This window comes from Oncorhynchus mykiss, chromosome 11 (genome assembly GCF_013265735.2).
Source record: "Oncorhynchus mykiss isolate Arlee chromosome 11, USDA_OmykA_1.1, whole genome shotgun sequence".
In the NCBI taxonomy this organism is placed as follows: Eukaryota; Metazoa; Chordata; class Actinopteri; order Salmoniformes; family Salmonidae; genus Oncorhynchus; species Oncorhynchus mykiss.
The window spans coordinates 63,240,496-63,367,132 of record NC_048575.1 but is presented as its reverse complement, the minus strand read 5'-3'; the positions used below and the strand labels follow the sequence as shown (position 1 = coordinate 63,367,132).

General features: G+C 42.5%; 7 protein-coding genes and 1 long non-coding RNA gene across 13 annotated transcripts; 5 read left to right on the top strand and 3 right to left on the bottom strand.

The window, feature by feature from the left end:
- The first annotated feature begins 19,624 nt into the window (after positions 1–19,624).
- Positions 19,625–47,119, top strand: LOC110536219 (poly [ADP-ribose] polymerase tankyrase-1). 4 transcript variants are annotated; one of them, XM_021621851.2, is made up of 28 exons: positions 19,625–20,125; positions 21,126–21,350; positions 21,759–21,854; positions 22,146–22,182; positions 22,316–22,391; positions 25,756–25,776; positions 27,289–27,383; positions 27,530–27,596; positions 27,739–27,925; positions 31,282–31,403; positions 31,735–31,826; positions 32,012–32,090; positions 32,299–32,470; positions 32,760–32,839; positions 32,984–33,129; positions 33,409–33,574; positions 33,829–34,048; positions 34,403–34,512; positions 36,318–36,506; positions 38,538–38,778; positions 39,295–39,377; positions 39,542–39,662; positions 42,467–42,564; positions 43,356–43,430; positions 44,357–44,462; positions 44,673–44,859; positions 45,063–45,219; positions 45,421–47,119. In XM_021621851.2, exons 1-28 carry the CDS (start codon positions 19,678–19,680, stop codon positions 45,505–45,507), a joined length of 3,783 nt encoding a protein of 1,260 aa, XP_021477526.2. In that variant the 5' UTR covers positions 19,625–19,677; the 3' UTR covers positions 45,508–47,119. The 4 variants fall into 4 exon arrangements, with proteins under 4 accessions (XP_021477526.2, XP_021477525.2, XP_021477529.2 ...); XM_021621850.2 differs by having other exon boundaries at positions 44,664–44,859; XM_021621854.2 differs by lacking the exon at positions 25,756–25,776.
- Positions 47,120–50,305: 3,186 nt separating this feature from the next.
- idua (alpha-L-iduronidase) lies at positions 50,306–63,197 on the top strand. 2 transcript variants are annotated; one of them, XM_036936102.1, is made up of 15 exons: positions 50,306–50,350; positions 50,607–50,685; positions 51,217–51,357; positions 51,494–51,576; positions 58,247–58,354; positions 58,457–58,552; positions 58,721–58,923; positions 59,115–59,294; positions 59,499–59,715; positions 60,047–60,256; positions 61,981–62,102; positions 62,280–62,405; positions 62,553–62,629; positions 62,698–62,798; positions 62,906–63,197. In XM_036936102.1, exons 3-15 carry the CDS (start codon positions 51,335–51,337, stop codon positions 63,004–63,006), a joined length of 1,647 nt encoding a protein of 548 aa, XP_036791997.1. In that variant the 5' UTR covers positions 50,306–50,350; positions 50,607–50,685; positions 51,217–51,334; the 3' UTR covers positions 63,007–63,197. The 2 variants fall into 2 exon arrangements, with proteins under 2 accessions (XP_036791997.1, XP_021477523.2); XM_021621848.2 differs by lacking the exon at positions 50,306–50,350 and having other exon boundaries at positions 50,357–50,685.
- A 437-nt stretch (positions 63,198–63,634) lies between these two features.
- Positions 63,635–68,513, bottom strand: LOC110536217 (purpurin-like). Of its 2 annotated transcripts, XM_021621849.2 has the most exons (9): positions 68,328–68,510; positions 67,699–67,753; positions 67,296–67,394; positions 65,510–67,063; positions 65,216–65,334; positions 64,882–65,018; positions 64,551–64,663; positions 64,236–64,448; positions 63,635–63,930 (listed from the first exon to the last, which is right to left on the bottom strand). In XM_021621849.2, the coding sequence occupies exons 5-9, from the start codon at positions 65,330–65,332 to the stop codon at positions 63,920–63,922; spliced, it is 591 nt and encodes a 196-aa protein (XP_021477524.1). In that variant the 5' UTR covers positions 65,333–65,334; positions 65,510–67,063; positions 67,296–67,394; positions 67,699–67,753; positions 68,328–68,510; the 3' UTR covers positions 63,635–63,919. The 2 variants fall into 2 exon arrangements, with proteins under 2 accessions (XP_021477524.1, XP_036791998.1); XM_036936103.1 differs by having other exon boundaries at positions 65,216–67,063; positions 68,328–68,513.
- Positions 68,514–69,310: 797 nt separating this feature from the next.
- Positions 69,311–72,520, bottom strand: LOC110536215 (potassium voltage-gated channel subfamily V member 2-like). Its single transcript, XM_021621847.2, has 2 exons — positions 71,121–72,520; positions 69,311–70,497 (listed from the first exon to the last, which is right to left on the bottom strand). Exons 1-2 carry the CDS (start codon positions 72,453–72,455, stop codon positions 70,237–70,239), a joined length of 1,596 nt encoding a protein of 531 aa, XP_021477522.1. The 5' UTR covers positions 72,456–72,520; the 3' UTR covers positions 69,311–70,236.
- Positions 72,521–75,056: 2,536 nt separating this feature from the next.
- Positions 75,057–80,143, bottom strand: LOC110536640. Its single transcript, XR_002475501.2, has 3 exons — positions 79,944–80,143; positions 78,093–78,172; positions 75,057–77,937 (listed from the first exon to the last, which is right to left on the bottom strand). It is a non-coding gene; the product is annotated as an uncharacterized LOC110536640 (long non-coding RNA).
- Positions 80,144–88,860: 8,717 nt separating this feature from the next.
- Positions 88,861–91,146, top strand: LOC110535091 (izumo sperm-egg fusion protein 1). The gene is made up of 7 exons (XM_036936333.1): positions 88,861–89,347; positions 89,437–89,520; positions 89,681–89,701; positions 89,872–89,955; positions 90,243–90,364; positions 90,501–90,651; positions 90,963–91,146. Exons 1-7 carry the CDS (start codon positions 88,861–88,863, stop codon positions 91,136–91,138), a joined length of 1,125 nt encoding a protein of 374 aa, XP_036792228.1. The 3' UTR covers positions 91,139–91,146.
- Positions 91,147–94,452: 3,306 nt separating this feature from the next.
- dusp2 (dual specificity phosphatase 2) lies at positions 94,453–98,508 on the top strand. Its single transcript, XM_021621846.2, has 4 exons — positions 94,453–95,625; positions 95,920–96,050; positions 96,215–96,434; positions 96,877–98,508. The coding sequence occupies exons 1-4, from the start codon at positions 95,229–95,231 to the stop codon at positions 97,089–97,091; spliced, it is 963 nt and encodes a 320-aa protein (XP_021477521.2). The 5' UTR covers positions 94,453–95,228; the 3' UTR covers positions 97,092–98,508.
- Positions 98,509–113,364: 14,856 nt separating this feature from the next.
- adra2b (adrenoceptor alpha 2B) lies at positions 113,365–120,606 on the top strand. The gene has a single exon (XM_021621844.2). It carries the CDS (start codon positions 114,770–114,772, stop codon positions 116,378–116,380), a length of 1,611 nt encoding a protein of 536 aa, XP_021477519.2. The 5' UTR covers positions 113,365–114,769; the 3' UTR covers positions 116,381–120,606.
- The last annotated feature ends 6,031 nt before the right edge of the window (positions 120,607–126,637 follow it).

Sequence of the window (126,637 nt, the reverse complement as noted above, 5' to 3'; positions counted from 1 at the left end):
AAGAAATGGACGCATAGAACTCATGGCCTATTTAAGCAATAAGGCACGAGGGGATGTGGTGTATGGCCAATATACCATGGCTAAGGGCTGTTCTTATGCACGACGCATTGCGGAGTGCCTGGACACAATCCTTAGCCGTGGTATATTGGCCATATACCACAAGCCCCAGGGGTGCCTTATTGCTATTATAAACTGGTTACCAATGTAATTAGAACAGTAAAAAAAAGTAATACCTGTAGTATATTGTGTGATATACCACAGCTGTCAGCCAATCAGCTTTCACGGCTCGAACCACCCAGTTTATAAAAGGCCAATCACTTTTTTCAAATAGCTTACTATGATGAACTATAGTTTAACTCTATTCACAATGGATATAAAAACACTTTCCTACATTTTCATGCGGCAGGCCAGGTAGGCGGTCAATTGGGTCTAGTTATTGTTGTTGTCTTAGACCTACCTAAAGGTTTATGGCAAGAAACAACCTTTTTTGGTTTAAGAAGTCTTTGGAGTGGAGTGACAATATTGCCTGCTTTACAGAAAACATGTTCAGACTGAGTGCTTGTTGCACAGATACACAGGTCTTTTTTGGGCGAAGTTGGCCATGACTGGTAAGTGACAATATCCGCTCCACCTTGCCAGTAGGTTATAGTCTCCTCCGATGTCATCTTCATTGAGGTAGGCTGTGAGCTCTGCGCTGGACCGCTGCAGTCTGTTTTGTGGTTGATTACGGATATTTACGCCCCACTCGGGACTAAGTAAGGATATTTAGTGTTCTATGCAGCCACTTAAAAAAAATATTGAAGAAAAATAAACTGAAATCAGTCTGGCTTTGGACAAAAATAGTTCACTACATAGAGTGAATCTGACTGCTATATTCTCCTCTGGCCTGTTATGTTTGTCTATCAGATCCACATGAACTGCGGGGCCATATTCTACCTGCTTTGCTGAGCAGGCAGAGGAGCTAGTGTCCTGTAAATGAGCACACAAAAAGGATTCAATTGCTTGTTTAGCCTAACGCAAAGGTTAATCTAAAATACATTTAAAAGTTGAATTAAAAAATTAATTTTAATCTCTTCGGCTTTGTAGGCCATCAACATCCGGGCCATCTCCCGGCCCCAAAAGCTGAGAAGCGATGCCCAGAAAATCCTGCTACAGATGAACTGCAAACTGGGGGGAGAACTGTGGACTGTGAACATCCCTCTGTTTAGTATTATAATCTTTACTGGTAAAGTAGGACTCCCGAGTGGTGCAGCCGTCTAAGGCACTGAATCACAACCAGCCGTGATTAGGAGTCACATAGGACGGCGCACAATTTGCCCAGCGTCGTCCGGGTTTGGCCGGGGTAGACTGTCATTGTAAATAAGAATTTGTTCTTAACTGACTTGCCTAGTTAAATAAAGGTTACATAAAAAAAATTTGGGCTGATGTTGACCATTCTAAATTTGGGTGTAGATATGTATTGTGTCCACCAGATGGAGACAGTGGGTTGATGAATCCAGAGAGACATGCAAGTCAGAATTACAAAGAAAGGGGATATCTAGTTAGTTGCACAACTGAATGCATTCAACCAAAATGTTTATTTCGCACAAAAACCTTACTTTGTAGTGGACAACAAACATTTACCCAAGGTGACATGCGAATGGGATGATATAAAACAAGTAGAGTTTAATACAGCATAATTACATTTTCAGTGTGCCGGGAGAAGAGGGATTTATTATTAGGATGGAACATTTGTAAAATACTGGGAAATTATTCAACCCTAGTCCAAATAGGGCTATTGACTTATGTCACTCCAATATATATATCATTCTAAAGCATATTAATGTCTGGATTAAAGGGATACTACATTAAAGGGATACTTCGGGACTAGCATGCTTCTAGATAACACAATGACTGGAAGTTTATGGGTAACACTAGTTTGCATTGGCTTGCAAAAGTACCTATAACTTATAACATACTGGACACAGAGACATAAACAGAGGGTAGTGCGTACGGCCCAGTACATCACTTGGGCTAAGCTGCCTGCCATCCAGGACCTCTACACCAGGCGGTGTCTGAGGAAGGCCCTACAAATTGTAAAAGACCCCAGCCACCCCAGTCATAGACTGTTCTCTCTACTACCACATGGCAAGCGGTACCGGAGTGCCAAGTCTAGGACAAAAAGGCTTCTCAACAGTTTTTACCCCAAAGCCATAAGACTCCTGAACAGGTAATCAAATGGCTACCCGGACTATTTGCATTGTGTAACACAACTCCCCCACCGCAAACACACTTTTGACGCTGCTGCTACTCTCTGTTTATCATATATGCATAGTCACTTTAACTATACATTCATGTACATACTACCTCAATTGGGCCGACCAACCAGTGCTCCCGCACATTGGCTATCTGCATTGTGTCCCACCCACCACCCGCCAACCCCTCTTTTACGCTACTGCTACTCTGTTCATCATATATGCATAGTCACTTTAACCATATCTACATGTACATAGTACCTCAATCAGCCTGACTAACCGGTGTCTGTATGTAGCCTCGCTACTGTATATAGCCTGTCTTTTTACTGTTGTTTTATTTCTTTACTTGCCTATTGTTCACCTAACACCTTTTTTGCACTATTGGTTAGAGCCTGTAAATAAGCATTTCACTGTAAGGTTTTCAAATTGATCAATTAGCCTTTTAAAATGATAAACTTGGATTAGCTAACAACATGTCATTGGAACACAGGATTGATGGTTACTGATAATGGGCCTCTGTACGCCTATGTGGACATTCCATAAAAAATATATTTTTTAAATCAGCCTTTTCCAGCTACAATAGTAATTTACAACATTAACAATGTCTACACTCTATTTCTGATCGATTTTAATGGACAAAGAATTAGCTTTTCTTTCAAAAAGGACATTTCTATGTGACCCCAAACATTTGAACGGTAGTGCGAGTTATTTTTGTGCAATTCTACACATTTTGGCATGGTGCGTAGAGAAAATGTTGCAGTTTTAAAGCAAGTTTGCTGCATTCTCACATTTTGCCATAGGGTGGAGTGAAATTATCTGATGATCAATGGGGGGGGCCCAGGTCGGTACTTTGACCATGATTACAACAGGTTTCTATAGCTGGCAGCTAGGCTAACTTACCAAATCTAAAAAATATTAGCTGACATGAGTGACTGACATAACAGGAACTGCTGATGTACTACCACATTTCGATATTGCACCTTGTGTATTCTACTATTCTTACTCAACAGTAGGTTTGTTTTTTTTGTTTTTGGAAATGTAATTTGATCTGCGGGCCTAAGAGGGGGGCTGCGGGCCACATTTCCCATCCCTGCTGTACTATATATTGTATGGAATTACGCACCTCATTCAAACCATGAAGCTGGGAGAGAACACGTGATGCTGGTGTAGGCTATGCGGCCTACAAAGTTACAATTGTAGGCTAGCGAACTATATTTTGGGCCTGGTTTACATTTTTAGACTTAGTAGCCTGACGCATTACCTTTTTGATAATATTTCCTGTGTTCCACGTGCGTATTGTAACCTCATTCCTTCCTCGCTTTCAACAGTTACATTAAATACGTTTTGTCCTTATCTTCATTGTAATGACATGCTAGAATAATATAGGACTAGAAAAAATCTCTTCACGAAGATTGAATGATTATGGTCTGAATAAATAACTGCTATCGCCATTGCACACTCATATTTCAAATCATTAAGATTATTTTGGCTGCTGTATTTAACATTCAACCAACAAGAGCAAGCTTGCATCCCTCTTCGTATAGTCTATTAGCATAATAAATGCAAAAAAAGTTATTCTAATCTAGCTTTTCCTGGGACGCCACAACAGCTAAAAGGGGTGGCCAGGGGAGAGCAGCTGCGTTTTGTGCAAGAGAACAATGCAGAGGCTATAGGTTAGAAGCTTATGCATATTAACCCGTCATTCATTAGCTAAATATAAAGGCTAATACTGCATTGCATGTATTACCTGAAAGAGGTAGGCTAGGACATCTATGTACACTCAGTGTTCAGTTTATTAGATTTGCAAAAATGGTTAGGTCCAACAGACTGAGTCATGTGGCTGTGGCTTGCTGTACAGTATAAAGTGACTGAGTGTGGTATGATCGTTGGTGGGAGGCATGCAGCTTCCAGTAACTCAAACGGCCGGCTTCCTGAGCTTTTCACGCACAACGTCAAGGGTTTACCGAGAATCCTGGTTCCTGTTGCGTCATGCTGAAAGCAGAGTTAGAGTTTGGCGTAAGCAGCATGAGTCCATGGCCCCATTCTGTCTGGTGTCAATGGAACAGGCTGGGTGTAATGGGGTGGGGAATATTTTCCTGGCACATGTTAGGTCCCTTGATACTAATTGAGCGATGTTTTCATGCCCTGAAGTAGTCAGGCTGTTCTGTAGGCAAAGTGGGCCTGACCCGGTGCTAGATTGGAGTACCTAATAAACTGGCCTGTAAATTAGATACAGTGCCTAAAGAAAGTATTCACACCAACTTTTTCCACATTGTTGTTACAGCCTGAATTTAAAATTGATTAAATTTAGATTTTTTTTGTCACTGGCTTACACAAATAGAATTGTTTTATATATTTTTTTTTTACAAATTAATTAAAAATAAAGCTAAAATGTATTCAACCACTTTATGGCAACAATAAGTATCTCTGTACCCCACACACAAAATATTTGTAAGGTCGCTCAGTCGAGCAATGAATTTCAAAAACTGATTCAACCACAACGACCATGAAGGTTTTCCAATGCCTTGCAAAGAAGGGCACCTATTGGTAGATGGGTCAAAATAAAACATATTAAACATTGAATATCCCTTTTAAGGTGAAGTTATTAATTACACGTTGGATGGTGTATCAATGCACCCAGTCATTACAAACTGCCTAACTCAGTTTCCGGAGAGGAAGGAAACAGCTCAGGGATTTCACCATATGGGCAATGGTTACAGAGATGAATGGCTGTGACAGAAGAAAACTGAGGATGGATCAACCTCATTGTAGTTACTCCACAATACTAACCTAAATTACAGAGTGAAAAGGAAGTACAAAAATATGCATCCGGTTTGCAACAAGGCACTAAAGTAATACTGAAAAATATGGCAAAGCAATTAACTTTTTTGTCCTGAATACAAATGAGTTTTTTGAAAAACATTAGGTTTTCTGTCTGGAATTGTTACACTCCTGCCATGTAAAAATTACTGCCGTGGACTAAAGTGACGGGACTAAAGTTACAATGTGGTGTTTTGTGCTTGTGCACGTAACTATATTACCCAACCTCCCCTAGTAAACGGAATCCTGTTTGAATAGGGCTAATAATTGCAATTAACAGATTATTGATGGCTCTGACATAATTATGGTTGTATCCCAAATGACACCCTATTCCCTATATAGTGCACTACTTTTGAACAGGGCCCATAGGGTGCACTATATAGGGAATAGTGTGCTTTTTGGGATATTGCCTATGACATTTCTACCCATTCATCCCCTCCCCTAGCATGCTGACCAGGTGGTACACCAGTGACCTTTCAGATGCCCAATGAGGAGGTCATCAATGGGATCAGGGTGTGCCTGCTGGCTGCACTGCAGAAATACTACATTGTTACCATTTTAAATACATTCGATTTTTGAGTCTAGGCTAATATGAGGTGACCCTACAGAGATGTGATGCCAATTATATATATTTTTAAACATAGCTTACTAAAGGCCTTCCAGCATGGAAAAACAATACATTTTTGTTCAAAACCAGAGACAGTAAAAAATGCCTTTCAGAGAGTATTCACACCCTTGACTTTTAAAAATGTTATACTACAGCCTGCATTTAAAATGTATTCAATTGAGACTGTGTCACTGGCATACACAAAATTCCCCATAATATCTAGGTGGAATTATGTTTTTAGAAATGTTTACAAATACAAACAATAATAAAAAGCTGATGTCTAATAAGTATTCAACCGCTTTGTTATGGAAAGCTTAAATAAGTTCAGGAGTAAAAATGTGCTTAATAAGTTCCATGGACTCACTGTGTAATAAGTGTTTTAACATGATTTTTGAATGACTACCTCATCACTGTACCCACACATCTGTTGTGTCCCTCAGTCTAGCAGTGAATGTCAAACAGATTCAACCACAAAGACAAGGGAGGATTTACAGTGCCTCGCAAAGGGCACCTATTGGTAGATGTAAAATAAAAATAAAACATTGAATATCCCTTTGAGCATGGGTAAGTTATTAATTATACTTTGGATGGTGTATCAATAGTCACAACAACTATGCAGGTGTCCATCCTAACTCGGTTGATGGAGAGGAAGAACAACGGTCAGGGATTTCACCATTATGCCAATGGTGACTTTAAAACAGTTACATTGTAATGATTGTGATAGGGAAAAATGGATCAATATTGTACTTACTCCACAATACTAACCTAAAATAAGGAAACCTGTACAGATTAAAAAATATTCCAAAAGATGCATCCTGTTTGCAATAACTGCAAAAACAATGGCAAAGAAATGTCCTGAATACAAAGTGTTTATGTTTGGGGCAAATCCCACAACATGTCGCAGAGTACAACTCTTAATATTTTCAAGCATGGTGGTTCTTGAATCATGTTATGGGTATGCTTGTCATCGGCAAGGACTATGAAGTTTTTAGGATAAAAAATAAATTGAATAGGGCAAAGCACAGGCAAAATCCCAGAGAAAAACCTGGGTTGTCTATTTTCCAACAGACACTGGGAGACATTCACCTTTCAGCAAGACAATAACCTACAGCACAAGGCCAAATATACACTGGAGTTGCTTACCAAGACAATGTTGAATGTTCCTGAGCGGCCTAGTTACAGTTGACTTAAATTGGCTTAAATCTATGGCAAGGCTTAAAAATAGCTGTCTAGCAATGATCAACAACCAACTTGACATAGCTTGAATAATTTAAATAAGAATATTGTGCAAATATTGTACAATCCAAGTGTGCAAAGTTCTTAGAGACTTACCCAGAAAGACTAACAGCTGTATTCGCCAAAGGTGATTCTAACATGTCAGGGGGTTGAATAATTATCTAATCAAGATAGTGTTTTTTTTTGTATTTAATTTTATTTATTTTTTACTGTTCATCATATTTATTTGCAAATTATGGTGGAAAATAAGTATTTGGTCACCTACAAACAAGCAAGACTTCTGGCTCTCACAGACCTGTAACTTGTTCTTTAAGAGGCTCCTCTGTCCTCCACTTGTTACCTGTATTAATGGCACCTGTTTGAACTTGTTATCAGTATAAAAGACACCTGTCCACAACCTCAAACAGTCACACTCCAAACTCCACTATGGCCAAGACCAAAGAGCTGTCAAAGGACACCAGAAACAAAATTGTAGACCTGCACCAGGCTGGGAAGACTGAATCTGCAATAGGTAAGCAGCTTGGTTTGAAGAAATCAACTGTGGGAGCAATTATTAGGAAATGGAAGACATACAAGACCACTGATAATCTCCCTCGATCTGGGGCTCCACGCAAGATCTCACCCCGTGAGGTCAAAATGATCACAAGAACGGTGAGCAAAAATCCCAGAACCACATGGGGGGCCCTGGTGAATGACCTGCAGAGAGCTGGGACCAAAGTAACAAAGCCTACCATCAGCAACACAATACGCTGCCAGTGACTCAAATCCTGCAGTGCCAGACGTGTCCCCCTGCTTAAGCCAGTACATGTCCAGGCCCATCTGAAGTTTGCTAGAGAGCATTTGGATGATCCAGAAGAAGATTGGGAGAATGTCATATGGTCAGATGAAACCAAAATATAACTTTTTGGTAAAAACTCAACTCGTCGTGTTTGGAGGACAAAGAATGCTGAGTTGCATCCAAAGAACACCATACCTACTGTGAAGCATGGGGGTGGAAACATCATGCTTTGGGGCTGTTCTTCTGCAAAAGGACCAGGACGACTGATCCGTGTAAAGGAAAGAATGAATGGGACCATGTATCGTGAGATTTTGAGTGAAAACCTCCTTCCATCAGCAAGGGCATTGAAGATGAAACGTGGCTGGGTCTTTCAGCATGACAATGATCCCAAACACACCGCCCGGGCAACGAAGGAGTGGCTTCGTAAGAAGCATTTCAAGGTCCTGGAGTGGCCTAGCCAGTCTCCAGATCTCAACCCCATAGAAAATCTTTGGAGGGAGTTGAAAGTCTGTGTTGCCCAGCAACAGCCCCAAAACACCACTGCTCTAGAGGAGATCTGCATGGAGGAATGGGCCAAAATACCAGCAATAGTGTGTGAAAACCTTGTGAAGACTTACAGAAAACGTTTGACCTCTATCATTGCCAACAAAGGGTATATAACAAAGTATTGAGAAACTTTTGTTTAACTTATTTTCCACCATAATTTGCAAATAAATTCATAAAAAATCCTACAATGTGATTTTCTGGATTTTTTTTCCCTCATTTTGTCTGTCATTGTTGAAGTGTACCTATGATGAAAATTACAGGCCTCTCATCTTTTTAAGTGGGAGAACTTGCACAATTGGTGGCTGACTAAATACTTTTTTGCCCCACTGTATCAACATTAAGGACACCTGCTCTTTCCATGACAGACTGACTACGTGAATCCAGGTGAAAACTATGATCCTTATTGATGTCACCTGTTAAATCCACTTCAATCAGTGTAGATGAAGGGGAGGAGATGGGTTAAAGGAGGATTGTTAATCCTTGAGACATGGATTGTGTATTTATGCCATTGAGGGTGAATGGGCAAGACAAGATTTAAGTGCCTTTGAACGGGATATGGTAGTAGGTGCCAGGTGCACCAGTTTGTGTCAAGAACTGCAACGCTGCTGGGTTTCACCAGGTGCAACCATTTCCCGACCGAAAGGGCATCCAGCCAACCTTCCGCTCAGGACTGTCCTGGACCACACCGTCACCAACAGGGATTGGTTCTTCCTGGCTCTGTCATTATGAAGCCCAATGCTGTTTAGACACCCACTTCTACCCCTCTGACTGTACATTCTCAGTGGAGAAATGGGCAGAATTAGGCTTAGGTCATCAGTTTTGTAACACATCCTCATTTATCAAAATATATATCTCTCCCCAGGGTTTACTTCTTCTACCTGATGGCTCATCACATTCAACAGGGCTGTGGCTTGCCCACACACTACATATCAGTCTACAACACGGCAAACCTCTCCCCAGACCACTTTTCAAAAGTAAGGTTAAACATGCATTGAACATCACCATAAATCTCTGGTTGCAGTGAGGGCCAAATAGTATCCACTAGTTATCATAATACCTCAGTTGTTGACTTTATTGGTTGGTAGGTGGCGTGGAATGTGTCGCCTGTCATTATTAACATAATCTAACCCTGGGTTTCACTCCAGGCTGACCTTTAAAATGTGCCACATGTACTGGAATTGGCCCTGGACTATCCAGGTGCCAGTGCCGTACAAATACGGCCTCAAACTGGCCTATCTGTCAGGCCAGTACTTCCACTCAGAGCTGGCCATCTAGCTGACAGGCAAGCTTTACTTCCTCCTTAGCCTCAGCCCCCCTAGAAGGAGCACACCAGTCTGCACAACAATGAACAGGTCTCAACCGAGCAAACCGTAAAGAAGAAAAATAGAAAGAGGGGGAAAAATGTATTATGAGGAAAGGGGATGCTTTCAGATTCTAACTTGGATTAGATTTCAAATTGTCTTCTCTTGGTAAGATTAATCATTGTCTGACATACCCCGACCCACCCCCCCCCCTTCTCTTGAATCCATATCACTCATGTTAGCCGATGAAATCAAATGACCATTAGCTAATTAATTTAATTCGCTTACAGTGAAATGCTTATTTACAGGCTCTAACCAATAGTGCAGAAAAGGTGTTAGGTGAACAATAGGCAAGTAAAGAAATAAAACAACAGTAAAAAGACAGGCTATATACAGTAGCGAGGCTACATACAGACACCGGTTAATCAGGCAGATTGAGGTACTATGTACATGTAGATATGGTTAAAGTGACTATGCATATATGATTAACAGAGAGTAGCGGTAGCGTAAAAGAGGGGGTGGTGGGTGGGACACAATGCAGATAGCCAATGTGCGGGAGCACTGGTTGGTCGGCCCAATTGAGGTAGTATGTACATGAATGTATAGTTAAAGTGACTATGCATATATGATAAACAGAGAGTAGCAGAAGCGTCAAAAGGGTGTTTGCGGGGGGGGGGGGGGGGGGGGGTTACCCAATGCAAATAGTCCAGGTAGCCATTTGATTACCTGTTCAGGAGTCTTATGGCTTGTTGAACTGTTGAAGCCTTTTTGTCCTAGACTTGGCACTCCGGTACACTCTATGACTGGGGTGGCTGGGGTCTTTTACAATTTTTAGGGCCTTCCTCTGACACCGCCTGGTGTAGAGGTCCTGGATGGCAGGCAGCTTAGCCCCAGTGATGTACTGGGCCGTACGCACTACCCTCTGTAGTGCCTTGTGGTCAGAGGCCGAGCAATTGCTGTACCAGACAGTGATGCAACCATGCTCTCGATGTTGCAGCTGTAGAACCTTCTGAGGATCTCAGGACCTATGCCAAATCTTTTTTGTTTCCTGACGGAGAATAGGCTTTGTCTTGGTGTGTTTGGACCATTCTAGTTTGTTGGTGATGTGGACACCAAGGAACTTGAAGCTCTCAACCTGCTCTACTACAGCCCCGTTGATTGTGGACTACAGGAAAAGGAGGACCGAGCACACCCCAATTCTCATCATCTCCTTAGTCTTGGTTACGTTGAGGGATAGGTTGTTATTCTGGCACCACCCGGCCAGGTCTCTGACCTCCTCCCTATAGGCTGTCTTGTCGTTGTCAGTGATCAGACCTACCACTGTTGTGTCGTCTGCAGACTTAAAGATGGGGTTGGAGTCGTGCCTGGCCATGCAGTCGTGGGTGAAAAGGGAGTACAGGAGGGGACTGAGCACGCACCCCTGGGGAGCTCCAGTGTTGAGGATCAGCATGGCAGATGTGTTGCTGCCTACCCTCACCACCTGGGTGCGGCCAGTCAGGAAGTCCAGGATCCAGTTGCAGAGGGAGATGTTTAGTCCCAGGATCCTTAGCTTAGTGATGAGCTTTGAGGGTACTATGGTGTTGAACGCTGAGCTGTAGTCAATGAATAGCATTCTCACATAAGTGTTCCTTTTGTCCAGGTGGGAAAGGGCAGTGTGGAGTGCAATAGAGATTGAATCATCTGTGAATCTGTTTGCGCGGTATGCAAATTGGAGTGGGTCTCTGGTTTCTGGGAAAATAGTGTTGATGTGAGCCATTACCAGCCTTTCAAAGCACTTCATGGTTATGGACGTGAGTGCTACGGGTCTGTAGTAATTTAGGCTGGTTGCCTTTGTGTTCTTGGGCACAGGGACTATGGTGGTCTGCTTGAAACATGTTATTACAGACTCAATCAGGGACATGTTGAAAATGTCAGTGAAGACACCTGCCAGTTGGTCAGCACATGCCCGGAGCACACGTCCTGGTAATCCGTCTGGCCCTGCAGCCTTATGTATGTTGACCTGTTTAAAGGTCTTACTCACGTCGGCTACGGAGAGCGTGATCAACAGTCCGGAACAGCTGATGCTCTCATGCATGCCTCAGTGTTGCTTTCCTTAAAGAGAGCATAGAAGTGATTTAGCTCGTCTGGTAGGACGGGTCACTGGGCAGCTCGTGGCTGTGCTTCCCTTTTGTAGTTTAATAGTTTGCAAGCCCTGCCACATAAGACAAGCATCGGAGCCGGTTGTAGTGTGATTCAATCTTAGCCCTGAATTGACGCTTTGCCTGTTTGATGGTTCGTCGCAGGGCATAGCAGGATTTCTTGTAAGCTTCCGGGTTAGTCCCGCACCTTGAAAGCGGCAGCTCTACCCTTTAGCTCAGTGCGAATGTTGCCTGTAATCCATGGCTTCTGGTTGGGGAATGTACTTAGTCACTGTGGGAACGACGTCCTTGATGCACTTATTGATAAAGCCAGTGACTGATGTGGTGTACTCCTCAATGCCATCGGAAGAATGCCGGAACATGTTCCAGTCTGTGCCAGCAAAACAGTCCTGTAGTTTAGTATCTGCTTCATCCAACCACTTTTTTTTTATAGACCGAGTCACTGGTGCTTCCTGCTTTAATTTTTGCTTGTAAGCAGGAATAAGGAGGATAGAGTTGTGGTCGGATTTACAAAATGGAGGGAGAGCTTTGTACGCGTCTCTGTGTGTGGAGTACAGGTGATCTAGAATTTTTTTCCCTCTGGTTGCACATTTAATATGTTGATGGAAATTTGGTAGAACTGATTTAAGTTTCCCTGCATTACAGTCTCCGGCCACTAGGAGCGCCGCCTCTGGGTGAGTGGTTTCCTGTTTGCTTATTTCCTTATACAGCTGGCTGAGTGCGGTCTTAGTGCCAGCATCTGTCTGTGGTGGTAAATAAACAGCCACGAAAAGTATAGCCGAGAACTCTCTAGGCAAGTAGTGTGGCCTGCAATTTATCACAATATACTCTACTTCAGCCGAGCAAAATCTAGAGACTTCCTTCGATTTCGTGCACCAGTTGTTGTTTACAAATATACACAGACCGCCCCCCCCCCCCCCCCTCGTTTTACTGGAGTGTGCTGTTCTATCTTGCTGGTGCAGCGTATATCCCACTAGCTGAATATCCATGTCGTCATTCAGCCACGATTCTGTGGAACATAGGATATTACAGTTTTTGATGTCCCGTTGGTAGGATATTCGTGATCGTACCTCGTCTAGTTTATTGTCCAATGATTGCACGTTGGCGAGTAGTATTGACGGTAACGGCAGCTTTCCCACTCGCCTTTTACGGGTCCTGACCAGGCATCCGGCTCTTTGTCCTCTGTACCTGTGTTGCTTCCTCTTGCAAATACCTTGGATGTTTGCCCTGTTGGGTGTTTGGAGAATGTCCTGTGCATCTTGCTTGTTGATGAAAAAATGTTTGTCTAATCCAAGGTGAGTGATCGCTGTCCTGATATCCAGAAGCTCTTTTTTGCCGTAAGATATGGTTGCAGAAACATTATGTACAAAATAAGTTACAAATAACACAAAAAAAACACATAATAGCACAATTGGTTGGGTTCCCCTAAAACTGCTGCCATTTCATCCGGCGCCATTTTATCAGTGATACGAGGCTTGTGTTTAGCTGTAATCAGCAAGTTTTTGACCAACCTTTACTTAGCAACACTTTCGTTGTTCTCTGAAGGCACTGGTGTCTGAAACTTGTCAAGTTGCAGGTGGTATGTTGGAGTTGTGAAAATCCAACAATTAGTCTGTCTTCTCTCATTGATCGAAACAGGTGTCATTCAAAGCAACACTTAATTTCTGAGACACGCACATGACATGGACACATTTTACATTTTAGTCATTCAGCAGAAGCTCTTAACCCTAATTGCTCCTCTAAGTCACTCTGGATAAGTGCCTTTATCAGGGGCACGTCGACAACTTTTTCACCTAGTCTGCCATTAGGCTACCTACTGCTCTGACCCATCTGATCAATGAGATAAGAAATAAGATGGTGGTGTATACATTGTTGGATTACTTAATGGAGCAAAAATGGATTTGATTTAACTGAGCAAATTCTAAATGCCAACGTTCCCCCTGCAACTATCCATGGCAGTTAAGAAGAGAATGAAGAAAGTATCGCTTTAGCTCTGCCGCTGAGGTTCGTGTTTACATGGCTAACATTTTGTAAGAGTTAAATATACACTATATATAGAAAAGTATGTGGACACCCATTCAAATGAGTGGATTTGGCCATTTCAGCCACACCCATTGCTGACAGGTGTATAAAATCGAGCACACAGCCATGCAATCTCCATAGACAAACATTGTCAATCGAATGGTCTTACTGAAGAGCACAGTGACTTTCAATGTGGCACAGTCATAGGATGCCACCTTTCAAAGAAGTCAGTCAAATGTCTGCCCTGCTAGAGCTGCCCCAGTCAACTGTAAATGCTGTTATTGTGAAGTGGAAACGTTTAGGAGCAACAAGCTCAGTGCGAAGTGGTAGGCCACACAAGCGCACAGAATGGGACCGCTGAAGTGCATAAAAATTGTCTGTCCTCTGTTGCAACACTCACTACCAAGTACCAAACTGCCTCTGGAAGCAACGACAGCACAATAACTGTTCGTCGGGAGCTTCATGAAATGTGTTTCCATGGCCAAACAGCCACAGGTAGGTAGCCTAGTGGTTAGAGTGTTGGGCCAGTAACCAAAAGGTTGCTAGATTGAATCCCTGAGCTGACAAGGTAAAAATCTGTTGTTCTACCCCTGAACAAGGCTGTTCCTAGGCCATCATTGTAAATAAGAATTTGTTCTTAACTGACTTGCCTAGTTAAAGGTGTAAAAAAACAACAACACAAGCCTAAGATCACCATGCGCAATGCCAAGAGTCAGCTGGTGGTGTGAAGCTCATCACCATTGGACTCTGGAGCAGTGGAGACGCGTTCTCTGGAGTGATGAATCACGCTTCACCATCTGGCAGTCCGCCGGACGAATGTGGTTTGGCAGACGCCAGGAGAACGCTATCAGCCCTAATGCATTGTGCCAACTGTAAAGTTTGGTGGCGGAGGATTAATGGTCTGGGGCTGTTTTTCACGGTTTGGGCTAGGCAATGCAATGATGACCAGTGGTGGAAAAAGTACCCAATCGTCATCTTTTAAAAGTAAATATTCCTTAATAGAAAATGACTCAAGTAAAAGTCCTCCAGTAAAACACTACTTGAGTAAAAGTCTAAAAGTAATTTGTTAAATATACTTAAGTATCAAATATAAATGTAATTGCTAAAATATTCTTTTTCAAAAGGTTAAAGTATAAATCATTTCCTTATATTAAGCAATTCAGACGGCACCATTTTCTTGTTATTTTAATGTACAGATAGCCAGGTGCACACTCCGACACTCAGAAAATAATTTACAAACGAAGCATGTGTGTTTAGTGAGTCTGCCAGATCAGCGGCAGTAAGGATGACCGGGGATGTTCTCTTGATAAGTGTGTGAATTGGATAATTTTCCTGTCCTGTTAAGCATTCAAAATGTAAACAAGTACTTTTGGGTGTCAGGGAAAACATATTTAGTAAAAAGTACATTATTTTCTTTAGGAATGTAGTGAAGTAAAAGTTGTCAAAAATATAAATAGTAAAGTACTACTTAAGTAGTTTCAGGGTATTTTTACTTAAGTACTTTACACCACTGACATTCTAGACGATTCTGTGCTTCCAACTGTGGCAACCGTTTGGGAAAGGCCTTTCCTGTTTCAGCATGACAATGCCCCCATGCACAAAGCGAGATTCATAAAGAAATCGTTAATTGTTGCATTTATACATCTCTGACACACACCCCACCAGACATGCCAACTGGGGTCTTTTCACAGTCCCCAAATCCTGAGCAAATTCAAGAAAGCGTATAGTATTACATAGAGACATTATTGCATGGAACACCCATCTCATACTGCACAAATGAACACCAAACCTAGTTTCAAAAAACATAAAGCAACACCTCACAGCAACGCCTCCCCCCTATGTGTCCTAGATCACAGGAGGTTGGTGGCACCTTAATTGGGCAGGATGGGCTCGTGGTAATGGCTGGAGTGGAATAAGATCAAACATATGGTTTCCATGGGTTTGATGCCATTCCATTTGCTCCATTCCAGCCATTATGAGCCAACCTCCCCTCAGCAGCCTCCACTGACCTAGATAGTTTCTGTTTGTATTGATATGTAGGCTACGTGTGCCATTTTTAAATTGATGTAGTTCTGTCCTTGAGCTGTTCTTGTTTTAATATTTTGTCATGTTTTGTGTGGACCCCAGGAAGAGTAGCTACTGCTTTCGCAACAGCTAATGGGGATCCTAATAAAAGACCCAAATAGAATACAGTATATACACATAAGAGATGAGAAAAGCAGTTTGTAAACATTTTAAAGGCGAGGTCAGTACAAGTGCATCAAAGCTGGGACCGAGAGACTGGATAACAGCTTCTACCTTAAGGCCATAAGACTTAAATAGCCATCACTATTCGGCTTCCACCCCGTTACGCAACCCTGCATCTTTAGAGGCTGCTGCCCCATATTCATAGACTTGGAATTACTGGCCACTTTACTAAAGTGACTAGTGTTCCATTATTAATGTTTAAATAATGTTTACATACTGCTTCACTCATCTCATATGTATATACTGTATTCTATTGTATTTTAGTCAATGCCACGCCGACATTGCTCAATCTAATATGTATATATTTCTTAATTCCATTATTTTACTTTTAGATGTGTGTATTGTTCAATACCAAAGCACTGTTGAAGCTAGAAACACAAGCATTTTGCTACACCCCATAATAACATCTGCTAAATATGTGTGCGACCAATAAAATGTTGATTTTAAAAAATAAAAATCAGTATATTTTTGATCTAGGTGTGACAGAAGTATTTTAATTTAAAACCAACTATAGTAGTTTTTGTGTTTGGTTTTGTTGCTCCAGATACATTTGTGTGGATGGGAAAAGTTCTTAACCTGTTTTTTTTTGTGTTTTTTTACAGAATGTTTGTGGGGCCATCCACAATGTACTGCATGTCAAAGTGATCAAAAAGCTTTCCACTTAAATGTATTGATAGTCCATTAGCTGTGATGTCCCTTCTCTGTAGGTGTGTAGGCACAGGCCTGGGGTATATTCATTACCTCTTGCAGCGGAAACCGTTTAAGAACGAAACGGAAAAACACAGGGACCTACCTAAATTTGTCCAATAAACTACTGTTGTTACAAAATGTTTTCCGTTTGGAGTTAACGGTTTGTTGCAACAGACAAATGTTTTGCAACAAATCGGCATGACGAGTACACAGTTGATCGTTTAAAGAAGCACTATGCAGAAATCGCGGCGGCATTTCGTGGTTGCTAAAATTCAAGTACCTGATCTGGGCTGGGCTGTTGATTGTGGAATGTTGTCCCACTCCTCTTCAAATGGCAGTGTGAAGTTCCTGGATATTGGCGGGAACTGGAACACGCTGTCGTACACGTCGTTCCAGAGCATCCCAAAAATGCTCAATGGGTGACACATCTGGTGAGTATACAGGCCATGGAAGAACTGGGACATGCTCAGCTTCCAGGAATTGTGTACAGATCCTTGCATCGTGGGGCCATGCATTATCAATAGAGATCCCTTCTATATTGCTGGATTTAACAGAACGTGTAAGAAGTTGGGTTGCAAGCAGGAAGAGGTAAGGTGAAATTGGGCGACCTTGCCTAATTCCTCTTTTCAAATCAAATCTAGGAGAGGTGCCATGCTTTAATTTAGTTGAACTGTTCCCATTCATATAAAGAGTTTTAATAGTACTACAAAATAATTCCCCCAAACCACATTTCTCAAGGGAGAGAAATAGAAACTCATGTTCCACTGTATCAAAGGCTTTATAAAAGTCTAAGACGACAAAAAAACTATCTTCGAAAGTTTTAAATCAGAATAGTCTATAAAGGTTTAATATCAGTCGGATATTATTAGATACGTCTATTCCTCATGAAGCCAAATTGGGCGGCTCTATAATTGATTCCAATGCTGCCTTCAGTATTGGAGGCTAATATTTTTTGTTTGTTATTGAGAAGACAGATTGGATACCAATTATCGAGCAGAAACAAGTCTTTCTTGGGCTTAGGGATTAATGTAATCACACTGAGTCAAACTGGGAGGGAGACTATTATTTGCAATGCTTTCAGAAAAGACCAACAGAAATGGGCCAACTGTTGAGAAAACGTTTTGTAAAACTCAGCAGATATACCATCAGTCCCAGGAGACTTATTATTTTTAAGGTGTTCAATAGAAGAAATGATCTCTTCAACTATAATAGGATCATCACACTGTTCCCTCTCAGCATCCCCAATTGATTTCACATCCCCCAGAGAGCCAAAGAAAAGAGTTGAGGAAACCTCACAATACTTAGAACTATATCAATTCCTGTAGAAGTTGCAACTAAAGTTAAAGATTAATTTGGGATCATATGTGATGAGACCATTAATATTTACTTGTGGTATTTTTCTAACATGAAACTATGAATTTTGTTCACCCTCTAGCCACTTCTTCCTAGATCTGACAAAGGCTCCCTCTGCTTTCAGTTTATACATATCATCAACTTGTGTTGTAGCTCAAACAGAACAGATTTGTCCTTAGAGCTTTCAACAGGCTTTTGAACTAGAGGTGATCTTTGTAATAACACTTTCTTCTTCAGCTATCCTCGTCTTGGCAAGAATACTCCCATATTATAGAGCTATTAATCTTCCAGTAGGATGCTCTGCCAAGGCCATTATCAGAGAAAAAGTTTAATGTCAATATAAATAGCTCTATGATCAGTAAGGGGAGTGGTAAGGATGTTAACAGAAACACCCTGTTTATCCAAACATTTAGACACCAGCCAAAAATCTGTGTGTGATTGTCTGGAGCGTGCCTTATTACTCCAAGTGAAAGACTTGTCATTAGGAAACTTTACTCTCCAAATATCTCTAATATCAAACCTTTCCATAAACTGCCCCAAACTTGTATTCATGGAAGTGGACTGTCCCGGAGGCCATCTATCAATTCAATTATTTGGAGAAATATTAAAAACCCCACCTACTGTAAGTAAAGCATTAGGGAACTTGGTTAGCCAATAGAGAATACGCTTTCCAAAGATTCAAGTAACTGATCATTATCAAGTTTGGAATTGTACCCATACATGGTGGTGGTAATAATAATGTTACAGTTGATAACAAGAAAAAGAAAGTGACCAAAAGGCTCACAGTCGGAAAGCACAATACTTAATTTGAACTGATTCTTTAGCGCGATAACGCTTGCAGACCATTCAGAACCATAACTCATTGCCGCACTGATCTCCAGAAGTTGACATTGGTAGAAAATTTTACCAATGACCTCCATACAAAACACTTCGCAAAACATCCCAACTGTAAAGTATGCTGGAGGGAGCATCATGGTTTGGGGCTGCCTCAGGGCCTGGACAGCTTTCATTGACAGAACAATTGTTTCCCAAGTTTATCAAGACATTTTGCAGTAAGTTGAAGCTCAACAGATGTTGGGTGATGCAACAGGACAACGACCCAAAACACAGAAGTAAATCAACAACAGAACGGCTTCAACAGAAGAAAATACGCCTTCTGGAGTGGCTCAGTTCGAGTCCTGACCTCAACACGATTTGAGACGCTGTGGCATCCCACAGCATCTCAATATTGCTGTGGGAATATTGCTGAACTGAAACAGTTTTGTAAAGAGGAATGGTCCAAAAGGTCCAATCTGCAACTACAGAAAACGTTTGGTTGAGGTTATTTCTGCCAAAGGAGGGTCAACTAGTTATTCAATCCAAGGGTTCACATGCTTTTCCCACCCTGAACTGTGAATGTTTGCATGGTGTGTTCAACAAAGACTTCAAAACGTATAATTGTGTGTTACTCGTTTAAGCAGGCTGTGTTTGTCTGTTGTTGTGACCTAGATGAAGATCAGATCAAATTTTATTACCAATTTATGCAGAAATCCAGGTATTTTCAAAGGGTTCACATACTTTTTCTTGCCACTGTACCTACACACACACAAACACCTCACTCTGTGAGAAAAAAAACGCCACCTGCTGGAGAAGACAGATTTTGGGCCGATTTATCATTCTCGCTTCGCCTCTTTCTCTCTAGTCTGACTTGAGAGCTGCTGCGAAAATGGCGGTGTCTCGTCGCCCATCGCAGCAACAACAGGGCAACCTGCTATCTCCGCCACGAAACGGTTCTCTTTCGGTAAGTCCGCCGGGATCTCCCTCGCTTGATCTTGTGACAGCGACGTTAGTGCCTCCGGATGGTGAGCGTGGATGCAGCACGGGCATGGAGAATCCTTCGGCCTCCCCGGATCTTCAAACCTCGGCCCTCAGCAGTGGGAACAGCACAAGTCCGACCACAACAACCTCCGGCGGGGGGAGTAGTAGTGTCTCGAGCCCGGGTTCAGGAGGCACGACCCCTGGCGACGGTAGTGGGATCGGTGGAGCTTTCAGGGAGCTATTTGAGGCCTGTCGGAATGGAGATGTGTCCCGGGTGAAGAGACTTGTTGACTCGGTGAATGTGAATGCGAAGGACATGGCCGGACGAAAATCTACCCCTCTGCATTTCGCTGCTGGTTAGTTAAGTTAGCGTTAACAAGCTTTGTTTTTGTGTTGTCAGCGCAAGCTGGCAGGTTGGAGTGTTTTCAAACGTCACATCGTGCTTGTGAAAAATATCAAAATGCTGGTGTGCCACGACGAGAATATATAACTAGTTATTAGTTAGCGACTATACTGTAACTAATTACGAATGCTAATTTAATTTGCTTCTGTTAGTTAGCTAACTACTTTTCCAATATCAAGGCCCATCGAAAACAGCTAGCTTAGTTGGCTAACTAGCTAATACTAAAAACAGTTTGGCACACAGACCGATAGGGACAGAAGGCCTCAGTCTCTCAGCCTTCGTTGTTACTAGCTAAACGTAAACAAACGTGCATTTTGGGGTGTTTCTCAAGCTAATCCGTGGTGAACCCCCAGAGTGTGTACTTTTTGTTTCCAACCCAGCACTAACATACCTCTGGTTCACTAAATCAATAGTTGGTGATTTGTTGAATCCGTTCTGTTCCAGGGCTGTAACCAAAATATGCATACCTTTTTTGGCATTCTAGAGCAGGGTTTCCCAAACTCTGTCCTGGGGCCAATGCAGGGTGCACTCGTCGTTTTTGCAATAGTATTACACAGCTGACTCAAATAACCAACTCTTCAAGCTTTGATTATTTGAATCAGTAATGTGGTGTTAGGTCAAAAACCAAAACGTGCCTTGATCGCAGGATCGAGTTTGGGAAACCATGTTCAAGAGGAACTGCTAAAAAGTAGTTTGGTTGTTGATATTATGCTCTGTTATTATTTTTTTACAATTTCATAGAACTGACATTACATGTGGGGTAATTTAACCTTTATTTAACTAGGCAAGCCAGTTTAAGGACAAATTCTTATTTACAATGACTGCCAAACCTGGACAATGCTGGGCCAATTGTGCGCCGCCCTATGGGTCTCCCAATCACGGCCGTATGTGATACAGCCTGGATTACTGTCACCATGTATGCACTGATCATGTTTTGTCTGTCATTGTGTCAGGTTTTGGCCGGAAGGATGTGGTTGACCACCTCTTACAGACTGGAGCTAATGTGCACGCCAGAGACGATGGTGGCCTCATCCCCCTGCACAATGCCTGCTCCTTTGGCCACGCTGAGGTGGTCAGTCTACTGTTGTGCCAAGGTGCAGACCCCAATGCACGGGACAACTGGAACTACACACCTCTGCATGAGGCAGCCATCAAGGGCAAAATTGACGTGTGCATCGGTAAGGGTGGATGTCAAAAATAAATTGTCTGAAGATGGAGGGTGACATGCACATCCTAAACTTAAGAATACCTGTACTTCAAATACCTGCACATGGAATATTGCCGCTCCCAGTGCCTTGTTACTGCACCCAAATATACAGTTTTGTCTTTCAACACTCTTAAACCCTGGTAATTTGACCAGGAAATGTTATGTTGACAATATTCAATCAATCAAATTTACATCAGCAGATGTCACAAAGTGCTTATACAGAACCCAGCCTAAAACCCCCAAAAGCAAGCAATGCAGATGTAGAATTGACTTTACTAAGGTGATTTACTATAGGTATGTTAAAATACTGTAAACTGTGCAAGGTATAAGACTATAATTGAATTAAAATGACACTGTTTCCTATGTCTCCTTCACACAGTGCTTCTCCAGCATGGCGCTGATCCCAACATCCGTAATACGGATGGCAAGTCTGCTCTGGATCTGGCAGACCCCTCCGCCAAGGCTGTGCTCACCGGTGAGTTTCATACAACTACTCCCTTTCAGCCAGTTCTCTCCCCCATTACATTGGGTACGTTCCTATGTTGTATATTGTATTTTACATGACTGCAACGACCTGGGCCCGCTTTCCCAAAAGCATCTTAAGGCAAAATGAATATTGGAACCATAGGATCCTATCATTCTAATGATTAACTTAGCCATAAGATGCTTTTGGGAAACTGGGCCCAGGACTGTAACCTTTTATCTGAATCATGGCTTGTCTTGACTTGGAACTCTGTGCTGTTCTAACCTGATATTTTGTGTTCAGGTGAGTATAAGAAAGATGAACTCTTGGAAGCGGCAAGGTGAGTATCTTTATCGACTTGTTTCATTGGAGTGATCTGTTTGTAGTATTAGGCTACCTAGCACATCTTTAATCATTTTCTAATACAAAATATTTTCTCTCTCTTCTGTTCTCTTATGAACTGTGTGCTACAGGAGTGGCAATGAAGAGAAGCTGATGGCACTATTGACCCCACTAAATGTCAACTGCCATGCCAGTGATGGCCGCAAGGTAAGAAGGATATCGCCTCCACAACATTACATGCCCACACTTTATATTAATGTTGTATAATATTGTAGCATATGCTTGATTTGTTCTAAAGATTGGTGTGACCAATGGCAAGAAAAGTCTGGAGAGAGACTGTGTTTTCAGCCTACATTCCAAAACAGTCACTTGTGTAGGGATTAAAAACACCATCTCATCCTAGGCGGATTATTATATATAGAACACTATGAAGAGGATTTGTCATTGGATTGGATTTAGGCAGGGGACGCTTTGACTTGAACCAACATCTGCCCAGGCCATATTCTCTATATACTGTACTGATTTAACAGTGATATCAACACGGGTTTTTCTGATTTTTGACCAAATATTTTCTGTGATTGTAGTTGAAATGTAATCCTTTTCATTGTATATAAATGTATGTTACCCTATTTAACCATTCCCTGTTTTCATTTTGGTACAATGTTTTTGTAAAAAACAACTGTTTAATAGAATATGGATAATTAGTATTTTTGTTCCTACTCCTTCAGTGTTCAGCTATTGCTCCAAATCGATTTTGCAGATTTTCGTAGAAAATATTTGCACTTTTATTTGGGTCCCTCAGTAACCCCTTAATTCTAGTAACACTGATCCTCGGTCTTCTGCACATCAAACATTTGCTATAACCAAGTTGTTGCCAATATCGATCAAATGTTCCTATCAAAGCTGTTATTTGAATATACTAGCTTGAAGTTCTCAGATCTTTGTTTTTGAATAGTTGGTCATGTTTATCACATCATTAATATTCTATCATGTAGTGCAGAGTTTCCCAACCCTCTCCACAGGGTTGTTTTGTTTTAACCCTAAACTGGCACACCTGATTCAATTAGTCAAAGGCTTGATGATTAGTTAACAAATGTAATCAGGTGTGTCAGTTTAGGGTTAAAACAAAAATGTGAAACATCTGGGGGGTGGGGTAAGGACCGGGTTGTTAAACCATGATGTTGTGCAGTGATTCCCAATTCTGGTTCTAGAACTCCCAACAGTAAAAAAATAAAATAATAATATTTGTGGCCCAGGACAAGCACACCTGATACTACTTGTCAACTAATCATCAAGCCCTTGACAAATTGAATCAGGTTTTCAAAAATGTGCTGTTGGGGGTACTCGAGGACCGGAGTTGGAGACATGGATTGTAGCGTGTATATGTTATGCAAATTCAATTTTAGCTTAATGCATTGAATCTCTAGAACTTTCACTGACCACGTTTACATGCACACTAATATCTCATTATTCGGGATACTCGTGTATTGTTTGAGTTGACGCATATAAATATCATATCCCGTTGACAATAACCTGAAAAGGCTTGTATCCTGGTTATGCGAAACCTGGATAAGTTGCTTGGGATTTGCTGATCTTAGGTGGGATACTGTGGCATGTAAACATCTTATCCCATTTACTGTTGTTTTTCACAGTCTGCGCAGGCTTAGTTTCACATTTCATGGGTGTTGGGTGATGTTTTCTTCTCATTGTCAAACAAATCACTTCAAAATGTAGGCTACCTGCGGAATTCGATCAACCATAATTCCATAATTTACTTTGCTGATACTCTGTACTGGACCATATAGCCTACTGGCTATATAGCCTATAAGTTTCTGCTTATAATTTTCAACATTTGGTAGGCCATTTGTTTGTCAACTATAGTTAGATACATGCAGCTTCTTCTCTGTCAACGTATTGCACCAGAAGACTAAATAAAGAAGTGCTCACCAGAATGTCTTGCATCGATAGAATGAATGCATTAGTAACCTGGTTAAGTTGTCTGTTTCGTTTTGGAGCTGAGGAGAAAAGACAATAACTTCAAAACACTAAAGATTGGTCTTGTGCAAAATGTCCTAATGTCATCAGTTTGACCGGTTATAAGGAAATGTATAGCTGAGGACTATGAAACACGTTTCCGATAAGACTTCAATTCGTCTTGGGTGCAAATTGTATGTGGTTGAAATACTGTCTGCTTGCATAAGTGTCGAAGATGACACACTCATTCGCATTTTCTCGAGATGCTGAAAGAAATCATATTTTCCTGTCTGAGACAAAATAAACATTTGTTGTTAAAAAAATTAAAAAAAACATTATTCTGCAGGAGTTAATAGGATATCACGCTGCATGTGAGGTTATAGTCCAACAGTCCATGTCCATATTTCAGTTAGTATTCCATTTAACCCCTATGCATTTAAATTATGAATATTTTGTTCATTCATAGATACAGGGATACTCGTGAGTGGGATATTGAAGGTGAAAGTACACGGCTTATCCCGAAAAAGACCTCTAGCGGAATATGAGCTACTATCCAGAATACTGTACATGTGAACATGGTCATGGCTTACTGTCATGAGTGCTTTGTGGTAATAGGATGGTTGTTTAGGATTATTTTCATCTTGGCATTGTTATTAGCTGTTGATTAGTTTAGTGTTTGGATCAGATAATATTGTGTTTCCTCTCTCTACTCAGGGTGTCATGACTTGACAATTAACTTCAGTCTGAGGAAAGTGTACTTCAAGTCAAGGCTCTACTTTGCATTAGTAATTGTGTAATAGTTTTTGCTAATTTGTAATTGTATTTACGCCTCGTCTTGTTTGGCAGTAGTTTTAATTATTCAGTTTTTCACCCCCAATGCATTCTCATGAGTAGAGAAGTCATTGCCAAAATGCTAGAATCCATCTCTGAGTTGGCAAGAAACCATATCTTTCTCCTTTTCATCATTTTGAATAATGCATAATCTAGAGTCTATTGGCTAGGATGAGCAGTATTTTTCTGTCATCATAATTCACTCTGGCTAACCTGGTCCCTAAAGTGTATATTTTAAAATCCTACTCATTATTCTTTGACATTTAGGTTTTCCAAGCACATTACCTTGTTCCTAACTGACATTTAGGAAATCCTCAACAACAACTAAATGTTATCATAACTGCGTCTCCTCCATCTGTTTTGTTTGGGTTTGTATGAATGGGCCATTTTGTTAAGAAGACTCTTGGGCACACTGTGGTGACAACAAAGCACTCACTCCCTGCGCCTCCGTGTGCCTGTGCCAGTCTGAGGACTTGTGTGGGTGTAGGATAAGCACTTTGGCTTTTCCCGAGGGGCTAACCAGGGAGCCTGTCTGCCTTATTAAGAATATTACGGCGCAACAGTGAGAGTAGTCACATTTCCCTAAAGCTGTGTACTCATTGTACCTGGTGTCACTGAATTTATATGAATGGTTAATTCCGGTGTGTTTCTCACTTCACTTTAAAGGGTGATAGGCTTAAAGTATTATTTTTTGCTGTGAAATAAAAATACTAAAATTGTAATTTTTTGTTTTGTTTTTTGTGACTCTGGCAACATTGTCGATCAGTCAACATCCCAAAAAATGCTGGTAAGTTTCTCGATAACTGCCACCTGATTGTTGCACTGTTGTGATTTGTATTTTTTTTTCTTTAATCCATGTTTTATTTGACCAATACGCTGGCTCTCACTTGTAATTGCGCATCATGGAAATGGGTCTACTGGTCACGTTCATATTTCCCACCCCAATGCTCCTGTCCTGTGAATATGTGTGTGGGTGGGTGTATGTGTGCCAGACCTAGGTTTAAATAGTATTTGTTGTCTTTCGAATACATTAGCTGTGCTTGATTTGAGCTTTCCTGCTGCGATGGTACAGATGGAGTAGTCCCCAAAGTGGACTACCAAAACCATGCCCATCAAGCACTCCAGCAAGGCTCAATCACATGCTGACAGGTGGGCCAACCTACTATTTGAACCTAGGTCTGGTGTGTGTGTGTGTGGTGGAGGTGAGTAAGTGGTTCTGAGGCCACGGCCCGCTTCGCTCGTTGGTTTTGGAAAGGAGCTCGAATATACCACATTGCCTGCTTTTCCAGAGTGCCACCCTCCCCTTTCTGCACTCCTAACTACTTTACACACTCCCACCTCTGCTAAGTTTCAATCACTTCTTGCTCTTCAATCAATAAATTTATTGTAGGACTGTGACTTTTCTGTTTTGGTCACATGTGCATGTCTGGATGCCTGCACCTGCATTTTGTCAATTGATTCTTGTACTATATTGTATGTTTGTGATTTGACACTGTCCGCTTGTCTCGTCTTGAATGGGTCACATTCCTTGGTTGAAGAAAACATATAATTCCTCATCTTTAAGTGCTGTGCCGTCGTTGCTGCTCATGCTTTTTGTATTATTCAATTTCTTTCCATGTGATTGCCTTCATCAAACGTGAATGATATTGTTACGTCTGTCCTGTCTGAGTTGTTCAGTGGTCTTATTTTGTCTTGATACCTACCAGTGCATGAATGCTACTGTTTCTTCCTTTCTGTCCGTGAGGTAAACTGTTGCTAAACTCCTGGGTGGAAAACTTTTTCACGGCTTTGTGTACACTAACATTGTTATGCTTGGCTCACATAGGCACCATGTGATTTGGAATGGCCAAACAGATCTACACAACATATTTTTATGAATAAACAGATTCAAACCGTAGCCATCTCTTTAGCCTCCTGTATATTATGTTTAGGAAGGAAGGGGTGTAGTTGAGGGACAAGTCAGATTTCCATTTTTCATAACTTGTTGGAGGTAAGCAAGCGTTAGTGTGCGGCCTAAGAAATATCCTTTAAGATTGATCATCTGAGACTTCTGTCAGACTTGCATAGACAGGGCGGTTGAGAACAGGTTGATTTTGTTTTGGGGTGTAATACTCAAGAACCATTCTGAGCTTGCATCCTTCCACCATTCAACTGCAATGAGAACTCAGACCGCTCGTCCATGCTATTTGCTTCCTAGCATAATCAGCCATTCACTCTCTCTGGCTCTCTGAAGGCAGTGTGTCCTGATGTGCATTGACTCTGAGCTCTGTGTGTCTAATGACATGTCCTTTTCTTCCAGTCCACCCCACTGCACTTGGCGGCTGGCTACAACCGAGTCCGTATCGTCCAGCTACTGTTGCAGCACGGGGCAGACGTCCATGCCAAGGACAAAGGGTAAGACCAAACTCAATACAGTTCCATTGAAGGCCTGTTTTCCTACACTGTTTCTTCGTCTGAGACCATTCTCAGCTTAGAAGCGTCTCAACCACAGATTCATAGAATACAAGAACTGTTCATTTGAATGACTATCTCTCTGGCAGTGGCCTGGTCCCTCTCCACAACGCCTGCTCCTATGGACACTTTGAGGTCACAGAGCTTCTGCTCAAGGTAAGGGCTCTAAAAGATTCTAGTTCATTTTACAAAATTGATTTCTGTTGACCCGCCATTGATGCCCCTTTTAATTAGACAATTGTAGAATGTTGGTTTTATTGATGGAGAACAATTAATAAACTCTCCTGTCTGTCTACAGCATGGAGCGTGTGTGAATGCCATGGACCTGTGGCAGTTCACTCCTCTCCATGAGGCTGCATCTAAGAACCGTGTGGAGGTGTGTTCGCTGCTGCTGAGCCATGGTGCCGACCCCACCCTTCTCAACTGCCACAGCAAGAGCGCCGTGGACATGGCCCCCACCCCCGAACTCAAAGAGAGACTAACCTGTGAGTTCAGTGGGAGACTGGAGAGAACACATGTGCATACATACGTGCATACATACTTTTTCTTGCCACGGTATGCATGTATGTGAACCCTTTGGAATTACCTGGATTTATGCATAAATTGGTCATCAAATTTGATCTGATCTTCATCTAAGTCACAGCAATAGACAAACATAGTGTGCTTACACAAATTTATGTGCTATTAGTTTATTTTTCTTGTCTATATTGAATACATCATTTAAACATTCACAGTGTAGGTTGGAGGAAAGTATGTGAACCCCTAGGCTAATGACTTAGCTTTTGGATAATTGGAGTCAGTGGTCAGCTAACCTGGAGTCCAATCAATGAGACGATATTGGAAGAGATGTTGGTTAGAGCTGCCTTGCCCTATAAAAAAAAAAAAAATATTCATTAAAAGCATTGCCTGATGTCAACCATGCATCGAACAAAAGAGATCTCAGAAGACATAAGATAAAGTATTGTTGACTTGCATAAAGCTGGAAATGGTTATAAAAGTATCTCTAAAAGCCTTGATGTTCATCAGTCCACGGTAAGACAAATGGTCTATAAATGGAGGAAGTTCAGCACTGTTGCTATTCTCCCTAGGAGTGGCCGTCCTGTAAAGATGACTGCAAGATCACAGCACAGAAAGCTCAATGAGGTTAAGAAGAAAATTGGAGTGTAAGATAGACTTACAGAAATCTCTAACATGCTGACATCTCTGTTGACGAGTCTACAATACGTAAAACACTAAACAAGAATGGTGTTCATGGGAGGACAGCACAGAAGAAGCCACTACTGTCCAAAAAATTGCTGTACATTTGAAGTTTGCAAATGTGCACCTGGATGTTCCACAGCACTACTTGCAAAATATTCTGTGGACAGATTAAACTACAGTTGAGTTGTTTGTAAGGAACACACAACACTATGCAAGGAGAATAAAAGGTACAGCACACCAACATTTTTTTATATCACCTTTATTTAACCAGGTAGGCTAGTTGAGAACAAGTTCTCATTTACAACAGCGGCCTGGCCAAGATAAAGCAAAGACGTTTGACACACACAGTAACAGAGTTACACATGGAATAAACAAACATACAGTCGAAAAAGTATATATACAGTGTGTTCAAATGAGGTAGGATACGGATGGTAAGAAATAAATAGACCATGATGGCGAAGTAATTACATTATAGTAGTTAAACGCTGGAATGGTAGATGTGCAGAAGATGAAGGTGCAAAGGAGCAAGATAAATAAATAAATACAGTATGGGGATGAGGTAGTTGGATGGGCTATTTACAGATGGGCTATGTACAGGTGCAGTGATCTGTGAGCTGCTCTGACAGCTGGTGAGGGAGATATGAGTCTCCAGCTTCAGTGATTTTTGTAGTTCGTTCCAGTCATTGGCAGCAGAGAACTGGAAGGAGAGGCGGCCAAAGGAAGAATTGGCTTTGGGGGTGACCAGTGAGGTATACCTGCCGGAACGCGTGCTACGGGTAGGTGCTGCTATGGTGACCAGTGAGCTGAGATAAGGCGGGGCTTTACCTAGCAGAGACTTGTAGATGACCTGGAGCCAGTGGGTTTTGCAACGAGAGCGTACAGGTCGCAGTGGTGGGTAATATATGGGGCTTTGGTGACAAAACGGATGGCACTGTGATAGACTGCATCCAATTTGTTGAGTAGAGTGTTGGAGGCTATTTTGTAAATTACATCGCCGAAGTCAAGGATCGGTAGGATGGTCAGTTTTACGAGGGTATGTTTGGCAGCATGAGGGAAGGATGCTTTGTTGCGAAATAGGAAGCCGAATCGAGATTTAATTTTGGATTGGAGATGCTTAATGTGAGTCTGGAAGGATAGTTTACAGTCTAACCAGACCCCTACAGTGGGGAGAACAAGTATTTGATACACTGCTGATTTTGCAGGTTTTCCTACTTACAAAGCATGTAGTCTGTCATTTTTATCATAGGTACACTTCAACTGTGAGAGACGGAATCTAAAACAAAAATCCAGAAAATCACTTTGTATGATTTTTAAGTAATTATTTTTCATTTTATTGCATGACATAAGTATTTGATCACCTCCCAACCAGTAAGAATTCCGGCTCTCACAGACCTGTTAGTTTCTCTTTAAGAAGCCCTCCTGTTCTCCACTCATTACCTGTATTAACTGCACTTGTTTGAACTCGTTACCTGTATAAAAGACACCTGTCCACACACTCAATCAAACAGACTCCAACCTCTCCACAATGGCCAAGACCAGTGAGCTGTGTAAGGACATCAGGGATAAAATTGTAGGCCTGCACAAGGCTGGGATGGGCTACAGGACAATAGGCAAGCAGCTTGGTGAGAAGGCAACAACTGTTGCCGCAATTATTAGAAAATGGAAGAAGTTTAAGATGACGGTCATTCACCCTCTGTCTGGGGCTCCATGCAAGATCTCACCTCGTGGGGCATCAATGATCCCCGTCCAACCTGACAGAGCTTGAGAGGACCTGCACAGAAGGGAGAAAATTCTCAAATAACCGTGTGCCGTGTAGCGCCGTGTAGCGTCATACCCAAGAAGACTCGAGGCTGTAATCGCTGCCAATTGTGCTTGAAACAAAGTACTGAGTAAAAGGTCTGAATACTTATGTAGATGTGATATTTCAAATCTTTATAAAAACATTTTTTTTTTCTCCCCAATTTCGTGGTATCCAATTGGTAGTCTTGTCTCATCGCTGCAACTCCCGTACGGACTCGGGAGAGGTGAAGGCCATGCATCCTCCGAAATACAACCCAACCAAGCCGCACTGCTTCTTGACACAATGCCCGCTTAACCTGGAAGCCAGCCACACCAATGTGTCTGAGGAAACACCTGGCGACCGTGTCAGCGTGCATGCGCACGGCCCGCCACAGGAGAACCTAGAGCGCAATGGGACGAGGACATCCTTGCCGGCCAAACCCTCCCCTAACCCGGACTATGCTGGGCCAATGTGCGCCGCCCGATGGGTCCCCTGGTCGTGGCAGCTGCGACAGAGCCTGGACTCGAACCAGGATCTCTAGTGGCACAGCTAGCAACTGTGATCCAGTGCCTTAGACCACTGCGCCACTCGGGATGCCCTCAGTTCTTTTATTTTTGATAAAATCCAGATGATTTCCTTTGTCATTATGGGTTAATGTGTGTAGATTGTGGCATAATACCTTCCAAATGCACTGTATACATGTGCACACTTTTTATACCTGATAATGAAATAAACACTTGTGCACAGACTACTCTCACAATTCATAAAGACTATATACAGATGAGAATGTCTGCGTGGGCCCATGGCTTTTCTCACATTTCAATTGAACCTTTTTCATTCAATCTCCTTTCTGCCATCCAGATGAGTTTAAAGGTCATTCACTGCTCCAGGCAGCTCGGGAGGCAGACATGGCCAAGGTGAAGAAGACCCTGGCTCTGGAGATCATCAGCTTCAAACACCCACAGACAAATGAGACAGCCCTGGTGAGATCATCCCTGTTCCTTCTGGTTGATGCTCAATGTCACAGTGCTGACGTCTAACGTTACGTCATAATCAACAGCTATGGATGTCACAAATGGCAACCTATTTCCTATATTAAAAGTTATGGGCCGTGATCAAAAGTAGTGTTCTATATAGGGAATAGGGTGCTATTTTGGACGTAATCCTATGTCTGTCAGAATACATTTGTGTAACATACAGAACCTTGCTCCCTTTGTGACATGCATGACCTAGGATGACCACTATAAAAACAAGCACACAACCTGAAGGCATTCACACAGTGATTTCATTGAAGGTGTTGTCCTTCTGTTTCAGCACTGTGCCGTTGCCTCCCCTCACCCCAAACGAAAGCAGGTGACAGAGCTGCTGCTGCGTAAAGGTGCCAACATCAACGAGAAGAACAAAGAGTAAGACACCATGTCCGTGTTTCCAATAACATTGTATCGGAGGGGTGCCCCCCCCCGCCAAAAATAGTTTGGCATCTATTGGTTTCAATTGAGAATGTTGGCTTGTTAAACTGCAGAATGAGAATCCTCTGAGGCTGATTCCAGCACAAGTAAAGTGATACCTCTGTCTCCTCTTCTGTCTGTAGCTTCATGACAGCCCTGCATGTTGCGTCTGAGAGAGCACACAACGACATCCTAGAGGTGCTGCAGAAACATGGAGCCAAGGTACACACTGCAGTCTTCTTCAGTCTCACAAATACCACTTCATTTAATTTATCTTGTCATATCTCTCACTGGCTCACAGCCTCCATATCTGATATTCCATCAAATATTTGTTGGTGAAGTTAAGTGTATCACATTTAGTTTTGAGTCTGTTGCTGTTTGTCACTGACTATTCCCTCTGTCCTTCTCCCTACCCCCTCCATCCCTCCAGGTGAATGCGGTGGACACCCTGGGTCAGACGGCCCTCCACAGGGCAGCCCTGGCGGGCCACATCCAGACATGCAGACTACTGCTGAGCTACGGGGCTGACCCTGCCATCGTCTCCCTGCAGGGCTTCACTGCCTCACAGATGGGCAACGAGGCCGTGCAGCAGATCCTCAATGGTACAGTAGTAGAGCGTCTTGGGTTAAATACAAAGATTCTCTTTTTATATTCTACTCTCTACGTTTGGGTTGACAATGGTACCTGTGTGCATCTAAGATGTTTTATGAACTTCGATGAAAGATGCATTACATACATATGGCCTTTAAATCTAGCCTATGCAGTGATGGTAAGTTTGCAGGATGTATAACAAAGAAATGATTATCGATTATTTTGCCCATAAATATTGCATAGTGCTTTGTCAAATTTCCCAGTATGTTTTATTTCATGATGTTGGTTAATTTCATACAGAAAATGTTCCAACTCGTAACTCTGACGTGGACTACCGGTTTCTGGAAGCCGCTAAGGCTGGAGATTTGGACACTGTGCAGGTAAGCTGATCAGCTACATCGTCTCGGGGTCATGAATTCAATCACGTTACATGCATCAACCATCGCCCTACCATCATGAATCCAAGATGTCTTCCTCTGTCACCTTTGATATTCCGTCTATGTTGTCACGTCTGTGTGTTGTAGCAACTGTGCACTCCTCAGAACGTGAACTGTCGGGATCTGGAGGGTCGTCACTCCACCCCTCTGCACTTTGCTGCAGGCTACAACCGTGTGGCCGTGGTGGAGGACCTGCTACATCATGGAGCTGACGTACACGCTAAAGACAAAGGGTCCGTGTTGTCTTACTAGTCCACCCTACTACCTCTGTCTTCCTTAGGTCTCTGCTGAGACTTTTGCTTTCACTTCAGATAGTCAGCAAAAAGGCTTTCACTTTGTATTGAATAAATATCTTTACATTTGCTTTCATTCTGCATTGACTACCTCTTTATCATTGGATTACATTTTGCATTCAATACATACAATACTTGAAAACTTTAGTCATAGAATTACATATTTTATAGGATCTCTGTGCTTTTACTGGTTTAACTAGTCTTCTGTCTGTCCTGCAGTGGTCTGGTGCCCCTCCACAACGCCTGCTCCTATGGTCACTATGAGGTGGCTGAGCTGCTGGTCAGACACGGGGCATCGGTGAACGTAGCTGACCTCTGGAAATTCACCCCTCTCCACGAGGCTGCTGCCAAGGGCAAATACGAGATCTGCAAACTGCTGCTCAAGGTTAGTCTAGCTGTGCCTTTCATATCAACTCTTCAGAAATGATCAGGTCGCAAAGGCATAAGGCTATATATACTGAGGCAAACGGAAGTATTTATTGTGATAGCTTTTTATAGACTTTGCTCAAAGCACCTAAATGTCTCTGTGTAGCTATGTGTATAGGTAAAAGAGATTTTCAGCGCCAGAACAAAGTATTTAACAGAACATATTTTTTTAAATGTACATTTAAGATTATGTATTTGTGTGTGTTTCTCCAGCATGGAGCAGACCCCACCAAGAAGAACCGTGATGGTAATATGCCTCTGGACATGGTGAAGGATGGAGACACGGACATCCAGGACCTGCTAAGAGGAGACGCTGCCCTGCTGGATGCTGCTAAAAAGGGCTGTCTGGCTCGCGTCCAGAAACTCTGCAGCCCAGAGAACATCAATTGTAGAGACACACAGGGACGCAACTCCACTCCCCTGCACCTTGCAGGTACTGTACCTACCATTCATGGAATCAATCAATCCATTTTCATATTTTTATGAAGCACTTTTTACATCAACAGTTGTCACAAAGTGCTTTACAGTTACCCAGCCTAAACCTCGAATAGCAAGCAGTGGAATCAATTTATTGAATGGCAAATGTGGAACCCAGACACAAACTTTTACTACCCAAACAGAAGTGGATCCCCTTACGTAAAAGGATGACAGGCAACTCATCAAACCCTGGACACTTTGATCATTTGGAGCTATACTATTACACATTACATTCATTCATTCATGCTTTTTTTGTAAGGTCGACTGCCATGTTTCATGTTGTCATCTGTCTTGTTTCCCACCTCTGTAGCTGGCTACAACAACCTGGAGGTGGCGGAGTATCTCCTGGAGCACGGGGCTGATGTCAACGCACAGGACAAAGGAGGCCTCATCCCCCTGCACAACGCTGCCTCCTACGGGGTGAGTCGGCACAAATATTACGCCAGGCCGTGGAAGACATTGTACATGCTGTATGGTTTGACCTAAGGTTTTATAACATAGACAATACATACAGTGCCTTGTGAAAGTATTCGGCCCCCTTGAACTTTGCGACCTTTTGCCACATTTCAGGCTTCAAACATAAAGAAATAAAACTGTATTTTTTTGTGAAGAATCAACAACAAGTGGGACACAATCATGAAGTGGAACGACATTTATTGGATATTTCAAACTTTTTTAACAAATCAAAAACTGAAAAATTGGGCGTGCAAAATTATTCAGCCCCTTTACTTTCAGTGCAGCAAACTCTCTCCAGAAGTTCAGTGAGGATCTCTGAATGATCCAATGTTGACCTAAATGACTAATGATGATAAATACAATCCACCTGTGTGTAATCAAGTCTCCGTATAAATGCACCTGCACTGTGATAGTCTCAGAGGTCCGTTAAAAGCGCAGAGAGCATCATGAAGAACAAGGAACACACCAGACAGGTCCGAGATACTGTTGTGAAGAAGTTTAAAGCCGGCTTTGGATACAAAAAGATTTCCCAAGCTTTAAACATCCCAAGGAGCACTGTGCAAGCGATAATATTGAAATGGAAGGAGTATCAGACCACTGCAAATCTACCAAGACCTGGCCGTCCCTCTAAACTTTCAGCTCATACAAGGAGAAGACTGATCAGAGATGCAGCCACCTGGGAGCTACCACAAGCCACCTGGGAGACACACCAAACATGTGGAAGAAGGTGCTCTGGTCAGATGAAACCAAAATTGAACTTTTTGGCAACAATGCAAAACGTTATGTTTGGTGTAAAAGCAACACAGCTCATCACCCTGAACACACCATCCCCACTGTCAAACATGGCAGCATCATGGTTTGGGCCTGCTTTTCTTCAGCAGGGACAGGGAAGATGGTTAAAATTGATGGGAAGATGGATGGAGCCAAATACAGGACCATTCTGGAAGAAAACCTGATGGAGTCTGCAAAAGACCTGAGACTGGGACGGAGATTTGTCTTCCAACAAGACAATGATCCAAAACATAAAGCAAAATCTACAATGGAATGGTTCAAAAATAAACATATCCAGGTGTTAGAATGGCCAAGTCAAAGTCCAGACCTGAATCCAATCGAGAATCTGTGGAAAGAACTGAAAACTTCTGTTCACAAATGCTCTCCATCCAACCTCACTGAGCTCGAGCTGTTTTGCAAGGAGGAATGGGAAAAAATGTCAGTCTCTCGATGTGCAAAACTGATAGAGACATACCCCAAGCGACTTACAGCTGTAATCGCAGCAAAAGGTGGCGCTACAAAGTATTAACTTAAGGGGGCTGAATAATTTTGCACGCCCAATTTTTCAGTTTTTGATTTGTTAAAAAAGTTTGAAATATCCAATAAATGTCGTTCCACTTCATGATTGTGTCCCACTTGTTGTTGATTCTTCACAAAAAAATACAGTTTTATATCTTTATGTTTGAAGCCTGAAATGTGGCAAAAGGTCGCAAAGTTCAAGGGGGCCGAATACTTTCGCAAGGCACTGTAAATACCTATGCTATGTAACAGCTTGGATGATGACTTAGAAGATATTGTTTGGGTTACAAAACCTTATAGAAAATCCGCACAGCAAATATAAGGACAAAACACCCACACTGTGATGAAAGTGACCTCGTGGAAAGCTTAAGATATGTAACCGTATGGATGTCATCAGTTTCTGGTCATATCGTGTTATTAATTTTGTCTCATCTGCTACTCCTATCCTCTGCTCCTCTCCTGTCTCTCCTCTCCTACAGCACGTGGACATTGCTGCACTCCTGATAAAGTTCAACACGTGTGTGAATGCTACAGACAAGTGGGCCTTCACCCCCCTCCATGAGGCGGCTCAAAAGGGCCGGACCCAGCTGTGTGCGCTCCTGCTGGCCCACGGAGCAGACCCCACCATGAAGAATCAGGAGGGACAGACGGCACTGGACCTGGCCACGGTAACACGCCTTGATCTCTTACTGTTAGAGCAGCTAGCAAAGCCACAAAATTAAGTGTTGTTTTTTTGCTGTTACTGGCAGACATTTGCTCAAATGGCGAAGGTGCATAAAGATAGGAATTCAGATATGACTTCATCGTTTGAACACTATCCACAGTTTAACTACGGTGTGCAACGTAGTTCTGATTTTATAGGCAGATTGAACCATCAAATTTTTCTCTTTTTTCTAATTGCCGCCGTCTTGGAGCTAGAATTGGGATCATGTACAGTGCATTCGGAAAGTATTCAGACCCTGTGACTTTCAAAAAACAAATGACGTTAACAGCCTTATTCTAAAATGTATCCAATAATTTTCCCCTCTCATCAATCTGCACACAATACCACATAATGACAAAGAAAAAACAGGTTTGTAGAATGTATTAAAAAATAAAAAACATAACTTATACATAAGTATTCAGACCCTTTGCTATGAGACTCGAAATTGAGCTTGGGTGCATCCTGTTTCCATTGATCATCCTTGATGTTTCTACAACTTGATTGGAGTCCACCTGTGGTAAATTCAATTGATTGGACATGATTTGGAAAGGCACACACCTGTCTATATAAGGTCCCACAGTTGACAGTGCATGTCAGAGCATAAACCAAGCCATGAGGTCAAAGGAAATGTCCGTAGAGCTCCGAGACATGACTGTGTCAATCTGGGGAAGGGTACCAAAACATTTCTGCAGCATTAAAGGTCCCCAAGAACACAGTGCCCTCCATCATTTTTAAATGGAAGAAGTTTGGAAGCACTAAGACTCTTCCTAGAGCTGGCCGCCCGGCCAAACTGAGCAATCGAGGGGAAAAGGGCCTTGGTCAGGGAGGTGATCAAGAACCTGATGGTCACTCTGACAGAGCTCCAGAGTTCCTCTGTGAAGATGGGTGAACCTTACAAAAGGACAACCATCTCTGCAGCACCAATCATTCCTTTTTGGTAGAGTGGCCAGATGGAAGCCACTCCTCAGCAAAAAGCACATGACAGGCCGTTTGGAGTTTGCCAAAAAGCAATGAAAGACACTCAGACCATGAGAAACAAGATTCTCTGGTCTGATGAAACCAAGATGGAACTCTTTGGCCTGCATGCAAAGCATCATCCTGGAGGAAACCTGGCACCATCTCTACGGTGAAGCATGGTGGTGGCAGCATCATACTGTGGGGGTGTTTTTCAGCGGCAGGGACTGGGAGACTAGTCAGGATCAAAGAAAAGATGAACGGAGAAAAGTACAGCGATCCTTGATGAAAACCTGTTCCAGAGCACTCAGGACCTCAGACTGGAGTGAAGGTTCACCTTCCAACAGGACAACGATCCTAAGCACACAGTCAAGACAATGCAGGGGTGGCTTCGGGACAAGTCCCTGATTGTCCTTGAGTGGCCCAGCCAGAGCCCGGACTTGAACCCGATCGAACATCTCTTGAGAGACCAGCTGAAAATAGCTGTGCAGCGACACTCCCCATCCAACCTGACCGAGCTTGAGAAGAATGGGAGAAACTCCCCAAATACAAGTGTGCCAAGCTTCTAGCGTCATACCCAAGACTTGAGGCTATAATTGCTGCCAAAGGTGCTTCAACAAAGTACTGAGTAAAGGGTCTGAATACTTTTTCATTTTATTTTTATACATTTGCAGACGTTTCTAAAAAACTGTTTTGCTTTGTCGTTATGGGATATTATGTGTAGATTAAGGCTGTAACGTACCAATGTGGAAAAAGTCAAGGGGTCTGAATACTATCTGAATTCACTGTATACTGTGCTAATGTCCATACAAAAAAAATAGTAACAATACATTTCGGTGAACATGACATATGAGCCGTTTGTTATGAGTACATGGGGGACGCCATCTTTATGCACTATACCATAATATATTCTTACCACTTTTCCCATTTTATATATTTTGACATACTTAGCAGAAACTAGGGATTTGGTCCACAGCCTGAAACTTTTAGAACAACCAGCTCTCACATATGGCTTTGCCATCTAATTATGCCCTCCTCTCAGGCTGATGACATCCGGGCTCTGCTGATGGATGCCATGCCCCCAGACGCCCTGCCCAGCTGCTTCAAGCCCCAGGCCACAGTGGTCAGCGCCGGCTCGGTCATCTCCCCGGCCTCCACGCCCTCCTGCCTGTCTGCAGCAAGCAGCATCGACAACCTGGCCGGGCCCCTCAACGAGCTGGGGGCCGCAGGGACCTCCGGGGTGGCCGACGGGGCCACGGGCTCCGATAGGAAGGAGGGAGAATGTGAGTAGAGAGAGAGCCAGGAACGAAACTGGGGCCGGGGTTTTAGCATGAAGCTGATATTCTACCTGTTTTGATATTATTGTAGATTCAACAGCTCCGTCAACAGCTTTGACTCACTGGTGGAAGTCTAACATGCTGACTAGACCAGGCACTGGTGTGCGCCTAGTTTTTGTTTTCTAGTCTCTCCTCCTTCAGTCTTCTGACTTTATATTGGTTGGCAACCAATTTAAGGTGCATTACCACCACCAACTGGACTGCATCTTTCAATCACCCATGTGGATATATGCTCCTAAAAACCAATGAGGAAATGGGAGAGGCGGGACTTGCAGCGCATCAAGCGTCTCAAATAGAACTAAGTTCTATTTTGGCTCGTGGCTATGCAGACGTGTGTGTGTGTGTGTGAGCAGTTTGGATAAAGTGATTGAATAACATGTATGTGGTCAGCATGTAAGTCAATACAGATGACTCAATGTGGCCCATTCATTTCACATATTGAATCTGCTCTTTGTATTCCAGTGGCAATGTTGGACATGAACATCAGTCAGTTCTTAAAGAGCTTGGGTCTGGAGCATCTGAGGGACATCTTTGAGAGAGAACAGGCGAGTGTTTTAATGATTGAGTTTTATACTATATCGTAACTTTATTTAATAGAGCATCTAATTAGTCTGACATTTCATGTGTCTTTTACCCACTCTTGAAGTAGCTGTTATCATGACACAGTTTAGGATCCCTGCTCTGTACTGAATGTCCTGTTCTCTCCCAGATCTCTCTGGATGTGCTGGCTGACATGGGTCATGAGGAGCTGAAGGAGATTGGGATCAACGCCTACGGCCACCGACACAAACTCATCAAGGGAGTGGAGAGGCTGCTGGGAGGACAACAAGGTCTGGACCAATATTCCCTCAAAATATACATTTCAGGTCTGCTGAGCGCAAACTTGAACGTTGTGAAAATTCTGTGCAACTTCCAGCGCACATTTACTGTGAACACTGAGGCTGTACCTGCTTTAAGTTATAGTTTTAACAATGGCCAAGTAGGCTACTGTGGCTATTTGATCATAATGTAATTAAGCCTACCAGAGTGGAGACAAATAATGGAGAAAATACACCCCATAACATTTTAACATGGAAATGGCTGTTCTGTCATTCAGCCAACAGTCAATATGTGGTGTTCAATGTAGGCCTACATTCCATGAGACTTTTGAAAAAAACATGCAGTGCTTGACATTAACCTGTTTATCCACCTGTCCTTCAGACAAGGAGGTGACTGAAAAGGTTGTTTGATGCAAGAAACCACTTTACAAAATAAAATGCATTATTATTCCCATACCCTTTATTACAGCGAATCAGACAAATTATGCTACCTACCCTCTGCCTATTGGCTACTTAACTTATTCAAGCATGTCTCAAAATACAACACTGCCCCTTAACATAAAAAAAAGCTTTTTACCTGACTTGCTTTTCAAAGTTTTGTGCTCTTGCAGGAAGAAATCACTCCCCTCACTAACTAGCAAAAGATATTAACCTTTCTGATCTCCCCATCCCGGATCCGGGTTCGTGAATACAGACTCAAGCTCATTACCATAACGCAACGTTAACTATTCATGAAAATCGCAAATGAAATGAAATAAATATGCTAGCTCTCAAGCTTAGCCTTTTGTTAACAACACTGTCATCTCAGATTTTCAAAATATGCTTCTCAACCATTGCAAAACAAGCATTTGTGTAACAGTATTGATGGCTAACGTAGCATTTAGCATTAACATTCAGCTGGCAACATTTACACAAAAAAACAGAAAAGCATTCAAAAAAATCATTTACCTTTGAAGAACTTCAGATGTTTTCAATGAGGAGACTCTCAGATAGCAAATGTTCAGTTTTTCCTGAAAGATTATTTGTTTAGGACAAATCGCTCCGTTTTCTGCGTCACGTTTAGCTATGAAAAAAACCCTGTATCCAGGATTGTGTAAATCTATCAGCAAGCTCATTAGCATAACACAACGTTAACTATTTATGAAAATCGCAAATGAAATGAAATAAATATGCCATCTCTCAAGCTTAGCCTTTTGTAAACAACACTGTCATCTCAGATTTTCAAAATATGCTTCTCAACCATAGGAAAACAATAATTTGTGTAAAAGTAGCTAGCTAGAGTTAGCATTTCGCGTTAGCATTTAGCGTTAGCATTAGCGTTAGCATCCAGCACGCAACATTAACAAAAACATAAAAGCCTTCAAATAAAATCATTTACCTTTGAAGAACTTCTGATGTTTTCAATGAGGATACTCTCAGTTAGATAGCAGATGCTCAGTTTTTCCAAAAAGATTCCTTGTGTATTAGAAATAGCTCCGTTTTATACATCACATTTGGCCACCAAAAAAAATCCATAAATTCAGTCCTCAAAACGCAAACTTTTTTCCAAATTAACTCCATAATATCGACTGAAAACATGGCAAACGTTGTTTAGAATCAATCATCAAGGTGTTTTTCACATATCTCTTCATTGATACATCGTTCTTGGACACATGCTTTCTCCCCTGAATCAAATGGTAAAGTGGAAGCAGCTGGCAATTGCGCACCGAATTCGACGCAGGACACCAGGCGGACACTTGGGAAATGTAGTCTCTTATGGTCAATCTTCCAATGATATGCCTACAAATACGTCACAATGCTGCTAAGACCTTGGGCGAACGACAGAAAGTGTAGGCTCATTCGTTGCGCAATCACAGCCATATAAGGAGAGAATGGAAAACAGAGCTTCAGAAATTCTGCTAATTCCTGGGTGATGCATCATCTTGGTTTCGCCTGTAGAATGAGTTCTGGGGCACTTACAGACAAAATCTTTGCAGATTCTGAAACTTCAGAGTGTTTTCTTTCCAAAACTGTCAAGAATATGCATAGTCGAGCATCTTTTCGTGACAAAATATCGCGCTTAAAACGGGAACGTTTTTTATCCAAAAATGAAATAGCGCCCCTAGAGCTCTAACAGGTTAACAAAATGTGCACACGTGACTACATGCAGGTCCTGCTTTGATCTCAAAGCAAGCACATCTTCTCACGACCGCTCATGCTGTAAATGGTCCAGATCCATATATGGCAATGGTCTATTTGCATATAGGTCTACTGCAGCTCTGATTGGTTACGCTGCACCGGGCTGTCTTGTGCATCAATGCAATAGAATCCTACTCCGATGCGTTCTGCCTACAACAACATTTCTTGCATAGTTTTGCATACAAAGTCTCTCATAGTTTGTTTTGTTGCGGTATGTTGCATTTAAAGTGGCTAATATTGTGTTGATTTGATCATAATTGCCACAGTAAAGGAAAACATTGATAGTGTTAACTAACAGAGAAAACTCTAGAAAATTGAGTGAAGTTCAATCTTGTACTTCTCTCCGTGGGCTGATATTTTTTTTTGTGCGGCAGTCTCGGAGCTACTGCGCGAGGGAACATCGGTCAGGACATTCCCATAAAATCTCTGAGGAGCTGATGTGGCTTTTCCCATTTATTGCTGCCTCAAATACTTAGACTATTCCTCCAATTCCTGGAAAGGAGATTCTCTATTGAAAGTTATTTTTAGTCCAGGACTAGGCCTAATATACGTGTGGGAAACTCACCCTGAAAGTATAGGTAGGAAGCCAACCCAATATGTAACCAAGTTTATTTACAGGTTATTTGTTTGTTCTCCAGGTGCCAACCCATACCTAACATTCCACTGTGCCAACCAGGGCACGGTCCTCATTGACCTTGCCCCTGATGACAAGGAGGGACAATCAGTGGAGGAGGAGGTGGGTACACCCATACAGAGAGATACACTGAGTGTACAAAACATTAGGAACACCTGCTCTTTCCATGAGACTGACCAGGTGAATCCAGGTGAAAGCTATGATTCATAATTGATGTCACTTGTTAAATCCACTTTAATCAGTGCAGATGAAGGGTAGGAGACAGGTTAAATAAGGATTTTCAAGCCCTGAGACAATTAAGACATGGATTGTGTTTGTGTGCCATTCAGAGGGTGAATGGGTAAGACAAAAGATTTGAACGTCATATGGTAGTAGGTGCCAGGCACACTGGTTTGAGTGTGTCAAGAACTGCAACACTGCAGGGTTTTTCACGCTCAACAGTTTCCTGTGTGTATCAAGAATGGTCCACCACCCAAAGGACATTCAGCGAACTTGACACAACAGTGGGAAGCATTGGAGTCAACATCGGCCAGCATCTCTGTGGAATGCTTTTGACACCTTGTAGAGTCCATGCTCCAACAAATTGAGGCTGTTCTGAGGGCAAAAGGGGGTGCCACTCAATATTAGGAAGGTGTTCCTAATATTATGTATATGTACGTACGTATTCTATTTGATTCTGTGAGTTGACCTCATCACACTCTGGTCTGAATGCTGATAAAAACGGAGCCTTTGACAACACTGATCCACAGCATCCTAATGAAGCTGAGTGACGGTTCTGTACCAACTGTCGCTCAGGGGTGAAAGAGTACCATGTTTGGAGAAATCTAATAATTCTGTGATTTAAAAAAAACTGTTAAGACATTTCATGTTTGTTTTTCTTCTCTCTGCTCCAGATGCAAAGTACCATCCGAGAACACAGGGATGGAGGCAACGCAGGAGGGGTGTTCAGCAGATACAACATCATTAAGGTCTGCTTTACATTATATTACAGTACTACACGCTCTATCTACTCTACATTTGCTCATAGGATGGATCTCTTTGAGATATATTAAAAATATCTGTTATTTTACCAGGTAAGTTGACTGAGAACACGTTCTCGTTTACAGCAACGACCTGAGGAATAGTTACAGGGGAGAGGAGGGGGAAGAATGAGCCAATTGTAAACTGGGGATTCTTAGGTGACCGTGATGGTTTGAGGGCCAGATTGTGAATTTAGCCAGGACACCAGGGTTAACACCCCTACTCTTACAATAAGTGCCATGGGATCTTTTAATGACCTCAGAGAGTCAGGACACCCGGTTAACGTCCCATCCGAAAGACGGCACCCTACACAGGGCAGTGTCCCCAATCAATTTTTTAGACCAGAGGAAAGAGTGTCTCCTACTAGCCCTCCAACACCACTTCCAGCAGCATCTGGTCTCCCATCCAGGAACTGATCAGGACCAACCCTGCTTAGCTTCAGAAGCAAACCAGCAGTGGTATGCAGGGTGGTATGCTGCTGGCTTTAGAAATATACCCATATCTTCAATTTGATACCATCCTCGATCAGTTATAGGTTGTTAAGAATGCACTATGGCAGGGGTCGGCAGCAGGCGTCCCAAAACTTGCCTGCAAGTGGATACATTTTTTATTTTTTATGTTAAAATAAGAGACGTGTTCGTGTTTTTAATGTAATTGTCTCTTTTTGGACTTTGGTCAGTTTGCAGTGTACAAATTTATTATAATTATGTTCTGGCCCCGATCATCCACTCCGACAAAAATCAGCATCTGAATCTAGTTGCCTACCCCTGCACAATGGTTTCAGGAATTTTGATCCCATCTTTTGAAAAGGAAGGAAGATTAGAAGTTATTAGTATTGCGGCTATAGTTGATTCCTGTCTGTGTGTCCATGCAGATCCAGAAGGTGGTCAATAAGAAGCTGCGAGAGCGATACACACACCGCCAGAAGGAGATCTCCGATGAGAACCATAACCACCACAATGAGCGCATGCTTTTCCATGGTAACAAGACATATTCCATAATCATATTACAACCTGTTCTTTAAAAAAAAAATGTTTTTTAACCACGCTCCTTATTTCAACAACAAAAATGTCTTAACTGATTATCACTAGAGAAATGTTAACCCTGTGTCATTATTTTTTTTATTTTTACAAATATCAATTTCAATTGTATTTCACATTGTTCTTGTTTCATGTCTTTTGGTTCTCCAGGTTCTCCGTTCATAAATGCCATCATCCACAAAGGCTTTGACGAGCGGCATGCATACATTGGAGGGATGTTTGGAGCAGGGATCTACTTTGCTGAGAACTCCTCTAAGAGTAACCAGTATGTGTATGGCATCGGGGGTGGCACCGGGTGCCCCACTCACAAAGACCGCTCCTGTTACCTGTGCCACAGGTGAGACATGATTGATGGAAAGAACACATATTTAGGTGAATTGAGGGTTTACTGCTATTACTCATGAATAGACTGTTGCCAAACTAGTGGCTCTCTCTCAATCAATTAATCCATCAATCAATCACAGCTTTCTTCAGAGCTATGATAATTGTGAAACCTCATTACTGAACCATTATTTAACCCCTGTTCTCCGTGACTTCCAGGCAGATGTTATTCTGCCGTGTGACCCTGGGGAAGTCCTTCCTCCAGTTCAGTGCCATGAAGATGGCCCACGCCCCCCCTGGACACCACTCTGTGATTGGTCGGCCCAGCGTCAACGGCCTGGCCTACGCAGAGTACGTAATCTACAGAGGGGAGCAGGTGAGACTTAAATTGAATACTATTTTATTTATCACCTTAAAGGCAAGTCCAGGCAGAAGTTTTACAAATTAGGGGCTGGTTTCCCAGACACAGATTTGAGCCTAGACCTGGACTAAAGCATCCACAATGGAAAATTTGCTTTGAAATCCAGTACTTATTATTTGCTCTTATTGCTCTTCACTATCTCATGTTTGTTGGCAGGCCTACCCAGAGTATCTCATCACCTATCAGATCCTTAAGCCGGAGAGCACAGCCACATCTGCTGCAGGAGAGGATCAGAAGTCCTAGTCCTGCGCCACCAGATCAATCTCTCTCTCACACACACACACACATATATATATTCTCCTGACCCACAACATTATTGTAATGCCTAAACCTTTTTCAGACTGAGTTCCATTCTTCTTGTCCAGTAACAGTAAACTGGACAGATGACTTTAAATATACTGTAATATATTATGAAATGTACTGTCATATATTTATGCAATAAGGCCCGAGGAGGTGTGGTATATGTCCAATATACCACAGTTAAGGCCTGTTCTTAAGCACAACGCAAAGCAGAGTGCCTGAATACAGCCCTTAGCCGTGGTATATTGGCCATATGCCATAAACCCAGAGGTGCCTTATTGCTATTATAAACTGGTTACCAACCTAATTAGAACAGTAAAAATGATGTTTTAATCTTAACCGTGGTATACGGTCTGATATGCCATGACTTTCAACTAATCAGGATTCAGGGCTCAAACTACCCAGTTTATAATTAAGCAGTAAGGCACGAGGGGGTTTGGCATATGGCCAAAATACCTAGGCTAAGGGTTATTCTTAAGCATGATGCAAAGCAGAGTGACTGAATACAGCCCTTAGCCGTGGTATATTTGCCATATACCACAAACCCCCAAGGTGCCTTATTGCTATTATAAACTGGTTACCAACCTAATTAAAGCAGTACAAATGTGTCATACCCGTGGTATACGGTCTGATATACCACGCTTTCAGCCAATCAGCATTCGGGGCTCCGAATCACCCAGTTTATAATATGAAATGAACTGTTGTATATTATCTCCTGCTTGTGGTGATAGTCTTTCAGTTTCCTTTGCATTGGCTGCATGTATAGACAGGCGCATGTATGGCCAATATCGGGTGTGGGTTCCCCACTAGCTACCCTTGGAGAGGGGGTTGTAGAGATTCACTCTCTCATCTGCCCTGCAGTGTCAGAATAATTGGCTACCATTCTCACCTAATCATGCCTTGTGACTTGGAGAATCACCTATTTTCAACCCTGTTGTTCTCAACCAGTCTGTAACCCCTGTAATACTGCCCCCCGCCCACCATCCTTACATGCATACGTATAGCCGTAGAATAGTTTATGAGATTTGTGATTTATAATGATGCAGATTACACTAGTACCACATGGATTACTCAATATTATTAATAGGATTGTTTTTCGTAACTCTTCTTGAATTGCCTTACTACATGCCTGAGGTATATTCCAGATAAAGCAAGAGAACCGTAGAATTAGGATGAGGAATTCTAATTCTGAGGAGAACACGCATGATTTGGAAGAGAACAGTTATCTACTCTGACATATTATTTGTTGTACAAGAAATGTGAACTCCACAACCCGGATTGCCATGGTCTTATTCATGGACTTCTTCAAATTCATGAGTAAAGATTTGCACTTTTAAATAGATACTATTTAAGTTATTTGACATTAATTGCAAATGTTATGGTAAAAAAAAAAATGTATGTACAGGTTGTGTAAATGGATGTGTATAGCTGTTTAACAATGTCATTTGGAGTTTATTGTAAATTAAGTCTAAATTCCTTTCTGGCCTTGATTCTCTTTACTTTTTTGAATAAATGTTGTCCATGTAAGAGCAGTTTGTTGGACATTTTGTTTTCATGTTGGCTCTGATTATTTTCTACAGCTGGTAAGATATGCAATTAGTATAGCCAAACATGTTACATGTTAATGATGTATGAAAAAGTTAAACATGATTTAGTAGTAGAGAAAAGTAATTACTGATAATGCTTTTAAAAGCACTGAATTTGAAAGGTGTATGAGGTATGGATACCTTGAAAGAAATACATAACTCCCAACCGCTTGATCAGTTCAACCTCTGATTATTAGTTATTACAGCTCCATAGATCAAATAAAGTCATACATAACAAGAAACAAGTCTATGTTTTAACTAGAACCATTACTAAATAATAGCTACTGGACTTTAGTTTTCTGCAATGAGCGTTCTGTTTCAGTCGAGTGGAGATCAACTTGTATCTGGCACTCGGTCACGGTGGCTGGTGCTGGAGTAGAGACTATTGTTAGAGTACTGGCTGGTCTCTCTAGGATTATGATAGGCTGTACTCCAATAGTCGGAGATACAGAGAATCTGTTTACATACTATTGATTCAGGGAATAGGGATTCAAGTTGTTGGGAAACCGGTTATAGATGTTATCCATGGTGTACATAGGCTTAGGGTATGAGGGTTGGTTCCAATGGTTCCTCACTGCTGACCCACCCATCTGTGTCCGTGTAATACTTAGATCCTGGAACATCAATAGTTAGGGGTTGGGGTCACTAATGAGAATGTAAAACCAAATATAATGCCATGAAAAGCAATATTTTTCAAAAACGGTTCTTAAAGTAAAATCCTTCAAACACAACCAATATTTGGCCACGCTAGTGCAATAAAACACAGTTTACCTCATAGCTCAAACTTGGATACAGATTAATATAATAAAGACATTCAATCTGGTTATCATGTATATTTTCACTTACTGGAACTGCCAAACAAAGGTATAAAGAACCAAGCAGCAAAATTAAGGTATTCACATCGGACGTTCACCTGTCAGACAATGATTGTTCATTCACAGATATGACTAGTTTTGCTAACATAACTTGTGCATTTAAATGCATTTCCAATCACAAAGCAAAATCAAGCATGCCACGCATAAATCATATAATAAAATCAAAAGTAATTAAAAACTGATAAATGGTCCTCATATCAAAAGCTTTTTTTATTTATTTATTTTTTTACCTTTGAATGTGTATTTAGGTTTCTCTCGCAGACTCCTGAGGAGTTATATTTCTGATATACCAATACACTTCTACCATTTTCAAAACAATGTATGGCCTTTGAGCCAATCAAAATAGCACACACCTACAGATGAAGTCGGAAGTTTACATACACTTAGGCTGGAGTCATTAAAACTCGTTTTTCAACCACTCCACAAATTTCTTGTTAACAAACAAAAGTTTTGGCAAGTCGGTTGTGCATGACACAAGTCATTTTTCCAACAATTGTTTACAGACAGATTATTTCACTTATGATTCACTGTTTCACAATTCCAGTGGGTCAGAAGTTTACATACACTAAGTTGACTGTGCCTTTAAACAGCTTGGAACATTTCAGAAAACGATGTCATGGCTTTAGAAGCTTCTGATAGGTTAATTGACATCATTTGAGTAAATTGGAGGTGTACTTGTGGATGTATTTCAAGGCCTGCCTATTGCCTATTGCCTATTTGCTTGACATCATGGGAAAATAAAAAGAAATCAGCCAAGACCTCAAAAAAAAATGTAGACCACAAGTCTGGTTCATCCTTGGGAGCAATTTCCAAATGCCTGAAGGTACCACGTTCATCTGTACAAACAATAGTACCCAAGTATAAACACCATGGGACCATGCAGCCGTCATACTGGTCAGGAAGGCGACGCGTTCTGTCTCCTAGAGATGAACGTACTATGGTGCAAAAAGTACAAATCAATCCCAGAACAACAGCAAAGGACCTTGTGAAGATGCTGGAGGAAACAGGTACAAAAGTATCTATATCCACAGTAAAACGAGTCCTATATCGACGTAACCTGAAAGGCCACTCCGCAAGGAAGAAGCCACTGCTCCAAACCCTACGCCTTGCAACTGCACATGGGGACAAAGATTGTACTTTTTGGAGAAATGTCCTCTGGTCTGATGAAACACAAATAGGACTGTTTGGCCATAATGACCATCGTTCTGTTTGGAGGAAAAAGGGGGAGGCTTGCAAGCCCGAAGAACACCATCCCAACCGTGAAGCACGGGGGTGGCAGCATCATGCTGTGGGGGTGCTTTGCTGCAGGAGGGACTGGGTCACTTCACAAAATAGATGGCATCATGAGGTATGAAAAGTATGTGGATATATTGAAGCAACATCTCAAGACATCAGTCAGGAAGTTAAAGCTTGGTCATAAATGGGTCTTCCAAATGGACAATGACCCCAAGCATACTTCCAAAGTTCTGGCAAATTGGCTTAAGGACAACAACAACAAGTCAAGGTATTGGAGTGGCCATCACAAAGCCCTGACCTCAATCCTATAGAAAATGTGTGGCCAGAACTGAAAAAGTGTGTGCGAGCAAGGAGGCCTTGCCAACCTGACTCAGTTACACCAGCTCTGTCAGGAGGAATGGGCCAAAATTCACCTAACTTAGTGTGGGAAGGTTGTGGAAGGCTACCTGACACGTTTGACCCAAGTTAAACAATTTAAAGGCAATGCTACCAAATACTAATTGAGTGTATGTAAACTTCTGACTCACTGGGAATGTGATGGAATAAATAAAAGCTGAAATAAAGCATTCTCTCTATTATTCTGACATTTCACATTCTTAAAATAAAGTGGTGATCCTAACTGACCTAAAAACAGGGAATTTTAACTAGGATTAAATGTCAGGAATTGTGAAACTGAGTGTAAATGTATTTGGCTAAGGTGTATGTACATTTCAGACTAAAACTGTTCCACATCTACACGGGTGTTATCAGAGTTTTTGTGTTGACTTGTTATATTTCTAATTAACTTTAGATTTATAACTCCACAAATAAGTTTGTCTAATGAAGATGGAATTTACAACATGCAAAAACCATTCCCCACATTGGTATCTTGGTGTAACAGGTACTACCCAACTGTTTTATGTCACCATCCTCTAAATTAAGATTTATGTCAACCTCTTTAGCGTCCAGAATTTGTGCCAGATGAAGCTGGGAAACTGTTTCATGAGTTAGATTTTTTTATGCTACGAAGAAATGTAGTAGGCAAGAGTAAAAGTCGCTGGAGTTTTACGTCGGCACAATCAGCTGAGCGAGCGGAACTGTTACGTTGACGTATCACAACAAACTACTGTACTTAGCTAGCTATCGTTGAAGTACTGAGATGTATCATTTAAAATGCTCCTTTATTTCAAGGATGATGCCTAGGTCCTAGTCATGTCATAACATTTGCAGCCATTACTTGTGCGACTATGTTTATCTACGTTTTTGTTAGTAGCTTGAGTTAGCTGTCTTGCTAACATGTTCAGTTTGATGCATCCTGTAAACTTGTTTGTCTTTGCATTGTTGATGACAATACCCAATGCTGTAGGCTCTTCATATGAGATCACAGTGGATGTCGGAAAGCCATCAGGACATCTGAAACATTTCTGGAGGAGCACTGGTTTCTGGTAGGATAATGCACCTTTTTGATTTATTTTAGAGTCATATTTTGTGGCTATGCTACCTTCCATGGCTACTTTCTGTTAGTCAATGACCACTTTGCAACAGTGTTAAAACAAAATATTTTTTTAAAACTACCTTATTATTAAAATAAGGGCAGGACCACATGCAAAAAAACTATTTGTCTTAGGCTATTTTGTATTCGTATTTATTTAGGACCCCCATTAGCAGCTACTCTTTCTGGGGGTCCTAAAAACTTTTAAAAAATTTAAATATTACTATAACACTTTTCACAACACATTAACTGTGTTCCCTCAGGCCACTACTCTACTATCGCATATCTACAATACCAAATCTGTGTGTAGAGTGCGTTTTTATCGTGTGTATGTGTGTCTCTTCACAGTGGCCGCTGTTCCATAAGGTGTATTTCTGTTTTTTAAATCTGATTGACTTTGGTAAACACAGGAATTCCCTATGGGTGGCTCAATTTGCCCGACTACTCAGTTAATTGTAAACACATGCTTTCTTTCCCTCTCCAGCCCCCCTCTTCCACACACCCAGTCCAACCAGTATGACCTGAGCAGGGACCAGGAGCTGAACCTGGCCTACGTGGGCTCAGTCCCCCATGGGGGGATTCAGCAGGTTCGGATCCACTGGATGCTGGAGCTGATCACAGCACAGTGAGTATGGGGGTGCCTGCTTTAGGGCCTTGAGGTGGGTTAGTAAATCAAATATGTACATGTTAAGTGACCTTTGTATATTGTATATCCCATTGTGATATGTCGCATTAATCTAATTCAAAGTATTGTTTTGTAGCATTGACAAAGGAGAACTCCAGTACAACTTTAGCCAACTGGACCAGCTGATTGACCTCTTGTGGATAAATGGACTACTCCCAGGTACAGTACTTTCACCCACCTGATCTGGTGACTTTTATATATAAATATATATATATATTATAGTTGAAGTCAGAAGTTTGCATACACCTTAGCCAACTACATTTAACTCAGTGTTTCACAATTCCTGACATTTAATCCAGGTAAAAATGATCTGTCTTAGGTCAGTTAGGATAACCACTATTTTAAGATTGTGAAATGTCAGAATAATAGTAGAGTGATTTATTTAAGCAAGCTTTTATTTCTTTCATCACATTCCCAGTGGGTCAGAAGTTTACATACACTCTATTAGTATTTGGTAGCATTGCCTTTGAATTGTTTAACTTGGGTCAAACGTGTCAGGTAGCCTTCCACAAGCTTCCCACAATTAGTTGAGTGAATTTTGTCCCATTCCTCCTGACAGAGCTGGTGTAACTGAGTCAGTTTGGCAGGCCTCCTTGCTCGCATACGCTTTTTCAGTTCTGCCCACAGGTTTTCTATGGGATTTGTGATGGCCACTCCAATACCTTGACTTTGTTGTCCTTAAGCCATTTTGCCACAACTTTGGAAGTATGCTTGGGGTAATTGTCCATTTGGAAGACCCATTTGCGACCAAGCTTTAACTTCCTGACTGATGTCTTGAGATGTTGCTTCAATATATCCACATGATTTTCCGTCCTCATGATGCCATCTATTTTGTGAAGTGCACCAGTCCCTCCTGCAGCAAAGGACCCCCACAGCATGATGCTGCCACCCCCGTGCTTCACAGTTGGGATGGTGTTCTTCGGCTTGCAAGCATCCCCCTTTTTCCTCCAAACATAACGATGGTCATTATGGCCAAACAGTTATATTTTTGTTTCATCAGACCAGAGGACATTTCTCCAAAAAGTACCATCTTTGTCCCCATGTGCAGTTGCAAACCGTAGTCTGGCTTTTTTATTGCAGTTTTGGAGCAGTGGCTCTTCCTTGCTGAGCGGCCTTTCAGGTTATGTCGATATAGGACTCGTTTTACTGTGGATATAGATACATTTGTACCTGTTTCCTACAGCATCTTCACAGGGTCCTTTGCTGTTGTTCTGGGATTGATTTGTACTTTTTGCACCAAAGTACATTCATCTCTAGGAGACAGAACGTGTCTCCTTCCTGAGCGGTATGACAGCTGCATGGTCCTATGGTGTTTATACTTGCCTACTATTGTTTGTACAGATGAACGTGGTACCTTCAGGCATTTGGAAATTGCTCCCAAGGATGAACCAGACTTGTGGAGGTCTAGATCTTGTTTTCTGAGGTCTTGGCTGATTTATTTTTATTTTCCCATGATGTCAAGCAAAGAGGCACTGAGTTTGAAGGTAGGCCTTGAAATACATCCACAGGTACACCTCCAATTGACTCAAATAATGTCAATTAGCCTATCAGAAGCTTCTAAAGCCATGACATCGTTTTCTGTAATTTTCCAAGCTGTTTTAAAGGAACAGTCAACTTAGTGTATGTAAACTTCTGACCCACTGAAATTGTGATCCAGTGAATTATAAGTGAAATAATCTGTCTGTAAACAACTGTTGGAAAAATGACTTGCGTTATGCAAAGCAGATGTCCTAACCGACTTGCCAAAGCTATAGTTTAACAAGAAATTTGTGGAGTGGTTGAAAAACGAGTTTTAATGACTCCAACCTAAGTGTATGTAAACTTCTGACTTCAACTGTGTATGTATATATATATATATATATCTTGTGGCAGACCAGGAGGTTGGGTCAAGACGTTTACACAGATCAGACACGGACAGAGTATGATTAGCTCGGTTTCAAGGGTGTTTATTAAATAATAAATCAAAAGAAAAGGATAATTCTCCCCTATGAAACCCTCTCCGGGATACCGTCTTCAACTACACATAAGTCACCTTACTTCTTCCAGTCCTCCCCTGTGTGCTGCCCTTCTGGCAGCTTTATGGGGCTTGTACAGCTGGTTAGCAATCAGCCCTTGATTACTCAAGAACTCCCCAATCAGCCCCAATTAGTTCTGGGTGGAGAGCCCGTCGAGACCTGGCACGTCCAGCAGATGGAGCCATCGCCTCATGATGTATACTCCGTCTGTCACCGGGCTTCAACGAGTCTCCCCCTGGTGGCTGACCTGCTTGTACGCTACTAAAAACGTACATACGCATATGTATGTATGTGTGTGTATGAATGTGTGTGTGTATGCATATGTGTATATGTGTGTGTGTGTATGTATGTAATATATATATATATATATATATATATATATATATATATATATATATATATATATATATATATATATATATATATATATATATATATACTGCTCAAAAAAATAAAGGGAACACTTAAACAACACAATGTAACTCCAAGTCAATCACACTTCTGTGAAATCAAACTGTCCACTTAGGAAGCAACACTGATTGACAATCAATTTCACATGCTGTTGTGCAAATGGAATAGACAACAGGTGGAAATTATAGGCAATTAGCAAGACACCCCCAATAAAGGAGTGGTTCTGCATGTGGTGACCACAGACCACTTCTCAGTTCCTATGCTTCCTGGCTGATGTTTTGGTCACTTTTGAATGCTGGTGGTGCTTTCACTCTAGTGGTAGCATGAGACGGAGTCTACAACCCACACAAGTGGCTCAGGTAGTGCAGCTCATCCAGGATGGCACATCAATGCGAGCTGTGGCAAGAAGGTTTGCTGTGTCTGTCAGCGTAGTGTCCAGAGCATGGAGGCGCTACCAGGAGACAGGCCAGTACATCAGGAGATGTGGAGGAGGCCGTAGGAGGGCAACAACCCAGCAGCAGGACCGCTACCTCCGCCTTTGTGCGAGGAGGAGCAGGTGGAGCACTGCCAGAGCCCTGCAAAATGACCTCCAGCAGGCCACAAATGTGCATGTGTCTGCTCAAGCGGTCAGACACAGACTCCATGAGGGTGGTATGAGGGCCCGACGTCCACAGGTGGGGGTTGTGCTTACAGCCCAACACCGTGCAGGACGTTTGGCATTTGCCAGGGAACACCAAGATTGGCAAATTCGCCAATGGCGCCCTGTGCTCTTCACAGATGAAAGCAGGTTCACACTGAGCACGTGACAGACGTGACAGAGTCTGGAGACGCTGTGGAGAACGTTCTGCTGCCTGCAACATCCTCCAGCATGACCGGTTTGGCGTTGGGTCAGTCATAGTGTGGGGTGGCATTTCTTTGGGGGGCCGCACAGCCCTCCATGTGCTCGCCAGAGGTAGCCTGACTGCCATTAGGTACCGAGATGAGATTCTCAGACCCCTTGTGAGACCATATGCTGGTGCGGTTGGCCCTGGGTTCCTCTTAATGCAAGACCATGCTAGACCTCATGTGGCTGGAGTGTGTCAGCAGTTCCTGCAAGAGGAAGGCATTGATGCTATGGACTGGCCCGCCCGTTCCCCAGACCTGAATCCAATTGAGCACATCTGGGACATCATGTCTCGCTCCATCCACCAACGCCACGTTGCACCACAGACTGTCCAGGAGTTCGGCGGATGCTTTAGTCCAGGTCTGGGAGGAGATCCCTCAGGAGACCATCCGCCACCTCATCAGGAGCATGCCCAGGCGTTGTAGGGAGGTCATACAGGCAAGTGGAGGCCACACACACACTACTGAGCCTCATTTTGACTTGTTTTAAGGACATTACATCAAAGTTGGATCAGCCTGTAGTGTGGTTTTCCACTTTAATTTTGAATGTGACTCCAAATCCAGACCTCCATGGGTTGATAGATTTGATTTCCATTGATCATTTTTGTGTGATTTTGTTGTCAGCACATTCAACTATGTAAAGAATAAAATATTTAATAAGAATATTTCATTCATTCAGATCTAGGATATGTTATTTTAGTGTTCCCTTTATTTTTTTGAGAAGTGTGTGTGTGTATATATATATATATATATATATATATATATATATATATATATATATATATATATATTTGCGACTTTGCGACCTTTTGCCACATTTCAGGCTTCAAACATAAAGATATAAAACTGTGGGACACAATCATGAAGTGGAACGACATTTATTGGATATTTCAAACTTTTTTAACAAATCAAAAACTGAGAAATTGGGTGTGCAAAATTATTCAGCCCCCTTAAGTTAATACTTTGTAGCGCCACCTTTTGCTGCGATTACAGCTGTAAGTCGCTTGGGGTATGTCTCTATCAGTTTTGCACATCGAGAGACTGAAATTTTTTCCCATTCCTCCTTGCAAAACAGCTCGAGCTCAGTGAGGTTGGATGGAGAGCATTTGTGAACAGCAGTTTTCAGTTCTTTCCACAGATTCTCGATTGGATTCAGGTCTGGACTTTGACTTGGCCATTCCATTGTAGATTTTGCTTTATGTTTTGGATCATTGTCTTGTTGGAAGACAAATCTCCGTCCCAGTCTCAGGTCTTTTGCAGACTCCATCAGGTTTTCTTCCAGAATGGTCCTGTATTTGGCTCCATCCATCTTCCCATCAATTTTAACCATCTTCCCTGTCCCTGCTGAAGAAAAGCAGGCCCAAACCATGATGCTGCCACCACCATGTTTGACAGTGGGGATGGTGTGTTCAGCTGTGTTGCTTTTACGCCAAACATAACGTTTTGCATTGTTGCCAAAAAGTTCAATTTTGGTTTCATCTGACCAGAGCACCTTCTTCCACATGTTTGGTGTGTCTCCCAGGTGGCTTGTGGCAAACTTTAAACAACACTTTTTATGGATATCTTTAAGAAATGGCTTTCTTCTTGCCACTCTTCCATAAAGGCCAGATTTGTGCAATATACGACTGACTGATTGTTGTCCTATGGACAGAGTCTCCCACCTCAGCTGTAGATCTCTGCAGTTCATCCAGAGTGATCATGGGCCTCTTGGCTGCATCTCTGATCAGTCTTCTCCTTGTATGAGCTGAAAGTTTAGAGGGACGGCCAGGTCTTGGTAGATTTGCAGTGGTCTGATACTCCTTCCATTTCAATATTATCGCTTGCACAGTGCTCCTTGGGATGTTTAAAGCTTGGGAAATCTTTTTGTATCCAAATCCGGCTTTAAACTTCTTCACAACAGTATCTCGGACCTGCCTGGTGTGTTCCTTGTTCTTCATGATGCTCTCTGCGCTTTTAACGGACCTCTGAGACTATCACAGTGCAGGTGCATTTATACGGAGACTTGATTACACACAGGTGGATTGTATTTATCATCATTAGTCATTTAGGTCAACATTGGATCATTCAGAGATCCTCACTGAACTTCTGGAGAGAGTTTGCTGCACTGAAAGTAAAGGGGCTGAATAATTTTGCACGCCCAATTTTTCAGTTTTTGATTTGTTAAAAAAGTTTGAAATATCCAATAAATGTCGTTCCACTTCATGATTGTGTCCCACTTGTTGTTGATTCTTCACAAAAAACAGTTTTATATCTTTATGTTTGAAGCCTGAAATGTGGCAAAAGGTCGCAAAGTTCAAGGGGGCCGAATACTTTCGCAAGGCACTATATATATATATATATATGTGTGTATATGTGTGTGTGTGTGTGTATATGTGTGAGAGAGTATCCCAAACATGCTCAATGGCTTACATGTCTTGTGAGTGTGCAGGCCACGGAAGAACTGGGACATTTTCATATTCCAGGAATTGTGTACAGATCCTTGTGACATGGGGTTATGCATTACCATGCTGAAACATGAGATGATGGCAACAGATGAATGGCACGACAATGGGCCTCAGGATCTCGTCACTGTATCTCTTTCCATTCAAATTGCCATCGATAAAATGCAATTGTGCTTGTTGTCCGTAGCTTATGCCTACCCATACCATAACCCCACCACCAAGGGGCACTCTGTTCACAACATTGACATCAGCAAACTGCCCGTCCACACGACACAATACACGTTGTCTACCATCTGCCCGGTACAGTTGATACCGGGATTCATCTGTGAAGAGCACACTTCTCCAGTGTGCCAGCGGCCATCAAAGGTGAGCATTTGCCCACTGAAGTTGGATACGACGCCGATTTGCAGTCATGTCAACACTCTGGTAAGGATGAAGAGCACGCAGATGAGCTTCCCTGACAGCTTGTGCAGAAATTCTTCAGTTGCCCGGGTGATGGTCTCAGATGATCCCGCAAGTGAAGAAGCTGGATGTTGAGGTCCTAGGCTGGCGTGGTTACAAGTGGTCTGGAGTTGTGAGGCCGGTTGGACGTACTGCCAAATTCTCTAAAATGACGTTAGAGGCGGCATATGGTAGAGAAATTAACATTCAATTATCTTGCAGCAGATCTGGTAGACATACCAATTGCATGCTCCCTCAACTTGAGACATCTGTGGCCTTGTACTTTGTGACAAAACTGCACATTTTAGAGTGGCCTTTTATTGTCCCCAGCACAAGATGCACCTGTGTAATGACCATGCTGTTTAATCAGTTTCTTGATATGCCATACCATTCAGGGGGATGGATTATCTTGGCAAAAGAGAAATGCTCACTAACAGGGATGTAAAAAAAAAAAATGTGCACAACAGTTGAGAAAAATAAACTTTTTGTGTGTATGGAAAATGTCTGGGATCTTATTTCAGCTCATGGAACCAAAACTTTACATGTTGCATTTATTTTTGTTCAGTATATGCTTTCTCAGTAGTATTTTTCTTTTTGACTATGGTTCATATTGAGTTTTTTTCTACTTGTTTGTTCCAGGTTTTGAATTGATGGGCAGTGTGAACAACTACTTCACCAACTTTGAAGACAAAATGCAGGTGGTGGAGTGGAGAAACCTGGTGCATCTCATTGCAAAGAGGTATATTGGTGAGTATACTGTTCAGTGATAGGTGAACACACAGTAACCCATGTAATCTTATGGATCATATAAATGGTATACTCACTAACACTATTCCTCCTGAATTACAGAGAAGTATGGCTTGGGAAGTGTATCTCTGTGGAACTTTGAAACATGGAATGAACCGAACAATCATGACTTTGACAACGTCACTGTGTCTATCCAAGGTATAAAAATGTAAAAATATTCCGACAGGTGGCATCAGTCCTGTACCATCATACTTTCTGTAAGGAATTGAAAGAAAGCATAATATAATCTCATTTGATGAATAATAATGTGTATGTGGTCTGTATCTCAGCACCTACTAGAGGCTATTGGTCTGCTTCCACCTCCAGGGTTCCTGAACTACTATGATGCCTGTTCTGAGGGCCTGCGGGCTGCCAGTAGGGCCCTGCGCTTGGGCGGTCCAGGAGACTCCTGCCACACCCCACCACACTCCCCCTACTGCTGGGCTATGCTGCAGCACTGCTACAATGGCACCAATTTCTTCACTGGGGAGACAGGGGTGCGGCTGGACTACATCGCCCTGCACAAAAAGGTGGGCCTGGGACCGTGGTGTGTGTAAACTGCACACCTTCATTACTATGTTTTAACAATTATTCTGTCTGACTCTAGTCTCCTAACAAGAGAACAATGCCTAATCCTGACAATTGAAGCACTCAGTTTCAGGATGAAAACTGGCTTGGGCTTGTGAGACTCAGTTCAAGTTTAGGTTTTGCTTTCTTTCAGGGTGGAGGCTATTCGTTACCCATCATGGAACAGGAGATCCAGACAGTGAGAGAGATCCAGGAGCATTTCCCTCTCTTCCAAACTCTGCCAATTTACAATGATGAGGCTGATCCATTAGTGGGCTGGTCCAAACCTCTGGCGTGGAGGGCTGATATGACATATGCAGCCATGGTGGTCAAGGTATGAAACAGTTAACTGACTTGTCTGTTATCTGTCCTGATTGTTATCTCCTATGTCCATCAGGTTTGGGGTCAATTCCATTTAAATTCCAAACTTTCCTCATTGAAATGCATTGAGGAACATTGGAATTGGAATTTCAGTGTACTGTGCTTATTGAATTGACTGTATTGAAATGGAATTGACCCGAACCCTGCTGTCCACCAGGTGATCTCCCAACACCAGGACCTGCTGTTGTCTGACCAGAACAACACCATCAACTACACCCTGCTAAGCAATGACAATGCATTTCTCAGCTACCACCCTCATCCGTTCACCCAGCGCACCCTGACGGCCCGTTTCCAGATCAACAACACCCAGCCCCCCCATGTCCAGCTGCTCAGGAAGCCTATACTGACCGTCATGGGGCTGCTTGCTCTGCTAGGTGAGGCTCTCTCCTGTAGTGACCGTCATGGGGCTGCTCGCTCTATTTATTTACGTCACCTTTATTTAACCAGGTAGGCCAGTTGAGAAGAAGTTTTCATTTACAACTGCGACCTGGCCAAGATAGAGCAAAGCATTGTGACAAAAACAATAGTTACACATAAACAAATAATAATAAATAAGTAGTTATTTTCAATAGCTGTTGTCTTTTCTTGTAGTGATAAGGTATAGAACAGTTCTTGCTTTTTCCCATCAAATTTAGGTGGGACGTAATCTGTCTACCCAGATGTTCTAACTTTATGAAATTATGTTTATTATTGTTTTGCAAAAAGGAGAGACTCAAGTACTGTCTGAGGTTGTGGAGGTTGGGGGGACCGACAACAACACCGTGGGGATCCTTGCCAGCACCCATGACCCCCTCATGTCCTGGACCTCTGACAGCTGGCAAGCCACTGTGCTGATCTATAACAGCGATGACACCAGCACATCTACCACCACCGACCTCATTAGGGTCTCTCTCAAAGGATTCACAGGACAGCAAGGTGGGTGTTGACGAATGTCTGAATCAGGACTAAGTTTTACTTCATATGTAGAGTACATTCAGAAATAATTCAGACCTCTTCCATTTTTCCAGTTACATTACAGCCTTATTCTAAAATGGATTGAATAAAAAATCCTAAATCTACACACAATACCCCATAATGACAAAGCGAAAACAGATTTTTAGAAGTCTTTGCAAATGTATAAAAATAAAATAACATACCGTAATACTTATGTAAATCAGACACTTTTCTATGAGACTCGAAATTGAGCTCAGGTGCATCCTGTTTCCATTGATCATCCTTGACATTTTTACAACTTGGAGTCCACTTGTGGTAAATTCAATTTATTGAACATGATTTGGAAAGACACACATCTGTCTATATAAGGTTCCACAAAACAAAGCCATGATGTCAAAGGAATTCTCCGCAGAGCTCCGAGATAGGATTGTGTCGGCACAGATCTGGGGAGGTGTACCAAAAAATGTCTGCAGCATGGAAGGTTCCCAAGAACAGTGGCCTCCATCATTCTTAAACGGAAGAAGTTTGAAACCACCAAGATTCTTCCTAGAGCTGTCCGCCCGGTCAAACTGAGCAATCGGAGGAGAAAGTCCTTGGTCAGGGAGGTGAAGAAGAATCCAATGGTCACTTTGACAGAGCTCCTCTGTGGAGATGGGAGAACCTTCCAGAAGGACAAGCATCTGTGTATCACTCCACCAATCAGGCTTTATGGTAGAGTGGCCAGATGGAAACCACTTCTCAGTAAAAGGCTCATGACAGCCTGCTTTGAGTTTTCCAAAAGACACCTAAAGACTCTCAGACCATGAGAAACATGATTCTCTGGTCTGATGAAACCAAGATTCAACTCTTTGGCCTAAATGCCAATTGCCATTTCTGGAGGAAACCTGGCACCATCCCTACGGTGAAGCATGGTGGTGGCGGCATCATGCTGTAGGGACCTTTTTCAGTGGCAGGGACTGGGAGACTAGTCAGGATCGAGGCAAAGACGAACGGAACAAAGTACAGAGAGATCCTTGATGAAAACCTGCTCCAGATTGCTCAGGACCTCAGACTGAGGCTAAGGTTCACCTTCCAACAGGACAACGACCCTAAGCACACAGCCAAGACAATGCAGGGAGTGGCTTCGGGACAAGTTTCTGAATGTTCTTGTGGTCCAGCCAGAGTCCGGACTTTAACCCGATCGAACATCTCTGGAGAGACCTGAAAATATCTGTGCAGCAATGCTCCCCATCCAACCTGACAGAGATTGAGAGGATCTGCAGAGAAACTCCCAAAATACAAGTGTACCAAGCTTGTAGCGTCATACCCAAGAAGTCTCAATGCTGTAATCGCTGCCAAAGGTGTGGAGTAAAGGGTCTGAATACTTATGTAAATGTGATGTCTCAGTTTAATTGTAATAAATGAGCAAACATTTCTAAAAACATTGTGTTATCATTATGGGGTAGTGTGTATATTGACACAAAAACAATTGAATACATTTTAGAATAAGGCTGTAACGTAACAAAATGTGGATAAAGTCAAGGAGTTTGAATACTTTCTGAAAGCACTGTATATAATCAACTTTAAATGTTTCTTTGATGTTGCAAACAAAATTGCGGTTGGATTAAAATGTATTATCAGTTCCGTAAGTATTGGATTTGAACTGTGTTAGTAGATGAGCAAAATAGTGACTTCAGCAGTTTCATGAATTGTGATTTTGACTTTAGGACTTGTGTATGTAACATATTACCTGGACAACAATGTGACCAACCCATCCCAGCTGTGGCAGAGCATGGGCAGCCCAGACTACCCCACAGCAGAGCAGTTCAGACAGCTGAGGAACATTGAGGTACAAAGAAAATGAAAATAAAAGTTCTCTCAAATAACTAAGCTTGTATTTCAGTCAATCACATCATAAATTCCTCTTATTTTTAAGTGACAGCAATGTATGAACATGGTCAGTTTTTTTATGGAATGAACTACAGCCATTGTAGCTGAGCTGAATGGTTTGTTGATTTAACCCTAGGATCCTCAGGTGGATGGACCTCTGCCCTTCCCTGCTGAAGGCATCCTGACCATGTGGGCCAAGCTCTATGTGCCCTCTGTCCTCCTCATACATGTGTGTGCCCAGCCCAAGGCCACGCCAGACCAGGTCAGTGCCACCAGCTGACATGGGCTTTGATGACAGTATTATCCACACCTTGGTGATTAATTTGTCTATCATTTCTTAGGATGGTATTTTCAAACTGTCCTGTTAAATCATCAATACCCTAACTGTATTTTATTGATCTCCTATAAGGTGAATGGATTGCGATTCATCAGCATCACAAAAAGCCAAGTTATGATTGTGTGGAAAGATGATTGTGTAAATTCCAAGTAAGTACTTTTTTGGGGGGGGGCTCTTCTACTTAGTGGTGAGTTGACATGTCTTATTTTATTTGTAGGTGCATTAAGACATTTGAGGTGGAGTTCTCCAAAGACCAGGAAGAATTCAAGAGGGTAAACACCCGGGATACCATTTTCACGTCCTATGTATATTCACCAGGTAAAAATGGTTTAGAAAGTTCAAACTGTCTTTTGTGATCTTATGCAATAGTTGGCCTGTATTAAGCATTGTGGATTCACATTTGAAAATGTGTCATTTGATTACAGAAAACCTGGAGGTTAGTGGTAGCTACAGAGTACGAGCTGTGGACTACTGGGGAAGAACTGGAGAATATTCACTGACTGAGAAATATTCAGAGGAAAACTAGAAGTTAACTAGTGTTTCCTACATGGTACCATGACTGATTGTACAAAAGCATATTTTTTTTGTAAAATGTTTACTTTCAGAAAATATAATCGGCATTATTGACTTAGTCTGAAATGTTTGTTTACATGGAATAATTTTTCCATACAAATATTTTGTAATTTCACAATCAATAAGTAAAACTTTTACCATTTTGAATATTTTTATGATGCTCATGACAGTGATAACATTAGAATGCTCATGTTTTTCCCCTGGACAATGTACTCACCAAGCCAACTAAGTTTCTTTAAACTCTATTGTTGCCAACACAAACTGATGAACAGTGAAGGAGCAATAACATAGTGGTGTTAATATTCATATAGGTATTTCTGTGATGTAGAGTCTACCTCCATTGGATTGGTGCAGGCGTCATGCTCAAATGTACAATTACTTTTATATACAGTACCAGTCAAATGTTGACACCTACTCAATTTTTACATTGTAGAATGATAGTGAAGGCAAACTATGAAAGAACACATATGGAATCATGTAGTAACCAAAAAAGTGTTAAACAAATCAAAAGATTTTAGATTCTTCAAAGTTGCTACATTTAACCTTCGACAGCTTTGCACACTTGGCATTCTCTCAACCAGCTTCACTTGGAATGCTTTTCCATTCAATATATTTTGATTTGTTTAACATTTTTTGGTTACTATATGATTCCATATGTGCTATTTCATAGTTTTGATGTCTTCTACAATGTAGAAAATAAAGTAGGTGTCCAAACTTTTGACTGGTACTGTACATGAGGGGCATAATATAATTTATAGAAAAAAAATGTTATGCGATTTCCCTCTTCAGTCATCAGTAAATATCTCTGTCCAAGCCAGCACGTTGTAGGGATCCCTTGGCAGCACAAGTTCCTTCATAGTAGACATTCAGCAAGCTCCTGTTGAGCAGAGAAAAATCAGAAGAGGGTCAACTGGGATGCTAAATTTGTTGGACATCCCAAAAATAAACATTTGCTTTAGTTGTAGAAAGCACATTTATGCTGGTAATAAACATTTGTTGAGTAGGAGATGAGCTAAGTAACTCTCAGTGAATGTTTGTAAAGGCGGCACTCAGCATTTACAGTAATGCAGACAACACTGATCCTTCCTCTTTGATGGTGTAGTCCGGATTACTATAAAGCATTTCATAACTATTGTTGATGTAAGGGCTTTATAAATAAAATATGAAAAATGTAACCCATACCAGACTGCAGCACGGGCTCAAATTGTCCGGCCATGCAGATCTCTTCCTGCTTGGCGCGAATGCTCCTCTGGATGGCTGGTGGCAGGCCACGGGGGTTACGGGAGAATATCAGGGAGTATCCATCCTCACAGCTTCCATCGTCCTTCAGGGTACGGCAGGCATATGTGATGGCATAGTTGTCATAGTCGGTGTCAATCACCCAGTAGTTGTCACCTGAGAGAAGAGGAGAGTATTGTGAGTATCGTGCGCAGCTTACTAGTTGTTATTTCTGTGTCTAAGTGTATTTGTGTATAACGGTATATTTAGTAGACGTACCTCCGCTGGACAGATAGCTGGCCAGGCCCTGGTAGTTCATGAACATCTTTCCAGGGTTGGCAGAGTCTGGCACAGTGTACTGGGCAGCCATGTCAGCGCACACAACCCAGAATCTGTAAATAGGGGAAAGTATTTCCAATCAACTTATCATAGATACAGTATTCATGTAAAATGGCTTTAAGTTACAAACATGTAGTAGATGTAAGGTTTTCAGTTTGACCCTTATACACAGATTCGGAAAGCCATGTTCAATTTAAGACTATTACTACTTTTAAGACTACTATTAAGACTATTACCATTTCACCAGAAATAACCTTCAGGCAGCTCTTACCCAAAAAGTGTGACACGTCCCTTGGAGGAGGCGACCATGGAGCCGTCGTCACCGATCGTGTACTCAGCTGAGATGTTGTCCTGGAGGAACAGTCCCTCAGGGTCCTTCTTCTGCAGAGCGTACCACTTCCCTGCGTACTGGAGCACACACAGATAAACTGTTTGGTTGAAGAGCCTTGCAGGTAGCCTAGGCAATTATTATTTCCTCCATACTGGAGCAGGAGTGTTGCAACAATTTTTTTCTAGCTGTGTACTGTGGCGCTAGCACATAAAAACAGATGTAGGGCCTTGCAGGACAGCTTGGTCTTCTATAGATGACTGTTTGTTTTACTCACTCTCTTGGGGTCAAAGTCCTCCTTGACATTGAAGCTGTCCACCACACAGGAGGCAGCCCAACTCTGCTCCAGACCCGCCAGGAGCACCACCACAAGGGCCAGCATATGGAAGTCCATTTCTAGAGGAGAAATTCCATAAGTATAACTTCATATGTAATAAAAACAAATCAATATTTTGATAAAGCACAATAGCTGGTCCTCTCAATTGGTAACTACATTTTTATAAAAAGCCCATAACATAAAAATATTCACAGCAACATTTTAACATTCCCATGAAAAATAGCTAAAACGTACCTTTTCAGGAACAAAGCAAGAGGTTAAGCTTCAATGAAGTTGCAGGTATGCATTTCTCTTCTGTCTAGGATCCTTATATACACAAGGCACAGACGAGCTCACTGATTATTTTCACATCTTGGTCCTAAGTGGAGGGTTAAATCTTAATCTATTACTAATCCAGTTAACAAAATCCTACCCAAAAACTGTTGCACTCTCCCATACACAATGAAATGGCTTTATGTAATTGTAGCAAGGGTATTTTCTAGTCTAAACACAGAGAAAGCACATCTAGGGAATTAGTTTACCTTAGCCAAGCCAAAGTACTGTTTACATATGGGCATGGCAACACCAAGGTATTAGTTCTTTAGTGACATGGAAATTAAATGGAAATAAATTACATGCATGTCTTATCAGTTGGTAACATATTCATTGAATAATGATTAATAATTAGGGATTGGATATCAAGTTCAGGCAGTTGAAGAGTAAACAATTATTCAATTGTAAGAATACATGCTTTATGAAATTAACAGTCCACGTGGGACTGTTAATGCCCCTGGGTTAAGTAACATGATCTGTTGCACCAGTTTGTAATCCCAGACAAAATGTTCTTGGACAGACCGCTGAAGCACATTACAAGAGGGTTGACGCCAGGTGAAATGGGTGCATAAGTGTCATTTCTGAAAATTATTTCAGTGAGCAAGGCCATTCATTGGATCATCCCTTGCTAATATATACTGTACACTATAGATAATATAAATAGTTGACAAATAAAGCTTTTGTCTTTTTATATTATTAACCACTTCTGTCATTGTTGCCTGGGGATGAGCTTGAATGACTGCGTCTTGGCACCTTTGGCTTTCGGCCATGACAACACAGTGCCTGGTCAAGGGTCTGCTCCACTCCAGTCATGACAGCAGACCACAGTCGTCCCATTTACGTGCATGGCCATGACACAGAACAGTACGATCTTGTTTCATGTAATAATGTTTGTTTCATGTAGCTTCAGTTTTAATGTCCAGAAGATTAGAAAGAACAAATATTAGAGTTGATGGTTGATGAATGACGCTTCATAGTGTAGACTAGGGGGGGGGGGGGGGATCCATAATAGCATATCCATTACTCAAAAACAAAGGAAGTGTGACAAAAAAATAAGTTATTGAAGCAAGTGCAAGGAAAATGGAGAAAGGATGAAAGAATGATGATTCAAAGACAGAATAAATATTTACCATTTATTTATCAAGTAGTATGTATGACATTGTCATGAGGGTGTGTAACAAGGGTACAAACATTTAACTTTACTTACAATACTGCATTTGTGATATTACAGTTGAATCCAAATAGCAAGCCATTATTTTATATGCCATGTAAATGACTACAAAAAAATAGATTTGGTCTCCAGACCAAGTGAGGGTTTATCGGTTAGAGTGCACACGTCAGTAAAATAACTGTGCTGGAGAGTTTTGGACCAAGTATATCCAGGAAAATAAGAGTGGAAAAATACAGGAGCAGTGTGAAGAGCTTCACAGTAACTTCTCCCAGTGCCAGCTCATTTCAAAATCGACTCTTCACTGGCTGTAGTGAGAGACCAGAAAAAAGGTGTCAAGTTTCTATACAGAAACAATCAAGTGTTTAATAAAATGAAGCAGCTGTTTTTACTGCCATATGTTGTTATTCAGGCTATTCCTATAGAACATGCAAAAGACCTATTGGACATATATCTAAGCATGCAAATGTGTTTACTTAAAAGAACAAACATGAGAGCAAATTTGCCAGTAAACTCTTAAAAACAAACATGGACGTTTACCTTCTGCTAGCGCCTTGGCAATTTTCTCTTGTTCTTCACGAACCTTCTTCTCCTCTTCCTCAATCCTTCGTTCCTCTGCAGCAATAGGCTTTAGTTCATCTGAAATTAATTTAGAGGGTGTTAAAATCAAAACTTAAAATGGAATTACTTTTGAAAAAAATCAAACAACATATGTTATGTTTAGAACTATGAAGAATCCTATGTTATTGCAGGTTTTCAACAAATTGGAGGTCAGTGTCTGCATGGCTTCAATGTTAAGGTTGCTAGTTTAGCTAATGTTAGTCTGTGGCCACAGTATAGGACATTTGTACTGTATGCCACCACCTGAGGCGTCCATACGGCATGCCGCCTGTCTGCACAGTTAGAGTCAATGCAAAACCTTTATTCAAGGTTCACAACTCACCATATCTCCTCTTGCCAAATACTATACCAGCTAACAACGCTGAGTACCTTGCGGTCTGTAATGAGAAACAAATTACGCATATCAGACAGTATCACTCAGGCAATTATTTAATGCTAACATTAGACAAACGCTAGCTAATTCACGGGCTTTTTTATTTCACATTTATTTAACTAGGCAAGTCAGTTAAGAACAAATTCTTATTTACAATGACGGCCTACCCCGGCCAAATCCCAACGACGCAGGGCCAATTGTGCACCGCCTTATGGGCCTCCCAATCACGGCCAGTTGTGATACAGCCTGGAATCGAACCAGGGTAGACCGCTGCGCCACTTGGTAGTCCACAACAACAATCTGCATGCAATGTCAAAGCTGTCAGCTGATGCATAACATGCGCAAATGATTGCAGGTTTGGAAGTAATAGCTATGTGTTGAAAATGTAGCTAGCTAACGTTATTCATTATTCCACTAGCTAGGTTGTTAGTTAGCCAGCTGTCTTGAGTTTGGCAGAGGTCTTGGACAATGCAGCATTGTTATGCAACTTATTCGCTGCAAATTAGGAAACAATTCACGATTTATTTTTAAACAAAACTACTTTCAACAGCATGTTACACAAATGTGTTGCCACAAACCTTAATAAGCGGTGACACTGCCACTGGAGGGACCATTTTGCTGCTGGTTTGTGTTGGTTAGCCTGCTCCGAAATTTTTGCACAACAACAGCACCAGAGGTCACTCTACTGATGAAAAGGATTGTGGGAAATTGCCGGTGTCTAATTTTGTTAGCGCTATCTGGAATCCTTGGGATGTCCCTCCCTTTAACCACCTAACCTTAATCATGGATTAAACCATTGAAAATACTGTAATGAAACAGTCCCAATGATCCCGTATAGCGTTATCAAAGCCACAATGTCAAGGACATTTCTATTTCTACAATGTCTCTTTTTAAAAATCAATTTTTAAACCTAATCCTAACCTCAACCACACTGCTAATTGTATGCCTAATCCTAACCTTACATTAAGACCAAAAACCTCATGTTTGTTGTCATGAATCTTTACGATATGGACATTTTAACTTTGTGGCTGTGATATCTAGTGAAACCCCCCTTCAAGTTCACTTGTATATGTATATGTTTTATAAAATTACAAAAAGATCTTGATTTTATCAAATTTTATAATCCTCAATTTCATAACCGAGTATTTAGCTCAATGTTCTAGATTATCAAGTGTGACGTATGAAAATAGGTCACCACCTTCTGCTCTATCAACACTAACCACAAGATGCCAGCAGCTGCAAGCTTTTGTGGGTCTTTGCTTCAGACAGGGAGCAGGCTAATTGGGCAGGATCAGACAGATTAGTAGAGTATGGGATCTACTCCTGCTGTAGTGAATGTATTTGCTGCTACAGAAAGATAATCATCATGGTAACGTGTTCATACATTCCAAAGCATACATGCCAAGCCTATTTTAATGATGCAAAACATACTCTCTCTCACAATCAGTAGGTCAAATATGTTGTTTAGTTTTTCCATCTGGGATTTGGCCTCATTCTTGCTCGGCATGACACATGAATGACAGCAATTTACAACAACCCCTCTCTTCCTTTAGGCTTGGCCCAGCTTCCCCACCTGCCCAACTGTCCTTATGTCATGTTTGTGCTTCACGTAGTCATTGTTTTCAAAGCACTCCAAAGCCAGCTGCAGGTACTGAGGTAGAATAGCGATCAGGTCCACCGTGTTGAGCATGCTCCTGGCGAAAGTCTGGAGGTCAGGTGTGGACACATTTACAACAACCCCTCTCTTTAGTTATTATGCCCACAGCCTCTGGAATAGCCTGCCAGAAAACCTGTACACATCATTGCTTTATTAGTGAGTGACCATGTTTGCCTCTGCAGCAGTAATATAACGGCACATACAAAAATCATGTAGCATTATTTCTCTTTATTGAGCGTACAAGATATGATTGCAAAATCAAATCTCATTAAAGCTCCATGTTATTCAAGTGTTCAAAAAATACAAATTAAAACAGAGAAGCAGCATGTGACATAAAGGACATTAAGCAAAGTAGAAAGTGTTTCAATCATTAAATGCATAAAAATATATAAAAAAGGAGCAAATAGAATCAACTTGACCTGACAGGGCAATGCACTTATGACAATGCACTGTCTATATGGTATTGTTAACAGGCCTACCTTTTGCGGGAGAAGCACTCTCATTTGGTAATATGTGTGAAGTGCAGGGGTAGAAATGGAGAAAGAAAATCACTCCTGGAGCCCTCCAATGTAAAATCTATGAATTCAATGTGAAATGCAAAATTTTACATCGCAAAATGTTTTCACGTCCAGAACCCCATTCCCCCAGACTTCCTCCCATTTCCACCCCTGGAGAAGCATATCTGATGGGTAAGACAAAAGGGTGCATGGGTTTTCAGCAATTTCAAAGTTAACATTACTTTATTCAACCCGATACTATCTATGTTGCCAATGTAAGAAAGATCAGGCAGATATTGTGTCTTACAAAGTCCTAAACAGTTAGCTGTAGCATCATGTAGTGTGTCCAACTCCACAACAAAGTGAGATCTTCATTGCTGTCCTTTTGGCAAACCTAATTTTCCCCCGGTTCTTCATGTTTGCGGTGTACTCGTGGGATTTCAGTTTGGCGTAGTAGTCTGAGAACTTGTTGAAGAGGATGGAGATGGGCAGTCCGTTCAGTATGATTCCAAAGGAAATACAGAAGAAAGCAAAGAGACGCCCCAGGATGGTCTCTGGATACATGTCTCCATAGCCCACGGTGGAGATGCTCACCTGGAGGGCAGAAATTACAAGAGTTATGGAACTTGAACCCCTTTCACAGTGAAAATGTAAAAGTGTTATCTGTCCCACTTCAGTCACAACTTAAGAAATTCATATCATACCCTTTCAGAAAGAGATATACAGGGCCTACAAGTGGCCTGACTTTATGTCCAGAGTGTTGATCATAATTAAGCACATACGGCATGCTTCATGTGAACAGGCATGGACATGGACAGATACACATATTCTAATGGAGGTGCGCTGACCTAAGGTCCACCCTGTAATAGCATTATAGTATTAAGACACTATCCAGGAACCATATAAACCATCCATTTAAATAATGTCAGGCCATGCAGTTCATATGAAACAGTTACTGGTACTTTGATCAGTGTTTAAGCTTATCATTCAGTTAGTGGCCACTGACAGCCATTAGTACACAGTGCAGTAGGTAGTATTATGAGGTGACTACAGAGCGAGCCATAGATCAGACACACTACAGACCTGAAGCCAGACCTGAGCCTCCCTGCATCATCGCTGGAAGATCACCAGAAACAAAGCTGAATATAAAGCTACAGAGAATGAAAGTTTGACTTTTTAAAAACTCCTAACGGCCTATTGTGAACTAATATACTTACAGCAGCCCACCACCATGCATGGGGGATGCTTGTGAAGTTGGTTTGGGGCACGTCATGCTCCACAGTGTAGACCATGGCAGAGAAGGCGAAGATTCCCATGGCAATGAAGAGGAAGAGGCAGCCCACCTGCTGGTAGCACTGGCGGAGTGTGAAGCCAAACGCCCTCAGTCCGGTGGAGTGGCGCGCCAGCTTCAAGATACGAAATATACGCATCAGCCTCATAATCCGCAACACCTGGCCCAGCTTCCCCACCTGCCCAACTGTCCTCATGTCGTGTTCGTGCTTCACATAGTCATTGTTTTCAAAGCACTCCAAAGCCAGCTGCAGGTACTGAGGTAGAATAGCGATCAGGTCCACCGTGTTGAGCATGCTCCTGGCGAAAGTCTGGAGGTCAGGTGTGGACACCAGCCTGAGCAGATACTCCATGGTGAAAAACGCAATGCACAGAGACTCCACAAATTCACAGTAGGTCTTCCCGCTCAATTGGCCAGAGGGAGTCTTGTACTGCATATCCTCTACTGTGTTGAGTGTCATGGCCACCAGGGATACCAGGACAAACAGGCTGGAGACCAAGGCCATGAGCTTGGCAGGGACAGATGAGAAAGGTTTTTCCATTAGGTTCCAGATCACTCTGCGGTTATGGCCCATGAACATGTCCTGAAACAGCTCCTCATTCTCCTCGATCTCCACCTCGGCCTCCAGCTCTCTCTGGATGTTCAGCTGCTCGTTTATTTCGTCCTGTCGCTCCTCAAAGGAAATCCGGCAGCAGCGGTGGGTGTTCTTGATCCTCACGCCCCAGTAGTTGATCTCCTCCAGAAAGTTTCTGGGACACAGCTCATCTTTTATCCACAGCACCCCAGTTCTGTAGAAGGTGAAGATGTTGTTGAAAATCTCTGGGTCCCTGTCGAAGAAGTACTCATTTTTCTTGACTTGGTAATCGTCACACAGGTCCAGTTTCTTGTTGTGGTCTGTATAGGTGGCAAGCCGCCCTATCCTAGTTTTGGGGTACCTGGCCGCCAACCGGTAAGCTATCTGATAGGACTTCCCCCCAACATTGATGTTGAGATTGTAATTCTTGGTGGGTGAAGCCAGCCTTGAAAGAAGAGCCAAAGGCTTCTCATCTTCCTCATCCTCATACTCAGAGTAGATGTCATAAATGTCCTTGCTCAGTTCCTGCATGGAATTCCACTCTTTTATACAGCTGTCCTTGGTGAATGGAAGGGTGCTGTCTTCTGAGGGTCTTCTAAGTTCAGCACTAGGCCCGGTGACTTTGTAGTTAGGGAAGAGGCTCTGCCTCCTGTTCCAAAGGTTGAGCATCCTCCCGGTGCTTCCCATGTCGTTGCCTTCCGTGGGCTATACAGCAGACGGCAGATTGAAATCTGTGAGCATTACTGTTCTACTTTAATACCCCCCTCTGATTAAGCACATGCAGAGGATGTTAGCAGGATGCATTGCGTGCCTCGGCCCCATCAATGATGCTGACAGAGGATCCATGTGCTTACAGAATATTTGCATACCATTATCCACTCCCAAGCTCCTCTGGCCCTGTGTGTAATGTAAGTGCTTTAATGTGTTTGGACCCCAGGAAGAGTGGGGATCCCTAATAAATACAAATATGTCTGTCAGGGAACACACTTCATCAACTCACTTCCTTAGAGTCTGTAAACAAGTCTGTATACGGTATGTGTCATCAAACTGAGTATATGAAGACAAACTGATACATGAACTCTCCCCTTCATGAATTCATCAAAGGTTTGCTGTAGTGTTGTTTTGGGCAGAGTAAGGACTGCTGTTACCTCAACCTCATCCTTGTCGACTGATCAAATCAAATCACATTTTATTTGTCACACACATGTTTAGCAGATGTTAATGCGAGTGTAGAGAAATGCTTGTGCTTCTAGTTCCGACAATGCAGTAATAAACAACAAGTAATCTAACCTAACAATTCCAAAACTACTACCTTATACACACAAGTGTAAAGGGATAAAGAATATGTACATAAAGATATATGAATGAGTGATGGTACAGAACGGCATAGACAAGATGCAGTAGATGGTATCGAATACAGTATATACATATGAGATGAGTAATGTAGGGTATGTAAACAAAGTGGCATAGTTTAAAGTGGCCAGTGGGGAGAAAAAAAATGTTGATACGCTGGCGATTTCACAGGTTTTCCTACTTACAAAGCATGTACAGGTCTGTAATTTTTTTATCATAGGTACACTTCAACTGTGAGAGTTGAGACGGAATCTAAAACAAAAATCCAGAAAATCACATTGTATGATTTTTAAGTAATTAATTTGCATTTTATTGCATGACATAAGTATTTGATCACCTACCAACCAGCAAAAATTCTGTCTCTCACAGACCTGTTAGTTTTTCTTTAAGAAGCCCTCCTGTTCTCCACTCATTACCTGTGTGAACTGCACCTGTTTGAACTCGTTACCTGTATAAAAGACACCTGTCCACACACTCAATCAAACAGACTCCAACCTCTCCACAATGGCCAATACCAGAGAGCTGTGTAAGTACATCAGCGATAAAATTGTAGACCTGCACACGGCTGGGATGGGCTACAGGACAATAGGCAAGCAGCTTGGTGAGAAGGCAACAACTGTTGGCGTATTTATTAGAAAATGGAAGAAGTTCAAGATGACGGTCAATCACCCTCGGTCTGGGGCTCCATGCAAGATCTCACCTCGTGGGGCATCAATGATCATGAGGAAGGTGAGGGATCAGCCCAGAACTACACGGCAGGACCTGATCAATGACCTGAAGTGAGCTGGGACCACAGTCTCAAAGAAAACCATTAGGAACACACTACGCTGTCATGGATTAAAATCCTGCAGCGCACGCAAGGTCCCCCTGCTCAAGCCAGCGCATGTCCAGGCCCGTCTGAAGTTTGCCAATGACCATCTGGATGATCCAGAGGAGGAATGGGAGAAGGTCATGTGGTCTGATGAGACAAAAATAGAGCTTTTTGGTCTAAACTCCATTCGCCGTGTTTGGAGGAAGAAGAAGGATGAGTACAACCCCAAGAACACCATCCCAACCGTGAAGCACGGAGGTGGAAACATCATTCTTTGGGGATGCTTTTCTGCAAAGGGGACAGGACGACTGCACCGTATTGAGGGGAGGATGATGGGGCCATGTATCGCGAGATCTTTGCCAACAACCTCCTTCCCTCAGTAAGAGCATTGAAGATAGGTTGTAGCTGGGTCTTCCAGCATGACAACGACCCGAAACACACAGCCAGGGCAACTAAGGAGTGGCTCCGTAATAAGCATCTCAAGGTCCTGGAGTGGCCTAGCCAGTCTCCAGACCTGAACCCAATAGAAAATCTTTGGAGGGAGCTGAAAGTCTGTATTGTCCAGCGACAGCCCCGAAACCTGAAGGTTTTGGAGAAGGTCTGAATAGAGGAGTGTGCCAAAGTCCCTGCTGCAGTGTGTGCAAACCTGGTCCAGAACTACAGGAAACGTATGATCTCGTATGCAAATTAATTACTTAAAAATCATACAATTTGATTTTCTGGATTCTGGTTTTAGATTCCGTCTCTCACAGTTGAAGTGTACCTATGATAAAAAATTACAGACCTATACATGCTTTGTTAATAGGAAAATCGGCAGTGTATCAAATACTTGTTCTCCCCACTGTATGTATTACATATTACTGATACTGCTGAGCACATGCGTTCATGAACGCTGGCCAAGCACTGCTCCAATTGAGTAATCTAGGTGTAGGCTAATCCATTGTCTCTTAAGAATGTAAAGATTAGGTGATAGTTTCCTTAGGCTTATTCAAATTAAGAATTTGAATTAATGAATCTCCAACGAGGGGATTTTTGTATTCTCTTGCGATACAATACATTAATTTTGGTTTTCACATAATTCCAGAAAATAGTCTGAATGTTATTGTTAATTGTTTATTGCCAGATTGTAATGACACAGAGACCTCTGTGCTGCAGGAGAACAAAGAGGGTGTGGGGGTGTTTAAAGAGGATAAGGACTTTAAGACGTTAACATGCTTCCTGTCAGAGTGGACAACAGGTGTCTGTGGTCTCTCTTAGCCTATTAGAATCAAGGCCACAAGCTCACTTTGACAATATATTCAATTACATGAATTATGTTACAACTACACATGGAGAACAATTATATACAATAACACTGACAAGAATATAGTGATGGTGATCGTAGAGAAGATATTCATTCTATAAAAGAACTCAACAGCCATTTTATTGTCTGACATAACTTGGCTTGGAAAAGGAATCCTCTTATAGGATATGAGATTATTGACTTGCTGATTAAAAGGTCTACACACAGATCCAGTCAAACACTTGTACTGGGCCAGTTTCAATATAATGTATTTCCTTTTTTCTCCTCTGTTCCCATACCAGTCTATTGGTTAAAGCAATTAAGGACTTAAGCTGAACTTGTTATAGCCTTGATGTTTGAATAGAGCTGCCAGGCTCAGGAGAACTATTTTAGTGTTTCACAAAAAAACATGTTTATATGAACTAGTGCACCGAGGGTCGGGGACGGGTCAATCTAAATTGAAATGTGATTAAAAGTGTTCTGACAAACTATAATTGACCTCATCCCTAGGAACAAGCATTTGTTTATTTTATTTTCACTACAATGTTTTTGTATTTAAGTGAAGAACATGCAGAAATAGTGTTTGTTGTTGACTAGACAGACCTGGTCATTATAGTAATTAGACACAAATCAAGACTTATTAGGGTGTAGTACTCAGTCACAAGCAGTATCATTACGTGGATTTCAATAGGACCTCTAAATGGATTGTAAAGAGTGTTTAATCTATGTACAGTAGATTAAAATTATGAATATCATACATCTTCACAGGTACTTGAATAAGAGGCTTTGAAAAGTCTATCAACATTTTATAAATGTTAATGAATACAATTCCCAATGAGGACAACAACAACTTACTTATTTCAGTTGGGAGTTTTGAAAAACAGTGCCTAATAAGTGCTACAAAATAGAGGTAATTTCTGACCAGGCTATTAATGTTAGTATGGTGTTCTGTCCACATTATCAGATGAGTATGAATTTTACACCACAAGTGGTTTTAAGCGGCTCAAGAGCTTAACATTCGCAATGCATCAGATTACAGACTGTTATCATCTCAGGACAACAGGGGGCTAACCTGGTTGCAGGTTATAATCTATACAACGTAGCAGATGCATTTAGCTACCTTCAGCTGCCTTTTGTATGGTAGGCTGACCATTAAGGGTCCAGCTTGGTCTATGGTTCCTATACGTTCCATGTAGGAATATGAAAAAGTAAAACTTTTAAATGTTTATTTGGGGTCCAAGTAGTGAAGCTATTTGAAAAATATTTTTCTGTGTCTGTGTGTCACATGTAAATGTTCAATGTGTGTTGTGCGGTGGCAAACATACTTCATGCCATGAGCTTTGGTATCTCTCAACAACAGTGTCTCTGTAATACGGAAAAAAACAACAACACCCACTTGTTCACTCACTGCATTGCATTCATACCAGAAGTTAAACACCATCTGCTCCAGGGTCTCTGTCTTTCTGGGTCAGACATTCAATTGTATACAAGACAAGCTTTACAGTACAAAATTAAAACAGGAATGTATCATCATTCATTCATTCAATGATAACTGAGGACACAATGGGAGTCACAAAGAATGCCCAACAGCTGGCATTATCTGCAAATCACCTGTAATAAGTTTTGCAGTATAATCAAAAGCCCCAAAATATCCTGCAGCACACGAAAAGGTACTCTTTCTGACTTCCGTCCTTTTTCTAAATGTTTAAAGAGCATTTATTTACAGATGGTGGGTCCTCTTTTACAAATAGACTAAAATGTTGTTGACAGTGTTAATGCAATCTGTGTCGACTTTCAAAATAAATCACACAAAAGATAAAAGATGGGAAAAAATGCAAATACATGTGAGACTGACTCATGGAAGACACTGAGCAATATAAAGTACAGTATATCTACATATTTATCACTTATATAGTGCAAAATATTATAGTGAATCATTTTCATGAGCGCTTCAGCCAGTTGCAGCACAGGCGCCCCTCCAGCTCACTATGTGGCTGCAATGTGCTCATATGTTCATAAAGACAAATGAAAAAAAGAAGCCAGCTTTTATGTCTGACTTTAATCAATGATATAATAATTTCCTCTCTGCTTTAAATGTTATCACCTCTAACAGGAACTGGCTGAGCATGAGGGCTGGTTATGTATACTACAGTAAAACAACCTGGCACACCAGCTATGTCATCAGTGGTACTCAATGGAACTAGCTGCTGGGGAGTTAGGCTTGGTATTGGGGAGACTGGTGGAGGTGTTGGCTGCTCCATAATGGGTATGTGGTATGGGCCCGGGGGAGAAGTTGTGCCCACATAGAATGTTTGAATTGTGGCTGTGTCAGTGATTGATGGCAGAGCCGTTGTGACCATAGACCGTATATGGGTTGTGACATTATCAGAAGTCAGACTGGGAGAATCAGTCAATGCGACGATGACTGGATGCTGTGAGGTAGCCTCAGTGTCTGTCCCATTTAGTGCCACTGCTGATGAGGCATCCGTTTGAAGTGTGGTTTGTGAAGCAATTAAAGCATCATCAACTTCTGAGGCTGTTTCAGAGGCTATAGCTTCACTGTCTGGTGGGTCTGTCTCCTCCTGAGTGTCTGGTATTGCGATCTTAGTGCCAGCGACCATTGGCTGACCATTCTCTGAGGAAGACTTGCTGGACTCCGAGGACTCAGACGATTCCAGGCTGTCAGCCATCATGCTTCTGAATTGGAATCCATGTAGACTGACCTGGTTTCACAAATATAAATACTAATTGAGTGTAGAAACATAGAATAGCACACTTTTGACACAGTGTCTATTCACTGACTTTGTCATTGTGCACATTATAATAATTACAGATTTATCAGAATAAAGATGATGGAAAACAGCAGGGGCACTCTTACTGGTTTTGAAGATGCTATGGTTGCCACAAATAAAATATAGAAGGCGGTCCTCAAAATCTCCAATTTCTTTTCCTTCATTTCTGAAAGAGTAAAATAAATGTAACTTTTTTTAACATAGTTAACTTGACAAACAATGTTGAGTACCAAAGGATTATTGAATACATTATAATTTAACATAATTCATTCTATAGGGCCATGTGTTTTGAACTGTCATGTCTCATGACCTAGATTTGAACTGTTATTTTAAGCTAGGAATTAGAATTACACCAAAAATGAAAGCAATTATCTGGGAATGGAGCTGGACCATCTGACATAAAAATAAAAGGAGACAGGTTGTTGAAAAATATTTAAATAAAGGTTCAAATCCAGGTCATGTGATATGATTGTCCAAACCACAGGACCATTTGACCATTCAACACTACAGTCGTATGAAAAAGTTTGGGCACCCCTCTGAGGCTGCATAATAATTTACTCTGTCGTCACAGAAAATGATCACAGTGGCATGCCATTCATTTTCTAATAAAAGGTGAGTACTGGGGTATTGTCCAGACAAAGATTTTTAGTGTAGCAATATTAAGTTATGAAATTAAATCAGATGTGAAAAATAGGCTATGCATTAATGTGGGCACCCTTATCATTCTGTTGATTTGAATACCTGTAACTACTTAGCACTGATGAATTGGAACACACAATTGGTTTGGTGAGCTCATTAAGCCTTGAACTTCATAGACAAGTGCATCCAATCATGAGAAAAGGTATTTAAGGTGGCCAATTGCAAGTTGTTGTTCTCTTTGACTCTCCTCTGAAGAGTGGCAACATGGGGGCATCAAAACAACTCTCAAATGACCGGAAAACAAAGATTGTTCAACATTATGGTTTAGAGGAAGGCTACAAAAAGCTATCGCAGAGATTTAAGCTGTCAGTGTCCACTGTAAGGAACATAGTGAGGAAATGGAAGACCACAGGCACAGTTATGGTTAAGGCCAGAAGTGGCAGGCCAAGTAAAATATCAGAGAGGCAAAGGCGAAGGATGGTGAGAACGGTCAAAAACAGCCCACAGACCACCTCCAAAGACCTTCAACATCATCTTGCTGCAGATGGTGTCACTGTGCATCGTTCAACAATTCAGCGCACTTTGCACAAGGAGAAGCTGTATGGGAGAGTGATGCAGAAGAAGCCTTTCCTGCACACACGCCACAAACAGAGTCGCTTGAGGAATGCAGACGCACATTTGGACAAGCCAGCTTCATTTTGGAATAAGGTTCTGTGGACTGATGAAACAAAGATTGAGTTATTTGGTCATAACAAGGTATGTTATGCATGGCGGCAAAAGAACACAGCGTTCCAAGAAAAACACTTGCTACCCACAGTAAAATTAGGTGGGGATGCACATCATGCTGTGTGGCCAGTGCCGGTACTGGGAATCTTGTTAAAGTTGAGGGTCGCATGGATTCCACTCAATACCAGCAGATTCTTGGGAATAATTTTGAAGAATCAGTCACAAAGTTGAAGTTATGCCGGGGCTGGATATTTCAACAAGACAACGACTCAAAACACTGCTCAAAATCTACCCTGGCATTTATGCAGAGGAACAAGTACAATGTTCTGGAATGGCCATCCCAGTCCCCAGATCTGAATATCATTGAGAATCTGTGGGATGATTTGAAGTGGGCTGTCCATGCTCGGCAACCATCAAACCTAACTGAACTGGAGATGTTTTGTAAGGAGGAATGGTCCAAAATACCTTCATCATAAATGGAAATCATGGAAATTGTCAGGGGTGCCCAAACTTTTTCATACGACTGTATATGGCAAAGACTAGTAGAAAATCAATTTTATTCTAAGCATTACCTTGATTAGGTTGAGTATCCTCTCCTCTTCAGCATAAAAAGGGGTATACAGTCCCAATGAATACAAATTAAAAGTTCCTGTTCCTGCTGTATATCCAGCACTTATAAGAAAACTATAGAATCAAATGGGATGTATGAATGAACAATAGACACTGTATGAATGGGGTATGCTTATATGCATGATTTGGTGCGTGGGATAAACCAAGTGTCACTCCATAATAATTCATTACATTTGCTGACATGGCAATACTGGTATTTACTTTAGTCTTGTCTATATTTGAAGAATAGAAACTCCAACATTAAATCCCCCAAAGTGTTGAATGAGAGAGTAATGGAAATAACATACAGACAAACCAATGTAATTTGAAGAAAAAAACTATAAGCCCAGTAAACAACTACTAAAACAGAATTTTAGACCCAGGGCAATATTTTGTCAAGACTTTACAGTAGTCATTAAAGGAAGAATGATTTTTTAATTATATCATACCACCAAACCAAAGGAACACCCTCATTCCTCAGGAATGATTTGCGTAAACACAGAAAAACAAATAGACCAATTGTCACGTTCTGACCATCGTTCGTGTGTGTTTTCCTTGTTTTAGTGTTGGTCAGGACGTGAACTGGGTGGGCATTCTATGTTGGATGTCTTGTTTGTCTATTTCTATGTCCGGCCTGATATGGTTCTCAATCAGAGGCAGGTGTTAGTCATTGTCTCTGATTGGGAACCATATTTAGGTAGCCTGGGTTTCACTGTGTGTTTGTGGGTGATTGTCCTTAGTGTTAGTTTGCACCAGTTTAGGCTGTTTCGGTTTTCATTACGTTTATTATTTTGCACTGTTTGTATTTGGATTCATGTTGCTATAGTCACAATAAACATGGATCGCAATCTACACGCCGCATTTTGGTCCGACTCTCCTTCACACCTAGAAGACCGTTACAGAATCACCCACCACAACAGGACCAAGCGGTGTGGTAATGGGCAAGGAAAAAGCAGCAGCAGGAGCAGCGCGAGGAGGTATGGACATGGGAGGACGAATTAGACGGTAAAGGACCTTGGGCTCAGGCAGGAGAGTATCGCCGCCCCAAGGAAGAACGGGAGGCGGCGAAAGCGGAGAGGCGTTGGTACGAGGAGGCAGCGCGGCGTCGTGGATGGAAGCCCGGGAGTCAGCCCCAAAAATTTATTGGGGGGGGGCTAACAGGGAGTATGGCTACGCCAGGTAGGAGACCTGAGCCAACTTCCTGTGGTTACCGGGGGGCTAGAGAGACCGGGCAGGCACCGTGTTATGCTGTGGAGCGCACGGTGTCCCCAGTGCGGGTGCACAGCCCGGTGCGGTACATTCCAGCTCCGCGTATCGGCCGGGCTAGAGTGGGCATCGAGCCAAGTGCCATGAAGCCGGCTCTACGCATCTGGTATCCAGTGCGTCTCCTTGGGCCGGCTTACATGGCACCAGCCTTGCGCACGGTGTCCCCGGTTCGCCTGCATAGCCCAGTGCGGGCTATTCCACCTCGCCGCACTGGCAGGGCGACCGGGACCATTCAACCGGGTAAGGTTGGACAGGCTCGGTGCTCAAGAGCTCCAGTGCGCCTGCACGGCCCGGTCTATCCGTCACCACCTCCACACCCCAGCCCTCCGGTGGCAGCTCCCCGTACCAGGCTGTCTCTCCGGCCCATCCGTCCAGAGCCTTCCTCCTCTCCAGCGCTGCCGGAGCCTCCCGCCTGTCCGGCGCCTCTGCCGGAGCCTCCCGCCTGTCCGGCGCCTCTGCCGGAGCCTCCCGCCTGTCCGGCGCCTCTGCCGGAGCTTCCCGTCTGCCCGGCGCCTCTGCCGGAGCTTCCCGTCTGCCCGGCGCCTCTGCCGGAGCTTCCCGTCTGCCCGGCGCCATCGGAGCTTCCCGTCTGCCCAACGCCGCCAGTGCCGCCCGTCTGCCCAGCGCCGCCAGTGCCGCCCGTCTGCCCAGCGCCGCCAGTGCCGCCCGTCTGCCCAGCGCCGCCAGTGCCGCCCGTCTGCCCAGCGCCGCCAGTGCCGCCCGTCTGCCCAGCGCCGCCAGTGCCGCCCGTCTGCCCAGTGCCGCCCGTCTGCCCAGCGCCGCCAGTGCCGCCCGTCTGCCCAGTGCCGCCAGCGCCGCCCGTCTGCCCAGCGCCGCCAGCGCCGCCCGTCTGCCAGGAGCCGCCAGTGCCGCCAGTCAGCCAGGGGCCGCCAGTGCCGCCAGTCAGCCAGGGGCCGCCAGTGCCGCCAGTCAGCCAGGGGCCGCCAGTGCCGTCAGTCAGCCCAGCGCCAGCGCCGCCAGTCAACCAGGGGCCGCCAGAGCTGCCAGTCTGCAAGGAGCTACCAGTCTGCAAGGAGCCGCCAGAGCTGCCTGTCTGCAGGATGCCGCCAAAGCTGCTAGTCTGCAAGGAGCCGCCAGAGCTGCTAGTCTGCAAGGAGCCGCCAGAGCTGCCAGTTAGCATGGAGCAGCCAGGGCCGCCAGTTAGCATGGAGCAGCCAGGGCCGCCAGTTAGCATGGAGCAGCCAGGGCCGCCAGTTAGCATGGAGCAGCCAGGGCCGCCAGTCAGCATGGAGCAGCCAGGGCCGCCAGTCAGCAAGGAGCAGCCAGGGCCGCCAGTCAGCATGGAGCAGCCAGGGCCGCCAGTCAGCATGGAGCAGCCAGTGCTGCCAGTCAGCATGGAGCAGCCAGATCTGCCAGTCGACCAGACTCTTCCAGATCTGCCAGTCGACCAGACTCTTCCAGATCTGCCAGTCGACCAGACTCTTCCAGATCTGCCAGTCGACCAGACTCTTCCAGATCTGCCAGTCGACCAGACTCTTCCAGATCTGCCAGTCGACCAGACTCTTCCAGATCTGCCAGTCGACCAGACTCTTCCAGATCTGCCAGTCGACCAGACTCTTCCAGATCTGCCAGTCGACCAGACTCTTCCAGATCTGCCAGTCGACCAGACTCTTCCAGATCTGCCAGTCGACCAGACTCTTCCAGATCTGCCAGTCGACCAGACTCTTCCAGATCTGCCAGTCGACCAGACTCTTCCAGATCTGCCAGTCGACCAGACTCTTCCAGATCTGCCAGTCGATCAGACTCTTCCAGATCTGCCAGTCGACCAGACTCTTCCAGATCTGCCAGTCGACCAGACTCTTCCAGATCTGCCAGTCGGCCAGGATCTTCCAGATCTGCCAGTCGGCCAGGATCTGCCAGAACCGCCAGCCGGCCAGGATCTGCCGGATCTAACTACCTGCCTGAGCTTCCTCTCAGTGCTGTGCTACCCATCAGTCCCGAGCTACTTCTGTCCCGAGCTGCCCCTCTGTCTCGAGCTGACCCTCTGTCCCGAGCTGTCATTAAGAAGGGTCACCTATCTAGGGACGCTAAGGAGGTGGACTAAAACTGTTATGGAGTGGGGTCCACGTCCAGCGCCAGAGCCGCCACCGCGGACAGATGCCCACCCACACCCTCCCCCATAGGTTTAAGTTGTGCGTCCGGAGTCCGCACCTTGGAGGGGGGGTACTGTCACGTTCTGACCATCGTTCGTGTGTGTTTTCCTTGTTTTAGTGTTGGTCAGGACGTGAACTGGGTGGGCATTCTATGTTGGATGTCTTGTTTGTCTATTTCTATGTCCGGCCTGATATGGTTCTCAATCAGAGGCAGGTGTTAGTCATTGTCTCTGATTGGGAACCATATTTAGGTAGCCTGGGTTTCACTGTGTGTTTGTGGGTGATTGTCCTTAGTGTTAGTTTGCACCAGTTTAGGCTGTTTCGGTTTTCATTACGTTTATTATTTTGCACTGTTTGTATTTGGATTCATGTTGCTATAGTCACAATAAACATGGATCGCAATCTACACGCCGCATTTTGGTCCGACTCTCCTTCACACCTAGAAGACCGTTACACCAATACACATTTTCCTGAAGCAGAGAAGCTACAATCATGCTGCACATTAAAATGCCATTATCTAATATTCATTAATTAAATGGTAGTATTTGTTCCCAAAATGTGCACAGATACACTGTAAAATCACAACACACAAGTTTTATTCATTTATTGCAGATAATTGTTTTACATCCAATGGTAAACAGAAATATGCATTAAGTATAGAAAGACCCAACGATTGACAGTGTGGATTGTTATATAATAGTCAGCATTATACATTTATTTAGTTTAATCTCCAGCTACTTTCAATACAAAACACAAACACATAAACCTGTTATTATTCTAATCAATATGCCTTCATTGAGGCTCTATCTCCTCGAGGATCTGTGGGTATCTGTGTGGTGAACTGGGGAAAACTACTTTGAATCAGTGAAGTCTGAATCTCGGCAGGCGATTATCTATGTCCGATGTTTTCTCCTATGATGGGAATAAAAACACCAGCGTAAATGAGAATGGGAGTAGGAACAGAGTCAGGTCGTAGGGGAGGAGACAACATGTTAACCCCACTGGCCACCTCAGATGGGTCCAGGAAGTCCCTCTGCTGCCTCCGCCCTAGTGTTTGTGCTCTGTCCTGAAGGAAGTGCAAATATGGGTTACAGGGCGGGATGGGGGCCAATCTGTCTGGTTGGCCACTGGGGGCAGAGGGCAGAATGAATACTCCGGGCTGCTCCTTATCAGAGGCTGTGAAAACATAGACGGGAGGGATTTCGTTTCCTTGTATGGGCACACGGGGGAGTTCTCCACCTTGGTCTGTGTCCCTGCATGTGTAGTCTGAGGGTTGGGTGCACAGGGCTAGGGCTGGTGGGGGGAAGGGCAGAGAGCCACATAAGTGAGCACAGTTTCCACTAAGAAAACAGGGAGGATATATACACAATACCTGTGATAGGTTGGACAGCGCCTTTGAAAGGAGGGACAGAGGGAGCAGAGGTATTAGGGGGCTTAATGGGCCTGTATGGGTCCTCGTCTGGGGGTGGTGGTGTGGGTCGGAGCAGTGGAGGAGGGACAGGTTTGGGGGTGCGGTGAGGGGGACATAGAGGGTCCTCAAAGTGAAAGGTGGAAATGTCTGCGTCGCACCAAACGACGAGCATCACAAACATCGAAAATCTTCCCCTTCAGTTGGTCAACTTTTACATTTACTTCTACGCCAGTAATCACGCCCTTCACTTGAGAGCAAAACAATTCACATTTCTTTCCCCCATTCATTTAACGCGGATCGCCTTCTCTCCCTGACCAGCAGAAACACAAACAATTATCACAAGAAGACTTCTGGTTACCCTCACCGATTCCACTGCACCCAACTCTGTTTTCACCCACCCTGAAACCACAACTGGATCAGACAAAAGGCAAGTGTCCACTTTTTCCAAAAACTTCAACCCTACTGTCACAGACTCCTCTTTATCGTGACCCTCGGTGCAAGCCTCAGGCTCCGAGAACTTCACCACATCACCCACCTCCGATACTTCGATCTCATATATTTTCACTTCTCCTGTCAGCTCACCCTGCTTCCACTTTCTACCATTCTTCTTTAACAAACCATCTCCCTTTTCCCGACATTTTTTACTGACTCAAGCTCACCCTCTTCCTCGCTCTCTCTCTCTCTCTCTCTCTCTCTTAGACGTCCTCTGCCTCTCCTTTTCCCTCCATTCCTCCACCATATTCCAAGTATACGTCTCCTTATGATAATACTGCACTTCTCCTGACATACATCTTGTTCTTGCCTTGTCAAGGGATGCAATTTAACCAGCTGTCACAATCTCCGCACAATCAGCACGAACCCCTCGGAATGTCACTGTCGAAAAACCTTGAAATTAGGTCATCGGCTCGGCCTGGCCTTATATATTTGTATTTGTATTTATATGGTAGTAAGTCAGACCAAAGATGTTAAGGCACAGATCAATAGCCAAGATACTCAGCTTTCCGCAGACGCCCTGCTTTTGCAGATAGGGACTACCGTTCTCATCTCATACCAACTGAATTGAATAAAAACAACAAATAGGGTCCCCAAATATTTAAGGGGGTATTTAACTGCATTTACAGGGCCTTCGGAAAGTATTCAAAATGACAAAGCAAAAACTTGTTTTTAGAAACGTTTGCTAATCTATAAAAAATGTCAAACTGACATACTACATTTACATAAGTATTCAGACCCTTTACTCAATACTTTGTTGAAGTACCTTTGGCAGCGATTACAGCATCGATTCTTCTTCAAGCTTGTATGACGCTACAAGCTTGGCACACCTGTATTTGTGGAATTTCTCCCATTCTTCTCTGCAGATCTTCTCAAGCCTCTCCAGAGATGTTCGATCGGGTTCAAGTCTGGGCTCTGGCTGGGCCACTCAAGGACATTCAGAGACTTGTCCCAAAGATACTCCTGCATTTGGGCTCCCGGGTGGCATAGCGGTCTAAGGCACTGCATCTCAGTGCAAGAGTCGTCACTACAGTCCCTGGTTCGAAACCAGGCTGAATCAAAATCGTGCAGGTTTGGTAGGCCGTCATTGTAAGTAAGAATTTGTTTGTAACTGATTTGCTTAGTTAAAGGTTAAATATTAAAAAATTCAAAATTGTCTTGGCTGTGTGGTTAGAGTCGTTGTCCTGTTAGAAGGTGAACCTTCGCCCCAGTCTGAGGACCTGAGTGCCCTGGAGCAGGTTTTCATCAAGGATCTCTCTGTACTTTGCTCTATTCAGCTTTGCCTCGATCCTGACTAGTCTCCCAGTCCCTGTCGCTGAAAAACGTCCCCACAGTATGATGCTGCCACCACCATGCTTCACCGTAGGGATGGAGCCAGGTTTTCTCCAGATTTGTTGCTTGGCATTCAGACCAAAGAGTTCAATCTTGGTTTCATCAGACCAGAGAATCTTGTTTCTTCAGGTGCCTTTTGGCAAACTCCAAGCGGGCTGTCATGTGCCTTTTACTAAGGAGTGGCTTCCGTCTGGCCACTCTACCATAAAGGCCTGATTGGTGGAATGCTGCAGAGATGGTTGTCCTTCTGGAACATGCTCTCATCTCCACAGAGGACCTCTGACAAAGGCCCGTTTTTGCTCTGACATGGACCGTCAACTGTGGGACCTTATATAGACAGGTGTGTACCTTTCCAAATCATGTCCAATCAATTTAATTTACCACAGGTTGACTCCAATCGAGTTGTAGAAACATCTCAAGGATGATCAATGGAAACAGGATGCACCTGAGCTCTGAAAACTTATGTAAATAAGGTATTTCTGTTTATTATTTATAATAAATGTGCAAACATTTCTAAAAACATGTTTTTGCTTTGTATTTATGGAGTATTGTGTGTAGATTGCTGAGGATCTTTTGTTATTTAATCCATTTTAGAATATGGCTGTAATGTAACAAAATGTGGGAAAAGTCAAGGGGTCTGAATACTTTCCGATGGTATTAATCAATAGACCATCCTTACTATTATTTGCTATTGAATTAAATTTAAATAAAGTGTCTTGACATGTAAATTATAATTTGCAATGACTAATGTACATGCATGTAATATTGATTAGTTGGTGTTATCACTTGGTGACTTTCCTCTCATTATAATCCAGTCATTGTTTATTGTAAAGCCACATACACATTCTGGTTTCCAAAAACATGGAGTCAGTTCACCTGTCGTTATAGCAACACGTTATGTATAAACTTAAATAGAATAGTTGAACATAACCGTCAGGATTTGGCCAGGGTTGTTCCGGTTTTTGCCACTAGATGCCCCCATTGTGCTTTTTGACCCTTTTGTTTTCCCTTGTTCCCAGTTATTATTTGCACCTGTGCCTCGTTTCCCTTGAATGTATTTAAACCCTTAGTTTTCCTTAGTTCTTTGCTCTGTGTTTGAATGTTAGCACCCAGCCCCAGCGATGCTGTGAACATTTGTTGCGTCAGTTGGACTCTCTTGAGGTACTCTGTTTTTGTCTTTCCTTTTTACTTTATTAAAACACTGTTTCCAGTACTGCTGTGTCTGCCTCATCTTCTGGGTTCTGCCGCCTATTAGTGGCTCAGTTTGCAAAGTGACTATTTCTCACACCGGAGACCCGAGTTCGTAACCGGGTCCTGACAATAACTAATAGTAACTACAATAGTGAAATCAAACGATTTATTTTCATTGTTTATATGGTGCCATTTGGGACTTAGCCTGGGTTTGTTACATGGGGTTCATTCTGTTGCTTTATCCACGTCCAGTCATTCTGATATGTATGGTTTTGATTACAGATCTAGCCAGCCAATAAAAATGGATGGCATTTACATGGTTTGTCTCCTGTCTGTCATTGTTAGCCTATTATGTTATTTGTTGTTTTACTGTCATGCCCTGGCAATATATAGCTCAGTGTTAAACACCCTGATGAAGGCTTTAATACTGAAACACTTTGACTGCATCCCAACTGGCACCCTATTCCCTGGCCCATATAGTGCACTGCTTTTGATCAGATCCCTATGGGCCCTGGTCAAAAGTATTTAACTGCATAGAGAATAGGGTGCCAATCATGAATACCTTTTATTGACCCTCCATGACTATACATTATCATGTCACCTATGTTATTATACTGGATTTGATCGAGCAGTTACAGGCCTTCGCTGTTGCACATGCCCAGCTTCCACCACTGAGTGTCAGCAGTGAGCCACAAACTTAACAAAGTGTTCCCATTAGGCCCCCATTGAACTGTGCAAAGCAAGACAGTTGTGATGTCCCTGTAAAGTTACTATGGAGTGTTTCAAACTTTAGTGTCAGTGACTTCACAGTACTATGTGTTGCTTGCTGCCATAGAAATGGAATTCTTTATTCTAATTCTATAGTTCTAATTCTACCACTTAAGTTGCTTTTCTTTAGTGAGTAGTTAACAAGTTTATCTTCCCATATTAGGTTGTATATTGTTCCTGCCAACATTTCCCAGTAAACATTAAAACAGCTGCCATGGAGTTACGCATTTGTAGAGCATCATAATGCTTTGGGGTTGAAACAATTTAGGTCAATCTCTCTCCATCGCTGTGTCAGTAAAGTTAGCTATGGAAAAGGCAGTTAGGGCCCTGTCTTTCACACTGTCTGTCCGGCTCCTGTCTGTCCCCAGCCTTCTATGTCTCCTGTTCCTGCTGTGCTGTGTACCTGTGGGGAGACCCTGTCTGCAGTGTGACCGCAGGGTCAGGCTCCTCCATGAAGACTACCTATTGGCTGCTGCCTCTGCCACCATAGAGGACCAGATAGAACTGAAGAAGATTCTAGACTACGCCTACGTCACCTACACAACCACCAGCAACCAGTATAGTGGAGTTATTGGTAGGTGGTTGTTACTTACGAGCCAAGCGCACTACCAACTGTGCCGTAAAGGTCCAGACCTCTTAGTAGGCGTTACAGAGCACGTTAATACGTGTGTGTGGTGTGTACGGTGCGCGTGTGGTGTGTGTGTGTGTGTGCCCCCAGACCCGACCACCCTCTACAGGGCCAGTACAGAATACCAGAGTGAGTTTGACCGTTTCCAGGGAAGCCAACTCACAGGTGTGTGTGCCTGTGTGCGTGCGTTTGTGCTTGCGTATTTGTGTGCGTGTGAAACTGACTACCGTCTGTCTGTCCTCTCCCTGTGTAAGGGCCTCTGACGTTTGAGGCCATTCAAATTCTGGAGAAAGGCAGGAAAATTCTAGAGAAACACCTGCAGACTTTTGTCCAGAAAGGTGACTGGTTCAGCTGTAGCCTAGTGTTAATATCAACAATACCAACAGTAATAATATCAGTGGCACTGTAATATGTTTATGATTCTTTCTGTAATAACAGTGTATGGCAACACTTTACATAGAGTGGAATTTAACTAATGTCTTGTTTTTGTTTTGTCAGGTCTCTGCCCAAACAAATGTGGTAAGCCCATGAGCAATTTAATTCATTTGTCATTCCTGCCATTCCTTTCACCCCCTTCCATAGTGCCATCATTTCACCTCACCTATTGGCCTGTGATCGCACACACCTCTGCCATTACAGTTATTACTTTATAGATCAGCAACAAATTGTGCTGTCTTTTTAAACTGCAGGGTTGCTGTATCAGAGAGTAATGAACTGCCTTTCCTGTCAGTACAAGCTGCACACCTGCCCCTCTACCACTCAGGACTGCGGGGGTGAGTGTTTGTGCGTGCATCCATGTGTGCGTCCATGCGTGGGCGAGCCCGTGTGTGTCTTTATGCAGCAGCACTGTCTACTCTTATTGAATGTCATAGATGACTTAGGTAATACTGACCTGTTCAAACTATTCTAATCTGAGGTTAAATCAATCCCACTGTCTATCCCTCCCTTCCTCTAACCATTATTCTCTCTTCCTCACTCCCTCCTCCCTCTCATTTTCATTCTCTCTCCTTCTCTCCCTGTACCCCGATTTTCCCCCCCTACTCCTCTCTCTCTCTGGTAGAGTATCCAGTGCAGGCAGCAGAGGGGGGACAGGCAGTGTTGGACTGTTTCCTCCCCTGGCATAGTCTAGTGGTGGGCCGGCCAGATTATCACTACACCTGGGCTCCAGGGACGCAAAGGACTGCAAATGTAAGACGTGAGGGTGCACACACACACGCGCAGACAAACACACTGGAGTGTTCTGGCTTTGAACACATACATGTAATGTTATTCATTTAGACTTTCATCCATCCCTTTCCCATTTTTCACTTCCCTCTAGCTGACAGAGGGTGATTTCAGAGTGCTGGTGGTTACTGAGGATTCCTCTGTGGTGCTGAACCAGCTGCATGTCGATGAGGAGGGCATGTACCGTTGCCTCCTAACGGATGGCAAAGGAACTGTCCTTTCACGCACACACTTCCTGCTCACTGGTATGCCAGTTTGAATACATGTAGCCCCTGGCCTACTTCAGAAATGCATCATCCCTTTCTCCCTTCCCTCAATGTTAAAGTGATAAGAGTTGTTAAAAGTTATATTCTTTGCTTTCACTTATCCAGCTGTGTTAGATTAGTGATTACTTCAAGAGGACAGATCAATCTTTAACAAAGGCATTGATAGAGGCATAGACATTCAGGGGTTACAATTCTCCAGTAGAATAGGCATGAAATGGGATGAAAATAAAGACGTTTGGAAACAGAATAGGCCAGATTACCCTTCACCTCTCCCTCTCTTTTGTCCACAGTCACCCCGTCACCTGTCTCGACTCCCAGATCTCTCCTCACCCTGCCCTCCCTCCCTCCTAGTTATGATGCCTCCCCCATTTCTCACCCTCCCACTGACCTCCTGCTGGTCATCATCATCATGATTACTGCCCTGAGTCTGACGGCCAGCCTAGCCCTTGCTATTGCTTTTGGGTGAGAGAGGGATGGAGGGTAAAGGTGGGGGACAGAGTGAATGATGGGTGAGGGAGAGGGAGGGAGAAAGACAGGGAAAGGGGAGGAGGAGAGAGTGACCGAATGAGTGATTGATTAAAATATGAATGATTGCTTAAATATATGAGTGGGAGAGACAGAGAGGGGGAGAGAGATGATGGAGGGATTAATTAGAAAAAACATGAATGGATGTTCAAAAGATGAATTGAGAAATTTGGCCGTGTGAAATTGGTGGAACCAGGACAGATCTTCTGTGGTAGCAGACAAGTCCAATCTCATTTCCCTTCCAAAATTCAAAATATTCCCTGTGTAGGAAATCACACTGATATAATTGTTTCTCATTACCCTCATATCCCACAGCCTCCCAACAGATGTTACATTTTGAAGTATCTACTGTTAGTTGCCAGGAATAGTAGATACAGAATTACAATAAATAGGAAAGATACTACACATACAACAGAGTGAGAAGTAACAGAAATGTTAACTTTTTCCTTGAATAATCAAGGACACATTTCTGGTGTCAGAGTTGACGAGAAAATAGAATGACATAATGTCATAAAGTCTGAACAATATGTGTGTGTGTCCTTCCACCAGATTGATGACTCTGAGACAACAGAGAGAAGAGGAGAGGAGAGGGAAGGGAAGAGATAATGACAGAGGAACAAGAAAGTGACTGATGTGGAATATGAGAAGGGATGGACAAGATTTTGAGTTAAAAAAAACACACAAAAGTTAAGAGAAAAGGTGTAAATGAATACTGGCACTGTTAATAACGATCTCAGAGAGTGTAGCACACACACATTTAATTTAATTCACTTGATTGACCTTAAGGTTTTCTGAACGGAGAGAAGATTATAGACACGTGAATGAATGATGAAACGAGGGATGATGAGAGGAGTGAGGGATGGAGGTAAAACTCCTAGATTAGACTTTTTCAGATGAATATTCCCAAACGTTAACCTAATTCTAGATAATCCACTGTGGGAGCAGGGGGGGAGGGTAGGCGAGGGGGAGGGGAAACAGAGACAGTTTCCATATTCAAGTTCCCTTTTCATTCAGATAGAGTATTAAAAAGTGGGCTAGAGAGAGACACGTGAGAGAGGGCCATAACAGAGAAGTAAAACAGTCTACATTAGGGCCCTTCACTCATCATCACCATCAGTATTTTGTACTGGAGTTATTAGCCAATCAATCAAAAGATGGTTTCCTCTCACAAAAAAATATTCCATTTGTAAAACCAGCTCCTTCAAAGTGTCCAGTGTGTCTTTACAAAGCATCATGGTTGCTCAACATTGATATGCGCAGTAATACTGTTGACGGACATACACACAAGGTTTTCATTCACTTGTGCAATGTAATCAAGTGAGTGAAACTGAAAACAAAACCTTTCAAAATATTTGAATTTCCTATCTTAACCTTTATTAGTAATAAGAGATACAGGGTCTTGACTACTGTAGCTCTTTTGTTTTATTTCCCACCTTCATGGAATAGCCCCTTTTACTGACAATGCTTGACTTTAAAAGAGACTTGTCACACTGCCTCAGTGTTAGCCACAGCATCCTACATGTGAGGGTAGCATCAATAATTAATTTCACTATTGCATTGCTCACTGACTCATTTGGAAAAAGAACAAAGTGTATTTTCCAGGATGAAGGTTTTAAAGGTGTGTGTGTGTGGGGGGGGGGGTCATGGGGGTGTTTTCCTCTTGTCGTCCGCCCACATGTCAGCATTACAGGAAGCTGTACCACATACATCCTGTTACTCTAACCTCCATGCGCACCCTCAGGTGCGTAGACACACACACACACACACACACACACACACACACACACACAGTCTCTATTTAAGGAAGGATTATAGAACACTGTACTGTAGCTCTCTGAGTAATATTCTGGGTTTTGTGTGGGAGAGCATGACACATTGTGTTTGTATTACATGTCAGTAAAGCTAGCTCAGCGGTTGCCAAGCATGATATGTGTTGCATGTGTGTGCCTGTTGGCAATTATAACCGTTCGACTGTGTGTGTGTGTGTGTGTGTGTGTGTGTGTGTGTGTGTCACTCTGGTACAATACGTGCAGTCTCAGTTTACAAAGACAAGGGAGGGGCAAAGAGAGAATGAGAGATGGAGGGAGAGAAAGGAAGTGGAGTGGGAGGAAAATAGTGGGATAAACAGTGAATGGATGTGCTGTGGATTACAAGGAAGTGGTGGAGAAGGGAGCAGGAGGTCAGATGACTGTTTAGCTGTATTTTGTGCTGATGGAAGGTAGATACTCTAGCATAGTACCACAGTCCTGCTGCCTACATAATTACAACTACATACATCACTGCACACAGTTATGACTCACCAGTGGTAGACAATCATGGTTACTATTGTTGTTGTAAAGAATGAATGGAGCCAAAGTTGAAACAGAGTTATGAATAACAGAGTTAATTAATGCTATGAAAGAGTTAATGAATGGAATTCTACAGAACATTAGCTCAGATTAGGGACAACTCCAACCAGACTGGGGTCAGATTAACATGTAAACCAGAGAGAGGGAGGGAGCCAGAGAGAGGGGGTGGGAAACAGTTTATGAATAGGGTATGATGTAAATATTTACCCTTCTCTGCTGTGCAGAATAGCCTAACTTATTACATAAGCGCTCACACACACATGCATCAATGCACCCACTAATCCACACACACACACACAGTCCTGCAGCCTGGTATTTTCCATGCCTGTGTGTTTGGCACATTTTCTTTATAACATTCTTTATAACATCTCAACATTCACAAAATAGTTGATTTTCTTACTTTTTAATTCTGCATTGTTGGGAAAGGGCTCATAAGTAAGCATTTCACAGTAAAGTCTACACCTGCTGTATTCGGCGCATGTGACAAATAACATTTGATTTGATTTAAAGCTGCAATCTGCAGTTAAAACAATAACAAAGCGGCCCCCCTTTATCCCTCCCTTGAGATGACGTAGAGGCACCTTACCTCTGCATCATGATTTCAATGGTAGAGTTGCACCTCTAGGGCGAAAAAGAGAGATTTACTACTAAATGACAAAAATATATAACTTTTGAAACAAACTGTCAAAATGAAGACCATAATTGACTTGCTTCATTATAACTATGCCTAAAATATGTTTTCTTAATGAAAAGTTACTCTTTAAATAATATATATATATATATATATATATATATATATATATATATATATATATATATATATATATATATATATATAGTAATGCATCTCAAACAGACATTCACAAACTTTGTATCTGTTCTGTAGTATTTTTCCACCACAGTGATAATGGATATCCATTCTAATCAACAGCAAGGTATTAATTCTAATCAACTTTCACACGTCCAACTGTAACCAGAGGCAAGGACACAACTAGAGGATGGGAACTGAAACACATATATTTATCTGACCATAACCTTTAACCCAAACCTAAACTTCTCTGTAAACCCTTGATTGATAACAAAATAGCATGTAAAAATATGTTTTATATGTCATAGGCTACACCCCTGCAATTTCAATGAATCAGCCGTGAATCAATGGAAACAGTTTAAATGAGATGTGTGTGTGTGTTAAAAATGGGTGCTTAAAGTCAAAACATGATGTAATTTAGAACAAACACAGGGTAAACCCCAAGCACCACGTGTGGTTTTGGAAAATCAGAGTTTTTACGTCAAACACCTTATAAGGAGTTCCGGTACAGACAGATGAGCTTATATGGTCGTTCCGTCTGTGATGTGTCCTCCTTATGTGGAAAAAGAGGGCGGAGTAGCAGTTTGGTATAAAACCCTGTCCCTCCAATCTCATAACAAGAAACAAGAGCTAAAGACAGTTTAGTACTCATTTCGAGGTGAATTGTTTATGGAAATAGTCACATTCAGTACTCTCTGACTGAAGTCAAATTGTTTTAATTAGTTGATCAAGTTTGAAATATGTTCTGATCAAGAACAAGTGTGTTTTGCCAAACATTTTGTTGCTTTTAGGCTAGTCTATAACTTTCCACAGGAGAAACAAATCAAAGCGACAGTTTTTTTTACCTGTTTATTTTTTGGGACCAGAAGTAAATAATGTGTACAACCAGCGAGCCTCTGGAGATAACTGGTATTGAGTTGGCCCACATCCTCAGAACTCCCCGGGACCAGTTCGCCTCAGGCGGCTGTGTACTGCTGGACTGTCGGCCTTTCCTTGCCTTCTCCAGGACTCACATCTCTGAGTCCCGCAATGTCAACTGGAACTCCATGCTCCGGCGTCGGTCCAAGAGCTCTGTTGTTTGTTTGGAGTGGTTGGTCGCGGACAAGGACCTCCTTGGTCGGCTGTGCAGGGGGGATTTCTCACCAGTGGTGGTGCTTGATGAGAGTAGCCTTTCTATGGCAGAACTGAAAGGGGAGAGCTTGGCCAGTATGCTGCTGAACGCTCTACAAGCCGATGTCCAATCCAGCTCAGCACAGATCTGCTTTCTAAAAGGTGAGATTTACCAGGCTACAAAGCAAAACAAGTCGACTATTAGATACATTTTGAATGAAATCAAATGGCCTACAAAATAAAACAAGAATACCCCAAAAAGTCCAAAGTTGGAGTTGTTAATTAATATCTTTAGGCCAAAATATTATAATAACCATATTATTTCGTTACATACATTTTTTTATAATTTCCTCTACAAACCATCATCTAACTAGGTCATGTTCCTATCTGGTACAGAAGAGGTAAGGAGTTATGTCATAAGCTGCTGAGTGTCATTGTAATGTTTCTTAATGGCAGGTGGCTTTGAGGGGTTCCATGAAGAATATCCAGAAGTCTGTTTCAACTCCCCAGGCCTGCTGGGACACAGCCCTCCAATGATGGACCCAGAGCCTAGCGTGACAGGGCGGAAAACACCACTCTATGATCAGGTGAGAGACTGGGAAAATAACTGAAACAGTTGCATGAGGACATTTTTCTCAGGCATTTGTCCACTACTTTATTTGGTTTGGGATGTTTTTCCTTCATGGATTGAAATCAGTCATGTTTTGGTTGGTTATTGTTTTTGATTGGTTGGTTTGTGTTCGATTAACAGGAGGGTCCAGTGGAGCTCCTCCCCTTCCTGTTCCTGGGCAGTGCAGTTCATTCCTCAAGGCGTGAAACTCTCACTGCAGCGGGGATCACGGCAGTGCTCAACGTGTCCTCCTCCAGCCCCAACCTGTATGAAGAGGACCTAAAATACATGAGACTCACTGTAGAGGACAGCCTGGCTGCAGACATCGCAGCCCGCTTCCCTGAGGCCATCGCCTTCATAGGTCAGTTCTACTACTAGCATCACCTTCTGGCTGTGTCCCAAAAGGCACCTTATTCTAATTTGGTACGTAGACATTGGTCAGGTTCCCCTGCTCAGACGTTGCAATCATCCACCAATGGTTGCGTGCCATGAAATCGACTGTGGCGTTGTGCACCAGATTAATATAACATATGATGTGGTAAGCTGGTACGTAAAGTATCTATCAAGGCATTGTAAGATCTGGCATGCGTCAGCAACGTCTGAGCAGGGGAACACGACCATTGTCTCCTCTCCTTAATTTGAAAACGCAGGACAGGTGAAAGATTGCCAATTTCTGGGACATTTCTTTCACATATATCTAGATTGAAGAGACGAGGAAGGAAACCATTTTAGACTATTGAGACTGTGTGCTAAAACACAGAGCTCAAAGCTAACTACCCTGCTCTGTACCTTCTCTGTTGCAGACTCGGTGAAGGAGAGTGGTGGTCGTGTGCTGGTGCACTGCCAGGCTGGCATCTCTCGCTCGGCCACTATCTGTCTGGCCTACCTCATCCACGCCCGCCGCGTCCGATTGGACGAGGCTTTCGACTTCGTGAAGCAGCGACGCCAGGTCATCTCTCCTAACCTGGCCTTCATGGGACAGCTGCTGCAGTTTGAGACCGACGTTCTGTGTCACTGACCCCATCATTAGCCATATATTTCTATATACGCTTTGCCACTAACAAGACTAGCAGAAATATAATTCTGAGGAAGACTCAAGAGAAAGGTACTGTATATATGCACTTCCACTAGGTGGATTAGTCCAAAAAGTTGGACTAAAGGTCCACCTAATCCACTTGGACTGTGATGAAGAAAGTTTATCGATTTCACACGTTTTTATGTGTCTGTGCGTGGCCACAGCCTCATATAACTGCTCAGAGAAATGTTTACCCACTCTGCCACTGGCTGGGCTGTATCTGAGAGAAACCCACAGAGACAGTACATGGTGAGAGGAATGTATATCTGCTGTACTGCTGGCAGGAGATATATATATGTGTGTGTGTTTGCCTTTGCAAGGGCTGACATAAAGGCCTATACTGTGTGATAAACCCCAGCAAGCTGTTGGGTACCAGAGTAATAACTACTGTCTGTAAAGCTAAATGTGAATGATTTGTATCTTGATCAGGTGATTTAATGTATAAAGGGCAATACATCAATACAATCAATTTCCTAACACCAGTGCAAATCTGAAACAAGCTCATCCTTATCAAATCATAGGTGTTGGCTGTGGCTTGCAGGTCTGCTCTGGGCAAAGGGAAGAAGCCATCTCAATCCTTATGTTGTTTTTATAAAACTTTTATTTTTAATAATTTTATTATGGTTTTGACAGTTGTGATTTACACTGTCGGTTACTGCACTTTATTTGCCAATGTGGAGGCAGATTCCTGCTGTTTTTCACATAGATGAAATACTTTATAAACTGGAAAACACATGTTTGTCTATGTATGTGTATATAATGATGCCCTGTATACATACAGTGCCTTAAAGTATTCACACCCCTTGACTTTTCTACATTTTGTGGAGTTACAGCCTGAATATAAAGTGGATTATATTGAGATTTTGTGTCACTGGCATACACACTGTAGGAGCCAAATATGTCATATTGTACATCGGCATGTTTCCAAATCAATGCATTTCTGTTGTATGTGTGTTTGCCGTTAATCCCCTGTCAAGTGTGTGTACCCCCTCTACAGGCCAATGGAGAATGCAGTTAGAAGGGGTACATGCTCCAAGGCCTACTGGGAGTGACTGGAATGGCTGCACACAGTCTTTTGACCATGACAGACCATGTTTATCATGCTGTTTGTTCCTTTAGTTTAATGATCAGAATTAGTTTTGGTAGAATTCAATGCATTTTTGTATCCAGAGCAACGACAAATGTATTATTTTTCAACTTGAATCAAACTTTGGACATGGGATGTTAATGCGTCTAGACTAACATTTCACCCCTCTCCATTGTGGCTAAAGGATTAACAAAGGGGTTGAATACTTATTGACTCAATGACTTGACATTTCATATTTAATTGGTAAAAATGGATAAAAACATCATTCCACTTTGGCATTATGGGGTATTGTGTGTGTAGTGGCTAAATTGTCCAACATAAATGTCTCAATACAATTTACACTTTAAGGCAAGCCGAAATAAGTTCTGAAGTAAAAATGTGATTACAAGTCACATAAGGTGCATGGACTCACTCTGTGTGCAATAATAGTGTTTAACATGATTCCTGAATGACTACCTCACCTCTGTACCCCTCACATACACCTGCCTGTATGAAGAAGTGATTTATAATGTAACAGCGTCCTCTAGTGATAGCTTTGAAGACCAAGTTTTAGTATTATTCAGATAATAAATGTAGATATCTAGAGATATCCAGTGGATGGCGGTCTAGGACCAGTCCTCCTCAAAATACCGAAATACCGAAATTTGCACCTATGATGCATTTTTCATCACATGAAGCCAAACGCAGCATCACATGATGCAAAATGCATCATACAAGCCAGATTAGCCTAGGGGAAGCAGGCAGCCTAGTGGTTAAAGTGTTGGGCCAGTAACTGAATGGTTGCTACATCAAATCCCTGAGCTGACAAGGTAAAAATCATCTGTCGTTTTGCCCCTGAACAAGGCAGTTAACTCACTGTTCCTTGGCTGTCATTGTAAATAAGAATATGTTCTTAACTGACTTGCCTAGTTAAAATAAAAAACTGTATTTTGAAAGTTACATATCTTGAAAACTTGATTGCTGACATGCAAAACATTTTGGGACTATATCAACAATGGACTAATGGAGCAAATACCAAAATATGAATCAGACTCCATTTTCGTTCATAATTACACGACTTTTTTTTAAACATTTATTTATAAAATAGGAAATAGAGAGAGGGAGATCTGAGAAGTCAAGGGCAAAAAATGCCAGACTGGGAATTTTAAACATGGAGCCGTATTTATTGAGCGTCTCAGAGTAGGAGTGCTGATCTAGGATTGATGTTAACCATGTTATCTAATGTAAATCGAAAGACATGTTTCTGACCAGACCTAATGGCATCATGAAGACAAGTGCCTGCTATTCCACTCTAATTTGAAAATGTCATCTAAATGATAAAATTACCTGATGCGTTTTACATTTTATTCGGTGTCCCCACCCCCTCCATCCCTCACCCTAAAATCTAACCCTCACCCCGTGAGGATACTAGCCTACCCATTTGAAGACAGACTGCTTCGTTTTCTCAGAATATAATTCAATTTTGCTGTCTTGATCAAACCAAAGCCTGGATAAAGAGCTTTGTCGCTCTATGTATTATCTCAGTATGTGTGTGTGTGTCCTGTTCAGGTCCTCAATCATCTCTTGTTGTCAGAGTTGGTCCCAGTACGAATACAGATCTGTCATGGCTAAGGCATTTAGTCAATATCAAGACTCCTTCTCTCTTGGCAAGAATACGTAACAAAACAAAAAAGGTGTGTTCCTTTTACTCAGCACCTTCTTGTGGTTGTTAGTACTTAAAGATACAGTGCCTTCCGAAACTATTCGGCCCCCTTGAACTTTGCGACCTTTTGCCACATTTCAGGCTTCAAACATAAAGATAGAAAACTGTATTTTTTTGTGAAGAATCAACAACAAGTGGGACACAATCATGAAGTGGAACGACATTTATTGGATATTTCAAACTTTTTTAACAAATCAAAAACTGAAAAATTGGCGTGCAAAATTATTCAGCCCCCTTAAGTTAATACTTTGTAGCGCCACCTTTTGCTGCGATTACAGCTGTAAGTCACTTGGGGTATGTCTCTATCAGTTTTGCACATCGAGAGACTGACATTTTTTCCCATTCCTCCTTGCAAAACAGCTCGAGCTCAGTGAGGTTGGATGGAGAGCATTTGTGAACAGCAGTTTTCAGTTCTTTCCACAGATTCTCGATTGGATTCAGGTCTGGACTTTGACTTGGCCATTCTAACACCTGGATATGTTTATTTTTGAACCATTCCATTGTAGATTTTGCTTTATGTTTTGGATCATTGTCTTGTTGGAAGACAAATCTCCGTCCCAGTCTCAGGTCTTTTGCAGACTCCATCAGGTTTTCTTCCAGAATGGTCCTGTATTTGGCTCCATCCATCTTCCCATCAATTTTAACCATCTTCCCTGTCCCTGCTGAAGAAAAGCAGGCCCAAACCATGATGCTGCCACCACCATGTTTGACAGTGGGGATGGTGTGTTCAGTGTGATGAGCTGTGTTGCTTTTACACCAAACATAACGTTTTGCATTGTTGCCAAAAAGTTCAATTTTGGTTTCATCTGACCAGAGCACCTTCTTCCACATGTTTGGTGTGTCTCCCAGGTGGCTTGTGGCAAACTTTAAACAACACTTTTTATGGATATCTTTAAGAAATGGCTTTCTTCTTGCCACTCTTCCATAAAGGCCAGATTTGTGCAATATACGACTGATTGTTGTCCTATGGACAGAGTCTCCCACCTCAGCTGTAGATCTCTGCAGTTCATCCAGAGTGATCATGGGCCTCTTGGCTGCATCTCTGATCAGTCTTCTCCTTGTATGAGCTGAAAGTTTAGAGGGATGGCCAGGTCTTGGTAGATTTGCAGTGGTCTGATACTCCTTCCATTTCAATATTATCGCTTGCACAGTGCTCCTTGGGATGTTTAAAGCTTGGGAAATCTTTTTGTATCCAAATCCGGCTTTAAACTTCTTCACAACAGTATCTCGGACCTGCCTGGTGTGTTCCTTGTTCTTCATGATGCTCTCTGCGCTTTTAACGGACCTCTGAGACTATCACAGTGCAGGTGCATTTATACGGAGACTTGATTACACACAGGTGAATTGTATTTATCATCATTAGTCATTTAGGTCAACATTGGATCATTCAGAGATCCTCACTGAACTTCTGGAGAGATTTTGCTGCACTGAAAGTAAAGGGGCTGAATAATTTTGCACGCCCAATTTTTCAGTTTTTGATTTGTTAAAAAAGTTTGAAATATCCAATAAATGTCGTTCCACTTCATGATTGTGTCCCACTTGTTGTTGATTCTTCACAAAAAAATACAGTTTTATATCTTTATGTTTGAAGCCTGAAATGTGGCAAAAGGTCGCAAAGTTCAAGGGGGCCGAATACTTTCGCAAGGCACTGTATGTTCCTTACACTCTCTCTCTCTCTCTCTCTCTCACACACACACACACACACACACACACACACACACACACTTTTGGGCCAAGGAAAGAGACAGTAGGAGAGTGTGTGTTTAAATGTAAATATCAGTTAGTACTATGACCTATGAATAAATCAGTTATTCAGATTCAGATTTACTGTCTAAAATGATTAGGTCTGTCTTGCCTCCACGCATCACTCTAAGCAGTTACGTACCCACACACGGATGGACATGATTATTTATGCTCTAACTGACAGAGAGAGAGAGAGAGAGAGAGAGAGAGAGAGAGAGAGAGAGAGGGGGGGGGGGGGGAGTAGGAGAGCAAGAGAAAATACAAACAGAGATTGACATATTGCTTACACTGTGCAGGGTGAAATATTGGCAGGCCAATCATGGCCAATTCAATGTAACACATGCACACACATACCGTGTGCCAAGCAGAATGAGGAACAGGTGTGAAATTTCTGGTGGGGCTTTATTTCTAGTGTTGCTACACACACAATACATTACAAGAGAAGCTTTCCCAGAGAGGATGACTGTGTGAGTGTTTAGGCGATTTCTTCAAAATCGTTACATGTTGCCAGGCCAATACAATATACAAAGGTGTGCACACACACATACACTCACATATACACACAAATGCACGCAAGTACAAATACACACATACAGGGACTTTTGTGTGATTGGAATAACATAAGGATACCACCAGCAGCTACCCACCTTGCCATTGGATTAATACAGTGATATTCCAGTTTGTGCTAGCAAAACAGTACTTTAGCGTAGCATCCGAATCATCTGACCACTTCCATATTGAGCAAGTAACTGGTACTTCATGCTTTAGTTTTTGCTTGTAAGCAGGAATCAGGAGGATATAATTATGGTCAGATTTGCCAAATGGAGAGCGAGGGAGAGCTTTGTATCAGTCTCTGTGTGTGGAGTAAAGGTGGTCTAGAGTTTTTTTCCCTCTGGTTGCACATGTGACATACTGGTAGAAATGAGGTAAAATGTATTTAGTTTGCCTGCATTAAAGTCCCCGGGCCACTAGGAGCGCCGCTTCTGGATGAGTATTTTCTTGTTTGCTTATGGCCTTATACAGCTCGTTGAGTGCGGTATTAGTGCCAGTATCGGTTTGTGGTGGTAAATAGATGGCTACGAATAATATAGATGAGAACTCTCTTGGTAGATAATGTGGTCTACAGTTTATCATGAAGTATTCTACCTCAGGCGAGCAATTCCTCGAGATTTCTTTAATATTAGACGTTGCGCACCATCAGTCATTGACAAATAGACACAAATCCCGCCTCTCATCTTACCAGACGTAGCTACTCTGACCTGCCAATGCACGGAGAATGCAGCCAGCTCTATATTTTCCATGTCATCGTTCAGCCACGTCTCGGTGAAACATAAGATATTACAGTTTTTAATGTCTCGTTGGTAGGATAGTGTTAATCGTAGATCGTCCAGTTTGTTTTTCAATGATTGCATGTTGGCCAATAATATGGAGGGAAGTGGTGGTTCACCTACTCGTCGGCGAATTCTTACAAGGCATCACACCCTGGGATTTGGGCCTTGTCTTGAGAAAGCAGTATATACTTCGAGCCAAACTCATTCAATAAAGAATATTTTTCCAGTTTGAGGTGAGTAATCGCTTTTCAGATGTCAAGAAGCTATTTTCGGTCATAAAAGACAGTAGCAGCAACATTATGTACAAAATTAGTTACAAACAAGGTGAAAAATCTAACAAAATAGCACAGTTGCTTTGGAGCCCGTGAAACAACAGCCACACATTTGCTAAATGTATGATATGTTACGAATGCCAGCTAGGTGGCTAACGTTAGGGTTAGTCTTGGCAAGGTGTTAGGGTTAGGGTTAAATTTAGGAGTTAGGTTAAAGGTTTAAGGTTACGGTTAGAGTTAGGGGAAAGATTAGCTAAAAGTGTTAACATTATGGTTAGGTGAAGGGTTGGCTAACATGCTAAGTAGTTGCAAAGTAGCTAAAAACTAGTAAGTAGTTGAAAAGTTGCTAATTAGCTAAAGTTGTCCGTGATGAGATTCGAACTCGCAACCTTTGGATTACTAGACGTTCGCATTATACCCTACTTTGCTTTTTGCCTTAATAAGTAACCATCTGTCTTATGTAACCATACCACAGGGTCATAGGGGAGCGGATAGACAGTTTCAAGTTCCTTGGTGTCCACATCACTAACAAACAATCATGGACCAAACACTCCAAGACAGTCGTCAACGCTTTTTTCCCTCAGGTGACTGAAAAGATTTGGCATGGGTCCTCAGATCCTCAAAACATTCTACAGCGTCACCACCAAGAGCATTTTGACCGTTCGCATCACTGCTCTGCATTAGGCCGCAAGACGATACAGAGGGTAGTGTGTGCGGCCCTGTACATCACTGGCGCCAAGCTTCCTGCCTTCCAGGACCTCTATACCAGGCGGTGTCAGAGGAAGGACCTAAAAATTGTCAAAGACTCTAGCCGCCCAAGTAATAGACTATTCTCTGTGGTACTGCATGGGTACCGGAGCGCCAAGTTAAGGTCCAAAAGGTTTCTCAACAAATTCTACCCCTAAGCCATAAATTTGTTAAACAGTTAGTCAAAATCTATCGACACCCTTTTTATGCTGCTGCTACTTGCTGTTTACCCCTACCTACATGTACATGTTACCTCAATTACCTTGACTAACCTGTACCACCGCACAATGACTAGGTACCGGTACCCCCTGTATATGGCCTCGTTATTGTTATTTTATCATGTACATTTTATTTATGTGAGAAATACAAATTGATTTGATACCAAACAAAACATATCATACGATATGTCTCAAATTTATACATCTCGGATTTACATACAGAATAATACGAAACGCTCTAGGAGGGTTGCATCACTTGAGTGGGTTGAGTAACTGACGTGATCTTCCTGTCTGGATTGGCGCCCCCCCCCCCTTGGGTTGTGCCATGGCGGAGATCTTTGTGGGCTATACTTAAACTTGTCTCAGGATGGTAAGTTGGTGGTTGAAGATATCCCTCTAGTGGTGTGGGTGCTGTGCTTTGGCAGAGTGGGTGGGGTTATATCCTGCCTGTTTGTCCCTGTCCGGTGGTATCGTCGGAAGGGGCCACAGTGTCACCCGACCCCTCCTGTCTCAGCCTCCAGTATTATGCTGCAGTAATTTATGTGTCGGGGGGCTAGGGTCAGTCTGTTGTATCTGCAGTATTTCTCCTATCTTATCCGGTGTCCTGTGTGAATTTAAGTATGCTCTCTCTAATTCTCTCTCTCTCTTTCTCTCTTTCTTTCTTTCTTTCTTTCTTTCTTTCTTTCTTTCTTTCTTTCTTTCTCTCTGAGGACCTGAGTCCTAGGACCATGCCTCAGGACTACCTGATGACTCCTTGCTGTCCCCAGTCCACCTGGCCGTGCTGCTGCTCCAGTTTCAACTGTTCTGCCTGCGGCTATGGAACCCTGACCTGTTCACCGGACGTGCTACCTGTCCCAGACCTGCTGTTTTCAACTCTCTATAGACAGCAGGAGTGGTAGAGATACTCTGAATGATCAGCTATGAAAAGCCAACTGACATTTACTCCTGAGATGCTGACCTGTTGCACCCTCGACAACCACTGTAATTATTATTATTTGACCCTGCTGGTCATCTATGAACATTTGAACATCTTCTGTTATAATCTTCATCCGGCACAGCCAGAAGAGGACTGGCCACCCCTCATAGCCTAGTTCCTCTCTAGGTTTCAACCTCGGTTCTGGCCTTTCTAGGGAGTTTTTCCTAGCCACCGTGCTTCTACGCCTGCATTGCTTGCTGTTTGGGGTTTAAGGCTGGGTTTCTGTACAGCACTTTGAGATATCAGCTGATGTAAGAAGGGCTTTAGAAATCAATTAGATTTGATTTGATTTTGAGACCATGCTGGCCCGCCAACACAGGACTATAAAAGGAACAGTGCACTACATTTGCAATTTTTTTTTACTTGAGTATTTTATTTTTTTATTGAAATGTAGTTTTTATTCAGATTTTTCAGGAGGTGCTACAGCAACTACTTCCCACGGCTATGCTTAAATACGCTTGAAAATCCATGGCAAGAATTGAAAATGGTTGTCTAGCAATGATCAACAACCAACTTGACAGAGTTTGAAGATTTTTAAAGAGAATAATATGCAAATATTGTACAATCCAGGTGTGCAAAGCTCTTAGAGACTTAACAGAAAGATTCACAGCTGTAATCACTGCCAAGTTTGATTCTAACATGTATTGACTCAGGGGTGTGAATACCTATGTAAATTAGGTATTTTTGTATTTCATTTTCAATACATTTATTTTGCAAAAATGTCTAAAACACGTTTTCACTTTGTCATTAAGGGTGAGAAAAGCTATTTTATAAATGTTGAATTCAGACTGTAACATAATAAAATGTAGAATAAGTCAAGGGATATGGATACTTTCTGTAAAACAACCATTAATTACATATATAAGGTGTGCTGTCATAATACAGATTTGCGGCACTGCTGATTTTATCCTCTAATCAGGGACTAATTTAGTTGTGGGAATGTACATTTTTGGTTTCTCATTGGATCTGGCAGTGGTGTAGTGGTGCCTGGAGAAGTGGGTATACTGTAATTGAGCAAAAGAAATCCCAAACGGCACCCTGTGTGAATAATTCTATGACAAACAGTGACACATTCAATGACCTAAAATTATCAATCCCATATTGGTCTTTTACAGTCAGGCCAACCCAAGCTGTACTGTGCAAGGAGACTAATAGTAGGCGTACTATTGAAACAGATAAATGAGACTGTCAATTGCGTCAGAAATTCACAAGTCTCTGTTTTTTTTTAAATCAGGTCTTTGCTCTCAAAGTCACACTTTTGTTATAGAAAAATTGGATGCTCTACTAAGTCCATGAAAACGTTTAAACTACATCAGGAGACCAATTTTGAGGTCTGGGAAAAATAGAATACATTTTCTTTTTGAGAGTAGTTACCCTTTACTTCAAGTGTGCAGGCAAGCACTGTTGTACTGTTGCACTGTTGTTTGGTTAGCAGTGTTTCTGTAGCACATGAGATGGATTTAGCAAAACAAATGGCCACTGGATTATTGCAAATAATCATGATATCATTCTGCCAGGTCGGCATAAATAAGCTACTTTGTAGATAGTTAACATGTCATTTTTGGGAAAGCCTTTCCATCTACCAGAAGACAATGTTTTACTTCATATTATTAAACATGTATTACCTTGTTTCAAAGTAGCCTACAGCCAAAATCCCACCATAGAAATGTGAAGACAATAATTATATAAAGACTTCCTCATGTTCTATTGGTTTTCTTTCAACATTCTTTCATTGTCTAGAAGCCAAATGCATTATCATAGTCATATTAGCAATCCATTATAGTTGTTGCATCTTTAGATCTCCCCTCTTTCTACATTTCTAACAGACATTTCTGTCTCTGTCCATGAAACCACTCACGTTTTGTAACATTCGCACAAAGGCCTACCATGGTGTGCACTTTGCTACACCTAAAATGTGAAGAAATAATAGTTTATCAACAGTCTGTTCTGTTCCATCAGCCTTATTAACTGATACGTTGTATACCTGCATAACACTACTTTGATACGCAGCATGGGGTTTAAGAAGTGAGTATGCCCTCCACTACACCACTGGGTTCTGAGAACAAGTCATACGTTTCCTGACCTGTAAAACAGAATGTTTTTTAAAAGTTATGCGAACGGAAGTGAAACTTTCACCTGTTCTGGAAACATGCATTTTATAATGTAGGGAGGGTCTGAGAACGTTTTACTATGGTTCCCTGAGGTTTTATTAATGTTCTGAGAACGGAAATGATAGGTTATTAAATAATGTTCGGAGTAAATGTTTCAATTAGAATTTTTAGAACTCTGCTAGATTAGTTTGTGTTAAATGTTTTGAACTCCAAGCACAAATAGGACACATGGAAATGAATTTGCTTAGGCATTAATCAAATCAAATTGTATTGCACCTGTTTAGTAGATATTATTGCGGGTGTAGCGAAATGCTTGTGTTTCTAGCTCCAACAGTGCAGTAATATCTAGCATATATATCTAACAATTTCACAACAATACATACAAATCTAAAGTACATGAATGGAATTAAGAATACATAAATAATGTATGTAAATGAATTGTCAAATGCCAACCATAGTTTGATACTGTATATCAATTTGATCTTATGTCTGGAATAATTATTTGTCTGCTGTTTTATGTATCCATCTTCACAGATACACGGAACTGGTCCATATGGACAGTAACTTTGAGCCGCAGGACGGCTTCTTCCAGCTGTTCTCGGACCCGCACAGCACCAGGCTCACCTGGGTACAGCTGAGGGAGGACTTTGTGCGTGACAGGGACCTGGAGGCCATTGGGAAACAGGTGGGACATTGTGGAGGCAGATTAGTCTGGTCCCAGTTCTGTTTGTGTTTTATAGCCCCTGTGGACCATAGGAGTTGGCTAGACAGTACAAACAGATCTGAGAGCAGGCTATAGGTAGACTCGAGTGGTAGACTCAACAGGACCAAAACAACAGCAAGACGCACTAATGCAAAAAAAGTATAATAATGTCCAATGGCAAATGGTTCCCTGAGGTTTTATTAATGTTCTGAGAACGGAAATGATAGGTTATTAAATAATGTTCGGAGTAAATGTTTCAATTTGAATTTTTAGAACTCTGCTAGATTAGTTTGTGTTAAATGTTTTGAACTCCAAGCACAAATAGGACACATGGAAATGAATTTGCTTAGGCATTAATCAAATCAAATTGTATTGCACCTGTTTAGTAGATATTATTGCGGGTGTAGCGAAATGCTTGTGTTTCTAGCTCCAACAGTGCAGTAATATCTAGCATATATATCTAACAATTTCACAACAATACATACAAATCTAAAGTACATGAATGGAATTAAGAATACATAAATATTTGGGCGAGCAGTGTCACCGCAGGGCACTCCAGTGCCCTGCGGTTGTGGGCGGTGCATGCCCTCAATTGTGCATCTGTAAACATTTGTGAGGGTTTTAGGTGCCAAGCCAAATTTCTTCTGCCCAATGCATCACCGGGGTTGCAAACTACCTGCCCTCCAGTACACCTACAGCACCCTATGGAGTGCCCTGCGGTTGTGGGCGGTGCATGCCCTCAATTGTGCATCTGTAAACATTTGTGAGGGTTTTAGGTGCCAAGCCAAATTTCTTCTACCTCCTGAGGTTGAAGAGGCACTGTTGCGCCTTTTTCCCCACACTGTCTGTGTGGAGGCTGCAAACACATTTATTTTTATTGTGGCACGGTGTCAGTGAGTTTCAAATCTATGATCTCCTGGACTCTAACCATGTAATTAGTCCACTGTGCCACCAGGAGGGAGCTAGCATGCCTTGTTATTTTTTAACTCATACAAAGCTTTTCATTTTCGTCTATTCAAACAGACCATATTTCAAAGGATACAAACACTCATTAAGAAACTAGTGGGTTCGGTCAACACACCTGAACACACTTAACATGATAGTGTATCTAGAGAGTTTGGTTGATGCTGAGAATGGGATGTATATTTTTTTAAATAACATTTTTAGAATGTTGTCTGAATGTGACTAAAGTTTTCTTGTATTTATTATGGAAAGTTTCCTTCACGTTCTCTGTAAAATTTGAGAACATGACTTTAAATAGAACCATGAGGAAACCTGTAAGAAACGCTATGCTGAAGTCCTGAAATTCCCACAGAAGAACGTTGTTTCTTAACGTTCTCGGAACAATGTGAGAATATGACTTTAAATAGAACCATGAGGAAACATTATGCTGAAGTACTGACATTTCCACAGAAGAACGTTGTTCGTTAACGTACTCTGAATTATTTGAGAATGTTCCCAATATCAAACCAGTTGGAGAACGTTCCTAGAATATGACCAAAATTGAAATGAAATGTAACCATGTTTGAACCTTTAGGAAACGTTCTGGTTATAGTAAAGAAATACCAAGAAAATTATATTATTTTATGAAGTTCTTTAAATGTTCTGAGAATGTTCCGAAACCAAGCAACTATCCTGCACCATTCCCAAAAAGTTGTGGGAAGATTGTATGCAAAATAACCATAGGACAACAACACTCACCAAGCTCTAAGAAACATATGGTTCTCAGAACATTATGTGCCAGCTGGGAGATACCAGGTGAGTTGGCTCTCTGGCCAATCAGTGACAGGAATCCATTGGTACTTCCTGAGAGAGCAGTAGGATACTTCAAACCATGTCTAGTTTGACTCTAGTCTAATTTTTATTCCAAAAGCACAAATCCTAAAATAATCTCCTCAGTTTAAAACAATTTATCTGAGAAAATGTCCTATGTGGCATTGATATTAGTCATAAAAATGTATTCTAGTGTCACTTTCTATTTACACTTTGTAGTCAATTTGACTACAATGTGTAAATAGGATAATTTTGTTCATAAAGTCAGTCTTGTCCAAAATTGAGTTTTGTTAATGAGTTCGTCATGACTTACTTAAATGTTGGGTTTTGATTTTAACAATTCTCACTTGCTCACTAACACAGGACACACAGCTGCAGAGATTGCAATCTATCCAATCCTACCTCAGAACACACAGACATTGAGACTTGCTGCATTCATGAGCTATGGGAGTTGTCGGAAATGTCTTGTTCCGACTGGTAGGTTTCACTTGAAATTCACTTCAAATCTAAATTACAAACTGTTGCTCGAGTTGCCAAGTTGTGACGTTTCACCACTGACCTTTTACCTTTTCAAACAAAATATGACAACGGTAGGTCTAGAGCCTAATGTAGCTAGTTTGATCATATACTGTAGTCAATGTTAAGCAAGCTTGCTAACTTAATTATAAGCAACGTTAGCTAGATTATCAAGCTAGCTAAAATCTTATTGGTTGAAGAATTGTTCTGACCAAAAAGCACATCAGTACCTGCCACAACGAACCACACCAAAAAGTCAAATAGCTAGTTTTTTCTTAATGAGAAACAAGAGTTACACATGCGAAATCGGTTGTTCCGTCGCTCTGTGACACAAAATATGCAGTGAAGCGTGACAGATATTTCTTTAAGATATGTTTGGAGTGTGTGGGGTTGTTCTTTTCCAATAGACTTATTTGGAGTGGGTGTGTGAGAGCTGAAAATTGTGTAGAATAACCTCCTGAATCCACTTTCACTGTTTTACCAACCGCAGTAGTTCACACACGACTGCAGGTAACACTTGATTGGAGAGCACTCTCCTGTGAAAAGTGCTTTTTGTATTTAGAACGCTTGGCATTGAACAGAACGAAAGCAGTTATTTGCTTGTGGTTGGGGTCATGGAATCAGAATGAGTTGGTTAGGAATCTAATTCTATGGACAGTTTCTCACGCCTAACTGACATTGTGTGGGCGATGGAAAATGGGAAACAAACATTATGGCCTCACGACAACCACCCACCAATTGTTGACACCCGTAATGAGAACATGGCATACTGTGTGTGAGTGTGTGTGTGTAACTACCAACTCCCACTATACATCTATACACTGTTAAATGCATGCCTCTGTGTGGGTGTCGATTTGCTAGATTTTACTCTTAGTCGATATTGAACATCAAAACATAAAGCAATTAATCTTAGGTAGCGTAAATAGAGTCGAGAGAGGGTCAAGGTGTGTGTGTGTGTGTGTGTGTGTGTGTGTGTGTGTGTGTGTGTGTGTGTGTGTGTGTGTGTGTGTGTGTGTGTGTGTGTGTGTGTGTGTGTGTGTGTTTGTGTGTGTGTGTGTGTGTGTGTGTGTGTGTGTGTGATCCTGTAAAATGCACCAATCTGGACTCAGGGATAGATGTAAAAGTCTAAACAAAAATCTGGCTACATTCAGCCAGGTAGGGTTGGGCAGGCTCGGTGCTCGAGACCTCCAATGCGCCTCCACGGTCTGGTCCATCCGGTGCCGCCTCCACGCACCAGCCCTCTGGTGGCAGCCCCCCACACCAGGCTGTCTCTCCGTCTCCTCCCTACAGGTACTCCCGCCTGCTCAGCGCTGCCAGAGTCTTCCTCCTGTCCTGAGCTGCCAGAGTCGCCCGTCTGTCCTGAGCTGCCAGAGTCGCCCGTCTGTCCTGAGCTGCCAGAGCCGCCGTCTGTCCTGAGCTGCCAGAGCCGCCCGTCTGTCCTGAGCTGCCAGAGCCGCCCGTCTGTCCTGAGCGATGCCAGAGCCGCCCGTTTGTCCTGAGCGCTGCCAGAGTCTCCCGTCTGTCCTGAGCTGCCAGAGTCTCCCGTCTGTCCTGAGCTGCCAGAGTCTCCTGTCTGTCCTGAGCTGCCAGAGTCTCCCGTATGTCCTGAGCTGCCAGAGACTCCCGTCTGTCCTGAGCTGCCAGAGCCGCCCGTCTGTCCTGAGCTGCCAGAGCCGCCCGTCTGTCCTGAGCTGCCAGAGCCGACCGTCTGTCCTGAGCTGCCAGAGCCGACCGTCTGTCCTGAGCTGCCAGAGCCGACCGTCTGTCCTGAGCTGCCAGAGCCGCCCGTCTGTCCTGAGCTGCCAGAGCCGCCCGTCAGCCAGGAGCTGCCAGAGCCGTCCGTCAGTCAGAAGCTGCCAGAGCCGTCCGTCAGCCAAGAGCTGCCTGAGCCGTCCGTCAGTCAGGAGCTGCCAGAGCCGCTCGTCAGTCAGGAGCTGCCAGAATCACCCGTCATGCCGGCACTGCCGGAATCGCCCTTCACTCCGGAGCTGCCGTGGAATAGGGTCCACGTCCCGCGCCAGAGCCGCCACCGCGGACAGACACCCACCCAGACCCTCCCCTATAGGTTCAGGTTTTGCGGCCGGAGTACTGTCACATTCTGGGGGGGTACTGTCACATTCTGACCTTAGTTCTGTTGTTATGTCTTTGTTTTAGTATGGTCAGGGCGTGAGTTGGGTGGGTTGTCTATGTTCCTTTTTCTATGTTTTGGGATTTCTGTGTCTGGCCTGGTATGGTTCTCATTCAGAGGCAGCTGTCAATCGTTGCCCCTGATTGAGAACCATACTTAGGTAGCCTGGTTTCACTTTTGAGTTGTGGGTTAATGTTTCCTCTGTCTGTGTTTGTACCATACGGGACTGTTTCGATTTTCGTTTGTTCATTCATTTTGTAATTTTGTATTTTTTGTAGTGTTCAGTTTTGTATATTAAAATGGACACCTACCACACTGCACATTGGTCCGACATCTCTTACTCCTCGTCAGAAGAAGAGGAGAGTTGTTACAGTTGCGTCGAGTCTATGAGACAAGCTTGCAATGCACACTTCTGTATGTGTGTCAGTTTAATATGATTCCACTCTCTTCACTATTGAACAATAAGCATTTGATCAATCCATGTCACTAACAACAGTGTTTTGTCTTCATCAAGCAAGGGTCAAGAGGCTAATTCATGGGAATTCATGGGAACATAAGGTAGCATACAATAGGGTTTTACAGAGTAGCCAATAGCCCATTATGGAACCAACAATGAAATCATGATCAGGAGGGTGATGTTTATAATGATGATGATGATTGATGAAGGTGATGATAATGTTATTATTATTTTGTACCTTTATTTCAATAGTGATGATGTTGATTGGTGGTGATGATGTTGGTGGTGGTTATAGAATAAGAAACTCACACTGTAGGTCTGTGTAGAAAGATAAATGAGTGTGTTCTAGCCTGAGACCTATGCATTCTGTAGAGTTAATTGACCAAAGCATAGCGGAAGGGTTCTACTACAGTGTTTTACATTAAAGATATAACGGCGTACCGATGGACAGTGTGTTAGTGGGTAAAGAGAGAGAGAGAGAGAGATGGCATGGTCTCATGACGACCGTATTGACATCACTCGGGTTGGAGAAGCGCGAGGAGGAGAGGAGAGGCGCTCCCGTTATTAGACCAGGGCTCGCGGTCACGCTCACTCCTGGAGATGCACGCGTTGCTGCGAGACAAACTGATAAACTCGAGGGGAGAGGCAACGAGGCGCTGCACTCAGGAGTACCGCTGCGCGAATAGACCGAACCAGGGGCCACGAGCCAGCCAAAGCATGACTGCGCATCTTCTGCGCTTGGATATACTAAACACTCGCACACATTCCTACCAAACCGAGATATGAGCTCTAGTAACGGGGAAACACGAGGAAACTGAAACAGCAAAGCAACGACTCTGGGTGATGGACTCAATGCGCAACTTGGAATTATGTTGGACACGGTTTTGTTTTCATAAATTAAAGAACTTTTTTTGGCTACATTGAGGACGTGCTCAAGTTACAACATAAAGACTAACTTCCTAGTGCCATTCAGAAACAACTTATTATTTAAGAAGTACACTTTACTCGAATAATGTGAGAACATATTTTGGTAACACGCCAGTTAGTCTGCTGAAGCTCAACCATTGTATGAGCTACATCTGTTCAAACCATATTTGTTAGAATAATTTGTTTTTAAATTAGCCTACATGCATGCACAGCTTGTATATGCTTAGATAGCCTTGCTGTTTGCGTCTGCTAAGAGACAGCGGGGTTTTGAGGGAGAAAAGGTGCGCGCACTGACATCTGACGTGGTTATCCTACTGAGGAAAAGGTGGTTGTAACCTGTTCCCAATCTCGCCTGTGACGCCTTGTATCATAGTCAGAAATTAGATTGAAAGGCTATTTCTGTAACCGCCCTGCAATCACGTTCCGCCTCTTTAAAATATCAAAATAATCAAGCAGCTGTGAGATTACAATCCATTCTGTTTTGTGTGCTGGACTACTTTTAATTGTTTGAGCGGTTTAAATTCATACTGTAGGTATTCCACATAGCCCAGATCGACGGGAAATATATTTGCGCTCTACTGTATTCATCGCACTCGAATAGAAAACCATTGACCACTGGCGCACTCCATTGGCATAGTTTAGCGTTTGACTGATTAGAATGGACTTGGATGATGAAATTGGAAGGAGAAGGTGAATGAACTGCGATAACACGTAACACGAAATTATGACTTTTTATAGGCTGTAGAAAGATCAGTTATAGGCTAATATTTTCCCCCTAAACTTTTCAGTGAATGCTTTGACAGCAACATAAACAAGCTCAGCTATAGGACTACTTTTTTTTAAATATAATTTTACCTCAGCCATCCTCAAGGACTATAAAACAAACATATTGATTACTACAACATTTTATGAACCACCATCGTGTTAGTCATGGCATCACCCTTGGATAGTGCATGTTCAGTGGAGCTGGGCAACACTAATAGCTCGACCAGCGGTTCATCTCTTCCCTGCAATCAGAGCGTCTCTTCCCTGCAACTGGCCCCTTACTCCCCCGAAGCCACGGCGCTCTTTGCTACGGCTATCACCCTCATGATAGTCTTTACCATCGTGGGAAACATCTTTGTCATCATCGCAGTCCTGACCAGCCGTGCACTCAGAGGACCACAGAACCTGTTTTTAGTGTCGTTAGCAGCTGCGGACATTTTAGTGGCAACCCTCATCATCCCGTTTTCCCTGGCCAATGAACTGCTGGGTTACTGGTACTTCAAGTCTCTGTGGTGTGAGATCTACCTGGCGCTGGACGTTCTGTTCTGTACTTCCTCTATAGCTCACCTGTGCGCCATCTCATTAGACCGTTACCTGTCCATCAGCCGGGTTACCTACTCTCGCCAGCGCACACCCATGCGTATCAAAGCCTCCATCGTGGTGGTGTGGCTCATCTCAGCCATCATCTCCTTTCCTCCTCTCCTGTCGCTGAATAAGAGCGAGCCAGGTGGCGAGGGTAGTGAGAGGGGGCCTCAGTGCCAGCTGAACGACGAGCGCTGGTATATTCTCTACTCCACTGTTGGCTCCTTCTTCGCCCCTTGTCTCATCATGATCCTGGTCTACATGAGGATCTACCAGATCGCCAAGCAGCGCACACAGAACCCGCCAGGCGAGCCCAGGAAGGATGGGGTGGGCTGTGCCACCCCAAGTCAAACCCCTCGGGGGAACCAAGCCAACGGGAAGGAGGAGGGAGGGGAAACCCCAGCTATTCCCCATAAAACTTCCAGCATCAGACCACCCACCCTGGCTATTACTCCATCACTGTCCCCTGACCAGGCCAATGAGACCCCCCCCTCTTCTCCCACCCCCAATAACCTTCTTCATCCTCCGGATCCATCCCTAGCTCCAACCCCAACCACCACCTCCCCTCCTACCTCACCCATGGGTCCCTCACACTCCTCAGTCTCTCCCTCTCCCTCCTCCACCATTCCCCCACTTTCCCAGGCCAAACCCAAAGATGGGGAGAAGAAGGGGAAGAAGGGTAAGAAGGGGAAAAAGTATAACAATAATGGGGATAGCTCAAACAGCTCTGACAGTGACATGGAGCACGAGGGAGGGGGGAGGAGGGGAGTCAACACCCCTAGCATGGCGGGTTCACCTGGCATCCACTCCCCTGCCACCATCCAGAAGTACAGGGACATGATCGCCACATCTAAGGGGGCTCTGCTGGTGGCGGGGAGGAGGTCTAAGCCAGACACCACTCCAGGAGCGGCACGTCGTAAAGCCATGGTGAACCGAGAGAAGCGTTTCACATTCGTCCTGGCCGTGGTGATCGGAGTGTTTGTCGTCTGTTGGTTCCCTTTCTTCTTCTCCTACTCACTGCAGGCCATCTGCCCTGAGACCTGCGCCCTCCCTGATCCCCTCTTTAAGTTCTTCTTCTGGATCGGCTACTGCAACTCCTGTCTGAACCCCGTCATATACACCATCTTCAACCAGGACTTCAGGAAGGCCTTCAAGAAGATCCTTTGTAAGAACACCAAGGGCACCTTCTTCTAGACTGGTTGATCTGTAAGGACACCAATGGCAACATTCTTTTAGTAAAGGGGCCTTAAACAGATTACCTGTAAGGTCAGTCCCTTCTTTTCATCCCCCTCTAAACCTGTTGAGGATTACAAAACAGCACAAATATTCTGTCCTTTTTTGAAAATGATCACTGATTTTAGATTCTAATTGAGGACATTACAAAGGGCTGCCGATTCTACCGTGAACTGCTGCTGACTTTCCAAATAGAAGGCGGACTCAGAATAGCTGTAGAAAAGCTCACCTTGCAACAGGGTTAAAAAGACCTTGTGTAAGAAAGAAACTCTCTAAGGGCTTGTTTTAGTCCCTTGGTGCGTATCTGCAGAAGTCCAGCTGTTACCTGGAGAACTGTGACGGCCCATTGCAAGGACATAGTGTGGGGAGAGTATGTGCAATATATGTTCAGTGACTTCTACTCTGGGGGGCTGTAGAATGATACTGTGTACTAATCTGACCATGGTATTTTATTAAAAGGTAGGAGGGATGTTTTAAGGTGTGAGCATCACATATTATGCACAGAAAGTGGATGCAGAGGAGGAAGAGAGGAGTGAAAGAAAACGACATTTTGGCTTTTTAGTCACTCGTGACATTAAGGACATGTTGTTGTTGGTAAAATGACAGTGTAGCGCTGCTCTCATCAGAGTCTGATTGACTGACTCATATTAAGGTTGTCTGGGAAATCTGTTTAATTTAAAATTGAGAAACCTTTGTGTACAGAAGTACACCACTAGGGTTGTAAAATTATTTAAACGTTCAATAAATGCCATTGTTTTCCTGAAATCCCTGTTGGAAGATTCCCAGAATCAGGAGTGAATAAGCAGGAATTCCAGAGTCCTCCAGCCTGGATTTCTGGGAAAACCAGGAAATGTATTGAATGTTCCTGGAACCCTATACACCACTGCTCACTGAGAACTCCTGATCTACACACAACATTCTTTAAAACAATACAGTATCCTTTAATTAGCCGCCTGAAAAACGAAACAGAACAACGTGAGGAGATGATGTTTTGGAGAGATAGAGGACTGAGAATTAACCCAAATACCTGTCAGCCTGTTTAAGTACCTCTCTCTATCAGAGGGCAGAACCATGAGGAATACACAAGACCCAAGTCGTCTCTCAACTTATGTCTGCATAGTTACTTTTTTCCTGCCTCAGGAATGGCATGCGTTCCAGTAGAGATGTTATCCACATGAGAGATACAACAACAAGGCTTTTACTGTTCAACTCCCTCTCAAACGCTGATCCCCACCACTGCTGTAGTGTCGGGCTTAGGCTATATTTTGAAAGACACCTTTGTAAAACAAACATACCTTGCCTCTGGCTCTGTGAGGACAGCGGGTGCATCTCAATGGTCTATTATTGGTTCCTCTACTCGTGTGTTTTTCTTCATCTGCACTGAAAAACAAAGGATATAGGTGAATGCAAAATAAAGGATCAGGAATTTGTTTCCACCTGCCCAGCTCTGGGTCGGTGCAGGTGGACTAAAAGAAGATGAAGAGAAGAAACCACTTAACACACTCTCTAAATGCCAAATGGCACACTATTCCCTTTATAGTGCACAACTTTTGACCAGGGTCTATAGGGCTCTAGTCAAAAGCAGTGCACTATGTAGGGAATAGGGTGCAATTTGGGATTCAGAGTGCCTCACAGAGAGCTTTTAAGGTACAGCTTTACCTCTCCCCCAATATCGCTACACTCTGTTTCCACATTTTTTACATTTACATTTTAGTCATTTAGCAGACGCTCTTATCCAGAACGATGCATGTTCATACTGGTCTACCTTGTTCCATCAACATCAACATGGATTGGGTCTGTACATTTCATCTATTTAGCACAATTCCAAGTGCTTAAGGCATATTGCATTGTAAAGAGAATAAATACTTTCCCAAATTGGGACAAGGAAAGCAAATTCGGACGTTAAGAGATTTTTGCAATATAGTCTTTTTTTAATATTAAAGACACTGGACAGTGACTGGCTAGCTTTGTTTGAGTGGATTCACCTGATTTCAGCCTGAAAGGACATTGCTATTACCGAACACACTTCTCCCCATTGAACAGAACAGAGCAGAACAGTGGATGTTAATGAGAGGAGGAACTCAGCCACCTACCTGGCCTGACACAAACATTTCAAACAGTTTGTGTCAAAAAAACTAGTTGATATTGATTATAACACTGAAAGCTCATGTATATCCTCAACTGTTTCTGGAAGGACATTCATCCCATAAGATAATGTAATACTTTATTAATGAATGATTGAAAGATGGATTAATTGATTGATTTGGGAATGTGCCTGCACTGGCTGACTGGACTTCTATCTGGCACTTTCCTTTATTTATGAGAGGTACTGTGACTCTTTATGGTTGCTCTTTATGTACAGTATTTCTCAGAGACTGACAGGTCAAGATGCTCTTTGTTTTTTCTCCCTCACAAAGGCTATATCTGTAATTGTGAATGCTGTGTTATGACACTATGGGACGAGGGCTGTCGGCAACAACCCCTTTACGCTCCTGTGGGAAATTCTGCTTACCCTTGTGTGTGTGCGAGAGACTGTGTGTGTGTGTGTGTGTGTGTGTGTGTGTTTGTGTTTGATAAGAGCCTGCATGAGTACTGTGTGTTTGCTAATGATCCACTTCTAGTGGTACCATCTGGCTGTTATTGTATACTGTGGATGTCCTCACACTGGTAAGCACAGAAAACAGATGTGGTGATAGAGAATCTGTCCAGAGAGCTCTCCCTGAGGGACACTAGTCACTAGATGGCCTACTAGAATGGACAAAAGGGAGATATACCAGAACTATTTAGCAAGCACATTATCTATTTGGTCTTCATTTATGGTTATGGTAACTGTTAAGGATCTGAGTAAGATCAACGGTGAGGTAAGAGTTAGTTGCTGACATTGCATTTTGTGGTGAAAATTGCATTTTGTGGAACTCTGTCCTTTCAAACATGGCCGTTTAGTGACCCCCGAGGGACAGAAGAGCCCTGGGAAACCAGCTGACACAGACAGAGAGGGACTCATGCTCTAACGAAGGGCTGTGATTGGATAAGCTATATGTATTATTTATTTATTTTGAGCAGTTTTTGTTTTCTGTTCGTTTCATATTTATAGTTTTTTTTCTTCCTGGTGGGCACTCCAAGCAAGGCAAAGCTAATGTGAACAAAACAGAGTAAACACTGTATAAAATCTGAATATGTCGAATGAGATTCATTTACTTAATGTGAGCAGAGGAACATGATTCAGGAGTAGACCTATGTATGCAGAAGTTGGGGTTATTTCTATCGGAACTCAGTCAATGCAGAAGATAAATGTCATGAATTGAGAAAATCCTTTACAATATTGGTCATGTGGATTTGAATGTCCTTGAATTTCCTGCAGCTTATTTTTGTATGTATTCTTTTTTACTTGTTTCTTAAACAGTTAAAATGTTGGTTTGTACGATACTTTACTGTGCTGATGGATGGCGCTATAACAGTCTGTGGTTGCATAACCATGGAGCTCAGCAAACAACCGCCCCTGTGTTGGCACAAATCGTTCTGCGACAATAACATTCTCTTGCATTCTAGAATGTGATTGTCATAGAACTTTTGGTGGCAACAGGGCGGCCATGAAATCTCAATGTATATTGAATCATCATTCTCCCTGCTCCTCTGTGACCTGCCTGGACTCTTCTTCTTCTTCTTCCCCTGCTGTGTTTGACCCTGGACTCCCTCCCTCTCCCCTCCATTTAGAAATAAAGCAGTTTAAATCAACATGGCATGATGTCATTTCAATCACTGAATATCATGTAATACTGTACTGCTATGACGTTAAAGGCAACATGAGTAAATAGGCTTAGCCCACCACCACATGGGAGTTAGATTATTATACACGGACTCTTGGGGCTGGCCCTAAATATAGCAGACTTAACTGGATCAATCTTACTGTACTTTTAAAGTTTTGGAGATGCCAAAAGCCCACAGTGTACTGTTAAAAAATTGGATTTATAATTTGGGATCATTTGTTTTTTATTATGGGACAATTATAACCTTGTGTACCCCAACACATGTGAGCGGAAATGAAGACGTAATTTTAAAGTGGTTCATTTTAACTGAGTATAAGCCAAAATTGTAAAGTCATTTTCTGGAGCATTCAATTGGAGAGGAATGTGTTGGGGTCACTTTAAAATGTCCTTGTTTTTGAAAGAAAAGCACATTTTTGTCCAATAAAATAACATCAAATTGATCAGAAATACAGTGTAGACATTGTTAATGTTGGAAATGACTATTGTAGCTGGAAAATGGCAGATTTTTAATGGAATATCTACATTGGTGTACAGAGACCCATTATCAGCAACCATCACTCCTGTGATCCAATGATACATCCAAGTTTATAATTTTAAAAGGCTAATTGATCATTTGAAAATTAATTAAAGAAGCAATAAAACTGATTAAAGAAGCAATAAAACTGGCACTCTTTAGACTAGTTGAGTATCTGGAGCATCAGCATTTGAATGTCTGTCCAGGTACTGAGGACGTTGAGAAAGGCCTTCAAATCCGTCCACTAGGGGCAACAGTGAGCGCTATTACCATCAAGTAGGCTAGGGTTTGCTAGGGCATTGTGGATTGGGGTGGTGGATGGACATAATCTCATGACTTGGAAGACACTAATTATTATTATTTATTTTTTTTACCCTATTCCTAACCTTAACCCTTAACTTTGAAATGTGATGTTTGGAGAAATGGAACGATGATGAGCAGGAGGAGTCATCCTAGTCCAAGGGTGTCAAAAATGCTTTGATATTTGATGTTTCCGGAGCAACTTCGAAATTTGACATTTTGAAAAACGTGGATTAACGTCAGAATCTGAAGTCATTGATAAAATCGTGAGATCTAGTTGGTTATAAAGCAGGGCAGAGAGGGGCAGGAGGACAGATGACTTGCTTTAGCCAAGAGGCTCTCAGAATGAGGTGCATTTCACAGTGTTATACTGTATATTCATAGGAAGCACAACCTCTCCAGTGTCCCATCTCTGCTGGAATACAAAGCAGCACTTATCAGATGAAGAGGACACTGGAATATGGATGTACAGTGGGCTCCTAAATTATTGACAGCCCTTGATAAAGATGAGTAAAAATTACTGCATTAATAAAACAATTCAAATCCTGAGTTATATTGTACGCTCAAAATAATTGGGAAACTATATTATTTTATACTAATATAATTGCTCAAAAAAGAGATTTTTTTTAACAAGAAAATATTTTTTTCTCAAATAGGTAAGGGTCAAAATGATTGATATGTTTTCAAAACCTTTCAATAATTCACCTTGGGAGAATAACGGCACTGACCCATTTTCTAAAATGTTTTATCAATCAATCAATCAATCAATCAAATCAATCAAATGTATTTATAAAGCCCTTCTTACATCAGCTGATGTCACAAAGTGTTGTACAGAAACCCAGCCTAAAACCCCAAACAGCAAGCAATGCAGGTGTAGAAGCACGGTGGCTAGGAAAAACTCCCTAGAAAGGCAGAACCTAGGAAGAAACCTAGAGAGGAACCAGGCTATGAGGGGTGGCCAGTCCTCTTCTGGCTGTGCCGGGTGGAGATTATAACAGAACATGGCCAAGATGTTCAAATGTTCATAGATGACCAGTAGGGTCAAATAATAATAATCACAGTAGTTGTCGAGGGTGCAACAGGCCAACACCTCAGGAGTAAATGTCAGTTGGCTTTTCATAGCCGATCATTCAAAGTATCTCTACCGCTCCTGCTGTCTCTAGAGAGTCGAAAACAGCAGGTCTGGGACAGGTAGCACATCCGGTGAACAGGTCAGGGTTCCATAGCCGCAGGCAGAACAGTTGAAACTGGAGCAGCAGCACGGCCAGGTGGACTGGGGACAGCAAGGAGTCATCAGGCCAGGTAGTCCTGAGGCCAGGTAGTCCTGAGGCATGGTCCTAGGACTCAGGTCCTGAGAGAGAGAGAGAAAGAAAGAAGATTAGAGAGAGAGAGAATTAGAGAATTAGAGAGAGCATACTTAAATTCACACAGGACATCGGATAAGACAGGAGAAGTACTGCAGATATAACAAACTGACCCTAGCCCCCCAACACATAAACTACTGCAACATAAATACTGGAGGCCTGAGACAGGAGGGGTCGGAAGACACTGTGGACCCGTCCGATGATACCCCCGGACAGGACCAAACAGGCAGGATATGACCCCACCCACTTTGCCAAAGCACAGCCCACACCACTAGAAGGATATCTTCAACCACCATCTTACCATCCTGAGATAAGGCCGAGTATAGCCCACAAAGATCTCCGCTACGGCACAAGCCAAGGGGGGGGCGCCAACCAGGACAGGAAGATCACGTCGGTGACTCAACCCACTCAAGTGACGCACCCCTCCTAGGGACAGCATGGAAGAGCACCAGTAAGCCATTGACTCAGCCCCTGTAATAGGGTTAGAGGCAGAGAATCCCAGTGGAGAGAGGGGAACCGGCCAGGCAGAGACAGCAAGGGTGGTTCGTTGCTCCAGTGCCTTTCCATTCACCTTCACACTCCTGGGCCAGACTACACTCAATCATAGGACCTACAGAAGAGATGAGTCTTCAATAAAGACTCATCAATAAAGACTTTATGAGTTCGAGAACACATTGGATGGGATCTTAGACCATTTCTCCGTACAGCATTCTTAAAGATCCTTAATATCCTTCATCTGAACTTATAGAATGCCGTCTTCAATTCAAACCACAGGTTCAATGGTTTTTAAGTGCAGAGACTGAGATGGCCATTGCAAAATGTTGATTCTGTAGCCACAAAGAAATCACCAATTCTTTGTGGATGTTGATGTGTGCTTGAGGTTATAGTCTTGCTAGAAGATCCCACTTGTGGCCAAGTTTTACCCTCCTGGCAGAGGCAACCAGGTTTTTGGCTAAAATATCCTGGTGCAAGGGAAAGTTCATTATGCTGTTGACCTTAACAAGGGTCAACAGCATGCATTCTCATTGCATGGCAAAGAGCTCTATTTTCATTTAATTCAGCAGATGAAATTGCCTGGAGTTTTCTAAACAGCATTGGCACTTGGATTGTAACTGGTGTTTTGTTCAGATGACATTAAAATAGAGCTCCTTGGCCACGCACACACGTGATGGGTTTGGCGTCGAAATGAGAATGCATGAGCAGAAAATAACTCCATACCTTACTAATGACCTGCCACTGGCACTGAGTAAAGCCTGTCTATGTATGCTGATATCTCAACTCGATACACATCAGCTTCGACAGTAAGTGAAACGACTGCAACACTTAACAAAGAGCTGCAGTCAGTTTCAGAATGGGTTGCAAGAAAGAAGCATTGTATTTGTGACACATCATTCACTAAACCCTAAACCTCAACTAAGTCTTGTAATGAATAATGTGGAAATTGAGCAAGTTGAGGAGACTAAACTTCTTGGAGTACCATGGATTGTAAACTGTCATGGTCAAAACGTATTGCTGCAACAGTAGCTAAGATGGGGAGAGGTCTGTCCACAATAAAGTGCTACTCTGCCTTATTAACAACGCTAACAACAAGGCAGGTCGTACAGTCCCTAATTTTGTTGCACATTGAGTACTGTCCAGTCGTGTGGCCAGGTTCCACAAAGAAGGATTTAGGAAAATTACAACATTCTCGCATCATTGATTTGTTCAACTTATTTCAGCATTTGAAGGTATAGTCAGTATAGTTGTCTAATGTTGGTGGAGCATGTTAATTAACCTGTTTTCACAATACTCCTGAATCATTATGATTAATAAAACATTTCCTTAGGTGAATTTTAACACATCTGAGATTTACTTCAAAGTGCATTCACCCTATTGCTTACACCTATCAAGTTGTTTCAGATCTACACAAATACCTAGGGATAAGGGTTTAGCGTTTCTTCTGGACAGGGCCGAATACTGGGTCATAAGCACATGCCCTAGAGATATCTCTTATTGGGACAGTGGTAAGGGCGTTCATCATTGGTGTTGGTGGCATGGGTTTGAAACTTGCTACGGGAGTCACCCTACTCTCACATTCTTAACAATGTTAATGTCATTATTGCATTTATCAGACATTTAATATTTTTAAATGGAAATTTCGTTTGAACACTTGGAAATATTATTTAGGCATCTTTGTTAATTATCATAATGTGATTAGATTTCTCCTCTTTCACGCATTTCTGGAACTTTGGCTTACCAGCTTTGTGCACAATAGCCAAATGCTTTTTCAGGTTTGATGTGGTGTTTCTGGATGAAGAGATCAATGCTGCCTTTGCAGAGTTTGCATTTGACAAAAATATTATTTTTCTCCTTGATTTACTCAAAATAATGGGATAATTTCCACAACGAAAAGGTTAAGTGGGGTAACAACACAGCTACCAACTTTAATTGATTTTTGACTTAAGATAGCCTATTGGAAACGGGTTAGCCTACAGCATGAATTCCATTAGAATGAGATAAGGCTTTTAAATATTGTAACGGTTCTCTTGTGGTGAAGTAGAGGCGGACCAAAACGCAGCGTGGTTATATTGATTCATGTTTAATTTTAAAAAAAGATAACCACGAACACTACAAAACAATAAACGTGGAAAACCAAAAACAGCCCTATCTGGTGCAAAACACAGAGACAGGAACAATCACCCACAAACCCACAGTGAAACCCAGGCTACCTAAGTATGATTCTCAATCAGAGACAACTAATGACACCTGCCTCTGAATGATAACCATACTAGGCCGAAACATAGAAATAACCCAAAACATAGAAAAACAAACATAGACTGCCCACCCAACTCACGCCCTGACCATACTAAATAAATACAAAACAAAGGAAATACAGGTCAGAACGTGAAAAATATATACAGTATATCTAGTACCAGTCAAATGTTTGGACACACCTTCTCATTCCAGGGGTTTTCTTTATTTAAAAAAATATATTTTCTACATTGTAGAATAATAGTAAAGGCATCAAAACTATGAAATAACACATATGGAATCATGTAGTAACCAAAACAAGTGTTAAACAAATCAAAATATATCTTATATTGGAGATTCTTCAAAGTAGCCAACCTTTGCCTTGATGACAGCTTTGCACACTCTTGGCATTCTCTCAACCAGCTTCATGAGGTAGTCACCTGGAAAGCTTTTAAATTAACAGGTGTGCCCTGTTAAAAGTTAATTTGTGGAATTTCTTTCCTTCTAAATGCATTTGAGCCAATCAGTTGTGTTGTGACAAGGTAGGGGTGGTATCCAGAAGATAGCTCTATTTGCTAAAAGACCAAGTCTATATTATGGCAAGAACAGCTCAAATAAGCAAAGAAAAACAACAGTCTATCATTACTTTAAGACATGAAGGTCAGTCAATTCGGGAAAATTTCAATAATTTCTTCAAGTGCAGTCGCAAAAACCATCAAGCACTATGATGAAACTGGCTCTCATGAGGACCGCCACAGGAAAGGAAGACCCAGAGTTACCTCTGCGGCAGAGGATAAGTTCATTAGAGTTAACTGCACCTCAGATTGCAGCCCCAATAAATGGTTCACCGAGTTCAAGTAACAGACACATCACAACATTAACTGTTCAGAGGAGACTGTGTGACTCAGGCCTTCATGGTCGAATTGCTGCAAAGAAACCACTACTAAAGGAGACCAATAAGAAAAAGAGAATTGCTTGGGCGAAGAAACACAAACAATGGACATTAGACTGGTGGAAATCTGTTCTTTGGTCTGATGAGTCCAAATTTGAGATTCTTGGTTCCAACTGCCTTGTCTTTGTGAGACGCAGAGAAGGTGAATGGATGATCTCCCAAGTGGGCTCCTGAATGGCGGCAGCGGTCTAAGGCATTGCATCTCAGTGCTAGAGGTGTCACTACAGACTCTGGTGTGATTCCAGGCTGTATCACAACCAGCTGTGATTGAGAGTCCATAGTGTGGCCCAGCGGTGTCTGGATTTGGGTTTGGCCGCGGTAGGCCGTCATTGTAAATAAGAACTGACTTGCCTAGTTAAATAAAGATAAAATAAAAAATCTCTGCATGTGTGGTCCCACATTGAAGCATGGGGGTGCCTTGCTGGTGACAGGGTCTGTAATTTATTTAGAATTCAAGGCACACTTAACCAGTGTGGCTACCACAGCATTCTGCAGCGATATGCCATCCCATCTGATTTGCGTTTGTTTTTCCACAGGACAATGACTCAACACAACTCCAGGTTGTGTAAGGGCTGTTTGACCAAGAAGGAG

Bases quoted from the DNA above. Each gene is read 5' to 3' on its own strand.
- LOC110536219 (XM_021621850.2), top strand. From the start codon at position 19,678: ATGGCGGTGTCTCGTCGCCCATCGCAGCAACAACAGGGCAACCTGCTA. The intron at 21,351-21,758 runs GTAAGGGTGGAT...TCCTTCACACAG, and splicing joins CAAAATTGACGTGTGCATCG to TGCTTCTCCAGCATGGCGCT. The intron at 39,663-42,466 runs GTCTGGACCAAT...TTTGTTCTCCAG, and splicing joins GCTGCTGGGAGGACAACAAG to GTGCCAACCCATACCTAACA.
- idua (XM_021621848.2), top strand. From the start codon at position 50,537: ATGTTCAGTTTGATGCATCCTGTAAACTTGTTTGTCTTTGCATTGTTG. The intron at 51,577-58,246 runs GTACAGTACTTT...TGTTTGTTCCAG, and splicing joins GATAAATGGACTACTCCCAG to GTTTTGAATTGATGGGCAGT. The intron at 62,406-62,552 runs GTCAGTGCCACC...ATCTCCTATAAG, and splicing joins CCAAGGCCACGCCAGACCAG to GTGAATGGATTGCGATTCAT.
- LOC110536217 (XM_036936103.1), bottom strand. From the start codon at position 65,332: ATGGACTTCCATATGCTGGCCCTTGTGGTGGTGCTCCTGGCGGGTCTG. The intron at 64,664-64,881 runs GTAAGAGCTGCC...CCCTATTTACAG, and splicing joins GGACGTGTCACACTTTTTGG to ATTCTGGGTTGTGTGCGCTG. The intron at 64,449-64,550 runs GTACGTCTACTA...CTCTTCTCTCAG, and splicing joins CAGCTATCTGTCCAGCGGAG to GTGACAACTACTGGGTGATT.
- LOC110536215 (XM_021621847.2), bottom strand. From the start codon at position 72,455: ATGGGAAGCACCGGGAGGATGCTCAACCTTTGGAACAGGAGGCAGAGC. The intron at 70,498-71,120 runs GTAAGTATATTA...TCTGCCCTCCAG, and splicing joins ATGCATGGTGGTGGGCTGCT to GTGAGCATCTCCACCGTGGG.
- LOC110535091 (XM_036936333.1), top strand. From the start codon at position 88,861: ATGGAAAAGGCAGTTAGGGCCCTGTCTTTCACACTGTCTGTCCGGCTC. The intron at 90,365-90,500 runs GCAAATGTAAGA...ACTTCCCTCTAG, and splicing joins CTCCAGGGACGCAAAGGACT to CTGACAGAGGGTGATTTCAG. The intron at 90,652-90,962 runs GTATGCCAGTTT...TTTTGTCCACAG, and splicing joins CACACACTTCCTGCTCACTG to TCACCCCGTCACCTGTCTCG.
- dusp2 (XM_021621846.2), top strand. From the start codon at position 95,229: ATGTGTACAACCAGCGAGCCTCTGGAGATAACTGGTATTGAGTTGGCC. The intron at 96,051-96,214 runs GTGAGAGACTGG...TTCGATTAACAG, and splicing joins AAACACCACTCTATGATCAG to GAGGGTCCAGTGGAGCTCCT. The intron at 96,435-96,876 runs GTCAGTTCTACT...TCTCTGTTGCAG, and splicing joins TGAGGCCATCGCCTTCATAG to ACTCGGTGAAGGAGAGTGGT.
- adra2b (XM_021621844.2), top strand. From the start codon at position 114,770: ATGGCATCACCCTTGGATAGTGCATGTTCAGTGGAGCTGGGCAACACT.